The sequence below is a fragment of the Artemia franciscana genome, chromosome 10 (genome assembly GCF_032884065.1).
Source record: "Artemia franciscana chromosome 10, ASM3288406v1, whole genome shotgun sequence".
Lineage (NCBI taxonomy): Eukaryota > Metazoa > Arthropoda > Branchiopoda > Anostraca > Artemiidae > Artemia > Artemia franciscana.
The window spans coordinates 31,313,534-31,457,712 of record NC_088872.1 but is presented as its reverse complement, the minus strand read 5'-3'; the positions used below and the strand labels follow the sequence as shown (position 1 = coordinate 31,457,712).

General features: G+C 35.9%; 3 protein-coding genes and 1 long non-coding RNA gene across 10 annotated transcripts in view; 2 read left to right on the top strand and 2 right to left on the bottom strand.

Annotated features, from left to right (window-relative positions):
• LOC136032073 (uridine phosphorylase 1-like) overlaps positions 1 to 20,415 on the bottom strand; it is a gene marked incomplete in the record, with an annotated part of 62,769 nt that extends 42,354 nt beyond the window's left edge. Inside the window, 2 exon segments of the mRNA XM_065712195.1 lie at positions 1,911 to 2,084; positions 20,309 to 20,415. Coding sequence (XP_065568267.1) covers positions 1,911 to 2,047 — 137 coding nt within the window.
• A 13,334-nt stretch (positions 20,416 to 33,749) lies between these two features.
• Positions 33,750 to 126,711, top strand: LOC136032070 (dnaJ homolog subfamily C member 11-like). The gene is made up of 12 exons (XM_065712193.1): positions 33,750 to 33,860; positions 53,810 to 53,936; positions 75,499 to 75,631; positions 79,220 to 79,351; positions 84,187 to 84,376; positions 90,911 to 91,049; positions 95,822 to 96,029; positions 101,246 to 101,362; positions 113,420 to 113,611; positions 114,754 to 114,982; positions 119,591 to 119,720; positions 126,554 to 126,711. The coding sequence occupies exons 1-12, from the start codon at positions 33,795 to 33,797 to the stop codon at positions 126,592 to 126,594; spliced, it is 1,704 nt and encodes a 567-aa protein (XP_065568265.1). The 5' UTR covers positions 33,750 to 33,794; the 3' UTR covers positions 126,595 to 126,711.
• Positions 67,855 to 75,471, top strand: LOC136032071 (lysophosphatidylserine lipase ABHD12-like). The gene has a single exon (XM_065712194.1). The coding sequence runs from the start codon at positions 68,991 to 68,993 to the stop codon at positions 70,005 to 70,007; it is 1,017 nt and encodes a 338-aa protein (XP_065568266.1). The 5' UTR covers positions 67,855 to 68,990; the 3' UTR covers positions 70,008 to 75,471.
• Positions 126,649 to 139,376, bottom strand: LOC136032072 (uncharacterized). 7 transcript variants are annotated; one of them, XR_010618644.1, is made up of 3 exons: positions 139,358 to 139,376; positions 132,099 to 132,259; positions 126,649 to 126,968 (listed from the first exon to the last, which is right to left on the bottom strand). It is a non-coding gene; the product is annotated as an uncharacterized LOC136032072 (long non-coding RNA). The 7 variants fall into 7 exon arrangements; XR_010618639.1 differs by lacking the exon at positions 139,358 to 139,376 and adding an exon at positions 139,248 to 139,338; XR_010618640.1 differs by lacking the exon at positions 139,358 to 139,376 and adding an exon at positions 139,182 to 139,200.
• Positions 139,377 to 144,179: the final 4,803 nt, after the last annotated feature.

Below are 144,179 nucleotides of genomic sequence, written 5' to 3'. Positions count from 1 at the left end.
TTGAGGGGAGGGGTTACGTGGGAGGATCTTTCCATGGAGGAACTTCTCATGGGGGAAGAGACTTTCAATGAAGGGGGCGCAGGATTTTCTAGCATTATTTAAAAAAACAATGAAAAAATAAATATGAAAACTTTTTTCTACTGAAAGTGAGGAGCAGCATTAAAACTGAAAACGAACAGACATCATAACGTATATGAGGGGTTTACTTCCTCTTAATACCTCGCTCTTTACGCTAAAGTATTTTTAGTAATTACAACTACTTATTCTACGGCCTTTGTGATTCAGAGGTCATTCTTAAGGAATTGGGACAAAATTTAAGCTTTAGTGTAAAGAATGAGGTATCGACGAGGGGCGAGTCCCCTCATATACGCAATAAAAACATACGAATATAGAAGTTCGCTACGTAATCTACGTATATTTTTAACTTATGAAAACGTTCGTAAAAAATTTCAAGTTAATACCTTTTTAAGTAATCAAAAAATTGGAGGGCAACTAGGCCTCCTGCCTCGCTCCTTTTTTCTCAAAATCTTCCGATTAAAACTATGAAAAAGCCATTTAGCCAAAAAAATTAATATGCAAATTTCGTTTTAATTATTTATGTGCGGAAAACCAAGATCAAAACATGCATTAATTCAAAAACGTCCAGAAATTAAACAAAAAGAAAAACAAGTTTTTTTAAAATGAAAGTAAGGAGCGACATTAGAACTTAAAACGAACAGAAATTACTCCGTATATGAAAGGGGCTTTTCCTCCTCAACGCCCCGCTCTTTACGCTAAAGTTTTTTACTGTTTTAAAAAGTAGAGTTAAGAGAAAGAGTCAAACTTTAGCGTAAAGAGCGGGGCGTTGATGAGGAAAAGCCCCTTGAAGAGGAAAAAAAAAAAAGTTTTCGGCTTTTCTGATTAAGAATAAGAGTTTAGCTTGCTTTTCAAATTTTAGACGGAACTGTGCCACAAATTTAATAATAGCTTTGCTACAGAATTTTTGGTGGATTTGCAGGGGGGAATATTATTCAAAAAGATTGAAGATCTGAATAATTTTTAGCCTTCTACAGCGCTAAACTCATCCCGACCCCTATCCTGCTACAGCCTTAAATACAGACAAATGTCAATCCCGAAATTTTAATATAAGAATCTTATAGTATTGTATTTTGTTTACTTAAACAATGAATTTTGACGTCATTTATTAAACTTTTTTTTTAATAAGACGTCAGGAATCAACGTTACTAGGTTGGTTTCATGGTCAAGGCTTCCTCAGTTCTTAAATTTGAATTGAGCTGTCTTTATAGCCTAAAATCTTAAAGCAGATTAGTATAATAAAAAAAAAATTGAATAAAAGAACCGTACGAGAACTGAATAAGAAAAAAAAGACGCCAAGAATTAATTCAACCAGATCTGATTCTGGTCGAGATTCTCTTGGTTCTGAAGCTTTAATTGAGGTGTCTCCATCGCCTGAAATTTCATGCACATCAACATGCAAAAAAAAAGAAAATTTCCCCCAAAGAATCAACATAACCACATTTTTTCTTCGAAAATTATTGTTCTTGCTAAGCTCTCTCCTTGGTCCCTGAAGCCTAAATTTAAAATATACTTGACCCCCGTCTTTGTCCAATACCTCCTCAAAATTTTAACTGGTGTCCTTATAAGTTCTCTAAAAGTTTGAATTTAATACCCTAACCCGTTCCTTAGATATCGCATGCACGCTCTTTCGACAACCTGGAAGCAAATAGTGCCTTTTGATATATCTTGCTCCTAAATAGTGCATTAGTTATAAGTCCCACGGGATTTTGTAAAAGAATAAAAAAGAAGAATGGAGGAAGATGGACAAGAGACCAGCTATCTCTAAGTGACTGATTCCGGTTCACACAAGATATGTTCTCGTAATATAGATAAGTAGCTCTTGCCATAAATACCTTGTAAGCTGTTTCCTTCCTTCTGGCGTATCTTCGCAGATGTTTTTACACTTATTCATATGCTCGTCTGACTTCCAACTACAGAATGTCACAAACGGGGTCTTGTAGGAAGCTCCTCCATGAAAAACGCTATCCATTTTCGAGGTGAAATTTTGACACAAGTTAATCTAAAAGCTATAGGACATTTAGAATCTACAAAATAGTATGCTCGACACAATTGTGCATGTTACAGTGTAATTGAACCGTCCAGATCAGGGTTGCCTACTTGCAAACTTTTCACTTTAAATGTACTCTTTTTTTTCATTACACTCTTTCACTCCACGGACCAGATTTGCACTCTTTTTGCCCATTATTTGCTCTTTGCACTCTTTTATGAAATTATATAGAAAAAATATTAAGCGAAATAAAAAACAAATTAAATTATTTAAGTGCAAAAGACAGAACAGCTAGCCGATACGATCTCTGTTATCTCTGGCTGGGCCGTCCCCCAAGCGTCTTTCTGGTATTTTCAACCATTTACGAAGAAAAAGATCAAAGTATAAATAGCAAGTGAAAACGTCGTAGGTTCGACATCAAATTTTATAGAGGAAAGAAGATAGAAGAGACTTAAAAGTTGTTGGGCACAAATATTCTTCTTGGAAATGGAAAAGTGAGTATGCAACATGCAGTAAGGCGATGGAGAAGCAACAGCCAAAACAAACGTTTTTAATTCTATAATTTTTCAAAAATGACTTACGAGTAAAAATTTCACGTATTTTAAATATGCTGCTTACTAGAAAGGTGAAAAGTTTTTAAAATTACTGCCAGAAAGCTCAACACAGGCAGAGCCATCAACTGATAAAGGTTAGCTAAGAACCCCTTTCTCATGCTACCATACAGATGAACAAGAGAACCGAATGTCATTGAATTCTCTACATTTCACCTCCTTATGGTCTGAAATTATCTAATTTTTTCACTAAAAGTTTGTTTTTCTCATTTGGACAACTCAGAGACAATGGCAGATTGGGATACGGGAGTATGTAGCTTGCTTACTGAATACAATTTTACTCTGCGAGAGGTGTCTTTTTTCCTTCTCCTTTCATAAGTATTCTTATTATCATCCTGATTTATCATTCTCATTCTTATTTATATCATTGCAATCGCAGGATAATCTACAGTTAGACCCACACCGCTCCATGCAATTAGTAATGATATGCTTTAAAGGTGCTGATACTTACGCTGTCATAAATGGCATCAAATCTGGTATCGAATGTTTTGTCAAATTCTGACTCTCAACTTGATATGGGCCCTCCATTATAGGATATCAAGTTTTGGGAGCACCATGGGACCATGAATAAGGGAGCAGATACAATTACCTGTAGTTACTGTAAAAAAGACGTAAAGTCAACAAGGGGGTCTGAAATGTCGTTTAAAAACCCCCTGAAGGCTAAGCACAAAACAGCTGAACAACCTAAAACAAATATTGTTCCCAAGAAGACATATCCCACAGCCTTTCTAAGCTCAGCATGCCAAGCACTTCATGCGAAACCACCTGAACTCAAGTTGAAGCTGTAGCAAACAAAAGTAGTGATACATTTTTTTTGCTAGTCTACAAAGGAGCAGCAGCTGAAGCTGAACAAGTTAGGCAGCAAAACAATTTGTATTGATAGCTTCCCATTTCGATATTTGAAAAATTGGGAGTCAAGGCTCTAATTTCTAAGCTAACTGGAGGTCTTACTGGCCCCTCAGCTCATACTGTTACAAGACATTTAGTTACAGCAAAGAAAATCAAGGACAAGAAGGTAAAAACTGAACTCCAGAAAGTCAGGAAAGTGAATTTAACCCTAGACTGCATATCTTCAAGAACAGGGTTATTACAGCTCATTACATAATAAAAAATGCTGACAGCAAGCTCACTTTAGTACATAGAATCCTTGACTTTAAGAGACTAAAAGTTGCTCACACTAGCGCCAAAATCCTTCGTGCAGTCTTTAGTAGCCTCCAGAAGTTCAGAATTCAACAGAACTCTACTTTATAATTACTGATTCAAGAGCAAATATAGTAAAGGTCCTCAGAGACGGTAACATTATGCGAAGCTCATGCTTTTCTCAAAACCTGCATAATGAGGTGTCTGATGCCCTTAAGCTATGGGGATGGGGAAACCAGGCAATTTAGTGAGTGCTACCCAGCTGAGTAATTCTGGATCCAGTTCGGAATCTGATGATAATGTAGATACTGCTGAACAAGACGACCTTCCCAGCCTGACTGTAGGAGGTAATGACACTAAAGAAACAGGTTACACTGGCTGCAGTAATGACAGTAATACTAGCTTGGAATCAAATGATCCAGACCTTGACAGTGATTATGAGAACTCAGTACCAAGACAATCAGGAGTTTTCACTGAAGTATTGACGCTGGGAGCAGCATTGGCAAAAATATGTAAGCTAGTTAGAATACTAAAAGTGTCTTCCAAATCCCATGACCTCTTAGAAGCTATCAGCAAGACATACAATTTTAGCTTATCCAGCACAAAGGACATGAATGTTCAATGGAACAGCACCCTTACTAGGATATAGATGCATTGTACCTGTAAAGAGCCACTGCGCGAACTCTTCAACCGAAGCTTTCGTGATACTAAAATCAGAGAGCTCAAACTTAACAACAATGAGTGGTCCATAGTGGAGGCTGTATTTGAGGTTCTTCGCAAGTTTAAACAGGCAACAATGATAGCTAGCGGGTATAATTACATTTCGGCAAGCAAAGTTGTGCTGATGATTAAGAACTTCAGTTATTTTCTGAAACGCCAGATAGTAGTGCCATTGCTGAGTCACTCAATGGCCTGAAGGAATTATTAGCTGTCCAACTCAGGAGATATTGTTTTAACCGTCCTATGTTTCATATGCTACTCTTCACAAGAGCTGGATTTTTTTACCCTGCAATTTACGAAAAAATTAACGATATAGACAATGATTCAGCTCTTCAGTCCGTCTCTTCACTTCTCCAGCAGTTCATTTTCGACAAGAGAAACACAGAAGAACCCATTCAAATACAATTGAACTCTGCATCTTTCCCAATTGACGTCACTCCTATCAAGACAAAGACTAACCAAAATTAATCACTGACTCCACACCAAGAAGACAGCTTGTTTGCTAAGTTTCTCGACCCGACTGGGTTACGGATGAACTCTTCATATCAAAATGCTAAAAATATAAGCACTGTCCGCGCAGCAGCAAATATTATTATGGCAAATGAAGAGAGAGAGTTCCAGTGTTGTTGAGTGAAAGACATAGATCAGCAAAAATGATTCTATCTGCTAGAATTTACGACTGACTATTTCTACACTTACCCAGAGTTAAGTGAAATTGCTTGCCTGCAATTACTGAAATTGCAGTGCCTGCAATTACAATGCCAAGTGAGAGTGCATTTAGTATTGCTGGGTACATTACGCAAAAGCAGTGCTCATGAATGACTGCAAAGTCACATAAATTTCGAATTTTTCTAGGTGATAAGTTTTATGTGGCCATTTTGAATTCTTATTTTTTTTTATTTTATCTTTTTTATTAATCAATGTTTGTCAATGTTCATTTTACTCTCATAATCCTACAAAACTGACTAAAACAGAAATATCTGTTAAAACAACCGTTAAAAAGAAAAAAACAGGCCGTTTTTATTTTGTTGGTAAAAGAAACGGAATTCCGTTTTTTTTCGCTTCTGTTAGAGTCTGTTTCTGTTCCATTTTTTAATTGCCGTTTTTTACCGTTTCTGTTTTAGCTAAAAACAGAAATGGTGCCAACCCCCTAAAATGCACATCTAGCTTGTTAAAATAGTATGTGAGACACCTCAGGAACAGTTAAGGGTACTAAGTCAGAGAATGTTGAGGGGGATGTTGAAATCAATGAAAAAATACAATGTAAATCCCGGTTGTGGAAAGGACGTATCTAAATATCCCAAAAACGGTGGAAGGCTGAAAAAAAACGGAAAGGAATGGTGAAAAAACTTTCAAGAATATTAAGATATATTTAAATACACTATTTGCATACAGGCTGCCAAAAGGGTGTATGTGAAATATCTAAAAAATGGCTAAGATGTAAAGTTTGAACTTCCAGGAAATATTGAGAGGGGTGTTGAACTCAACCAAAGGACATTATCTGCATCCAGGCAGTCAGAATGATATTTTCCCCATGCTGCACCTAGCGAACACTCACATCAAAATCACAAACAAAAGAGATCGGAGAGTCAGAAATTAAGGGAGCTGAGTAATGTCTCTGATATATATTCCTTTTCCTATTCCATTTCCATCATTTGTAATATTTTGAACATTCTCCCAGTAGGATAACTTTGAGCATATTATTTCTAATTGCTGTTGAGTCAAAATCTTAGTTTAAGAACAGTTTCAACCTTGATTTCAAATTGAAAGAATTTTTTACAATAACTATACCGAGTTCAATTAAAGTCAAAGCTTCAATCACCTTAAGAAACTTGAAGTAGAATTTAAATTAGAATACGATACTTTGATTCTTAAGCCAAACCCTGAAAAACTGGAGAAATATTCATTATATTAGCCAGTAACAGAACTTTAGAAATAAAAAACGAACAGAGATTAATTTTGAAAATTCCTTTCAAAAAAGGAGTTTTTTTTAAAGAAAAGTAGAGCTCCATATTACACTTAAGACCAGCAGAAATAAAGTTCTGTAATAATTCAAACTCAAAACAATCAGGGAATACTATCAAAAAATAAATGACAAACAAACACAAAGTAGAAACAATAGGGAAAATCTTTTCAAGGCAGTGGGAATAAAATCTGTTGATATTTCGGCCCTATGTCCAAGGGCCGTCTTCAGATCAACACGAGAAAAAAATATATGTATATATAAATAAACTTACATTAAAATGTGAGAATTAAAACTAAAATGATTTTAAAAAACTTTTTTAAAACAGCCCTAGCATCTTTACTTCAACGAAGTTCAATCAGGACTGACAAATAGAATGAAGTGAGATGATAAATTCACTCAAACAAACATAATAAAATGATTAAATGCAAGTTCTCAAAGCCAACCTTGCGTTTTTGGCAGCCTGCCTCAAAGGTCTTTTCGTAACTGGTTCAATACTATTACAAATCGGTTTATTAAAGTATTTTGTTAGATCATTTTTAATTAAGTTTGAGTATAAAGGATTTAGTGAGTACTCCCAAAAGTCACTGTTCAAAGAAATATTATTATTTGTTTTGAGGCTAATTTCGATTGATTCCCGAACGACCTGTTTTATCCCCAAATCATTACTGATGAGTGAAGATTTTTCAAAAGGTATCGTGTGGGAGGGATTATTAAATATGCCAACCTACAGCAGAATCAAAGGAGTTGTTGGAACTATTTGAAATTAATACCTTTTCTATGTCTTTTTTATGCTGGTGTAGCCGTTTTTCTAGATTCTGATGGGTCCCTGCATTTATATATGAATCGGAGCAAATGTTCAGAGCAAGATCAATGATGAAGTTAGGTCTGGTCTTATATTTACCCTTTATAACAGCCAAAAAAAGGTTAAGCCTCCTACCACTTCCACACCGAAAAATTTGCTCGACATAAAAATACTATCTAATCTCCGCAAAGACCTTTCTATTATAATAACCAAAGCAGACAAAAGCAATTCACTTGTTGTCATGGATACGACAGACTACGACAAAAAAAATTTTTCGCATTTAAATAACACAATTACATATAAAACAAAAAGTCATGATCCTACTGATCAGTTTGTTAATAATATTATAAATGGATTAAAGCAGCTAAAACAAAATGGTAAAATCGCCCCACATTTATACAATAAATTTTTCCCGTGGTAGTTTCTGTCCCAAACTCTACGGTTTACCAAAAATACATAAACAAGATATTCCATTAAGACCTATAGTAGCATGTACTAAAGCCCCCGCTTCCAATATTGGGAAATGGCTTTACACAGCTTTCAAACCTTAATTGTATTCCCAAAATTCCTATATTCATAGTTCAGCGGATTTAATTAAAAAACTTAGTGGCACAAGTATTTCAGAAAACACGATAGTTAGTAGTTTTGACATTGGTTCCATGTATACGAATATAGATGTGGCTATTTCTGAGGAATTATAAAAAAACAAAATAGAAGAAAATTACCACTCTATCGAGGTTTCAGAGACAGGAATTGATTGTGAAGTTTTAATAACTCTAGTTAAAATTTTTAATGAATTTTCCATGTATTTTCAGATTCGTGATTCTTTTTATCAGCAAAAAATGGGTTACCCATGGTAAAAAAAAGGTAAAGGATACGGCATTAGACTTCACAGTCCCTACCGGCGGTGGGGGTACCTTTATCCGGGCTACTGGCAAATATTTACGTGGAAAAACTTGAAAATTGGGCATTAATTCTTATTTCTTTAAACATGTCTATTAGGGTCGCTATATCGATGACGTAATTTTACTTTGGAATTATGGGGAAGCTGAACTTCGGGGCTTCTTAGATCATCTTGATACTTATGACCGAAATTTGCAGTTCATCCTAGAAGTTGAAACTGAAAATAAACTACCGTTTTTAGATGTGTTAATTATTCGTAATAATGATAAACTGGATTTCACTATCTATCGAAAGCCAATGCAAAACAATAGATATCTTCATTTTAACTCAAATCACCCCCAAAAGTTCAAAGAGCAGTTGTAACTTCTCTCATTGATCGTGCCCAAAACATTTGCTCCGATTCGTATATAAATGCAGAAATAAACTTTATCAGAGATATTCTTTTTGGTAGGTAAAAAAAAGGTAAAGGATGTGGTACTAGACCCATAAGGTCCGAACCGGCGGTGCTGATCTCCTTATCAAGGCCCTTAAGCTAGGAAATGCAATGGGGGATGAGGGCCATTCATCCCGTACTTTTGCACACCTTTCTTATTTACCTTCCCCAGATTTCTCCAGGAACCCATTTAGCGATGGGTCGACCCTGGCTGAGCTTACAGAGTCACGCCACTGACCCCCGTCCCAAAAAAAAAATTGGGTACACTAGGATTCGAACCCACGTCCTCTCGGACAAAGGATCCTAAATCCAGCGCACCAATCCACTTGGCTAGTGGGGCTTCTTTTTGGTAACGGATACGCTATTCCTTTTGTCAATAAGATAAATAACCGTAGACTAAAAAGACTTTCCCGTAAAATCGAAGAAGATTATATTATCTATATAAGAGAATGATATATTATCTATATGATAGATTATCTATATAAAAGAATTATATCTATATAAGAAGATATATTATCTATCTTCCGTATATCCCAAAAAATCACAACAAAATTAAAAAATATTTGCACAAAAAATAATCTGTATGTAGTTTTTACTAATAATTTCAAAATCATTAATTTCTTAAATTCTGGTAAAGATAAAACTCCAGTTACTTGCCAAAGAGGGGTCTATCAAGTACCTTGTGACTGTGGAAATTACTATGTTGGCAGAACCCATCGGAATCTAGAAAAACGGCTACACCAGCATAAAAAAAGACATAGACAAAGCATTAATTTCAAATAGTTCCAACAAACCCTTTGATTCTGCTTTAGGTTGGCATATATTTAAAAATCCGTACCCCATGATACTTTTTGCAAAATCTTCACTCATCAGTAACGATTTGGGGATAAAACAGGTGGTTCAGGAATCAATCGAATTTAGTCTCAAAATTCATAATAATATATCTTTGAACAGGGACTTGGGGGAATACTCACTGAATTCTTTATACTCAAACTTAATTAAAAATGACCTAACAAAATATTTTACTAAACCGATTTATAATAGTATTGAACCAGTTACGAAAAGACCTTTGAAGCAGGCTGCCAAAAACGCAAGGTTTTTGCGTTTATTAAATTTATAAATTTAAATTAAATTTGAGAACTTGCATTTAATCATTTTGTTATGTTTTGTTTGAGTGAATTTATCATCTCACTCCATTCTATTTGTCAGTCCTGGTTGAACTTAATTGAAGTTAGGATGCTACGGGTGTTTTAGAAAAGTTTTTTAACATTATTTGTATTAATTATCACATTTTAATGAAAGCTTATATATGTATATATTGTTTTTCTTGTATTGTGCTGAAGACGGCCCTTGGACATAGAGCCAAAATATCCACAGATTTGATTTCCACTGTCTTGAAAAGATTTTCCCTATTGTTTCTACTTTATGTTGTATTTGTTATGGAAAGGCAGTGTGGTCTTCGCCGCTATTTTTTTTTTTTTTTTAAGAATAAATGAAACCCAAAAACAAATGGAAACTAATACAAAAACTCATATCAAACATAAAGCATAAAGATAACAGATGCTGATTTAGATGAATAAATCAATCTTAGAACAAGTAAAAATTAAAATGGATACTCAAGTCAAACTTAAAACAAACAAAATTACTTCACGAAGGAGTTTGGTTACTGTCCCCTTCCCTTTCCCACAACTGCAAAAGTTCTAAAGTCTATTGCATCATTTACACTTTACTGAAAACAAATTACATTTTAAACATTTTTTCTTATATTTTCAACAATGAGAAATAAAAAAAATAATTTAAGTGAAATCTTGATTTGCTAAGATCCGTCAACAAAACAAAGGAGGGCTTGTAGCCCTAGTGACGGAATAAGACAAAGAAATAAAAAAGAGAAAGTAAACAACAGTGAAAAGAGGGATTACATTCAACAAACACAAAAAACTACATCTATGAAGAGGGAAGAAAACTGGTGGTTGAGGTTTCTAGTGGAGGATTTGAAATCTTCAGGTCTTTTATCAATAATGTTTGCAGGCAGAATCAATTTTTGAACCAGAGAAGAATTACTGGTCCAAGGAGGGAGATGCAGCAGATACTTGGCGAATTTAAAATAGATTTGGTTAACATTTTTTTTATTTGAAGCGGAAAAAATTTCCAAATGGGGGACATGGCAAGAAGATGGGGCACAGTTAGACTGCTTTAAAGTTTGGAAAGGTGAAACCGACTAAGATTTGTGACATTGAACCAAACTAATCTGGAGGAGAACAACACTTACAAGAAATTTCACTGAAAATACTAGACTCAAAAATTCTGAATGAGGTGCACAAAACAGTTATAGGGTGGTATGATTGACTATCTTGAAGATCTTTTTTTCCTTTTTGGGAATAGGAGTGATCTGGATGATGCAAAACTGTTGTGGCAGCACACCTGAAGAAATTGACATTTAAAACAACAGCGAGAGGTGCTGCACAAGCAAATCACTATCATTTTGAAATTGTTTAGCAGAAACCAAATCAATACCAGCAGATGTTTTTTTCTTGATCTTTCTTAAAGCGCACTTAACATCAAAAGGAGTAATTGCGAAAGTACACTGCTGGAATTTACGAAGATACTGTCAAGCTCTTTTTCAAATTTACTCTCAGGTGACGAAAACTCACTTTTATAATAATCAATCTACATAATTTCAGAATTATCACAAGTAGAGGTCTCCTTGGAACGTTTAAGACTTTTCCACGAAAGAGAAGGATCACTCGCTATATTGTCTACATTTTTTTTGGAATCAGCATGATTTTGTGATCCTTAAGAGCTCTTGCAAATTTTCTTTTTGCTCTTAAATACAAAATTGTTTACTGTACCAAATCGTGGTCTATCACATTCATTCCAAATTCAGAGCCATAGCTTAGCCGATTGACATGCTGAAACAAGATTTGAGTTTTTTGACCAATTGGCAACTTCTGTATTTTTGCGGGCACGTCTAGTTGGAACTGCAATAAGTTCTGCATATCGAAGTGCGTGATTTATTTCCGAAGAAAACTGGTAATCTGAATTCCAATCGCACGCTAACTAAGATAAGAACTACAATTGGGGCTAAGGAGATAGAATGGAACCTTGATTTTATTAAGTATTAAGTCACACTCTAACATAAACAACTGGTGATTAACAAAGCTCCAGTCTTGGATATTGAACCATTTTTTTGGAGTTAGAAGTTTGGCTAGCATTGATGCACTCAAAATATACACAGATCAGAAGGTGATCACAGCAAAAGCCTTCACGCAAGACTACGGCTTGGTTCAATGGAAATGAAGAGATAGTATGATTGAGGTTTAAAATTGAGGAACTAGTGCCTATATATGTAAAATTTTCTTCTCTTTTAACTAGAGAGTAAAGAGGTGGAATAGAGCTCCAGAGCAACTGACTCCTCGGGAGGGTTTTGTTTGTCAAGTCACAATTAAAATCACCGATGATTATAACACGTGAGTCAGATGACTTCTCCACTTTCTTGACAAGGCGGCACACTTTTTTACAGGTGCTTAGAAACTTCGAATCAGAGTTTTCATTGCGGCAATTCGTGGGGAGGTAAATGTTTATTATCAAAATATCCAGGCATGATACTGCAAAAATATGCTCACCAGATTCAATCTCATTGCATGTTAAAGTAGAATGGCAAGGGCAACTGAGGGGCGTCCACGTGCTGCAGTATATATTGCTGAGGAGAAAAATACAAAGCAATTGGGCGAAATGTTTAGAAGCTCTTTTTTATCTGTTCAAAAGAAAATATCTTGAAGACAGATCACATCATAATTTTTGAGTAATTGGGTCAAAATTGGAATTTTATTAGTGACTGCTGTTTATATTCTATGATAGAACTGATATAGGATGTGTTATTGTCTTGGGATCTGCTTTAATAGGGATTGAGACACAGGACACTTATAGCTGTAGCATGGGTGACTGGAGGACTTACAAAGAGCACATTTTGTTGGTTGCTTACAGAAATCATCTTTAGAGCTGGAATGTCCCCCTTCATCACATACTCAGCAAACGCAGGAGTTTTTACAAGAGGCAGATATATGGCCAAACTGCTGGCAGTTATAGTATAAGAGTGGGAGGATTTGTATTCTTCAATTGGCAGATGCTTGTAACCAAATACTATGAGGGAGTACATTACATTTGTTTTCAAACTTTAACAGCATTCCCCAAATGCTGTTTGTTTTCAAGCTTTAGCTAATATGAGTGGGTTGCGCCAATCTTGACCACCAAAATGTAGTTTTCCACCTTAGCATAAATATCTTCATGACAAGAGCCATCTGGTGGTCAACACATAATTCCGTAATAAGCGGGGGATTTTACTTTTGCACTGAGGGGGGAATCAGAGGTCAAAATGGCTCGAATATGACATTAGTGGAATTCTTGCTATCTACAATTACCATCCAGAGAGACTTACAAGGCTTCAGTTGATGGTGCTAGCAGCATTGTTGCCGCAAACCTTGTTCAAGTCTTTTTTCCGAGCTACCGCATTTGTCAAATCTTTGGGAGGGTTTTTCAAAACAACTGCATAGGAGGAACTTGGAGATATAGACACGCAGTCATTTCTATTAAACCCACTATCACTAGCAGAAAGGGATTGACATGACTCGACAGAGTTGTCGAACTTAAAAACCATCTCATTCACTTTTTTAGTTATGGTGGTAGCCTACTAGTCTCACCAGCAATTTCTGGAACCACATCATGTTCAAAAATAACATATCTTGGAAGACTAATTTTCTTTTCATCACATTGTCGAACAGCTTTTATGATGTCTGCCATGTTGTCAGCAGGGTTTTTTATAGACATCACACGAGTTGCTAAGTTAGCATGAGTCCGCACTAGCTCCTTAGCTGCCATAATGGAATCCATACCAAAAAGGCAAGGGATGTCGTTGCAATGTAATCAGAGAAGTTTACAAGCGCGAGTTGCATTGTTCAGAAGAGTATTCCAAACAAGTTTTTTGCTTGCCATCTCCAAAATGGGAAGTGCGGGACCTGGTTCACCTGTCCCCAGCAGTTTAATTATCAAAGTACAGTTTGTACTATGGTGCTTCTATACTGTTCCCACTCCCTTCTGCTAAGTTAAAATAAAATCTCTCTCTCTTTCTCCTCTTTTTCCTTTAAAATTGTCAAACAAAATTAAAGTTAAGTCCTTTATTATCTGTTTATCTAGCAATAAAATTGGAGCAAACCAGTCAGACAAGTTTTAATTAAAACCAATCTTTTGCCAAATATTGCAAGAACTAGCTAGCTTCACTCAGATTAAAATTCATTATTCATAAAATCAGGGGAGGATCTAGAGAAAAATCTTGGGGGAGCACTGGACCAAGGGCGCCAATATGATTCGAGCATAATGATAGGGGGTGTGTGTAAATAACGCTTTCGTCATATCAGTTTGTTTGTGTGAATCTGGTTGGTGCTGATGTAAAATGACAAAGAAACTTCTTTGAAAGCTAATAATATTTTCCTATAGCAGTAAAATGCGCATTAACAACAGAAGCGAGCGGATTCTTTGATGAATAAATTCCTATGGCTTCATTGAGACTTTTTGAATTAGTAGACCAGACTAATTTTTTGTTTCTTCTTTTGAGTTGGATAAAAAAAAAGTGACAACTAGGAAGCACTTACACTCTTCTATTTATTTAAATTGTAAGAGCAGAGGTAGTAATAGTTGCCGAGAAAGTTTCAAATTAAATCTCCCTGTTGTTCTTGATATATTGGTGAGGTTCTTATTGACACCCACACTTACAGTGCCTTTTGATATGATCATTATCTATTTATCCCCCATAATTTCAGGGTAATAATAAACAAAATATGGGGGTAATATCGGGGTAGTCAATGACAAAAGGGAGGGAGAAAAGGGCAATAAATTCAATAGTCTTCCAAGTTGTCTTGAAGGGATGACAGAGCTTGAGATAATTGATACTTGTGAATCAGCAAGCCTGTGTCAACAACCTTATCAATCTGGATAGTTTCTAACTTCCACATTATGTTTGGATAGCACAGATGACATTCCACTAGGACTTTGTCCTAGGAAGATAGTATTCTACCCTGCATCTTACTACAGTCAGGCAGCTGAATAAGATAGCATCTGAATAAGATAGTGTCTGAATAAGATAGGCATGTGAATTAGCTCTCCCAAATCCCACTCAGCAAACTCAAATGTCCAAAACATTTCCCAAAACCCCCTTCATAATGTGTTTCCCCTCCCGTGACCCATCCTTATCATGCCCCTATCAATGACTCCCAGAAACTGTATCATAAATCGATTGGCTCTTAAGAAAGAGAACAAAAAAATCCGCCAAAAAAGGTTAAATAGAAAACACAATCTGAAGATGAAGATCTAGGAAGCAAGTTTGATTATATGATTCCTGAAAACGAGGTTTATCTTGTAATTTTATGACGAAATGATTCGTAAACTGATCGTGCGAGCAGTTTTATGTCTGAATCTCTAGCAGATCAAGAGCGAAATCTTGAGTAAGGGGGCCACTGGACCAAGGGTACCAATGTGACTCTAGGTGGGCACCAAATTAAAAAGTTTATTTTAAAAAAGATTAAAAGAAGAAAAAAGAACAGAATAAGGGTGCCAGAAATATCTTGGGGGAAGGGTCACCCCAGGCCCCATGGATCTGTTCATGGCCTAAATTGCTTTTAACTTTTTCATTCATCTAATTTAAACCAAATTAGCTATATAGTTAAAATAAATAGATAGAGAGATTTATCACATGAATTCGCTATTTGGCCATTCGCTATTTAGTTAGTCACAAAACTAAAATTAAGATTTTTTTTTGAGTGGGGAGTTGACAAGGGCAGTTAAAAAAAAATATTCCTTAACACAAATTAATGTTGTAAGTTACCTTGTCATATCCCCATCATTGAAGCCCAGACACCATACCCTAAATCGACAGTCTTACAAGAAAGAGAATAAAACAAATCTGCCAGAAAAAAAGAAAACACATTCTGAAGATGAAGATCTAGCAAGCAAGTTTAATTATATGATTAATTTTTAATGAAAACGAGGTTTATCTTATAATTTTATAACGAAATGATTCGTAAACTAATCGTGTGAGCAGTTTCATGTCTGAATCTCTAACGGATCAAGAGCAAAATCTTGGGTAAGGGGGCTGCTGAACCAAGGGCGCCAATGTGACTTGAGGTGGGTACCAAATTAAAAAGTTTATTTTAAAAAGATTTAAAAAAAAGAACAGAACAAGTGTGCCAGAAGTGTCTTAGGAAGAGGGTTGCCCCCTCTGACCTCATGTATTCCCTGGCCTAAATTGCTTTTAATTCTTTCATTCATCTAATTTCAACCAAATTAGCTATATAGTCAAAATAAATAGACAGATAGATTTATTCACACAAAAGCCCTATTGGGCCATTCACTATTTAATTAGTTACAAAACAAAAATTAAGGATTTTTGAGGGTGGAGGGGGTTTATTATAAGTCAAACTTACCTTTCGATTTCTGGGTGTTTTTGGATATTTTACCAAAATATTCAGAAATATCCTTCAATCCCCTTGCACAGTCAGCCATCAGTCTTTGTCTCTTATCCATTATATGCTCATTTCCAGATTTTTATTTTTATCCATTTTAAAATTTTAGCTACAAGGCTACTTTTCAATATGTCCTTGTGAATAAACAAATAGCTGTGTTGAAGATACCTGTTTTATCTTTAACAGATGTTTCCATTTTCATGATATAGGGAAAGTTCCATGCTCATAGAAAAATCTTTGCAGCAATCAAAGATTTCTATGCCAATTTTGCAGATATATACTGAACCAGCTGAAGATAAATAATTTTTGTTCATTTTAAGTTTCAACTTTGCTCTTTACATTCATAGGAAAGCTTTGCTTTTTGTTGTTAATTGGGTAAATCACCTACAAATAATTGATCAAATTGACAAGTACACTTAAAAAAGCGTAAAAAAGAAGAGAATGTGAATGAGGGCACCAAAAAAATCCTGGGGGGGGGTCCTAAGGCCACCTCCCATGGATCAGCCCCTGCATAAAATTCACTGAGAAAGCTTACTCGTTTGATAATGTTAATAAATACCAAATTTTAAGATAGATACATTCACCCTGAACTTTGGATCATAACTGCAATACATTATAAATACATCATAACTGCATTACATTATACATTCATTAAATATTCAGTTTATATTCATTACTTCTTTCCAGCAGTCTTGATTATTATAGTGATTTATGTTTTACTTTTTCTCTGTGTTTGAAAAAGAAAAGCAAACAGTTCAGTATGGGGGTGGTGGAGTTTGTCCAGAAGTATACAAACTGTATTTTCTGGCCATGTACCACTGGAGATGGGATCTAGCTAATCACTCCAAATAGTGCAGCCCCAACCTCATGGGTACAGGTAGAGCCCACCCCAGGATCTCTGAGTGCTCAGGGTTTTCCTGGTGTCAATCAGAACCCAGCTCAAACGAAAAGCTTGCAACCTTCCTCAGAAAAATAATTGCAACAAAAAGATATGTCACTCAAGCTTTGAATCATACTGGTTTTAACTCCTTACAACCTCAACGTGCCCCAGGGCATTCTTTGACCTTGCTGACCAAGGTGGGCTTAGAAAAGGCACTTGGAATGTTTTAAACATGAATAGCCCTGGATCCAAAGATTTTCTGCGCCTTTGCTTGATGTTTTTGTATAATAAAATTCATAGTGCTGTCTCTGAAATTCCAACTTTTTCTCAACAAAATTTGTTAACCCTAAACTTTTCTAAAACTTTCTTCATGATATTCACTAGACTTTTGTCAAGTGTTGGAAATGATCAAATCATGGTTTGAGGCAATATGATAAAAAGAGTAGCAATAACAAAGTATTTGAAGTTTTTAACTGATGAAAACCTGTTGTGGAAAAACCATTCAAATGCAATAGCTGAAAAATTAAGCAGAGGTCTTAGGGTGATGCAAATAATTAAAAATCTAGTCCCAAAAAAGATTCTACAAATGATTTTTTTTCTATATTTTGTCCATATATTAGCTATGGATGCTCCTATAAGGGCAAATAATTTTGTAACATGTTTTAAAAGAGTGCAAAAACTTCAGAGTAGAGCTGTAAAATTATTATCAGAATTTTATGATTCTGATGAGGTTCCTGCTCATGAGCATTTTAAAAAGAATAAGTTAATGGATGTATCCCAAATTAGAGATTACCAAGTTGCAATTTTCTTGTATAAATATTTGAATCACCTGGTTACTTTTGCTTTTGAAAATCTTTTTTTTGAGAGACTGTCATGATCTCTTTTTTTGAGAGACTTTCATGATCATAATACAAGAAAAGCTGATAACTTAACTCATGTTTAGGAGTACCATTCATGCATCTTTTGTGATTTGCCATTATGGTCCCCATGTTTGGGATATTTTGCCTGAGGGTGAGAAAAATGGGCTTAGTCTTCTGGCTTTCAAGTTACAGGAAAAGAAGCTTCTTTTATCTTGTGAGTGATTTGGATGTGAGGCCTATTCTAGGTTGTCATTCTATTCAAGGCATTTCCCTGATTTATTTGCTGTTAATTTTTTTCTTTTTTGGTTTCTGTCTTCTTCTTGTCTTTTCTCTTCTTCTTTTTTTCCTTTCTTCATTCATCAGTTGAGTTTCTTTTGTATTGAGTAGCATGATATGAACAAGTTTTTTATTAGCTAGGGTGATAACCTTGGTTGCCTTTCCAAGCTCATTGCCTTTCTTGGCAGGCAAATGACAAATAGTGTTTGTTTTCTTTTCTTAATAAATATAGATCTCATATTTCATTTTGCAATAAAATTTTATTTTGAGATAAGGAACTTTTTAATACTTGAAACTTTTTGCAATCAAAAAACAAACAAAAATTAATAATTTTTTTTTACACATTGTAAAAATTTGATTACAACACTAAAAATAAATGAAAATTGGTGAAACCAGATGCATATTTACCAATTGGCCCACTAGGCTCTGTACCTTTCACAATTCCCAAAGTTTTGGGGATTTCTATAAAAATCTTAAAAAACAGAGTGGTAAAAATGCTTGGGCCTAAAAGCATCAAAGCTTTAAATTCAGCCCTGGGTGGAACAAAATCTAGAGCTAGTGAGCTTTGAGCAATTAATATAATTATATATCAAATATTCAGTTTAATTTTATTAGTTCTTGCCAAAACTGTTAATTTATTTCTGTCTTTAAAATTATTTTGAAATATGGAATTTTGAAAACCTGAAACTTTGGCAATCAAAAATGAACAGAAATTAATTTAATAAAATTTATGAAAAATAGGTTTACTAATGAAAATTAAAGACCATATTAAACTAGAATCAGAAGAAATAGAAACCTATAATAACTTGAACTCAAAACAACCAGAAATTAATATTGTAGAATAAATGAAACACAACACAAGCAGTAATTAAATAAACTATCATAAAAAAAACAGACGACATAACTAATTTACATGAATAAATAAATCTTAAAACAAGTGGAACTTAAATTGAATATGCAAATCAAGCTTGAAACAAACAAAATCTTTACAAACCTGAGTTTGGGTTTTTCCTCTATCTCTTGCTGTAAAAGTCTAAAGCCTACTGTTTTGTTGGTGCTTTACTGAAAACAAATTCAATTTGAAATATTATCTTTTGTGCTTATTACTACATTGAATATAAACATTAAAATTATAGTAAAATTAAATTTTGAAATGATGAGCTTTCAATAACTAATATCATCATATATCAAATATTCAGTTAAATTTTATTAGTTCCTCATCCCTAACTGTAAAAGCCTAGAGCATACTATGCCATAGGTGCTTCACTGAAAATGATTTATATTACAAATATTTTCTTTTCTAGTTATTGCAGCATTGAAAATGAAAATAAATTAAAGTGAAAAAAAATACTGAACCTATGGTTTTTCTAAATACTGTACTTTGATTTGATTTGTACTTTTCGAGACAGTTCAAGATATATACAGCTTTCAGTAAAGTACCAATGATGCAGTAGGTTTTAAACTTTTATAGTGAGAAAAGCAGGCAAAACCTAAACTCTTGTTTGCAGAGACTTGCATTTGTTTCAAGCTGGAATTGTATATTCAATTTCAATTTTGTTTGTTTTAAGATGATTTTTTTATTTATTTATATTAATAGCCTACCTATTGTATGTTTGTATATCATCATATTTATTTAATTTCTGCTTGTTTTGGGTTTCATTTATGCTTCAAAAGCAAAGTATTTTTATTTTTTAAAAGGCAGATTTGCATATTCAATTTAAGCTTTCCTTGCTTTAAGGTTTATTTATTCATTTACATTAGTACCAGTTGTATGTTTTTTGGTATGTTTGTTTATTTAATTTCTGTTCACTTTTGGTTTAGCCTACTATATATTCTTTAATAGTAGGCCTAATTACTAGTTGTTATGAGTTTGAGCAAAGCTATTGTTTCTATTTCTCCTGGGTCTTAAGTTTAATATGGCCTTTAATTTACTTATTTTAATGTATTAATTATTTAACATTAATTTAATGTAACTTATGATTAAGATTAACCTCAAACTCTTTTTATTGGATTCTGAACAAGAATCCAGTCCTCTATTGCAATATTAAAACGGCTACACGTGGAGCCTTGAGCGGTCCCCCACTTCACTGGTCCTGATTGTGCCCATTTTGCTTTCTTTTCTAACAAGGCAATAAGCTCACCTCAAATATCTAATTCAGGTTATTATAAAATCCGTACAGCATTGAAATATATAAATAAATATTAAGCATGAATCTTGTTTTAAATTTTAGCACATGTACAAGCGCCACCTGAGTTTTGTTTTCAGGCATCGGGTTTGAAGCGTGTTTTGAGCGGGTTCGAAAAAATCGTTTGTCTTCAACCCAGCAAAATCATAAAGCGTTTTCATAATGCAGGTTCCAAGCGTGTCGCACACGGGTTTCTCAACACTGTAACATGCCAGAATAGCAAGGTTGAACATGGGTTCTAAGAAAACATTTACCCATGTTTAGCAAGGCACTCAAAGTTATAATCTGCACAACCCGTGCCGAAATCCGTGTTGGATGTGGGTGGTCTGAAAAAAAAATATTTGAGACAACCCGTATCTTGTCGTACGGGCTTTTCACGAATAATTTTTTTAAGTAGTGCTAGTACGGATCGCTGGTGGCGATGATATGCCTGTTGCTAAAATCAAGGTAGACAAAAGTGGCTTATAAGTTAGATTGGTGAAAATTGTATGGGCTACGAGTAATGAGTAAAAAAACCAAGCTATTGAAAATTTACTACACTTCCATTGTCAAAAATCTAATTTTATGTATAAAACAGCCTCAATAACTGTTCTCAGCCATTTTACTGCCAGGCTTCCGAAAATGCTATTCCTTTCTTAAGGTAATTGAAAACATAGTAAAAGAAAAGCATCAACATTGAAGTTTTATTAACGACAGAGTGGAACGATTTGAAGTTAGTGCTAAGAACCACAAGTCGGAAACACTTTCCAGGAGCAGGCTGAATTTTATTTCTATGTCAAATTCTCTTGGAAAAATCAAATCTCGTCTTCGACTCAAGTCTTGTCTTCTCGGTAATAACGATTTGGCAGTATTCCAATAATCTTCAATAATGGATATAAGTAATGGAAAGCTTAGTTGGCTTGCTATCCAGCACACAAAAAATAGCGTAAACATATATAATTCTATAATTTTGTCTTTGTGGAGTTATTACACTTGAAATAGTAACTTGAAATAGTTAAAAGCTTGATTTGTTAATCTGTTTGAAGTTCAAAGGCTTTAAAAAATTATTAAGTTTAGAAACGTCGCAATTAAATTTCTTTCAGTAAATGTGCAGGCTCTAGCTACCATTTGCTGGTCTCATGTTCAAAAAGTTTATTGTAATTAATTAATTTTTTTATCATTCAATAAACAAATACAGTTATTGAATCATGTATCAGTAGTGGTTAAACTTTTTTAAGTGATTATCAATTGACCGTGCGTCAGCATTCAATAAACTGCAAATCATTCTTTTCTAGATAGAAAATTCTTGGTGTATTTATCTATCGGGAAAAATTAAAAGTCTTCATGATAGTATGACATACAACGCTCTGGCATTGTCTAGAATAAAGAGCCATTAGGCTTTAATGTATTATTTGTTTAATTACTATTATTTTCCCATGAGCCACTTCACATAAAAGGGGTACTTTTGGAAACTTCAGAAGAGACTCATTCAATTGAAAACTGAAAGTTCTAGGGTTTTGAAACTTCCATTAAGAGTCAAAAGTAATGGAAGGTTAACCAATTTCGGGTCATGTTCTTTTTGCTGCCTTTCCCCAAAGACATCCGTTAAAAACTTTCTGAAAGCTATTTTGTTCAAAATAATCTAAAGGTTAAAAAACTATGCGTACAGGATAACATGGCCCCTTAAAGCCGATGGGGCAAGGGCTTCAAGTTATGCAAGATACCCTACTGTCTACATACAGGGAAATGCTCGAAAGCTCTAGCTCAAAAGTATAGAATTCCACCAAATAAAAGATGTTTTGATTACGAGTATTGGTATCTTGTACAGAAGAGAACTAGAGTGAGCCGGAATAGCCACATCAGTACCAACCGGCAAGTGGGCCTTAAGCTGCTGGTAAAAGGCAGCTGGTAAAAATCATCCCGAAAATTGTTCACTGTATGACTTGTAGAATATGATCTTTCGAATCCATACTTTGTGTCACATAAAAACCCAAGTGAATAAAGGTAGTAATATAGTTTCTTATGTACAAACTCTACAAATATTTTTGAAAGTAGTGGCAGAATTGATATAGGTTCTCCTTTGATATATATTTCTCTTTTGTCACACTCTTTGCGCAAAGGTATAATTTTGCTTGAAACCAATAGTGGCAATTCCTTTGTCTGTTTTGTGGAGTAATGCTGGTTTAATAATCTTAAGGCGATAGTATTTTTTTTCTTTATTTGTTGTTTTAGTGGAGTGATGCTGACTTGGTAGTTTTATATCGGTAAGTCTTGTCGTTTTCATCCTTGCTTTAAAACCAGCGCTGAGTCGATATTAAAGTTGAACTGCGATATCCCTTGTTGTTCGTATATCTTTTAAACTTCATGTTTCTTAAGGGCTTCCATCTTGTCATCCTGTTTTTGTTACTTTGTTTGATCCTGAGTTCGTTTATATTTTTTGTTTAGTTTCAACAGCCTTCGACAAGGGTATAATACCATACTAACTTTTAACTGTTTTGTTTCTTACATAATTCCAAAAACCCATCAGAGTGAACCACTATTATAATGAGAATAATGCATGATACCATGACATCATACAGATAAAAATGCGTAATATGTGCCAAAAAGGCAGTTTAAAAAAAAAATGACATACAGCTCCCATTCAATCCCTTTAGACTCTTAGAAACCACCAGATGTTTTAATTGTGTTGCGAGAGCAACGCTTTGGTTTTGTCCCGGTTTTTCTTTTTTTTTTCTATGCCGCCGATCTCACCAGATTCCTGGGAACTGGTAAGGGTCTAACCTGTGCGGTTTTTACGGAAAGTGTGGACCTCAGGCTGGATTGATGAATACGACAGTACATTTTGGAAAGCTCCGCAGAACTCTTGCCTGGGGCCAAAAAGGATGGTTTTTGTTTGTTTGCCTATGATGTGCGAAAAGAAGTGGAGTTATATAGCCTATGTCAGAGTATCTGAAGTTGTGCAGCCAAGCTTCCGTTTCATCAAACCATGCTTCTGCTTTCGAGTAGAAAGCTCCGTTCTAGCAGGCAAGTAGGCAGGCACCACTTTCAAATTGAAGATGGACTAAAATCTATAAGTGTTAAATATATGCGGCAGTTACCCGGCCCCACAGCCAATATATCTTGTTTGAATGATAAATAGAAAAATTTACAAAGCAAAAATGTGGCATTTTCCCACGTGTTCGAAAGTGCTGCCAACTATTGTTACTACCCATTTCTGTTCATGATTTCAGCTGAGCTTATCAGTCGGTTTTTCGGACTTGGAACTGCGGTAGAGAAATGGTATCAGATGTGGTTAATAAACATTAAAAGTTCTCTCATTGCTAAGGAAATTGAAGCTTATCCTTTGCTCCTTTCTAAGTGGTGGCATTAGAAAGTTGACCTACGGCAAAAAAAAAATCAACTTTTGAACTTATACAGATATAATTTTTTTTCGACGGCGATCGATAGCTCTTGATGAGCTGATCAAAGTATATGACATTCATTTTTTGATACAAAAATTCCTTCAGAAGGTATTCCAGTTTAATATTTTCAAGGGGTTGACAACTTTAGTAGTAAGGTACACACTGAAACGAAATCTAGGCCAATACAAATTGTGAGACATATAGAGGAATTTTAAGCAAAATACACACTGAAACGAAATCTAGGCCAATACAAATTGTGAGACATATAGAGGAATTTTAAGCAAAAGTCAGCTGTAAGGTAATAATGCAGCCTGTTGAACTTTATCCTTTTCAATCGTAGACATCGTGACGGATGAAAACTCGGGACAATATCTTATATGATCTATTTGGTATTATAGAGCTATCTCTAGCTTTTCAGGATCAAAATACCATAGATGACATTCTATTAATTATTACGAAGCTATCTCATTGTTTTACATTCTCGTTTGTGCTTGTTTCTTCACTATCGGTTAAATGATGAAGTTGTCAGCCTATCAAAGTTTTTAAAACGGTGTGTTTAAACAAGAACGCAATCAGTTATCACATGACCAAAGGCTATTCCTCAGCGTTGAAAAAACAACAACTACAAAATAATATTGAAAGAAGGGACTAAATTGACTTTGCAGCCAGTTGAACTTTATCCTTTTCAATCGTAGACATCGTGACGGATGAAAACTTGGAACAATATCTTATATAATCCAGTAGGTATTATAAAGCTATCCGTAGCTTTTCAGGATTAAAATATCATAGGTGACACTAACTATTACGAAACTACCTCATTGTTTTACGTTATCGTTTGTACCCGTTGCATAAACACTTAATTCTGTCAGATTTAAAGAGATCGAATACAATGTGCACCAATTTGCACAAATTTCAAGCCCAAAGTGAACAGATTCTTACTTACAAGTCCTTCTCCCGTGATAGACATCAAGTTCACCGGAAACAAATAGTAGGTATACTTACTAGTAAAAGTGGCAAACCCCTCACTATCGAAGATGATTATGAGCTAACAGCCGTTTCTTGCCCAAATTGAACCGATTCTTACTTATAAGTTCCTCTCCCGCGATAGGCATCAAGTTCACCGGAAACAAATAAATGGGTACACAAACTAGCATAGTTGCAAACTCCTCATCGCTGAAGTTGACTGTAGCCTAACAGCAGATTATTACTTACAAGTCTCCTACATGTCTTACCACTGCAACCAAACTGGCTTTACCATCAAATAAACTGGAAACAAATAATAGATACACCAACTAGCAAAAGTTGCTAACTCCTCATTACCGAAGGTGATTATTGCCTAACAGCTGGCTGTTGCTTACAAGTTCTCTATATGTCTCACAATTTGTATCAGCCTAGATTTCATTTCAGTGTGTACCTTACTACTAAAATTGTCAACCCCTTGAAACTTTTAAACTGCTACACCTCATGAAGGAATTTGTGTAACAAAAAATGGATGTCATATACTTTGATCAGCCCATCAAGAGCTATCGATTGCCGTCGATAAAAAATTCTATCTGTCTTAGTTCAAAAGTTGATTTTTTTTTGCCGTAGGTCAAATTTCTAACGTCACCACTTAGAAAGGAGCAAAGGGTAAGCTCCAATTGTTTAGCAATTAGAGAACTTTTAAAGTTTATTAGGCACGTCTGATACCATTTCTCTACCGCAATCCCCAGTCCAAAAAAAAACTAATGATAAACTCAGCTGAAATCACGAACAGAAATGGGTAGAAACAATAGATGGCAGCACTTTCGGCACTTTCGGATGCCACATTTTTGCTTCTGTAAATTTTTCTATTTATCACTCAAAGAAGATATATTGGCTGTGGGGCAGGGTAACTGCCACATATATTTAACACTTATAGATTTAGTCCATGTTCAATTTGAAAGTGGTGCCTGCCTGCTTGCCTGCTAGAGCGGAGCATTCCACTCGAAAGCAGAAACATGGTTTGATGAAACGAAATCTTGGCTGCACAACTTTAGATACTCCCCTCTGACATAGGCCATATAACTCCACTTCACTTCGCACACCATAGGCTCTGGCTCGTGGACAAGCAAAAACCATCCTTTTTGGCCCCAGGCAAGAGTTCTGCGGAGCTTTCCAAAATGTACTGTCATATTCATCAATCCAGCCTGAGGTCCACACTTTCCGTAAAAACCGTAGAGGTTAGACCCTTACCAGTTTCCAGGAATAAGCTGAGATCGGCGGCATAGGAAAACAAAACAAAAAACAACGGGACAAAACCATAGTGTTGCTCTCGCAACACAACAACAAACACGCATCCGTGATCTTTCTTTTGATGGATTGAATCAAAAACAAATTCTTTAACTGAAAGTAAGGAGCAACATTAAAACTTTAAACTGACGAAAATTATTATGCACATGAAGGGGGATGCCCCTCATAAACACATCGCTCTTTACGCTAAAGCTTTTAAGTACTTTAAAAAAAGCTTCTTATTGTTCTAATAAAAGACCTTGTGGTTCAGGAGTCGTTCTGAATGAATTGGGACAAAATCCAAACTTTATTTTAGCGAAAAAAGCGAGGTTCAGTTTTAATGCTACTCCTTAGTTTAAGCTGAAACAACTTGTTTTATTTAGTTTTCAATCGTTCTCTAAATAATGCCAGGAAATCTGGCCCACCTCCATGGAGAAATACCACTCCTCACGGAAATATTCTCTGGAGAATTCAATCCTGGTGAAAAAATCCTGGCGAATTCTCCAGTGTAAAATAATCCCTGACAAGCTCACTCCCTGAAAACTACCCTCCACATGGAAAATTCCTTCTTTGAAAACCCAGTAAGGAAAATGTATGCACACTTCCCAATAAAAAATACTACGGAATTTTTTTATAATTTAAAGACCTTTCCCCTGGGGCTGTGGGGGGAGGGGAAGCTTATATCCAAAGGCATAGTTTTTGGGCCTTTCAACTATGGTGAACAAAATGGTTATCTCAAAATTTTGATTGGACGATTTTGGGTAAAAAAGACGGGGAGGGGACCTTGTTGCCTTCTAATTTTCTTGGTCACTTTAAAAGGGCACTAGAACTTTTAATTTCAGTTAAAATTAGCACTCTCTCGATATTCTAGGACCACCGGGTCGTTAAGATATACCATGGGATAGAAAAATAAACATGTATGCGTGATCTTTCTTCCTGAAAAAAATAGAAAATTCCACATTTTTGAAGATAGGAGACTGAAACCTCTGAAACGAGGTTCTCTGATACGCTGAATCTGATGTTGTGATTTTTATTATGGTTTTTCGACTTGTTTCCACTTTTTGGAAAATCTGGCAAATTTTCTCAGGATCCTAGCCTTTGATAGATAGCACTAAAGTTAACGAAACTTATATATTTGGAATTAGCATAATAAACCGATTCCTTTAATATATCTACCACTATCAAAAATTTTTTTTTTAGAGTTTCGGTTATTATTGAGTCATGTACCTCCATGCTTACGGTTCATTACCAAGAACTGTCCAAAAAAAGTTTATTGAAGGAGCTAGGAGCTCCTTACAATAGAGTTTTCTCATATGTTGAAGTGGTTGGTGTGATTTTCATCCAGACTGTCTGCTTGTTAGAGGGTGTCCTCCTCTTTTTTGAAAATTAATCAAATTTTCACAGGCTCTTAGATTTTGATGGGTAACTTTAAACTTGTTTTTTTCTTATATTTGGAATCAGCATAAAAAAGCCAATTCTTTTGATGTATTAACTGTTATCAAAATTCTTAGAAAAAGCCCTCTTATACAGAATAATTTTTTGGCTTAGATTATTTATGTCTCTCTTTACTTTATTAGCTTTTACTCTTCACTTTTATTTGTAAAAAATATGTTTTTTTTTTATTTCTGTTCCTTTATAATACCACATACCCAGAACTTTATTCGAAATCCTTCCCCATTCAGCCCAAATCTTTAAAACACAGTTCAACGTTTGCAGATCAATTCAAATCCAGAACACTTTGAACATTTTTTCAATTCAGCAAGGATAATCTGATAAAAATTCTGAAAACATGACACTGAAACATTTTTTATGTAGGTACTCCCCTTCCCACATAAGAATCGCTTGAACAACTACCTAATAGGTAATGTGCAGCCGTGTAATACTCTTTGGCCGTTAGTAATGTTGGATATAAAGGATCATTTCATGGGCTATATTTATGTTTAAGTATGAATGCTATTTGGTATATCTTTGAGACCGATAGACAGAATAAATAATGTTTGAATAGCTCTCAGGTATTCTCTATATACTTTATATACTAGTATATATACTTGATAGTATATATTATATACTCCATAGCTTTTTGATCCTTCCCTGGCCCCAATGCTACAATGCTACACTTTACTGCGGAAATTCCACTTCGTAATTTCCTTCAAAACGACACCCTACCTCTCGACCTCTTTTTCCAGTAAGCCTATGAATGAAATTTGTTTAATTAGGCCTCCATTAAATTAATTCTGCCTATTATGTATACGAATGTGTGCATAGTAGCCAGTTCCAAGCCTGGAAAAGGAGGAGGGCTGCGCTGAGGATTCGCAACCCCACAACTGGACCCAGTGGGAGCACCCCTAGGGAAAACTAACTACAACTGAAACATCAACAATAGCCTTGGATATTTCAAACTCCCTGAGGATGACCCCTGCGTACCCCAGAATTGATTTCTGATTGCAAAAAGAACCACTAAAATAAGATGTTGGAATGTAAGAACAATAAACCCGATTTCAAGAACCCAACAAGTTCTCAAAGAAATGAAACAGTATTATTCAGATACACTTGTCCCAAGTGAAGTTAGATGGACAGGAAGCAGACTAGAAAAACTGAACGACGGATATACTTTGGCTTTTAGTCGAGGTCCTGCAATACACCGTGCTGGAGTAGGAGCTTTGATATGATCTAGCGTGTCGAAGCAATGGTGAGATGGGACTCTATAAATGAACGTTTGTTGGAGGCCCGATATATCTCAAACCACATCAAACTGACCGTCATTGCCTGTTATGCTCCCACAAATAAAACCGACGAAAATGAAAAAGATAAATTCTTTGAAATGTTACAAGCGATTACCAAAGATGTGCCCAGACATCATGTTCTCTGCGTTGTGGGTGACCTCAATGCCAAGGTTGAAACAGACTGTCAGTATTGCCCAGAAGTCAGGGGTCCATATGGTATAGGAGTTATCAACGAAAACGAAGCGCTTCTTGTAGACTATGTCCAGAGCAACGACTTAATCATAGGTGGCACATTGTCTGAGCATAAGACAATCCACAAATACTCATTAGTGTCCCCAGATGGTCTGAAAAAAACAGAACTGGCCACTTTACAATTTCAAGACGTTGGATAAGCAGCTTATTTGACGTACGTGGTTTTCGAGGAGCTGAAGTTAATTCAGACCATATATTGATGATGGCCGAAATACAAATTAAGTTGAAAGCTCAAAAGAAGAAAGTTTGATACTGATAAAATAAAAAACCGAGACGTCCAAAAATATTTCTGTATTTCCACGAAGGACAGATTTGAGCCCTTGAATCTAACAGATGAAGCTGAGAGTAATGGTGTCTGATAATCAAGAATATCTACCATGATACCGCCAAGGCAAGTCTTGGATATAAGAAAAGAAAGAAGGTGGATTGGAAATCGACGAAACACGGAAATTCATTGAATGGCGCAAAGAAACGAAGAGAGATATCCTGAAGGGGTCAAGACCTGAAGATAAAGACTGTCTACAGCTACGCTATAAAGAAGAGGATAAAGCTGTCAAAAATTAGTGCAAGAAGAGCCAAGCGAAACCAGACAGAAGAAAAAAGACAGAAGAAGCGCTTGCCAAAGAGGCTGCAATAGAAAGGTGACTCCAGGATGGTTTACGGACTAGCCAATGAGATAGCTAGAAAAAAAGTGAACCGCTCATCACTTGTTAAAGATGAAAACGGGAACGTACTTTTAGATCCCAAGAAGGTAGACGAAAGATGGGCATCCCATTTTGAAAATATACTTAATCGTCCCCCACACCATCACCGAGAAACTGTACCTGACATCTTATTTTTACAAATTGACGGAAGTGCTGATCCTCCAAGCACTCTAGAGGTAGAAGCAGCTATCAAAACTTTAAGATGGCCGTACATGGTCGGTCGGATAACGGCAGAGATGCTGAAGACATCCCTTTGAGCCTGCTTAAATCTATGGAACGCTCTTCTAGTAGCAGTTTGAAGCATGGGAAAGGTCCCACGAGATTGGACTAGAGGTATCCTAGTCAAACTGTTTAAGAAGGGAGATACTCTTAACTGTAACAATTGAAGTGGAATCAACCTGACTTCAGTGCCAAGTAAACTCTTGGCCAGAATTATATTACGGCATTTGAGAGAAGCTCTTTACTCACATATAAGGAAAGAACAACTTGGGTTCCGGCCTGGTATATCATGTTTTGACCTTATTTTTATCCCCTGACTTAATGTGAAAGAGTCAAGAGAATGGAATAAAAAGCTTTGTCTGCTCTTCAGTTGATTTTGAAAAAGCATTCGACTCCATTGATCGTGATGTTTTACGGAAAAATTTGGAATTTTATCGAGTACCTAATAAGGTAGGCAATTTGATAATGACCCTCTATGAACAGGGCGAACGTTGCGTCAGAGCGGAATATGGGGAGACACGATTCTTTAAGATCCCCTCTGGGGTGAAAAAACTACATCCAACTCACTTTTGATCCTTAAATGCAACGGGAAAACAATCGAACAAGTCGAGGAGTTCAAATATCTTGGAAGTTGGATCAAATATGATGGCAAAATAGTCAGCGAGATAAAAAGGAGGATTGGACAAGAAACATCGACATTCAACTAATTGAAACCAGTATGGCAAAGCAAAAAATACTCTTTACGTCTAAAGCTCCGTCTGCTGAATAGCAACGTCGTGTCCATTCTTCTTTACGCAAGAAAATGCTGGAAGCTGAATGTTCAGCTGGAAAGACATAACCTAGATTTTGAAAATGTCTGCCTCAGGAGAATCCTTAGCATTTCGTGACAGGACAGGGTCACAAACGTATTGGTCCGCAGACGAACAGGTCAACCACCAGTCACTGATCTCCTGAAGTAGAGAAGATGGACCTATATTGGTCATGTCCTCCACATGTCAGGAGATCGTCTTCCGAACGATGTCTACAAGTGGCAACCCAAGGGTGGGCAATAAACAGGGTGATTGAAACACACCCTTCGACGACAGTACGGTCGAGATCTGCGGAGTGATGAGCTGTTTTTACAACCACCGTGAGAGGTCGTCGCGGCTGCTATTCTGTTCTGGGAAGTCTAGTGAGGCTTTGTTGGATGCCCTATGTGCCACACCTGGCCCTGAAGGAGCTATGGTCTTAGATATGGTTGTAAAATTAGAAAGGAGCTGTCACCCCACAAAACTAATTTTACTGGATTAGTCCAAAAATAACTGAATAAGGAGATATTGAAGACCATTTTCCGTCCTTCCCCCCTCCCTACTAAGATTCATTCTATATTTATATTAAGGTTCACCAAGACTTAGAAAATATGGGCATGAAAACGTAGTTTTGAGGCCTCAGGCACACTCCCCTCACCTTTCTAGATCTCCAAAATAGCTGCCAGGAAGGTACAGCAGCCCTCCTCTCTAATAGCTGGTTTGCGACAATAAGCCACTTAATTTAATGTTAGCAAGCCTAAAATGAGTCAGCTTAGAAAAATGAAAATTTTAAATAAATATTTTGTTGATTTTGTATAGATTACGTGCATTTTTTAGAAAGAAAATTGTCACCGCATGATATTACTGCGCTCAAAATCGGGTAGCTCATTAATAGTCTTGCAATAATTGTATAATTGTATTAACGATTGGTTATCTCAGGATCTGCACTCAATATATTTTCAGCTATCTTTAAACAAAGTTATTATTTTACGCCAGGAAAAGGTAAAAGCACCATTATACTACAATATATATAAATATATATTTTGTACTTAAGAGATGCACTAAAACTTCTTTTGAAGAACTTTCAGTTGTTATTAGCACAAGCTTTCCCCGGCAGTTTCAGGAATTGGCGCCTCTGGCCAAAACCTCTTTATAATGTTTTACTAAATATGAAGCTTGTGATGTTCACTTATAATTACTTTATCTGTAATTTTATCTGTAATCTATCTACTACTACTACTACTAATAATAATTTTCCACAGCACCAAGCCACCTAAGGCCAACACAGCTACACACGCTCCTTCTCCATCCCAATCTATTCAAAGCCTCCCACTTTTCGCCATCCTAGAAAGCTCCCGTTTCCTTCCGATCTTTCTTTTTGACAACCCCCTACCCTCTATGCACTCCCTGGCTGAATGGCCAAGAAACGAAGATCAGCACCGCCGGTAGGGATTGTAAAGTCTATTGCAACATTCATTCATTAATTCCCTTTTGACATCCTCCCACCCCAACTGCGGACGACCTATTTTGCGCTTAGCCCTAGATGGCTCGTAGAAATGGACAATCTTTGATAGTCTGTCATCCTTCATCTTCAGAACGTGCCCCAGCCATCTAAACCTTTTTCTCATTATAGCCTTAGAAATCAAGATTGAACCACACTTTTCATAGAGCTTATTCTTTGAAATACGGTCAGTCAGCCGGTTACCAAGATCAATCCGTAAGTAATTTCTCTGGAGCCATACTTAACAACTGTTCTCAGTTTAGCTTCCAATATTCTAATCTTGGTTTGCAAGCTTGTTTTCTATTCTTCCAACCTTTTTTTTAACTGTGAAGAAACATTCTGAGCCTTGGCTACTCCACTTTTAATATTTAAAAGTCAAACCACATTTATTGTCAAACCTATTCTAACACCCTGAACTCCCAAAACCTCTAAGAAATCATTCATTTTGTTCACCCTTTCATCTAGGATAAGTGAATCCGTCAGCATAATCGAAGTCCAGGACAATTTTTCCTTCCCATTTGATTTATGGGTCTTCCTTTCACTTTTCTCTGCTTCTTAAGACAAAATACATGAAAATGATCGATATAAAGGGCAATAAAACATGACCCTGCTTTACTTTTTATTTAATGTGAAACCAGGTGCTGACCTTATTTCCTACCTTAACCACAACAAATTTATTCTCGCACATAGCACTAGTGACTTTAATATATTTGTTTAATGTACCATACAAGGATAAAACTTTTGCTAAACTCTTCTATCAATAGAATTGAACGCTTGCTCACAATTTATCAAGCTGAGCGTTTCATCTATTAAAACTTTGTCTACAGTTTCTTCTTGTCTAAAAAGTATCATATTATTAATTAATTTGCTACCTACAGAGACCAGAGTAATGTCTTGATAATTACCAAAATCACTCTTACCACCTTTTTTAAACAATGGTTTGTTTAAGGTTTTTTGAAAAATTGCTAGGTATTTCTCCCTTTTCAAAAATCATATTCAGGATCTTCACTAACATTTCAAATCTCAGAGCCACTGATTTCATTTACATTGATCTTTCGATCACTGAATATTTTAATTCCAGTGTTTATTTGGACACTGCCAAAACATGAAAAGTTCATTTCCAACAAAATCTTTTTGAAGTTGTCACTTTAGTGCAACTACCCGATATGTAAAATCACGTGGATTACAAACAAATTGCAAGCTCTAGAGCAGGGCTGGACAAATAATCTGGCAGTCCAGATAATGCTGTGTATTCCAGAAATCAATTTAAAAAATTGATATTTCTGTTTGCACATGAAAAGGTCAAGGGTCCAAAAATATTTGAACAATATAATCGTACAATATATATGCCTTTTAACTTAAAATATTGGAAGTTCTGTTAAGTTTATATAAAAGCGCTTGTAACCCTTTCAACAATCAAAATTAACTGAATAAGCAATCTACCTAATTGCACCATAAGAGCATTTGGTAGTGCCACAGAGTGGTACCCAAAGGTCCACTAGTTTTCTGACAAAACATTATTGTGTCCCTTTTTTGCTCATTTTGATGCTTCGGTCTGAAAAATTTCGGAGCCTTAGGTCGCTGACAACTCTAGCATTGAAAGTAATTTTCAAAATTTCAAAGCATGGAAGATGAGGAATTTGAGTCTATTGATGAAGATTATTATGCTTTCCTAAATATTGCCAAAGATGTGAGTACTTCTATATAAAAATATCTGGATATAATATTCAATGTAACATGTGAATGTATTTCCTGGTCTGAACTAAGCTCTAGGCTATAATAATACAATTCCTAATTCATCAGGCTCAAATTTGAAAAGAAAGTGGTTTATCACTAGTATATTATTGCTTCTTAGTGTATATCCAACCTGTTGTTTTTGTGGTTTTTGACACCTATATCTTTACACTGTTCTTCACAGGCCTGGTAGAAATAATGTAATAGGCCTAGTTTGTTTTGTCCTCCCCTGTAATAAAAAATGGTGAAAATCTAGTATATTTCATGACAGCATCTAAACAAAATGGGTTCTAGATTACATATACTCCTTCGCATAAGGAAACAATATAAATTTCTGAAAACTACTTTACAAATTACAAAAACTTATGGTAAAACTTGAGTTAATTGACTTGTTGCTATCTCAGAAAGGGTTTAGGTTAGGAAAATGAAACTTTCAGGGATGAATCTAAGAACTAGAGTATGTCCCGGGTTGGTATTTTGAAGCAACTACCTCCACTCCTTCTCCCTGTAAAGGGCCCTGACCTTTGATGACCTTTAAAAATATGTGTGTTATAAAAGTGAAACCTTACAAAATAGGTACACCTTACAAAAAACCTTTACAAAATACTCTATTTCATAAGGTTTTAAAGATATACAATACATTTCCTAAATTTTGAAAAAAAACATTGATATGGCTCTAAATTCTACTCACATAACAGGAATTGCATTTTCAGAATTAAAGGCTAAGAAAAAGCAACTAGTAACTGAAAATTAAGGTAAAATGGGTAGAATTCTAGTTAATTGACTTCTTGCTATCTCAGAATGGGTTTAGGTTAGGAAAATGAAACTTTCAGGGATGAATCTACAGACTAAAGTATCCCCTGGGAAGGTATTTTGAAGCAACTACCTCCACTCCTTCTCCCTCTAGATGACCTTTGATGACCTTTAAGAATATGTGTGTTATAAAAGTGAAACCTTGCAAAATAGATATGCTTAATTAAAATATGACAAAATTGTTTTCAGCTTCATAACTTTACTCAATTCCATTTTATAAGGTTTTAAAGATATGCAAATACATTTCCTAAATTTTGAAAAAAAAACATTGATATGGCTCAAAATTCTACTCAAATAGCAGGAATTGCATTTCTAGAACTAAAGGCAGAGAAAAAGCAACTGATAACTGAAAATTAAGGTAAAATGTTGTTATGTCAAAATTTCAATAGGTATAGACCTGTCATGTAGGCAACTTTCAGGGCCCTATAGAGTGAGAAGGAGCAGAGATGTGTACTTTAAAATACCTTCCTGGGACATGCTTTAGCCTTTAGACCCATCCCTGAAAGCTTCATTTTCCTAACCTAAACCCTTTCCAAGATAGCAAGAAGTCAATTAACTAGAATTTTACCAAACTTACTTACATCATTTCTAAAAGTATTTCATTTTACTTTTTTCCTCCTTTTGTCTTAATAAATAGGTCAAGTTATATAGTCTACTCTGAATACATTTTTCCATATGTTGATTTTTTTAATGTTGATATGTTGCCATAAAGTCTTTGGTTGAGCAAAAATATGGAAAAATCCATAGGAAAAATATAATTTAGGCTATATATTTGCATAGTTGGGGGGAGGGGAGGGGAGTAGAATTGAAGAGGAATAGTCTACTTCTTTGCCTACTAACTTTAGCAAGAACTGCAGAATTTATAATTAGAAATAATATTACTGATGAATCAGTTTCCAAAAATGGAAAGTAATCTTTTGGCAGATTTTTTGAACAAAAAAAATACATTGACTGGGATTAGAGTCTCAGATGGTATCTCTATTTTCCATTCAGAATGCCTTGCTCTCCAAAAAGCTGTGGACGTTGTGTTGGATACTGGCTTAGGTGCATTTATTACTGTCTCTGACTCTATATATATGTTATTGATCTAAAAAAGAGGCAAGGGAGAATAATCCCAGTTATTTCATTTTTACAACAAAAGATTCAAACAAAATCAAATTGTAATGTTTTGGATTCCATCTTACATAACAATAAGGAGGAATGAAATTGCTGACAATATTACAAAACATGTGATTTCTTAGAAGTTTGGTCCTGATTTCTAATTTGTTTGAAGTTTGGTCTCACAGTAAATAAAAATCTTTAGTTAACAATCCCTGCTGCATTTTTTTTTAGATTAATAATCCCCATCCTGCTGCTATAAATGTACATGTTTTGGTATTTGCTCAGCATTGTATTCCTCAGCACCCAATAGAAAAAAGCTAATGTTATTTTTCATTTGAGAACTAGACATGCAATGAGAACTGTCATGCATTATATCATCAAAGGCAGTGTAATAGTAGGCTACTGCCCAAGTAAAAAATTAAATGGGCAAATTGTATTATTTATTTTATTTTTATTTATTTATTTATTTATTTTTCTTACTAAGGCACTTAGTATATTAACTAAGATCACCCCACCCCCTTGCACTAAAATTTCCTCAAGGACCTCCAATTAAAATTTTGAAGTAGCCAATTTGTTCAGCATAGTTGCATTTTTCAGTAGCTATGTCTTTGAGGATGCCACCCCTCACATCCCTCAGGGCATAGGCTATAAGCTATAGTAGTTGCCCAGTGTTAGCATGTAAGGTTATTATGGAAGGGGTGCCTGTGTAAACTTTGGAGAGATTTCATTCAGTTGTAAATTGAAATTTCTAGTGCCCTTTTTAAGAGTAAAAAGTAATTTGAGGGCAACTACCCTGCCCCATGCTTTCTTTTCCCAAAGTGTGCATCCAATCAAAATTTTGATATATCCATTTTGTTCAATTTAGTCCAAATATCACATAACAAATCTTCCAGGGTTGACACAACCCTCAGAGCCTGGGGTCAGGGTTTTAAGTTATACCCTAGGGGCATATAAAGTTTTTATGGAAGGCAGGTTTGTATAAACTTTGGAAGAGGCTTATTTGATTAGAAATAGGAATAGGAATTTCTAGTGCCCTTTATAGCAGTCAAAAGTGGCCAGAGGGTAACTAGCCCACCCACACCATTGTTTCCCCAAATGCATCCAATAAAAATTTTGAGATAGCCAATTTGTTCAAAATAGTATAAAGGTCAAATAACCATGCCTCTTGAGAGGGGAAAACCCCCACAACTCTGAGGGCAAGAGTTTAAGTAATACAAATTGTCTATTGTTAACATATAAGGTTTTTATGGAATGGGTGGTTGTACAAACTTCAGATGAGGCTCATTTGATTTGAAATCAGAAGTTCTCTTGTTTATAAGAGTCAAAAGTGATCAAAGGACAACTCCCGCCCTTGCTCTTTTCCTCCAAAAGCTTCTAATCAAAATTTCTGATAGCCATTTTGTTCAAAATGTCCAAAGACCAAATAACTATAGTTCTGGGTTTGATAATCTCCCCAACAAGGGCTTTAAGTTATGCTAGTTGCCCATTGTTAATGTGTAAGATTCTTATGGAACAGGTAGTCATGTAAACTTTGGAGGAGGCTCATTTGATTGGAATTGGAAGTTCTAGTGCCCTTTTTAAGAATAAAAGTGAATGGAGGGCAACCATCCCCCCATGCCCATCATTTTTCCAAACATATGAAGTCAAAATTTTGAGATAGCCATTTTATTCAGTATAGTTGGAAGACCCATTAACAATGTCTTTTAAGATGTCAATCCCCATAGCCCTTAGGGCAAGGGCTGTCAGTTATCCAATTTGCCCCTTGTTTACATATAGTATGTGCTATTGAGAGATGGTCATGTTTGACCTTTATTTTCCAAAAAGACTAAGGGCATTCATATGAGTTTTTCAGAGAGTGTTGAGCAGAGTTTTGAACTAAATTAAAACACATTATTTGGATATGGGTTGTCAAAAGGGTTTTCAGAATGACTGACTATTTTAGTTTGGAACTTCCAGGAAATGACAAGGGAGAATATAAATTGACCAAAAAGGCAACATTTAGTTGCTACTGCCACTAAAAGTCTTACTTTTTAGCAAGTGCTAACAAGGCTGAGGGTATTGAAATGAATGCCTGAGGAAATTTAAGGGGAGAGTTAAAGTAAATCAAAATACACTGTGTTCATACAGATTGTCAAAAGGGTATTTAAGCAATATTTTTGGAATGTTTACCTTCAAGATGAAACTTCTGGGGTACCATGAGGGGGATGCTCAACTGACCAAAGGGTAAGATGTACTTGCTAGTACTGGTATTAATACTACTGTTACTACTGCTACTAATGAAACACTACTGCTGCTAATACTACTCTGACTACCACAACTGCTACTATAATACTAGTACTATTAAGGCTAAGGATATGCAGTTGAAAATTTGAGAGGATATTGAGGAGAAATTTAAACTACATCAAAGCACACTTTTGTCAAATGTGCATGAAGATTGCCAAAAGGGAGTATCTCAAGAATATATTTGGGTATTAAGTTAGAACTTTCAGATAATGCTTAAACTTGAAGATCCATTCATCAAAAGGCAATATGTGCATGCTACTAGTAATACTACTACTTCTGCTGCTTTTACTACTACATCTACTACTGGTACTACTCCAACTACTATTTCTATTGCACCTACTTGTAAGACTAAGAGTATAAAGATTAAAATTTCAGGACATATTGAGGGGGAATTTGAACTAAATTTAAAACTACAAACATACAGGTGTTCATATTGGCATTTCAGCTATGTCTTAGCAATACATAATTGTATTAAGTTGAAATTTCTAGTGCTTGATGAGGGGGATGTTAAGCTGACTAAAAGGCAATATGTTAATACCACTGCTGCTACTAGTACTAGTGCTATTATTCCTACTATTACCATGACTACTATTACAACTATGCCTAAGGGTATAAAGGTAAAATTTTCAAGGAATATTGAGGGGTAAGTTGAGCTAAAAAACAACATACTATCTGTCTACAGGTTGTCAAAAAGGTGTGTCAGCAATATCTTAGAAGTGTGACTGCTACTAAAGCTAGAGCTACTACTATTAAGTTTAATGCTACTGCTGTTACTGAAGCTAAGGGTATTACAGTGAAAATTTTATGCCAGCTAAGGGTATTAAGGTGAAGCTTTCAAAGAATGTTTGGTGGATGTCAAACTAAATAAAAATGAATTATGAGGATATAGATTGCTTAAAGGATGCAACCACAATATCTCAGATACAGCTTACATTATTAAGCTGGACCTTTCTGGGTATGTTGTGACCAATTTTGAACCAGTCAGAAGGCATTTTGTGTATACTATTAGTAAAACTACTACAATTGCTGTAACTAATGAGGTTAAGAGTATTAAGGTAAAACTCCTGATAATGTTTTGGGAGGTTTCAATTAAACAAAAGATGTATTTTCATACTGGTTTTCAAAAGGGCATATAAGCAATTTCACAGGCAAGGAATTGCTATATCATAGGTGAAAAATTAAAATTGAAGAGAATGTGTGTTGTGGTCAATTTTGAACAAACCAGAGGATATTTTGTGAATACTACTAGTAAAACTACTACACTTACTGTAAACTTATGAGGCTAAGGGTATTAAGGTGAAACTTTTAATAACGTATTGGGGAGTTTCAGTTAAACAAAAGAAGTACATTCATGCTGGTTTTCAAAAGGGCACATAAGGAATATCATAGGCAGGGTAGTGTTATATTATAGGGGAAAATTAAAATTAAGAGAATATAAAGCAGAAACTTGATTTAAATCAAAACACACACTATGTGGATGAAGATTGCCAAAAGGACAACTCTCAGGAATGGATTAGGGCATAAAGTTGGAACTTTCAGGGAATGCTAAAAACGGAAGATAAATTGACTCTAAGGTAATATATGCACACTACTACTGCCTTCACTGCTACCACCACAAATAGTGCTTCTGTAGAAAGTACTACCAAGACTGAGAATGTTGAAGTGAAAATTTGAGGAAATGTTGAGGGAAAAGTTAAACTAAATCATATCATACTATGTGCATACAAATTTTCAAAAGGGTATATCAATAATATCTTTCTAATAGCTCCCAATATAAAGCTTAAACTTTCAGGACATCCTGAAGGGGATTCTCAACTTGCCAAATGGCAACATGTGCATGCTAGTACTGCTATTACTGTTACTAATAAACCACTACTACTGGTCCTACTACTACCATACTACTGCAATATTAGTACAATTAAGATTAAGGGTATGAAGGTGAAAATTTGAGAGAATTTAGAGTTAAAATTCGAACTAAATTAAAGCATACTATGTAGATGCAGGTTCTCAAAAGGGTGTTTGACCTCTGAAATGGATTTGGGAATCAAGTTGTACCTTTCAGGAATTACTTAAAGGGGAAGATCAATTGACCAAAAGGCAAATTTGGTACAACAATATTAATGCTACTACCACTGCTTCTACTACTTCTATTGCAACTACTACTAATGCTAAGAGTTGTGTTAGGAAATTTTAGGAAGGGATGAGGGGGAAGTTTAACTTAACTAAAATGCACTGTGTATATACAGGTTATCAAAAGGGCATATCAGCAAAACCTTAGCTATGGATAATTGTATTAAGTCAGAACCTTTAGGGCTTGATGAGGGGGATGCTCAACTGATTAAATGGTAACATGCTACTGCTACTGCTACAATACTACTGCTGCTACTGACACTAGTGCTATTACACTTAATATCACTGCTATTCCTACAGCTAGTACTCTCACTGCTGCTAATGTAACTACTATTACAACTATGGCTAAGTGTATACACGGGAAAATTCAAGGGAATATTGTTGAGAAGAACTTGAATTGAATTACAAAACACCATCTATGTGCAGGTTTTCCAACCAGAAGGCAATTTAGCCATTATACTACTACTAAAAGAACCAAAAGAAGTTGAGAAACCTTGCCAGAAAGGTAGTTATAAAGCATGTAAGGTGAATCATTGTTGAATCAAAACAAATCCCAAAGGCTCTTGGTGTTATCTCTCTTCTGGAAACCTTTCAAATTAGTACATCCCTCATTTCATCACAGAGGATGGCGCTAGAGCAACTAACCTGAGAGACATAACTGATAAATTACAGCTTTGATAGCTTTAGTACTAATTATTAGCTTTAATTTTATTAGCCAAATGATAGCTTTAGTACTAATTATTCGACTAAGCCATAGCCCAATCCACCACCTGTACTACCATCATCTCTCAGAAGACATGAGTTCATACATCCACGTCTCCTCCAGTTTTAACTAGATCTATGTTGCATGGGTAGTTGTTTGGCTTTGCTGAGCGAAGTGTTGCGAAAGCAACACTTTGGTTTTGTTTCCTTGCTTCAATTAAGCACTGATGTTGTTAATCTGTAAGGAGCTTAAAATAAATACTAGGTACACCAACTTGCAAGTGTTGCAAACCCCTCATTGCCAAAGATGATTGTGATCTAACAGCTGACTGTTGCTTAAAATTTCCCTGTGCGTCTCACAATTGGTATTGGCCTATTTTTGGTTTCAGTGTATACCTAGCTACTGAAGTTGTCAACCCCTTTAAGCTTTCAAACTGGTATATCTCACGAAGGAATTTTTCTACCAAAAAAAGGATGACATATATTTTGATCAGCTCATCAAGAGCTATTGACTGCTGTCAAAAAAAATCTATCTGTCTTAGTTCAAAAGCTGACTTTTTTGTTGTAGGCCAAGTTTCTAACATCACCACTTAGAAAGGAGCAAAGGATAAACTCTTAATTTCTTTAGCAATGAGAGAAACCTTAAAATTTAAGAGTCACGTCTGATATCATTTCTCTACCGCAATTCCAAGTGCGAAAACCCAAATGATAAACTCAGCTGAAACCACAAACAGAAATGGGTAGAAACAATAGATGGCAGCACTTTCAGACCTGTGAAAAAATGCCACTTTTTTGTTTCTGTAAATTTTTCTATTTGTCACTCAAAGAAGATATATTGGCTGTGGGGCCGGTTAACTGCCGCATATATTTAACACTTTTAAAATTTTTGTCCATCTTCAATTTGAAGCTGGTGCCTGCCTGCTAGAATAGAGCTTTCTATTCAAAAGCAGAAACATGGTTTGATGAAAGGAAAGCTTGACTGCATAACTTCAGATAGTTCTCTCTGACATGGCTATAAAACTTCACTTCGTTTCACACTCTATAGGCTCTGGCTCAAGGACAAGCAAAAATCATCCTTTTTGGCCCCAGGGAAGAGTTCTGTGAAGCTTTCCAAAATGCAAAGTCATATTCATCAATCCCGCCTAAGGTCCACATATTCTCTGAAAACCGCAGAGACTAGACCATTACCACTATCTTGGAATAAGCTGAAATCAGGGTGCTAAAAAAAGAAGACAAAACCAGAGTGTTGCTCTTGCAACACAATTACTGAGATCTTCCTCAAAAGAATCAAGAAGTTTTGTGAGAACAAAGGAGATGGGTCAGATAATATCTGTCTATGATTGCTCAAAGAAACAGTATAATTTGTAGCATAAGCTACTTTTAAGCTATTCTGGGTGACATTGACTTCAAAATTTTTCCCTAATGATTAGAAACTTACCCATATCAAATCCATTTTTAAGAAGGGGCAACAAAACTTAGCTAAAAATTACTGCCCTGTCAACCTTACTTTGGTACTTTGCAAGGTTCTGGGAAGTATATTAAGTGATTTGTCAGTAAAAGTTAGCATGTTTTTGCAAGGATCACTTGATTGAAACTAACCTCATTGATTTGTATGAAATTTTCACTTAACTACTTGACAATGACCTTCTATTAGACATCATTCTGCCATATTAAGCAAAAGATTTTGATAAGGAGCAACATGACCTGCTTATACTGAAGTTGTACACATATGAAGTCCACATTGAGGCCCTCTTACCAAATTGGACACACAAGGCTCTTACAAATACTGAAAGTGGTGCCATCTTCTCTTACCCAGCTTTAGTTCTAAGCAATGTCCCATAGAGAACCATCTTGGAGCCTACACTGTTAAGTATGTATGTCTGTCACAGCTCAAAAAACCAGAAGGACCCACTGACATTATATGCAGACAACTATAAGCTGCTAGGGCTGGCCAGATGTACCAAAGATCCCTCAATAGTTTAAAAAGAACTCAACAAGCTTTTAAGATGGTCTGGAGACTATTGCCTCCACTTCAGTGCATCCAACTGTAAAGCTCTTCATCTGATAGTCATATGCTATCAGGAACAACCAACTTGAGGCAGTAGCTGAAGAAGAAGACCAGTGTTGCAACAAGTACTCCAAATTTTGACTTATTAAGTACTCATTGTTTTTTTACTTAAATATCAAGTAATAAGTACTTTCCAGATTCTTACTTAAGTATCAAATATCAAGTACTTGCCAAAATTGTACTTAAGTATTACTTCAAGTATTTATCCTAGGTATATATATATATATATATATATATATATATATATATATATATATATATATATATATAATATATATATATATATATATATATTTTTTTTCTGATATCATGCCCATGCTACCTTATTTAAAGCCATTCTGAAGGCTTCTTAGCCCCTTCCCTTGCCTATAAAATGTCCCCTGTCATTCCTCTCTTGGAAATCTTAATCAAGAACCAAAATTTCCGTTTTATCGCTTTTAACCGTTTCCCTTGTTTGGCTGGTACACACCCAATGAAGTCTAAGAAAATAATCTTAATCTATTTTCAACACAACGGCTTGAAAGGAAAAGACTATCAAAACAATTAAGTGCAGTCAAAAAACCCTTCATTGGATGAGACATATCACATGACAGGATAAACACAGTGCACGTAGAGTTGAACTTCTGGCGATTAGTGTTCAATCAAATCTGGCACGTTTGAAAAAATACAGGGTTATTCTGAAACATGTGGGAATGATGGAAAAAATATTGAAAGTGTTGTTTTCCATTTTTTGGCTGGTACACACCCAATGAAGTCCAAAAAATAATCTGAACCAATTTTCAACACAACGGCTTGAAAGCAAAAAGACTTTCAAAACAATTAAGTGTAGTCAAAAAACTCCTGATTGGATCAGACAGATCAAATGACAGGATTAACACAGTGCACGTAGAGTTGAACGTCTGGTGATTAGTGTTCAGTCAAATCTGGCACGTTTGAAAAAATACAAGGTTATTCCCACAACATGTGGGAATGATAAAAAAATATTGAAAATATTTTTTTCCCTTGTTTGGCTGGTAGACACCCAACGAAGTCCAAAAAATAATCTCAATCAATTTTCAACTCCACGGCTTGAAAGAAAAAGACTATCAAAACAATTAAGTGCAGTCAAAAAACTTCTGATCATATCAGACATATCACATGAAAGGATTAATACAGTGCATATAGAGATGAACTTCTGGCGATTAGTGTTCAGTCAAATCTGAGACCTTTGAAAAAATACAGGGTTATTCTGAAACATGTCGGAATGGTGGAAAAAATATTGAAAATAGAAAAATAAACTTTGAATTGCTTTAAAACAGATAAAAGGTAATAAAGTAGTTCATTCTCTGATTGAATAATTAAAAACCTTAGCAACAAAAAAAAAACTCAAATTTAAAAGTAAGGAGCCAAGTGAGTCAGTTGCAGACTTTTTTAATAAGAGAAATCAGAGCTCAATAAAAAGGAGCAGCAAAAATCCACACTTTTGGCAGCTAGCTGAAGGTCGCTGGCTCTCAGCGTGCTGAAAGAAAAGAAGAGCATGAAAATGAAGTCTGTATTCACACTTTGATGACATGTCTCGCCCTCGGCACCTTTACAAGGAAACTGCCTCCAGTTAAATTTCAGACACGCTATGAAAATGTATGGCATCTATTTCCTTTGGCTGGTTTTCACTCCAGCAAGCCGCATGTTGTGTAGTCAATTCAGATAGTCGGTAAAACTCTCTACAAACATATATTATAAAATCACGGGCCTGCAGCAAGCCTGCTGATTCAGACACATTCCATACGGCTGGTCAAACTGCAGATTGAATGAATGAATGAACTTTATTATCCGTAAAAGTATAAAAAAAAACACAAAGTACGGAGTATTATAAATAAACAAAAACAATAAACAGCAAGAAAAAAAAATTCAAACTGACAAAAGACAACATGGACTAATTAACCAGTATCAATATGGAAAAAAAAGCTTCAGAGGGTCGTAAACGTGAATAAAGTAGATAGTCTTTTTACATAAATCATCACTGGAAGACCGAATCCAAGAAGTCATATCTATTAAACCAAATTGAGCAATGATTTCTGTTTTGTTGCCATCTAGGAAGCCGGAGGAGGAATTTGCAATATCTGAAATAAGCCGCACTTAGAGTATGGCGATTTTTCTTACGAAATTGATGAGCCATACCTGATAAAATCAAAAGCACAGGGGTACAATAAGCGTTATAAATCATGTACAAACCGCTGCGGCTGTAACGGCTTTTGTTAGGGGATATTATTCCGTAAACGACGCGTAGGTTTTTTACGGCTTGATTCACTGGGGATGAAAAGGTAGTGAAAAGTGTTGGACCGAAACACAGACAAAGCCAACTAACTAAAGAAGAACATGGCAGAATTGCAGTCCCAGCAACGAATGGAGCGACCACATAAGGGCTATTAAAACAAATAAACTCGCCTTTAGACGCATTAACTGACAGTCCAATCTTAGATAGTTCATTGGTTAATATAGTAAAATTGGAAAGCAACGGCGAGTCCGGGCAACAAGAAGAACGTCGTCTGCATATGCAACAGAAGACAAATCAATATTACCGTAAGAAACAGAACTTTTAAGGGGACACAGGCACGATGCAAGCACACATTTAAATATACTAGAAGACAATACGGCAGAAGTTGCAACCTATCGTTTTCTAGCAGCAGTTTTCACACCATGAAGTGGCAAAAACCATAATTCGAAAATCTTCTGAGAAAAAAAGGAATAAAACAAGAGCTAAGAGCTCATATGGCACTTGTGACGAGGTCGGAAGAGCCAAGAGCTCATGTGGCATGAGCTCTAGTAAAATTAAAAGAATCAATAGATTAATTTAAAAGAAAATCAGAGGCTTAATGCCGGTCGGCATTTAAAATAAGAGCTCTGAGACACAAGGTCCTTTTAAATATCAAAATTCATTAAGATCCGATCACCCACTCGCAAGTATAATACCTCATTTTTCTAATTTTTCCTCTCCCTTCAGCCACCTCCCCCAGATGGTTGAATCGGGGAAATCAACTTTATCAAGTCAGTTTGTGCAGATCCCTGACACGCCTACCAATTTTCATCGTCCTAGCACGTCCAGAAGTAGCAAACTTGCCAAAGCACTGGACCCCCCAAAACTACCCCAAAGAGAGTGGATCGAGTCTGGTTTCGTCAATCACGTATCTACGACATTTGCTTATTCTACCCATCAAGTTTCATCCCGATCTCTCCACTCTAAGTGTTTCCCAAGATTTCCGGTTTCCCCCTCCAACTCTCCCCCAATGTCACCAGAACTGGTCGGGGCTTAAAATAAGAGATCTGACACATGAGCTCCTTCTTAATATCAGATTCAAAAATACCTCATCAACGGTCAACCGCTCTTAAATTAAAAATACCTCAATTTTTGTAATTTTTCCGAATTAACACCCCCTCCAAGTTCCCCAAAGAGAGCTAATCCATTTTAGGTATGTCAATTACGTATCTAGGACTTGTGCTTATTCATCCCACCAAGTTTCATCCTGATCACTCCACTCGAAGCGTTTTCCAAGATTTCCCCCCCCCCCCAAATCTCTCCAATGACACTGGATCCGGTCGGGATTTAAAACATGAGATCCGAGTTCCGAGATACTTCTAAATATGAAATTTCATCCGATGAAATTCAAGATCTGATCACTCCTTTGTAAGTTAAAAATACCTCATTTTTTCTAATTTTTCAGAATTAACCCTCCCTCTAACTCCCCAAAAGAGAGTGAATTCGTTCTGTTTATGTCAATCACGTATATAGGACTTGTGCTTATTTTTCCCACTATGTTTCATGTCGATCCCTCCACTCTAAGCATTTTTGAAGATTTTAGGTTTCCCACTCCAATATCGCCTGATCCAGTAGGAATTTAAAATAAGAGCTCTGAGACATGATATCCTTCTAAATATCAAATTTAATTAAGATCCGATCTAATTTTTGTCTTCCCACTCCCCCCCTCAGATGGTCGAATCAAGGAAACAACTATTTCAAATTTAATCTGGTCTGGTCCCTGATACGCCTGCCAAATTTCACTTTCCTAGCTTATCTGGAAGGGCCTAAACTAGGAAGACCGGGACTGACAGACCGACAGAATTTGTGATCACTGTACGTCACTTGGTAAACACCAAGTGCCATACAAAGTAATTTTTCTCTGGGGATGGTATATTTGGTTGAAGGTTGGCTTCAGTATGACTTATTTTGGAAAAGGGTTATTTCCAGGCTTTGGGCAAGCCATGGGTGGAAGTAGTTACAGGCCCTACTAAACTGAAGGAAAACTCGACTTTCTTAAAACTTGAAAACCCCTCCCCCTAGCCCTATTTTAGATAGGGCTTGTGATATCAGAGGTCGATATGAGCCCTGATCCTAGTCATCATTGGTCTAGCTTTCATTTGGATCCGTTGCTCCATTTGCAAGTTATACTAAATTAAACCAAAAGCTTGACTTTTTTCAGCACTTAAAACCACTCCCCCTCGTTCTATTTGAGCTAGGGTTTTCATCTCAAAACTTGATGCCTGTCACGGTCTTAGGCACCTTTGGTTCAATCTTCACTGAGATCCATCAATCTCTCGCAAGTTACACTGAGTTAAATGAAAAACTCAACTTTTTTTTAGTATTTAAAGCCCCCTCCCCCTAATTAAGCTAGGGTCTTCATCTCCAAACATTTTGTGTCTTATGGTTTTGGCATCTTTGGCTTGACTTTCATTGAGATCCATTACTTCATTCGCAAGTTAAATTGAGTAAAAAAAAAACTCAACTTTTTTAGCACTTAAAATCCCCTCCCCCTCACCCTAATTAAGCTTGGGTCTCCATCCCAGAAATCAATGCATATCATACTCTTAGGCATCTTTATTCAATTTTCATCGAAATACATCTCTCCATTTGCAAGTTACAGTGAATTAAATGAAAAACTGGAATTTTTTTTAACACTTTAAGCCCCATCGCCCTAATTAAGCTCAATTTTAATCCAAATAGTTCAATTTTAATACAAATCTGACTGATGGTTCTCCCGCTATACTCGATTGCACAGACGGGCGGACAGATCTCAAAAACTTATCTTGATGGATATTTTCCACTATCCAAATAGGTCATGATGCCTGGATGATGATATGCTATTGTTTTCCTATTTTTTTGAATTCAATGAGCCAACACGGCTACCTAAGACGTTGCAAAATCTGTCCGTCCGTTTACTGTCTGTCTGTCCGTCCGTCAGTGTAATTACATATAAGGGGAGAACCGCTGGTTGGATTTGGATGAAAATTTCGACGGCCAGATTTGGTGCCAAGGATCATGAGACACATCAAGTTCAAAGATGAAGACCCTAGCTCAAATAAAACAGGGGGAGAGTTGCTAATAACAGTTTTTCGTTTTATTCAGAGTAAATTGCGACTAAAGTGATCTGAATGAAAATTGAACCAAAGAGGCCTAAGACCATGACAAATCAAGTTTTGAGATAAAGACCCTAGCTCAAATTTAACAAGGGGGAGTTAATTTTAATTCCTGAAAAATTTAAGTTTTTTGTTTAATTTAGTATAGCTGGCAAATGGAGTAACGGATCCAAATGAAAACTAGACCAAAGATGCCTAAGATCAGGGCTCATATCAAGTTCTGGTATCACAACCCCTTTATCAAATAGGGTGAGGGGGAGAGGGTTTCAAGTCTTAAGAAAGTTGAGTTTTCTTTTAATTTGGTAGGGCCTATAACTTCTGAATGGAGTGACAAATCTGAAGTCAGATTCGTCTGAATACCCGAATTTGCTGGAACGAATTTGACAAAATACCACTGCATTGGATCCAGCTAGAATTCCCTAGACTTGTTTATTGCAGACAACATTTAGATGGGCAAAGATTCATAGCTTCAGTAGTTTTACCAATAATATGGTCCTGAAGATGATGAAATGGTAGAATTCTGGTTCAGTTGACGAGATGACAAAACTTAAACACTAATGTCAGAAATATAAGCCCAAATGGACCATAATATGCAACATTTAGCACAAAACAAGGGATTTTAGCTCACTGTCGACCAGTGAACTGTGAAATAGTTTCAATTTTCTTTTTTATATAACTTTTAAACAAAAATTAAACCAAGTGTTAATCACAGTATAATTTTTTTTGTCAAAAACAAATACCTTATTTCATATCCAGAAATAGGGCATGGAGCTATATCTGAGTTCACTCTAAATCTAAAGGGTAATGTTTTCTTGTACATTGCCAAAGCACACACATACAAAAGCTATATATGAGTTTGCTCTAAATCTAAAAGTGATGTTTTCTTGTACATTGCCAAAGCACACACACACAAAATTTTCTTGTCAAAGGTAGAGTATTTGAAAAACAAGTACATTAAAAGTATCTTAAGTAATAAGTATTCTTAATCTTACTTAAGTATCAAGTAATAAGTACACCGTAGAGTTTTTACTTAAGTATAAGTACAAGTAATGGAAAATTTTACTTAAGTAGTACTTCAAGTAAAAGTACTTCAAGTAAGTGACAGCACTGAAGAAGACCTAGGTGCTGTTAAACACAGGGAGTTTAAATCCCATAGCCATACACAAGTTCAAGCTACAAAAGCAAACCAGGCCCTTGGGCTCATCAAGAGAATCATCACCACCAGGAAACTTTGTGTGGTAAGAAAACTATCAGACATTAGTCTGCTCAAATTTAGAGTTTGGTATTATATTTGCATGTCTCCAGTGTAAAATGGATGCTAAGGTGCTGGAGAATGTTCAGTTCCTAGTCACCAAGCCTGTACCATCCCTACAAGAAAAGCCTTATGAAGAGTGCCTTATATCTCCAAACTCACAGCACAGGTATACAGAAGAAAAAGAAGGGGTGCAATCATTACTTGCAGGCTGCTTAAACCTACAAGTCTAAGCTTAGTTTTCTCTCCACAACTTTCCAGTGCCACCAGGGGACAATCAGACGCCACATGTCCCCAGAAGTTAGCTATGTGTGTGTCAGAACCTTTATGTTAATTCTTCCATGTCTCTGTGGAGTAGTCTCTCAGATGCCACTGTTTAATGCAAGACTACTGATTCATTCAAAAAGGGTATTGATTGCGACTGGACAAATGTGGAATGGAAGCTCACCTGAGATGCTGCCAAACCTGAGGTAAAGTTACACTCCTGGCGAGATTCTCTGTAGTGCAACACCATCTTATCTTGCCTGCCTATGCCGTTCAAGATATATGGTTAAAACATTCAAGCTAATCATATATCTGTTAAGCAAACTTAGACAAATCAAATGGCAAAACAATTTATTTTCAAGGCGGTTTAATGGAGATTTTAAAGTAATATAACTATTGAGGAAGTGGTGAGCTGTCTGACTACTAAGTATCATACCCAAGAAGGTGAACACACAAGCTGATACATCTTTTGCGTTCTTTTTTCAAAAATACTGATTGTTTCCTTTGCAAATATAATGTCGTGGCCTTAAAGGGACCCTTAAATTTACACCTTGTTCCTTATTATTTGCTACTAGAAAATAGTTACCTAAACCTTTGAAACCTACTTTAAAACAATTACAGATACTTACTCAACTCATTCCTAAAAGCACGAGGCTTGATTTTAGCCCCCTCCCTCTCTTGATAGATAATATACAGCATACAAGGCTTATATTCTTCTTCTTCTTCATATGGTTATGAGGTCTATTGATGGTGGAAGGGGACCTAGTAGCCTCTTCAAAATCAAAGAAATAATTTTGTTTTATTGCTAAATTTGCAGCGCCAGATATAACTCATTATCTGATTCAGCGCTAGTCTTTTATTCAAAGTCTTAGAGGACTGTTGAGTCTTCTTCTGTAAGAGTCAAGAGAGAAATATTTAGTGATAACTTCCCCAGAAAGATCATTCCAGGTCAAAGCACAATTTTGAATGAAGCTGATCTTCTCATACTCTGTTTGTGGCTTAGCAGACTCAGGAAAATTTAATTGAGCTTTGTGCCCTCATGTTTGTCTTGTCAGCTGGACAATTGGGGACATAATATGAGAAAGCCCTAAATACGGAGTTGAATTTAAGTACTTTTAGAAGACCATCTACAATCCTGCATCAAATCTCTTACTAACTGACTGGAGGGAGTCATGAGGAAAACTTAACCTGCCCCATTAGTCCTAATTTGGATCTTTTTAAGTGGCGCCAACAACGTTTTTGGAGATTGAAGAGACTGACCTGTCCTATTAGTCCTACTTTGGATTTTTTGGAGTGGTGCCAACCACGTTTTTGGAACACGAGCATACATCAGGCATCTATAATTGGACATGCGTCTTATGCAAGACTTGTAAAATGGGATGATAGAGCTGAACCATAGAATGATTTTGCAGTGAATTATGATCCATAGATTTCTTGCACGGTCCCAATATACTACCTTGGGGTACACCTGCTTTTATTCAAGGTAAGCGAACCTGTCAAGAACTGGTTACTGCACTGGTTATGGGTACTTGCACTGCATATTGAGCGTTCCTAACAGTCCTAACTGTATTCCAAAAATATCTGTAAGTTGATAACAATCAACATGACGCTAGTAATAATGTTGTCTCTTTGGGATCATTATCATCAGCCTATAAATTGCGACTTCCAAATCATGCAAAAGGGAGAAAATAATAGGACATTGAACAATAGGCCTATAGGACTTTGCAATTAATAGCAGTAGTTTCTCAGTCTCTTAGAATCTGGATCCATTGGATTACATTCAATTAGAACATGCTGTTTTCAAACATACAATATGATGTTTTCAAACATACAATATGATTTTCTGCATAGGGGGTTTGGGTGGATTACCCATTTAAAAAGATATGCATTACGTAAAATAATTCCTACTTTTAGCTTATAATAGAGCATGTTAAAAGTCTTAGACTTAAATTGGGGTTGTAAAAAACTGTGGTAAGCAATTTTTGTTTGAGCTTGAACAATGACTACAAAATTTAAGTTCCTGACATTTCTTGGAGGAACAAGGGCTATCTGCTGCCTTGTTTATAAAATTATTTTCCATTTCATTACATTAGAATTGCTGATGACTTGGGAAGTGAAGAAATGCAATAGAGCATCTGGCTATAAACAGATTAGTGATTTTTGGCAAATATCTTTCAGGTCATGCTTATCAGCGTGATAATTTATCTGGCTTAATAGATGAAAGGAAGTCTGAAAGGAGTAGAATCTTCCTTGAAGAGATCTCCAGAACAATTAGAGCATCTAATATAAGTTGTACTGGAAACAATTCAGCAAAAAGTACTGATAAATTACTTGACGGGGTGTGTGTAAAAATATTCAGGTTTAGGTCTGAGGTGCAGGTGGCTGCACCAGCTTTTAAATCTTGATCAAAGCCATCAGTAAGAAGATGCATGTAATTGGGGAAAGGAGTATTTGCATAATTTTCAAAGATTGTCTTAACTTTTTGTACTGAATAACATGATTTATTCTCTAAAAAATCTTCTTCTAAAAGAAGAAGAGAGGTGGTTGTCCTCTCGAAACATTTACTTTGTGTATTTTTTTTCCTTTGATCGTAAAAACTCCATTTTTGATCGTTTTCTTTCTTTTTAATAAACCAACAGTTACAACAAAATGTAACATAAAAAGATTCTTTTGTCAGCTGATCAAAAATTTTGACTGAATATTTAAATTTTTTCCGAAATTGAAATTGTAATACAGCAAGATAATTTTTAAGCAGAAAAACTAAAAAAAAACAAACTTGGAAATATTCCTAATACTAACCAAAAATAAAAGACCTCCATCATAAACAAATACATGAAGCCCAAAACAAACAGAAATTAAGATGAATAATCATTTCAAACATAAAAATAACAGATACTGCTATAGATGAATAAATTAATCCCAAGACAAACAGAATTTAAAATGAATAATCCAGCCAACCTTGAAACAAACAGAAATTTCGACAAACAGGACTAGGTCTACCACCTCCTAAATCTTATCAAAGCAGGAACATTATTTGTGCTTTACTGAAATCAGAGTATATTTTAGACATTTTTTCTTATATAATTACAAGATAGAAAAATCAGAAGTTGATGAGACTTTCAGGAAATAATACTATTGTGTATTAAGGAATCAGTTTCCTTTCTTGAGGTGTTTTCAGTATTCTGGGTTACTTTTATAGTTTTCGTCAATGTTTTGACAAGTAAAAGACACGTTGTTCGAAATGTATATAATTTTTAATAAAAAACAAATTACACTTTGAACCGTTTAGAGAGTTTCAGAAGGAGGGAGAGGGGTAGCACCCATTACTTTTTACGCTTTGTTAGTTTTGTGATATCATTATGCTCTTGTGGTGCTGTTGATATTATGAGAAATAAAAAGCAAATTACACAAAACTCAATCAGTTTTGTTGAGGTGCAAATGATGCCCTGATCTTTAGAAGGTTTATTGGGCAAGGGTCCTACTCCTTGGTTGGACTAATTTTTGTTCGTTTTGATTCCCATTTAATTATTCCTATTAATTTCTTTTCATGTTAAAATTCATTTTTTCATCTCTAGCAGTGTTTGCTATCATTACCTTTGATGTGGTATATAGTTTTTTTTTTTTTTTTTTTGTGATTGTTCTCATTTATTAATTGGTGGTGATTTTTGATCACTTTAAGTTTTGATTATCATGTAAACTTTACTTCTGCTTGTCTTAGGTTTTAATATGGCCTTTACTTTTCTTTGAAAAATTATGTTTTAAAGCTTTTTTTTATAAATTGATTACTGGTAAAAATCTGTTCCAATGCTACTCTCTATGAAATTGAAAATGTCATCAACCAGCAGATACCGCTAATCTTGTTTTAAAAAGAAAAGTGTTAGTGTACAATTGCAAACTTTTCCAGGCCAGTCAGGAAGATATTACAAATGCTTACAGGAAGCTAAGTCGAATTTATCATCCAGATAAACACCCTATTGAAAGGAAAAAACAGGCTGAAGTACTATTTAACAAAACCAAAAAAGCATATGAAGGTAAGCTTTATGTTCTCCTTTTGTATTCTACTATGTTGAAATTTGTAAGTATTTTATCCCTAAGCCACAGTTTAAGGGATTTTTAAAAGTAGAATCCAGAGGGATAGGAGGGAGGGTCAGGCAGTTCATATATTTGAAATGTGTCTAGGTTTTTACAATTTCCTACACACTTGCCTCTTTTGTCAAATATTTTGCTGGGTTTCAACAACAATGTCCTCTCCATACTCCGTTATAGCTCAGAAACATGGAAACAATTAGAACATAATCTCATAAGGTCGAAAAATTTATAGTTAAGATGCATGGTCAACATCCATTCAATGCAAAAAGTAAGAAATATTAAATGGAGCAAAAGAAATTTGAACCTCTGATAATCTAACTCATCAAGTACAGAAAGTGGAGGAATCTTGGGAACGTGATTCGCATGACTGAAACACGACTTCCCAAGATTGTTTTTCTGTGGCAGCCATGTGGCTTCAGTAAGAGAGGATATCTCAAAAGCACAATAATACAGAGCTGCCAAACTGATCTGCAAAATCCCAATACCTCACTTTAAACCGACTAGGAAGACGTTTGGGGAAGGGAGGCACATCAATGAGAGGTGACTAGTGACTCTTCTTACCTAAGTGCCTTTGGAGGCACAGGAGGATCTAAGGTAAGTAAGGTTATTTATTTTCTATGTTTATTTGAATTTTGGCCTCCCCTCTATGAAATAAACTGCTGGATATAAGCTTGATACTATCTCTTATATTTTCTAGTTATGGCTCACACAATTTCATCATTTTTCATTGTAGGATTACTTTTTGTCATAAAACTTCTAAGATCTTCTCCAAAACCCAAGGGAATCCAGGGAGTATTGATTGAATAACCTCGCTGTTGAGTTTTTGCATCACCACATACGAACTCTAATGCTCTGGAATGCATAGATAGACAGATATTTATTTATATGAATAAACCATCAATAGTTAAAACAGAGAGCAAATACATAATCAAACTCCCTGGCTCCTGCGAGGCTGTGAGACCGAGAATGCAAGGAGAAAGAGAGAGAAAAAACGCAGAAAAGGAGTAAAAAATCCCCCCCCCCCAATAAAAAACCCCACAAGTAACACACTAAAAAGTAAAATGACATGCAGCCGCCCTCAACTGACTATTCGGCGAAAACCGAGCCAGAACGAGGTGCCCTGCACATTAAACAGAATACCTCACAGTTCTGACTTGGCACAGAGACATCAACTGCATGTTGGCATGAAAAAAAAAATCCAGAAATTGAAGGTGTTTTTACAATTTTTCTGAAGGGACCAAACGAGTGATTTTTTTCACCTGACACAGGTAGAGGATACAAGGCAGCATGAAAAGCAATCAGGGGTTTAAATTTTGATCTAACTAATGGACTGAAGGACTGAATGAAATTCGGATGCTATAAGAGTTACAAAGGTTGTATGTAGAATGTTCAGATGGACTAGTTCTGAGGGCCGCTGGAACTTTACCATGTAACTGAAGAAAAACGAAAGACACACATGATAGATTATAGAGTGACTTCAAGTCAAACAGATGTTTATTTCAAGGATAAGGTTCCTCACTTTATTATAAACCTTACAGAGTAGTATCAGAAGGGAAGAAACAGTTAGCATCCATAGTAAGGTAATAGGAGACGTAAGACTGAATTAAACAGTGCTGTCATTGCTTCAAAAAAAGAATTTGAATCTAACCAGAAGAAATGTGTTTGACCTTTTTATGGCACTTGGTATTTACCAAGTTTCTGAAACGGATAGTTCGGAAAAACTAGGAAAAATTAGGTATTTTTAACTTACGAACGGGCGATCGGATCTTAATGAAATTTGATATTTAGAAGGATACCGTGTCTCAGAGCTCTTATTCTAAATCCCGGCCGGATCCGGTGACATTCAACTTATCGATTTAAACGCGAGAAAACTTAAAATTACACCGGTAAAACTGTTTTATTGTGAGTTTTCGCGTTTCTATTGTAAGTTAAAACGAGCTTCAAATTCCTTGACCCGCAAAATTCCCGTCTCTTAGATATCACATAATGGTATAAGACGGAATGCTAGCTCTTGATTTGATTTCGATTTGTCTGGAAGGCTATTTCATTGGATTCTCTTTCCCGCTCATACTCTTAGGTTGATTTTGGTGTGCCTCAAGGCTCAGTTCCAGGGCCAGTTCTATTCTCAACTGATCTTACATGTTTTATGGCTAACATTACGAAAAAAAAAACCAACAGTCTGCATTCTTCTGTGTCACCTGTCTCACCCTGTTGGTTTGAGAGAGTAACCCTATAGTTCCAAGATGATCTGTCCCTAAATGATGCTAAGTCTATATCAGTAAACAGGCAACGGCTGCTGCCAGTATTTCTTCTCTAGCACCATCAGTGTAAATACTGATGCCACTAGCGCAGGCGTCGTGGTCCACGGTCTCTCACGGACTAACTGTGATGGAATACAGACTTCTACAACTTCTGCCCTCAATGGTAATTGTGCTGTAAGGTGTCCCCAACTATGACAGATATGGCTATTCCAAGTACACTATCTATGGGGAGCAAGTGCCACAATATTTGGCTCCTGGTGCCACAAAATACTCCTTCCCAAAATCTTATCTTCCCTCTGGAACAACATCTTAAAATAGTATAGGACCTTTTTCATACACTCCAAAAACTCTTAACTCTCTCTCTCTCTATCTAGGAAAAGAGTTCATTACCTAGTCGAGTAACTGATAACGGAAGCATAGGTAAAAAAAAAAGATGAAAAAACTGACTGTTTACAGATCAAGCTCACAAAAAATACTCAAGTAAAACACAACCAGACCTCCGCTTGGTGCATGAAGGACGCAAAGCAGAGACCCAATCATAAACCTTAGAACGTGACCTTCCGAGCGCTCACTACTCCAAATAAATTGTCTGTTCTCTCCTTTCCTATCCCCCTCGTGGATAATCGTGAAACCATAGTTTTTGGCTATACCATGATCACCACCAGACAATCTTTTTTTAAGTTAGCTAATTAGCGAGACTGCGAGAATTTACCAAGGAGAGGCCAAAAGAAAGATTACACAGAATTTTAGAGTAAGCGGGAGACGGTTGAAGAAGAGAGTCTCAATGTGGGACTCGATTTAGGTTACAAAAAAGGACATTTATCTGATAGCAGATATCAGGGCCGAGGGCCCAAACAGTCGAGCTTCCTGATTTTCTCCCAAATTTTTCAGACTTCCCTCGAACTATTCAGAATTCTCTCAGTATACTTAGTAATGTGTTTGTCCAGTTCCTCAGTATGCTTCCTGATAAAAACCTCTCCTTCAGGCATCGTATTGGTCAATCAAAATAAAGATGTAAAGGAGCCTTAGGATTCTTAACAAGAGCTAAGAGCTCATATGGCACTTGTGACGAGGTCGGAAGAGCCAAGAGCTCATATGGCATGAACTCTAGCAAAATTGTAGGAATCAATAGACTGATTTAAAAGGAAAATCAGAGTCTTAATACCCGTCAGGATTTAAAATAAGAGCTCTGAGACACGAGGTCCTTCTAAATATCAAAATTCATTAAGATCCGATCACCCATTCCTGTGTTAAAAACACCTCATTTTTTTATTTTTCCTCCCTCTTCAGCCCGCCAGATGGTCGAATCGGGGAAAACAACTTTATCAAGTCAATCTGTGCAGGTCCCTGACACGCCTACCAATTTTTATCGTCCTAGCACGTCCAGAAGCACCGAACTCGCCAAAGCACGGGACCCCCTAACTCCCCCAAAGAGAGCCGATCCAGTCTGGTCACGTCAATCACGTATCTACGACATTTGCTAATTCTACCCACCAATTTTCATCCCGATCTCTCCACTCTAAGCGTTTTCCGAGATTTCTGCTTTACCGCTCCAACTCCCCCTAATGTAAACAGATCTGGTCAGGATTTAAAATAAGAGCTCTGAGACATCAATTCCCTGTAAATATCAAATTTCATTAAGATCCGGTCACCCGTTCGTAAGTTAAAAATACCTCAATTTTTCTAATTTGTCCGTTTACCCCCCCCCCCCCCCCCACCAACTCCCTCAAAGAGAGCGTATTCAGTCCGGTTACGTCAATCACATATCTAAAACTTGTGCTTATTCTTCCACCAAGTTTCATCCTGATCTCTCCACTCTAAGCGTTTTGCAAGATTTCCAGTCCCCCCCCAACTCCCCCTCCAATGACACTGGATCTGGTCAGGATTTTAACAAGAGGTCTGAGCTATGACGTCCTTCTAAATACCAAATTTCATAAGATCCAATCACTCGTTCGTAAGTTAAAAATACCTCATTTTTCTAATTTTTCCAAATTAACCCCCCCCAACTCCCCCAAAGAGAGCGGGTCCGTTCCAGTTACGTCAATCACATATCTAGAACTTGTGCTTATTTTCCCCACCAAGTTTCATCCCGATCCCTCCACTCTAAACGTTTTCCAAGATTTCAGGTTTCCCCCTCCAACTCCCCTCAATGTCACCGGATCCGGCCGGGATTTAGAATAAGAGCTCTGAGACACGGTATCCTTCTAAATATCAAATTTCATTAAGATCCGATCGCCCGTTCGTAAGTTAAAAATACCTAATTTTTCCTAATTTTTCCGAACTATCCGTTTCAGAAACTTGGTAAATACCAAGTGCCATAAAAAGGTCAAACACATTTCTTCTGGTTAGATTCAAATTCTTTTTTTGAAGCAATGACAGCACTGTTTAATTCAGTCTTACGTCTCCTATTACCTTACTATGGATGCTAACTGTTTCTTCCCTTCTGATACTACTCTGTAAGGTTTATAATAAAGTGAGGAACCTTATCCTTGAAATAAACATCTGTTTGACTTGAAGTCACTCTATAATCTATCATGTGTGTCTTTCGTTTTTCTTCAGTTACATGGTAAAGTTCCAGTGGCCCTCAGAACTAGTCCATCTGAACATTCTACATACAACCTTTGTAACTCTTATAGCATCCGAATTTCATTCAGTCCTTCAGTCCATTAGTTAGATCAAAATTTAAACCCCTGATTGCTTTTCATGCCGCCTTGTATCCTCTACCTGTGTCAGGTGAAAAAAATCACTCGTTTGGTCCCTTCAGAAAAATTGTAAAAACACCTTCAATTTCTGGATTTTTTTTTTCATGCCAACATGCAGTTGATGTCTCTGTGCCAAGTCAGAATTTTGAGGTATACTGTTTAATATGCAGGGCACCTCGTTCTGGCTCGGTTTTCGCCGAATAGTCAGTTGAGGGCGGCTGCATGTCATTTTACTTTTTAGTGTGTTACTTGTGGGGTTTTTTTATTGGGGGGGGGGATTTTTTACTCCTTTTCTGCGTTTTTTCTCTCTTTCTCCTTGCATTCTCGGTCTCACAGCCTCGCAGGAGTCAGGGAGTTTGATTATGTATTTGCTCTCTGTTTTAACTATTGATGGTTTATTCATATAAATAAATATCTGTCTATCTATGCATTCTAGAGCATTAGAGTTCGTATGTGGTGATGCAAAAACTCAACAGCGAGGTTATTCAATCAATACTCCCTGGATTCCCTTGGGTTTTGGAGAAGATCTTAGAAGTTTTATGACAAAAAGTAATCCTACAATGAACAATGATGAAATTGTGTGAGCCATAACTAGAAAATATAAGAGATAGTATCAAGCTTATATCCAGCAGTTTATTTCATAGACCCAATATATTTATTGAAATTGATTATTGGAAACCCTAATTTCAATAGCGGGACTTTGAATTTTAATCATTCACATATTAATGTGAAAACTTTACTTTACATACATATGATATGGTGTCTTCGACGACGAATCCAAGCTAGGCACACCGGATACTGGAATACAGCTATAGTTTTGAGTTTGGAGGAGGGATAAAAAGAATGCGTCGACAAGATCGTCCAGTACGCAGACAAATGCGGACAAACTAAAAAAAAAAACCAAAAAGAAAGAAAAACTAAAACCTAATAAAAAACTAAAAAAAACTAAAAACTGAAAAAGAAAAAAAACTAAAAAACTAAAAAGAAAAAAGAAAAAAAACTAAAAAAGCTAAAAAAAAGGTAAAAACCAAAAATAAAACTAAAAGACACAGGGACACAAATACAATGGCGCGTAACTAATATTGGTAGAGCGTTATGTTTCAGGTTGTAGGTCCGAGAGGTTCCAGTTTCGAACCCTGAATACAAAAGAAGAAAAAAAAACTAAAAAAGGTAAAAACTACAAAAAAACTAAAAAAAAGAAAGAAAAACTAAAAACGAAAAATTTATTTCATCATATACCAATTCAAAAACGAATGCATTCAAACCCGAAGTAGCTGAGTTGGTAACGCGTTATGTTCCAGGTTCTAGGTCTGAGAAACTACAAAAAAAAAACTAAAAAGAAAAAACTAAAAAAATAAAAAAAACTAAAAAAAGGTAAAAAACTAAAAAAAAACTAAAAAAGGTAAAAACTACAAAAAACTAAAAAGAAAAAAACTAATAAAAAAATAAAAAGAACTAAAAAAGAAAAAAAAAGAAAAAAAGGGAAAAAACTGAAAAATGAAGGAGAAAAACAAAACTAAAAAAATAAAAATAAAAATACAAAAAAACTAAAAAGGTAAAAACTACAAAAAAAATAAAAAGAAAAAGAAAAAAAACTAAAAAGACTACAAAAAGGTAAAAACCAAAAAAAAAAATAAAAAGGAAAAAAAAACAAAAATTTATTTCATCATATACCAATTCAAAAACGAATGTATATACAGACCGGGACAACGGGACACAAATGACGACCGGGACGCCGGGGGGCACAGAGGGAACAGGGAATGTTCGATTAGCAATCACCATCAACAAAGCTCAAGGGCAATCATTAGAATCATGAGGTATAACTAAAAAAAAAACTAAAAAAAGGTAAAAAACTAAAAACTAAAAAAAGACCAATTCAAAAACGAATGTATATACAGACCGGGACACGGGGAATATAAATGACGACCGGGACACTCAAACAGAAATTACAGACTGGGACACCGGGACACAAATGACGACCGGGACACAGGGAATATAAATGACGACCGGGACACAGGGACACAACTACAACGGGGACGCCGGGGGGCACAAGGGGATATATAAATGACGACGGCGACACAGGGAATGGTCGATTAGCAATCACCATCAACAAAGCTCAAGGGCAATCATTAGAATCATGAGGTATAGATCTGAATACGGATTGTTTTCCCATGGACCATTATATGTTGCATGTTCAAGAGTCGGTAAACCTCACAATCTATTTATATGCACACAGACAATGGGACAGCAAAGAATGTTGTATATTCGCAAGTTTTACGTAGTTAAAAACATATATATATATATATATATATATATATATATATATATATATATATATATATATATATATTTATGTATAATATATATATATAATATATATATATATATATATATATATATATATATATATATATATATATATATATATATGTATATATATATATATATATATATATATATATATATATATATATATATATATATATATATATATATATATTATACATAAATATATATATATATATATATATATATATATATATATATATATATATATATATATATATATATATATATATATATATATATATATATATATATATATATATACCCAGGTGGTACACAGGGACACAACAACAATGGCGCGTAACGACTTACGCGCGCGGGGGGGCTTGGGAGGGGGCGGAGCGCCCCCACCAACTAGGTGTTGGGATGGCCCGAAGCGCCCCCACCAACTAGGTGTTGGGATGGCCCGAAGCGCCACCCCAACAGCTAGTATATATATATATATATATATATATATATATATATATATATATATATATATATATATATATATATTATATATATATATATATATATATATATATATAATATATATATATATATATATATATATATATATATATATATATGTATACCTAGTTGGTGTACATACAACACCTAGTTGGTGGGGGCGCTTCGCGCCCCCCCCCAAGCCCCCCCGCGCGCGTAAGTCGTTACGCGCCATATTAGTTACGCGCCATATTAGTTACGCGCCATTGTAGTTGTGTCCCTGTGTCCCACCTGTGAATATAGATAGATTTATATATGTGTTTCAAACTACGTAAAAATTGCGAATATACAACATTCTTGGCTTTCCCATTGTCTGTCCATATACAAAGCCGTATGTACTAATAATGACGTCATATGCAAACGCTCTTTTTACAAACAAACAAACATGCATACACACAACTCGTTTTTATATAGATAGATAGATAGATAGATACAATACAAATTAACTACGTAAAACTTGTGAATATACAACAGTCTTCGCTGTCCCATTGTCTGTGCGTATAAATAGATTGTCAGGTTTACCGACCCTCAAAGATGCAACATACAATTGTACATTGGTAAAGCAATCTGTATTAAGATCTATACCGCATTTTTCTAGTGATTGCCCTTGAGCTTTGTTGATGGTGGTTGCAAATGCTAATCGAATTGGGAATTGCAATCTTTTAAATTGAAAAAGCAGATCCGTTGGAATCATGGGAATGCGAGGAATAAGAACAGCCTCACCCTCATAAGGCCCTGTCAAGATTGTGGCATCTATTAGGTTTTCCATTGTTTTTTTTTTACGGCAAGTCGCGTGCCATTGCAAAGCTTTGGTGGGTTGATATTTCTTAAAAGTATTATTGGTACGCCTATTTTTAGTTGTAGCAGGTGTGGTGGACACCCTGAAGGATCTATGGAATTTAAAAATTCAGATGGATAATTAACCGCTTCATTTGGTTCCGAAATACAAATTAACTGCGTAAAACTTGCGAATATACAACATTCTTCGCTGTCCAATTCTCGCTGCATATAAATAGATTGTCAGGTTTACCGACCCTCGAACATGCAGCGTACAATTGTCCCTGGGAAAAACAATCAGTATTAAGATCAATACCACATTTTTCTAATGATTGACCTTGAGCTTTGTTAATGGTGATTGCAAATGCTAATCGAATTGGGAATTGCAATCTTTTAAATTGAAAAGGCAGATCTGTTGGAATCATGGGAATGCGAGGAATAAGAACAGTCTCACCCTCAAAAGGCCCTGTCAGGATTGTGGCCTCTATTAGGTTTTCCATTGTTTTTTTTACGGCAAGTCGAGTGCCATTGCAAAGCTTTGGTGGGTTTATGTTACGTAACAATATTATTGGTACGCCTATTTTTAGTTGTAGCACGTGTGGTGGAAACCCTGAAAGATCTATGGAATTTAAAAATTCAGATGGATAATTAACCGCTTCATTTGGTTCCAAAACTGTGTCGACTGACTTGTAAAGGACTGCCTGGTCTTGAATCTTGGTCAAAACAATATTGTTGATTTCGTGGACGTCTATATTTTTGGGTGCGAGAATCGCTCTTTCACTTAGCCATTTATTATTTTTATAATTTTTTAGAATATTCGGAAATACTTTTTCAATCAATTCATTTTTGGACGTCACTAAATTACAGAAATCAGCAGGTAGTTGTATACGTCCTGAAATTGAGTCTACTGGGAGCTTTCCGTTTCCCATTGCCAGCAATTGATCTGAAAATGTTTGACCAGAGTCATCGTTTTGCAATCGGACACGCATATTTGTAGTTAATTTTAATGTTTTTACGTGTGCCCATAAATTAGAATTTTTCAGGCAAGCATTCATTTCGTCTGCAGGAGTTGATCTAGGTATTATAGGTAATGTTTGCCTGAAATCTCCCGCAAGCAATATTAAGGTGCTGCCAAAGGGTTTCGACTTCCCTCGCAAATCTTTCAAGCATTGATCCAGAGCCTCGAGCGATTTTTTTGTGTGCCATTGTGCACTCATCCCAAATAATAAGTTTGCATTGCTGCAATACTTTACCCATCCCAGATGATTTGGAAATATTGCACGTGGGAGTTTCTGTAGAATGCAAGTTCAGAGGCAATTTCAAAGCGGAATGAGCAGTTCTTCCACCAGGCAGCAATGTTGCGGCTATTCCGGACGACGCAATTGCCAACGCTATATCATTTTTAGATCGAATTGATGCCAGAATCAGTTTTATCACAAACGTTTTACCAGTACCTCCTGGCGCATCCAAAAAGAAAATTTCTCCAACGTTGTTATCGACACAATGCATTATCGTATCATAAATGTCTTTTTGTTCCGACGTTAACTTGGAAATGTTATTTTGTACATACGACAATAGATCACTCGTACTGTAACTTTGTTCACGATCCAATTCTACACATGTCGAAACAGCAGCGATACGGTTAGGTGAAGGCATTCCCAAACCCTGAAGAGGTTTGTTTGCCATACTTATGCAAAAATCTTCTATAACAACTAAAGTGTAGTTATAAATTTCTGGTGTAAAATCAAAAGTCATGTCTGACGTCTCTAACTGTTTTCGATGAAGTATATCTTCGGACATTTTTTACTTAAATTTTTCCCATAAATCTGTAGGAGCTGATGGAGAGCAAGTTGTTAAAATGATGCCAAACAATGCACGAATTTGACTTGGGGTTGACGTTTCGCACGCGTCATTGATGCAGTTATCCCAGTGTTGGTCATTCTCCAATAAATTCAGAGCTTGGCATGCACTACGGTAAGTGTCATGTATAGTACCATTTACAGTCCTCAAATACTCAAAGGATGTCGGACTGGGTACATTCACCAAAAGCAGGCGTAGAAAGAAGCATTCATGTTGATTGGGGTGAACGGTGTAGAGTCTTCCTATCGTGGTATCTTTGAAGATGGTAGGTTGGCCGTCGACTGACTTACCCTGTTTTCGACGTTCAAATACTTTATTTTTAGTATTCCACGTGTAATACGAAGGCACTTCAGTATACAGCAGTTTTTTTGCAAAAGAATCATTTTTGCAAAGCGAAAAAAAAGCTGTTAATGTTGTATCCGGTGGATTCAGGACTCTTTGTTGCACGTTGGTTTCCGTGAAATAAACACGTTGACCATTCTGTAAATGTACCGCTAAGTGAACAACAGCTGGACTACGTTCATGTATCGGAAATGAAAGAATTCGCCAAACAGCTTCATTACTGCTTATGTATCTTCCAGCCTGATATTCTACGATTTCATCGAAATCTTTGATTTCGGACTGCAAGCCAAAAACTGCCATGTCACTGCCTTTGTTGACGTATTTACATATGTATTTGATTGCCTTTACGGAGTTACAGTATTCAACGTTTATGTGTGCATTAAATGTTTTTGATAATAAAGGGGAATATGGAACAACCCACTGGTTATCTACTTCGATGGTGGTACCGTTACGCTTCTTTATTATTGCTGTTTTACCGCCATCTTCAGTAGATCTTCTTCTATATTGTGGGTAACCATCATTGCCAGTAATTGTTTTGGGTACTAAAAGTCGAGGATATTGCTTTGTGCACCTTCCTTTGGCCATGCATGGTGAATTTTCGTTCAGTGCACCGCAAGGTCCATGTATCATATTTTTTACAATAATATCATGTAACCCCTTATCGACATTTTTATCAGGTATTTCAGCGGAAATCACATCATCAATTTCGTTTGAAGTAATTTTTTTATGTAGCCAGATTAGTATATGTGCGTGTGGCAAACCTCGTTTTTGCCATTCCACTGAGTACATCCAGCATCGCACTGACCCAAACACTTCATGTTTTACAAGGTAGTTTATCAGTGATTTCAACTTTTGCCGGAAGACACGTGCCGTAATGTCATGCCTATGAACCGCCGATTGTCCTTGAAATAAAAGCTGCAGTATCTCGTCCCAAGATTGATTACATGTAAATGTAATAAATAAATCTGGACGACCATAGAGACGAACATACGCAATAGCATCTTGAGCATATTCATGCATATGACGGGGACTGCCAACATATGACGAAGGTAAAATTGTTAATCTTCCAACGTTTGTGGTATTACCGTCATTTATAACTGCATCTCGCAAATGAATGTATTGTTCAGAGCGGAGCTTGGTCTGATTCAGGCGGATATATAGCAAACGTTCTGATTCAATTTTAGCATACATATCAAACATAAATTGGTGAAACAATTCACGGCATTTTAAAATATAATTTTCTTCATCCTGCCGAATCATTAGTCTATAGGAATAATAATGCATTGCACTGCATTTCTTATTCATTTCTTTGTTAGTGGCTGGATTCATCAATTTAATATTAAAGTGATAGCCGTCGGCTCCATCCCAAAAAATGATAGGATATTGTAGGGCATCGTAGCATCGATGAGTTTCAGCAATTCTTAACAACTGAGCGTTTCGCTTATGTAGAATAATATCTCGAGGTAAAAACTGATCACCGACCATAACGATTGCCAGTTCGTCGATAGTCGGAGCATTGTATCTACGCACATGTTGGCCAGGAGGCGTTTTGTCAGCGGAAATAACAATTTTATGAGTATCAGTAGGCATCAAATCGATGGCTGTTTTGAACAGACGCACTAACTTATTATTTTCGTGGAAAAGGTGTTGCAATTGGGAAACGATTGTCCTTTCAACGTTGGGAGAAATTTCGCAACGTGCATTCAATTCAGAATTTCTATCACTGATGAAGTACAATTGTAAAAATTTATGATTCTCGCCTGAGAATGGTAGAAGGGACCCTGCTTTATGATAAATTTGCCCTTTTACTTTGAAAGTAGACATAAATTGATCTGGATTTTTGATTTGGGCTCCAAACGACGTCATTTGGAAACATGAGTTGTATTGTCTGATTTTTGACAAAAAACGCTTAGATTCTGACGTAGTTCCAGTAAGGAAAGTCTTCAATGGCTCTGGTGGTGCAGCCAATAGAGGAAGTTTAACTTTTCCTGAGGCGCAACACATTCCCATTGTTTCACCATTGAATTTCAAGGCCTTGCAATAGGGACAAATTTTAGACATTGTCCCGATTTGAACACATCTACTCAAGCTATAATCATCGACTGGGTTGTACCTGAATGCCAGGCGATAACTTTCAGATTGCTCTGATTCCTCGGCACGCTTTCTTTTCTTACTTTCTCTATCAGCAGCAAGCCTGTTTCCCTGCTGGTCTTTTGATTCCTCGGCACGCCTTCTTTTTTCACTTTCTCTTTTAGCAGCAAGTCTGCTTCTGCGTTGCTCTAGTAGTTCCTCGGCACGCCTTCTTTTTTCACTTTCTCTTTTAGCAGCAAGTCTGCTTCTGCGTTGCTCTGGTAGTTCCTCGGCATGCTTTCTGTTCTTTCTTTCTCTATCAGCCTCAAGCCTGTTTCCCTGCTGGTCTTTTGATTCCTCGGCACGCCTTCTTTTTTCACTTTCTCTTTTAGCAGCAAGTCTGCTTCTGCGTTGCTCTAGTAGTTCCTCGGCACGCCTTCTTTTTTCACTTTCTCTTTTAGCAGCAAGTCTGCTTCTGCGTTGCTCTAGTAGTTCCTCGGTACGCCTTCTTTTTTCACTTTCTCTTTTAGCAGCAAGTCTGCTTTCGCGTTGCTCTGGTTGTTCCTCGGCACGCTTTCTTTTCTGACTTTCTCTATCAGCAGCAAGTTTTTTGGCATAGACTCTTTGAGCATCTTCATCAGTCATTATAAACTTAAGCATTAATAGAATTCTACGCGAACATACGTCTTATATAACTTGAATGACGTCACGCCTTCAAAGCAAAAATGATGGCAACTAATTTCATGACGTCAGCCGAAACATGACGGCGAACATGTGTCTTATATAACTTGAATGACGTCACCTTCAAAGCAAAAATGATGGCAACTAATTTCATGACGTCAGCCGAAACATGACGTCACCTGATCCACACATCCACAGATCCACACACAGACAACTTATTTTTATATATATAGATATTTATATATATATATATATATATATATTATATATATATATATATATATATATATATATATATCGGCCGATAACCGATTTTTTTCCGATCTCCGATAATAACACTGACCTTCATATCGACCCAATAATATCTGTAGGCCGATATATCGGTCGGGACCTACTTAACAATAATCATCATTGTACATAAGCACGGACACTGCACAGTCTTTCTATCATAAACACAATAAAGAAGCTAAAGCAATGAAAACTTTCAAAACAGCAAATTGTCGAAGAAAATTGAGTTTGTAGGCTATATACAGAATTCCATGTTTTTCCAAGCAGGGACTCGAAACTTCTGATACAGGGCTGTTGGACATGCTTAATCTGGCAATATTAATTTCATCTGTATCGCCATCCTTTTTTGAGTGTGTTTTTCACCTTTTTCTAAAGTTATACAAACTTTTTTATGATGATATCTCTTGATGAATAACTTTGAACTTCTTGAATTTATAGTTTGAATCGCCAAGCTCAGGTTCTTCTGATGAACATATTGCAACCAAAATTTAATTTTATTTTATTTTGATTGTTGTTGGAGTGGGTCGCTCTTTACTTACAGTTAGCGATCACGAACTCTTTGACCTATCGAAAAGTTTGTATTGCAATGAAAGTTAAATAAGTTTTGAGTTAAGTAACCCAAGTCTTTCGTTCTTGTATGTACTTCGATGGGATTACTAATCTGTCGAAAACTCCTACGTCAAAATTGTAAACTAAAAACAAGCAAGTTACGTGGTTTTTTATCCACATCCAAGTCGCAGTTTGTCTTATGATGTCAACCATGTTTATTAAAATTACGTGAGATTTTTTTTAGGTACAAACGACCTGTCTTTTCTGGACATTCAAATTGTTTCCGGACCGGTTTCGGAAAGGTGACTAGAAAAGCTATAGAAAGTATTTGATGCTTTCAAACTATCCAAACTTGCTTTCGGATATTGTTGGTATTTTTATTGGTGACGTCATGTGGTTAAGACGTTTCTAAAATTATGTTTCTAACGTTTTCAACATTTGCATCGTAGTTTTAAAAATTGCATTTAAATTTGGGTTATATTCAGTAGTTTATTCTTGGAATTTTTTTTTATGGCAAAATATTTGACTACTTTTATGTAATAAATTTGCTTAGCGAATTCATTCTTGTGCTCTGGTACTATGATGCATTTTCTTAACTGTATGAGTGTTTTTGAAAAGGACAATAGAGACTATGTTGTATGTTTTGCCATTCCTAACTGGTTTCATATCTCTGTACATATCTCTCCCTCTTTTGGTAAGATTCTCTACAAAACTAACAAGGAAATTGGTCTTTCTGCCGTTCTTTAGGTGGCCACGACCAATAGACCTGTCTCATCATACTAAGCTTGGTCTGGAAGGGGCTTTATCATTGAGAATACCCACTCAAGGAGGAATGGAGGTAGGGGCTTGGTATGTTCCTCCAAAATCCATTTCTTCACAAGGTAAAGACCTACCTTTAAACTCAGGTCATCCGGTGTTTATTTATCTTCACGGTGCATCCGGCTCTCGCGCTAACATGGTCCGATTCAAACTATACTGGATTCTTCAAAACTTGGACTATCATATTGTTTCTTTTGATTATCGTGGCTACGCTGATAGTTCCACTGTAGACATCACAGAAGATACCGTTGTAGCAGATGCTCACTTTGTCGTTCGTTTTGTTGAAGAAAGGAAAGGCAATGCACCGTTGTTCATCTGGGGACATTCCCTCGGCACCGGTGTTGGGACTCGTTTAGCTGCAGAATTGTGCCAGGATAAGAGATGTCCCACGGGTCTCATTCTAGAATCTCCTTTCAATAGTCTGTCAGAGGCAGCTCGACACCATCCACTACTACTTCTGTATCGTTACATGCCCTTCTTTGAACATTTTTTTCTCCGTGGAGCTCACGATGCGGGCATAATATTTAACAGCGAAGCCCACATTGTTCAGGTAACATCACCCATTCTGATCTTGCATGCAGAGGACGATTTCGTAATTCCCTTTCAGTTAGGGAAAAAACTATCTGAACATGCTCGTCGAAGCAAAGCAGACCCTGACCTTTTAAAGCCAGAACTTGATCGCAAGGATTTCAGAAATCTGGAAAAAATCAATTTCAAGTTAATTGAAGCTGGCAGTAAATGCGGTCATTGTAAAATTTGCGCAGCTCCTGAATTCAGTGAGATAGTTAAAAATTTTGTGGATTTTGCTATTGGCCAAGACGTTCAGTAGTTTGGTATTGTGCAAGCTTCATTAATCAAGCTCTCTGATAACTGAAATTCATATCGGTCTGTCAAGTGAAATACAATCTTTTGCTTGTGCAAGAAAAAAAAATGCTACTCTATCAGCTTGAAGCCACCAGTTGCACTACAGTTAATTCATGTTCTGCTTGGCAATGCAGGGCCCTTGGATCGATCCACGCTGCAGCAAGTGTGGCCCATGGGTTTGCTGCTTGTCCCTATAAAAAAGGCCCCACAACTTAATTGTCGACTCGACGCCCCATGCGCCAGCAAAGGTTCTCAAGGATCTTTACCTTTATATGCTTGAAGTTGACATGAAACCTTTAAACGTTTCTTGAAAGCTTATGTCATTAAAAATGCATTCACTGACACTATTTTGTATGAAGTACAAAAACTTGTAAATCTATGCTTTTTATTATTTAAGTTCAACAATAACATTTAAAAAAATTAGCTGCTGCTATCTCCCCCTTTGAAAAATTCCTCCTCTCTCTTCAAAGATATTTTCTACCAATAGAATTGGCAAGTGTTCGTAATTCCCATGCCAACCATTAATCTTGTGCAATTGAATATGTTTTTGAATATCATCTGAATAACATGTAATGTTATATAGACACGATTGTGTAATGTCATTTAACGGATACCTGAAGCATATTAAGTGTTTCTCATTGTGCATAGTGTCGGTTTGTTTAATTAATATGGTGACCAATTTTATGCATAGTTTTCATTAGTCTATCCTGTTCTCTGTCACTCCTTTGGGATTGACTTGAAATTTCTGGAATAGTTAAGAGGACTTTGAATCTTTCTTCGATGGGGGGGGGGGGCTAAATATTTGTTCTTCAGTCCTCATGAATTTGTGCTATTGCCTGTTTTCTGATAGTCTAAAGCTACAACTATTTTTTTATTTTTTATTTTTCGTCAGGTTCCCATTCTATGGGTATGCATTTGTCCAATCACTTCAGTCATTTTTAACGAACCATTCTTTCACATGTAATTTGGCCTACACATAATGTAAAGGAATTCATCACATAAGTTTTTTCCAAACATAATGTAATATACCCCCCAAAAAAGAAAAAAAAAACTTTATGACTCTACTGCTCTTTAGGGGCCTCCCATAGGTCACTCGACGTGTCCCTAGGTGGCGATAGTAGAACGCTCTACATATGTGTGGGGTACCTTTCGTTGGAGGCACGGACAAAGGGGGACCTTGTCACTGGGGGTCCATAATTGAAACTGGGGCACCCCCGGGGTTATAAATACAGGAGGATGAGGAAGAAGGCCCCTCAACCGTGAACTCAACAGGGCCCACCGGCATGTCCACACACCCCATGAGTTACAAACCTTCTCCCAGTAATGGATGAAATTGCATGGTGACGCAGAACACTATCGTGAGAGGATCCTCTATTGGAGGAAAACTGCGGCAGGGCATAAGATCCAGATCTATACACAACTGCCTCTGCAAAGGGTTCCTTCGACTTGAGGAGTCCACTTGAGGAATGACACCCTCGAGAGAATTATTGCCTATTAAACGACACAGCATTCGCGTAGGATTCTGATTAATGGATTATTCATCTGGGCTTGGTCTGTTTTGACGGGAGTTTTCGGGCTGAAAAACCTCTTCCTCGCTAATTTATCTACTATGGGTTGCCTCCCCGTTGCAGCATAGTATTTGTAGGCGTAAATATATAGTAAGTTGGAGGTAATAGGCTTGGGATTGTCTGTACAGGATTTTGCCTCTTGTTGATAGAAGAGCATCGCCAATCGCTGGAGATCACGTTGTGACCAAGATGGGCCCAGAATTGCACAAAGCCTCCATTCATACCGGAGGTCCCATGGACTTCATGCTGTCCCGTTCTAAGCCAGCTTAAGCGCTTCGGTGTAGACCTAGGAAGATAAATTGATCTCCGTCCTGCACTGGTATCCCGGATCATTGCTTTTCCTGAGGCCTAAATAATGTCAATGATTTAAAGAACGTGAAAACTGGAACTTGGAATGTTAAGACGTTAAAAAATGACTATCGTATCGAAATTTTGACTGACGGATCAGACGATTCGAACTGGACTTATTAGGAGTTTCAAAAACTCATATCCCAGGGGTAGGAAGCATGAAATTAGGCGATGTAGAATTTTTTTTACTCAGGCAGGAAGGATGGGGTACATAGACATGGAGTAGGGCTCATGATGAATTAGGAAGTTGCGAAGTCTTGTATAGGCTGGGAAGGTATTAATATAGAATACTAATTGCTCATTTTCTGACTAAAGCTTAGGATATCAGTTATAGTAATATATGCCCCTGTTGAGCCGACTGACGGAGATACGAGTGACTCACAGGAATTTTACTTACAGTTACAGGAGCAAAGAGACAGGGTCCCAGGTAGAAATATGGTGTACTAGGAGGTTTTAACGCCCAGGTCGGTAGAAATAGGGATGGATGGTATCCTAGCCTAGATAAATTTGGCGTAGGAAAAGAAAATCAGTAGTAGTATCCCCTCTCTTCTTTTGGGCAGACACATAGCCACTACTACTTTCTTCCTTTAATGACTTAAGTTGAACGGTGACCTCATCAAGACGCAGATGTGTGTCATAGGGAATGTTTTCTAAGACGCAGGTGTCTGTTACAAAATAATTTCTTTTAAAAAACCTACGAAGTTTAAACGCCAGGGAAACACTTTAAAGGCTTCTTTACCCACCGGAATTTTTCTAACAGATGTTTTCTAATAGATGTAGGTGTCCTTTACATAACAGGGAGGGTTTATTTTGGTTGTTATGTAATAATGTTTGTTTACTTTTGCTTGTTACCTAATGCGGTTTGGGGTGTTATGTAATAGGGTTTATTAGAGTCCACTAGTTAAGAAGGAAATTTTTAAAGACGTTATTTCTTCAAAATATTTTTTTAAGATGTTTCAAGACATCCCAAGACATTTTTAAGACATCTCTCTTCAAGAAATTTCAAGACTTACCAAGATGTTTTATAAGACATTTTTCTTCAAGACGTTTTTTAAAGACATTTCAACATATCCCAAGACGTTTTCTAGGACATTTTTTCTTCAAGTGTTTTGCAGTAGGTTTTCTACATGATTTGGAATGTACTTAAATAAAAAAAAAAACGTTTTTTTTCAACTTAAAGCTTTTTATTCGAATTAAACCTTCCAATTCTGCATCAGGAGTCGTTCCGAATTGGGACAAAAAGTTAAATTTTAAAGTAAAGAGTTTCTTCAAAAATTACTTAAGTTCTTACGTAATAAGGGAATGTTTACCTATGTTAAGGATAACGTATTCACACGTGACTTGTTTCTTCAGGCCTTCGTGGCGATCCCCGCTTGTAACTGAGGAGGATGTACACGTGGGTGTTACGTTATGACGATGTGCACATCGGGTGTTACATAATGCTTTAAGAGGTTTATTTTTATTTCAATGTGTTTTTCTCAGGGAACCTTTGTATTCTAAATATTTAATATCCACATTAGGATTCGAAAGGGTCATATCCATCCAATGGAGCTGTGCCCTAGGCAGCTGGACTATGAAAACCTTTTTAATGGTTTTGGGAAATAAATTATACGAAATTAGCAATTTCACACGCGGACAATTCCTATGTCCCGCTTACTAGAACGATTAAGCTATTGATTACATGTTCCCATATGACTGCGATAACTGAAATTCATGGGGAAAATTGATTACTAGACAGTTCTTACATTTAATATGCACCTGCCTGTTAAGTAATGCTATAGAGGGTATTATCTGATTTCTATCAGAGATGAAATAAAAGTGAGAGTACCATTATGGTTAGAATATGCTACACCTTCATACATGATCAAAAGTTTTTCCTTTTCCTCTTTACTACACAGAATTTTACACATATATTAAGGATATTCTCGAATGAGCATACCTATTTGCATAGGCTACAAGATGCTTAAATTGCATTAGTGAAATATATTGAAGTTTAATCCTGGATCAGTAATTCTAAAGAATACTAACTTTTGTACATACAAATATTATTAATAAAAATAAATTGCCGAAGTATTACTAAAAAATAGAAAAAGTAGTTAAAACTCGACAATCGAAAAGCAAAACGTGAAAAAACTTGATATAGGGTAAAATATAAGCAAAAACTATTTCAGGTAAACTTGTTATTTCAGGTAAACTTAAGCAACATTAAGAGGTACTTCTAAGAGTTCTTAATGAAAATACATCGTTTCTTTGACTGAGTGCTAGGCATCACTCCCACTCAGTCGAAAAAATTCATTTAACATATCCCAGCTTAACTTAAGCTCTAGAAAGTGTTAGTCAAAGGAACTCATGCCACCATGACAATATGTGGCTGCCCCATGGCACCCCCGTGATACATATTATAACACCTAAGACATTTTTACAGAAATTTTCATGATAAAATCATACATTGAACCCAGTTTTTCATGTTTTTGCAAGCCAACCCTCCATGATGCATCATCTTAATTCCTGCAACCGTGTCATCCTATGCCCATCAAGTCTGTTTCACGAATCAATATCAAAATCAGTTTCACGAGGAGAAAAATCAATGTACAAGTGTCACGAAGAAAAAAGCAACATGCAACAAGTTTCACAAACACGAATCAGGAAGCAACAAGTTCCCCGAAAAAAATCAGCAAGCGACAAGTTCCATGAACAAAATCAGTTTCACATTGAGACAAAATCAGTGTAAAAGTTTCATGAAGAAAAACAAATCAACATGTAAGACGTTTCACGAACAAAAATTAGCACGCCAAAAGTTCTATGAACAAAAATTAGCACGCAACCAGTTCCATGAGCAAAAAACAGTTTCATGAGGAGAAAAATCAATGTACAATTTCCATGAAGAGAAAAATAAACATACAACATGTTTCACGAACAAAAATCAGCCCACAACAGGCTCCACGAACAATAATCAACACGCAACAAGTTCAATGGACAAAATCAGTTTCACGATGTTGGCCTCTGGCGGCTTGGCGCTCTGGTAAGTTGTTAGTAGTAGTAGTAGTAGATACTAAAACATGGTATTTTTAGGCCTTGGAATGGGAAGGAATCCTTTGGACTTGTATTGGAAGGATCCTTCCCCCGTGTGTGCAGGCAGTTCGATTGGGAATGGTTGATACTGTAGAAACAGCCTGTTTTCCAAACATATTGGTATACTTGTTAATTTGTGCTGTGAATATACAAGTAACGAAGTCTAGCTTTACTAGGTGTTTGCCAATTAGAAAGTTTGCGAGGTAGGTGTGAACTGATGTAATTTTGGCTTAAAAAAGAATATGTATATTTATATATAATGAGAGTCTTTGAGTTCAGGGATTCTTATTCGCTTTCAAGGTCACCTCCGATCACCTTTCTTGGGAAATTTTTTAAAGAGAAGCACGTAAAAATCTCTGCTCACTGGGGTAGGGGGATAGGTTAAGATTCACACATTCAACAATTTCCCCAATTGATCCTCTATTGAGATTGGCTTCTAATATCTGAAATTATCGGTTTATTTTGTAGTGCTAAGTGACTCACATAAGCGAGCAATTTATGACAATCTTGGCGTTAAGGGATTAGAAACTGAAGGATGGCAAGTGATTCAACGGACAAGAACCCCTCAAGAAATTCGAGAGGAATATGAAAGATTGGCACGGTTTGTTTTGTCTTGCTTTTTTATTCAGGCTATATATCATTATGTTTAAAAGTTACCTGTCACCTAGCCAATTCGTCGATTTCTGTGACAATTCTATACATTCCTAAATCTTGTCTTGCAGAAAAAGTTCTAGGCATTCTGGGTAGACGTTGTACATAGATGAAAAATGTTTCAATATAGTTTCCAGTTTTTTTTTTACCTTATAAACTCTTATGAAAAATCCATGATGATAATTAAGACAAGGTGAGTCAGATTTCAATTAGAAAAAATTACTATCGAGAGTAAAAATTCAAAATTTTTGCCTCTTGTCAGTCTTTTAATATCTAAGCAAAAAGGTCAAAATCAACACCTTATAAAGGAACCGAATGTCATTCAGCCAAAAGAGCCAAGTTCATTTGTCACTTTCACTTTTAAAACTGTTTTTCCTGCTAATCCCTCAAAGACGGATGTGAAACTTTGGGATTCCACTAAGACATTATGGACAGTTAATGCCAAACTAGGTGTCGTTCTGTTGCGATGGGAGATTTCTGCTGCTTTCTCATAAGAGAGTGCAGTAGTTAACTTAAAGCGAAGGAATAAACCTTAATTATGAAGAATTTTAGCACGTCAACAATAATCCTTTATGTACTGTTAATTCTTTTTGTATTCTTAATTACTAATTAAACATTCTAGTATTTGTTTTATCAAAATATTTGCATTTCTTTTTCAAGATATTTCTACCTTTCGTTTAACAAAATTTGTAAATACAACTAATAATTTAGCTACTTGCGGAGTACAGTAGCATCCCTAAAACTAGATGCGGTGTAAAGATTTGGTTTTGGTGATTGAATTGACTCAATTCAACACAATACATCAGCCAAATGGTGATACACCCCAATGGAGAGCAGAACTCGTAATTGTCGGGGGGGGGGCAACAAACATAGGAATTGAACAAATTAACGGGATAGAAATTAATTGAATAAAGATAAATAGACCACAAAACTTGAAAATGAAAGCCAAGAAGAAAAAAAAGAGAAAAAACTGAGGGGGAAATAAGCAATGCTGGGTAAGCAGTACACAGGAGGTTACCCCAATATGGGCAAATAAACAAAACAATAAAAATACCACTTAAAGGGCTTATGCTCCATCGTCAAAGCTTGTTGAATAATTTTTCTTTTTTCAACATATTCTCTGGTTATGTCCAAATGTCTCGGTTAAGATTTTTTCAATCAATCTGTATTTATTTCAGATTAACGGTATCTGATATCAAATTGAAAGTGTAGATCTTTTGGAATGATGGAGGAAGTCGGTACGCTCTAGAATGCCTTAAGAACCCAAAAGGGGAGCAGAATCAGCAGAGACCTCTCATCGAAATAGTTACCGGGCTTTTATATATTAAAATACCAGTCATTTTAATTTGGTTATACTTTCCTTTAAATTCCATAACAACTTTGAACCCATATTTACAACATATTTTCAGAGGTTCGAAATGGTTAGGTTGTGGTATTAGGTTAGCTGCCGCACGTAACATTGCTAGGGTTTTCCTCGATAACACCTTTTAAGACCTACTATACTCAATGATTTTCACAATGAATAGAAGAGAGGTAAACATTCTGTTTACCCTTAAACTGTAGGTATTTTATGAATACGAATCAAACAGTTCGTGCTATCGAACTGCAATAAGGAGCGACCCGGTTCAATAGTAACCGAAACTCTAAAAAAGGGAATTTTTATGACAATAGTTACATCAAAAGAATCGCATTTTAATGCTGAATTTAAATATATAAGTTTCATAAAATTTAGACTTGCCCATCAAAAGTTACGAGCCTGAGAAAATTTGCCTTATTTTAGAAAATAAGGGGAAAGACCCCTTAAAATTCATAGAATCTTAACGAAAATCTCACCATCAGATTTATCAGAGAACCCTACAGTAGAAGTTTCAGGCTCCTACCTACAAACATGTGGAATTTTGCATTTTTTGCCACAAGACAGATCACCAATGCGTGTTTATTTGTTTTTTTTTTTTTTCTTTTTTCCCCCAGGGGTGATCGTACCGATCCAGTGGCCCTAGAATGTCGTGAGAGGGCTCATTCTAACGGAAATTAAAAGTTCTAGTGCCCTTTTTAAGTGACTAAAAATTGGAGGGCATGTAGGCCCCCTCCCACGCTCATTTTTTCCCAAAGTCACCGGATCAAAATTCTAAGATAGCTATTTTATTCAGCATAGTCGAAAAACCTAATAAATATGTTTTAGGGACGGCTTACTCCCCTACAGTCCCCGTGGGAGGGGCTGCAAGTTACAAACTTTGACCAGTGTTTACACATAGTAATCGTTATTGGGAAGTGTACAGACGCCTTCAGGGGGATTTTATTGTTGGAGGGAGGGGTTGAGGGGAGGGGGTTATGCATTGGGATCTTTCCATGGAGGAATTTGTTATGTGGGAAAAAATTTCCATAAAGGGGGGGGGGCAGGATTTTTTAGTATTTTTTAAAGAACAATTAAAAAATAAATACGAAATTTTTTTTTCAACTGAAAGTAAAGAGCACCATTAAAACTTAAAGCGAACAGAAATTATTGTGCATATGAGGGGTTCACCTCCTTGTAATACCTCACTCTTTACGCTAAGCTAATTTTATTAATTTCAACTATTTATTCTACGGCCTTTGCGATTCAGGGGTCATTCTTAAGGAATTGGGACAAAATTTAAACTTTAGTGTAACGAGCGAGGTATTGACGAGGGGGTGAACCCCCTCATATACGTAATAAAAACATACGAATATAGAAGTTCGTTACGTAAGTTAGTTCGTAAGTTGTGTATATTTTTTACTAATAAAAACTTTCGTAAAAAATTTAAAGTTTTAGTTGCCTTTTTAAGTAACCCAAAAGTTGGAGGGCAACAAGGCCTCCTCCTCCCCCACTTCTTTTTTCTCAAAATCGTCCGATCAAAACTATGAGAAAGCCATTTAGTCATAAAAATAAATTAATCTGCAAATTTTTTTTAATTATTCATATGCGGTGAGCCAAAATTAAAACGTGCATAATTTCAAAAACGTTCAGAACTTAAATAAAAAAAAAAAAAATTTTAACTGAAAGTAAGGAGCAAGATTAAAACTTAAAACGATCAGAAATTACTCCGTATATAAAAGGAGCTGTTCCCTCCTCAACGCCTCACTCTTTACGCTAAATTATTTTACTGTTTTAAAAAGTAGATTTGAGAGAAAGAGTCAAACTCTTGCGTAAAGAGCGGGACGCCGCGGATGGAACAGCCCCTTTCATATACGGAGTAATTTCTGTTCGTTCTAAGTTTTAATCTGGCTCCTTACTTTCAGTTAAAAAAAAAACTTGTTTTATTTTATTTAATCGTTCTAGAAACTGTTGCAAATGCACAGTAGCTAATTGCGTAGTATGCTAAAGAGGTGCAAAATAGAAGAATTCTTATCAAGAATCTAGCAATCTACCTGTTCAACCAAAACAGTTGATCCATTTCCATTTTCTATAATCAGAGTTTGAAAGAAGGTTTTAGGAGTGTGCATAAAATTTTTTTCCTGAAAATTTTTTTCTAAAATTTTTTTCTTACTGCTTATTTGTTTTTTTTTTTTTGTCCCTTAGAGAAGAAGAGGAAAGGAAACGTCAACAGCGCACAAATCCAAAAGGAAGTGTTACAGTTAATGTAAATGCCACAAGTTTGTTTCCAGTAACGAGTTTTTATGAAGATGATGATGGGATCTACGAATATTACGAGTATGTGAATTTTTCTTTTAATTCTTGCCATGTATATTGATTATATAATCTTTCATTTTACGACTAAAAAGTTTAGGGTATCAGTTATAGTAGTATATGCCCCCATTGAACCAACTGATGGAGATACTAGTGACTCAGATGAATTTTACTTACAGTTACAGGAGCAAATAGACAGGGTACCAGGTAGAAATATGGTGTTTTTGCTAGGAGATTTTAATGCCCAGGTTGGTAGAAATAGGGATAGATGGTATCCTAGCCTAGGTAAATTTGGTGTAGGAAAAGAAAACAGTAATGGCTATAGGCTTTTGCAATTTTGTAGGTATAACAACTTAGTTATAACCAATACGGTGTTTGGTCACAAAATGGCCCATAAGTTGACATGGTATTCACGTGATGGTAAGACAGCAAACCTTATTGATTATGTTATTGTAAACAGAAGACTAGCAGGATCAATACTAGATACTAGGGTGTACAGGAGTGCCGTTATTGATGTTAAAAGTAAAGATCACCATCTAGTAGTGTCTAAGGTTAATTTAAAGCTGAAATTTCGGAAGGGTACCTCCCTCCCGGAAAGTTATGATGTTGGTAGACTTCAGGATGAAAATTTGAGAAAAAAATTCCAGGAACAGCTGAGTACTAAACTTGAGGGTTTAAAATATGACAATGAGGAAGATGGATGGAATAATTTCAGAAAAACAATTTGTGAAGTTGCTGATGGTGTCCTAGGGAAGAGTGCTAAGACTGCAACTAGGAATATTAGTGAAAAAGCTTTAGGTTTAATAGAGAGTAGAAGGGGTTTGTATAAGAATTATCTGAGTGATAGGTCGTATGAAAACAAAAGGAATGTAAAGAAAGTGGAGAAAGCATTAAAATATGAACTAAGGAGATGTGAAGTGGAGGCGATGGATAAAATTGCTGAGGATCTGGAAGATGCAGCTAGAGGGCATAATAGTAAAATATTATACTGGCATGTTAATAAATTGAAAGGGAGTAGCCAATCCGGACTAGTCCCAGTTAAAGATAGAAATGGGGCCACAATTAGTGATAAGGAAAAAGTTAAAGAAAGATGGGTGGAACATTTTGAGAGTGTGCTAAACCGAGATACAGTTGCAGGAAAAGATATAGATGAAAATGAAAAAGTTTGTGATGCCTTGGGTGTGAAGGAAGATCTGTTTAGTGAGGAAGAATTAGCGACAGTACTAAAAGGATTAAAAAAAATAAGGCCCCAGGTGCTGATAGTATGATTAATGAGTTTCTTAAATATGGTGGCTATGAGGTTAGGAATAAGCTACTGAAGATTATGAACATGATTTTTGAAAAAGGGGAAGCACCCAATGATTTTAGGAAAACCTTAATTAAACCACTGTATAAGAAAGGTGACAAGAGTGAGTGTCGTAATTATCGAGGCATTAGTTTGGTCTCTGTAGGTAGCAAATTACTGAGTAATATGATACTTTTTAGACTGAGACATGCTGTAGACAAAGTTTTAAGGGAAGAACAATGCGGTTTTAGAAAAGGTAGAGGATGTGTCGACCATGTTTTCACTCTTAGGTTAATAATTGAGAAGTCCCTTCGTTGTCAAACACCTTTGGTCCTTAGTTTTATCGATTATGAGCAAGCTTTCGATTCTGTTGATAGAACAGCGTTAACAAAGGTCTTATCGTTATATGGTATACCAGAAAAATACATTAAAGTGACTTGCGCTATGTACGAGAATAATACTGCTGCGGTTAAGGTAGGAAATGAGGTTAGCAACTGGTTTTGTATTAAATCAGGAGTTAAGCAGGGTTGTGTTCTATCCCCCTTTATATGGATCATTTTGATGGACTTCGTCTTAAGGAGCACAGGAATTGTGCTCCTTGGACACAGCAATTGGAGACCATGGAATCAAATGGGGAGGAAGAACGCTCCTGGACTTAGATTATGTTGATGATTTAAGCATATTAGATGAAAGTGTGAGCAAAATGAATGAATTTTTAGAGGTTTTCCGAGTTCAGGGTGCTAAAAAAGGCTTGAAAATTAATGTTAAGAAGACTAAGTCACTAAGGCTAGGAATAAGTGAAGATGAACAGGTGACATTAGGTAACGAAAAGATTGATCAGGTTGGGAGCTTCAGTTACCTTGGTAGTATTATTAGTAAAGATGGTGGGAGCAGTGAAGATGTTAAAAGTAGAATAGCTAAAGTTCAGGGTGTTTTTTCACAGTTAAAAAAAGTTTGGAAGAATAGAAAGATAAGTCTACAAACCAAGATTAGAATATTGGAAGCTACAGTGATGATAGTGGTCAAATGTGGTTCTGAAGCGTGGCCGCTCCGAAAAGCAGATGAAAATTTACTAGATGTTTTCCAGAGAAATTGCCTACGGATTGTTCTGGGTACCCGGCTGACTGACCGTATTTCAAACAGTAGCTTGTACGAAAAGTGTGGTTCAATCCCGCTTTCTGGGGCTATAATGAAAGAAAGGTTGAGATGGCTAGGCCACGTTCTACGGATGAAGGATGACAGATTACCGAAGATTGTCCTTTTTGGCCAACCGTCTGGGGCTACACGGAAAGCAGGTCGTCCTTGTCTGGGTTGGGAGGATGTCATAAATAAAGATTTAAAGGAAATGGGAACTTCCTGGGAGGGTGTAAAGAGGGAGGCTTTAAATAGATTAGGTTGGAGGAGGAGCGTGCGTAGCTGTGTTGGCCTCAGGTGGCTTGGTGCTGCAGTGAGTTATTAGTTGTAGTAGTAGTAGTAGTAGTAGTAGTAGTATAGTATCACAATTTTCTACAATTCCCATCCTCTTTCAAGATTATATTTCGCTCTGAGGGATTTTGATATGCAATGCGATTGCAAAACTTCTCTTTTGATTGACAATTTGCTTTTAAAGTCTGATTAAATCAACAACCTAGAGTATAGGTTTCTAGAATTCCAAGTTGGCAATAAATAGGATCTACCGTTGATTTAGTTAAACATTCCATGAAAGTTCCACCTTTATAGCCTTGGCAGTAGCAGTAGTAGAAGTAGTAATATAATTCACATAGTGCCTTTTAAGTAGTTCAACGCCCTATCCCCTCAACATTTTCTGGAAGCTTCAACTTAGTGCACTAATCCATTCCTGAGATATTTCTGATACGCTCTTTTAACAACCTACCTGCACATAGCATGTTTCGATTTACTCCGTTACCACCTCAACAAGTCCTAGAAGTTTTACCTTGATACCCTTAGCCTTAGTAGAAGTAGTAGTAGTACTAGTAGTAGCATGTACGTAGTTCCCTGTGATTAGTTTACATGCCCTGAAAGTTTCAACTTATTCCTCTAATTGTTCCTGAGATATTGCAGATACGCTAGCTCAACATATCCCTCAACATGCTCTGAACGTTTTAACTTAATGCTCTCAGGCGCTCCTGAGATATTGCAGGTACGCCCTTTTGACAACCTGCATGCGCATAGTGTATTTTAATATCCCTCAGCGTTCTCTGAAAGCTTCACCTTAATACATTTAACCTTTTTGGAGACCCAGGAACATACATACCTCTCTTTTCCAATAATAAACCTGTATGTAACCATGGACAAATTGTCTAATTTACAGACAATGCTCCACAGGCTATGAGGGGCTATATCATCCTGAAGGTATAGTTATTGGACCTTCGGCTATTTTGAACAAAATGGCTATTCCAAATTTTGGTAGGGTTTTAGGAGGTTGGCAGCTAGAAGGGCATGGGAAGGGGCTGGTCACTCTTCAATCATTTTGACTCTTAAAAAGGGTGTTATAACTTTAAATTTCCAATCGAATGATATACGAATGATCCAAAGTTTCTGCGTCAATTCTTTTACAAGTTCCGTGGGAAAAAATGCGATGAATTCATATCAACCTTTACTTTGGCAGGCTGTTTCTTTGGCTATGAAAATTGCTTTGCATGATTATATTTAGTTAGAGATGTTATAGGTCAAGTTAGAAGAGAAGAATAGTCCGGTCTCGGTTTTAGGAGTGGGGAAAGCTTCATTGAGCAAATTATCACGTTTAATTTAATAAGTAAGAGGTTTTTGAATAATTAAGTTTCTTGAGTCCCAAGTTTTACATAATATAAACATGCATTGGATTCAGCAGATATAGCAGTTTTGGTGAAGTTCCTATTCTTATATGATATGCCAGATAAGTACATCGAAGGAATTGGGGCTATGCACGAAAGTAATATAGCTCTGATTAAAGTAGGGGCAGTAGTTAGTTTGGTTTGCATTTCGGATCAGGAGTTAGGCAAAGTTTTTCTCCTAAGATGCACGCCAATTCTGTTGGAAAGCACAAAATCAAATGGAAATTCAAAATCCTACGTTTCATGGATGAAGGTTGACAGGCTGGTTGAATTTTGTGTCTTTCAAGGTGAAAGATGTCATTCAAGGTGAGGCCAAAATAAAAACAGAAGGTTCTTGAAGATGGTGAGAAGAGGTCATTATAGAAAATAAAGTCATTACAGAAATAAGTCAAGAGGAAGTCACGAACCTCATGACAGAAAGAGCTTATAACTTCATTGTAGGGAATACAGGAGAAAGCTCTGAACAGAATGGATTCTCCAGGAGGAACTTTTGGAGCTGTATTGGTTAGAGATGGCATGTTCCTGCGATGATGGATTAGTATCTGTGGAAGCATTTTCAGTTTCAGCGAAACAATTTTAATGAGAATCTTGTTGTCCTTATTGAGTAGATTAATTTAATCTTAATGAACATCTCATTGAAACCACTTCGTCTTTCTCTGTTTCGTTTTTCTTGTAAATTTAAAATGAACTTAAATTTAAGTATACACTTGAAATTTATTAGAATAGATTTAATATTATCATACATCAGTCCCCTTTTGCAGGCAGTCACCGAGCTTGCTAGATGTCGAGATTCGTGGAGTTTCTTTCGATATGTCCACAGAAGCACCTCTCACTAATAAAGACACGGCCGTTTTGGCGGGAAGTGTAAATACCTCAAATGGCACAGGCTCTGGAACTGTTGTTACTTCTTTGAGAAGAATTCTGTCACCAAAATCTTGGGTTGAGTATGAGGTTAGCATTCTTTTTATTTTTTTGACCACGTAAAATGTTCATAAACTAAGATATATAATTGATATATTCCGAAATATATTAAATGGAAAATATATTATTCAGAACTCTATTTGGCACTATTAGGGAATAGCGTGCAATAGTCATGCTAGTGGCCACTAAAAAAAGCTCTGAATTTGGAGATGAAGCAAATTTGACTATGAGTTTACCTTATCGTTTAAGTGTAAGAAAACATTTAAAAAACAAAATATTTAAACGTTTTACCTAGTAATTACTGGTACTTATCGGCAATGACCGTATCCTGGCTAAGGCCAATTTGGCAGAGAAAAGGAAAATAGCATTGACAATTGACTGCTACAATTTTATAGGTACAATCTTAGAGTAAAGAGTGACATGGGCACAATGTATTGTTTATTTATTTATTTTTTGTTTGTTTTAGACCAGGGCACTTCGTATAGAAGGAATTATCATAGAAACTTCGAAATGGGCTCATTCGATTGGAAATTGAAAGGGTTAGTTCCCCTTTTAATAGTCTAAAGTGATTAGAGGGTAACTAACCCCCCTCCTACGCCCACTATTTCCCCAAACACATCCAATCACAATTTTGAGATAGCCATTTTGTTCAATGTATTCGAAAGGTCTAAAAATTATGTCTTTGAGGATGACAACCCTCCAGAGACCTCAGGGCAAGAGTTTTAAGTTAAGCCCTGGGGGTATGTAAGGTTTAAATAGAAAGGGCCATCGTATAAACTTCAAAGGGGGCTCACTGGATTGGTAATCAGAAGTTCTAGTGTCCTTTTTAAGATTCAGGGGGATCGGAGGTTGGATACGCCCTCCCCAGACCTTGTATTTTCCTATAATGCATATTTGAGATGACCATTTGCTGTTATAGGAATTTACGAAAAGGCTCATTCGACTGGAAATTTACAGGGCTAGTGCCCTTTTAATAGTCGAAAGTGGTCGGACGGCAACAAGTCCCCCCCCCCACGCCCATCGGGTCAAAGTACATCTAATCAAAATTTTTAGATAGCCATTTTGTTTAACGTAGTATCTGGAAATTATGTCTTTGAGGATGACAACCCCCCCCCCCCCGCCCATAGCTCTCAGTGCAAAGGTTGAAGTTATGCCCCGGGGGCATATAAGGTTTTTATGAAAAGGGTGGTCGTAAAAACTTCGGAACGGGCTCATTTGATTGGAAGTCAAATGTTCTAGTTCCCTTTTTATGAGTAAAAGTGATCGGAGGGCAGCCCCCCCCCCCAACGTTGTATTTTTCATAAGTGCATCCTATAGAAATTTTGAGATGAACATTTGTTCAAAAATAGTGCAAAGATCATATAATAAAGCCTTTGTGGAGGGAAAGAATCCTCCAGAGTCTAGGGGCAAGGGTTGTAAGTTATGCCCCAGGGGCATATAAGGTTTTTATGGAAGGGGTGGTCGAGTGAACTTCAGAAGAAGTTGATTTGATGGAAATGTGTTCTAGTTCCCTTTTAAGATTCAAACATGATGGAGAGCAACTAGCCCCCCCTCCCCTTCCCTGACATCCTTTTTTCCGGAAACGCATACGATTGAAATTATGAGATAGTCATTTTATTACCAATAGTCTAAAAGTTATATAACAATTTCTTTAGGGTGGACACAATTCCCCAGGGTCCATGGGCAAGGGTTTTAAGTTTTGCCCCGAGGTGTACAAGGTTTTTGTGGAACCGGTGATCGTATAATGTTTGTATTGAATGGAGCACATTTGATTGGAAGTCGGAAGTTTTAGTGCCCTTTTTAGGAGTCAAAAATGAACGGAGAGCAATAACACCCCCCCCCCCCCAAGCCTATCATTCCCCAAAACATATCGGATCGAAACTTTAAGAGATCTGTTTTGTTCAGCCCTGTTGAAAGATCCAGTAATTATGTCTTTGGCTATGTCAACCTCCCCACAGTCATCAGGAAAAGGTTTGTAAGCGAGGCAATTAGTTCATTGTTTACCACATTGTATATGTGATTGAAGAAGGTAAGCGTGTTTGAACTTTACTTTCCAACAAGACGAAAGGCGATCAGATGAGCCTTTCAGAGAATGCTGAGGGGAGTGTTGAACTAAATCAAAACACGTTATGTGTATAAGGATTGTCAAATGGGTTTAACACAGGAATAACTGAGTATATTAGTTTGGAAAATTCTAAAAATGATAAGGGATATGATGAAAAAGGCAATATTTGCATTCTACCAATGCTACTACAACTACCACCACTACTTCTACCAGACTACAGCATTTACAGTATTGAGGGAAAATTCGAACTAAATCAAAAGACACTATGTGCATGCAAATTGTCAAAATTGCGTATCTTAAGAAGTGATTCCCGCCACAAGTAAGTACAAGTAAGTATCTTAAGAATTGATACGGGTATCAAGTTGGAACTTTCAGAGAATGCTGAAAGGGGAAGATTTTCTCACTAAAATGCAATATGTGCACAAAACTGCTAATACTACTGCTACTGCTACATTTACTACTGCTACTGCTTGTGCTTCTGTTGCAACTACTTATAAGGCTAAGAGCATTGAGGTAAAAATTCCAAGAAGTATATGAACATACAGATTATCAAAAGCACATATCATCAATGTCAGGGCAATGGCTAATTGTATTAAATTTAAACTTCCAGGAATGGATGAGAGGGATGTTCTACTGACCAAAAGGTAATATATTAATACTGCTGCTGCTACTATTACTACCGCTATTCAATGATATTACTACTGATATCAATACCACGACTGTGGCGAGATTTTGTGCGATTTTGAGGGAGGAAGGTGAACAGAATCACAATGCGTCACCTGTATGTAGGTTGTCAAATGGGTGTAACAGCAACATCTCAGGAACAGTTTTCTGTGTGAAGTTGAAACTAACAGGGCTTATCTTGAGGGATTTTGAACTAACCAAAAGAAAATATTTGCGTCCTAATGCTACTGCTTTTACTCATACTACTAGTGCTGTTGATATTATTACTACTTCTATTGTTACTACTGCCACTAAAGCTTAAGCTACTACAATTAATTCTACTGCTACTACTACTGCTATTAAAACTAAGGACAACAAGGAGACAAATTTGGGATTTATAGAAACTATGTGGAACTAATTCGAAATTTACTATGCCCGCACAGGTTGTCAAGCAGACGCATCAGAAATGCTTCAGGAGCGGTGGATGGTATTAAGCTGAAACTTTTAAAAGACCAGAACATAATGTGCGCTTTACTGAAAACAAAATACATTTCAAATTTTTTCAGTTTTTCATTTTTATATATAAAAATTATCAAAATTTTAAGGAATAAATATCATTATATGTCAATTAAACTGACAATATACGGTCATTTGTTGTTGTTTTTTTTTCAGTAAAGCGCGAATTATGTTCTGGTCTTGAGAAGGCATGGGGACTATCGGACCTGCGTATGGTAATTTTTGTTCGTTTTGAGTTTGACACGGCTATTTATTGTAATTTCTGTTCTTTTTTAGTTATATTTACTTATTGACGGTGATTTGTGGTAGTTTTACGCCTGGAAGATTATTTGACTTTATTTCTGCTAATTTTTAACTTAATGGAACTCTTTACTTTTCTTTGAAAAACTTGTTGCAGAAAAAAGCTTTTTAAATTAATAACATAGTTATAGTCAATGCATTTACTGCGACTATATGGTAATTTCAGTCATCAGTTCTGATGAAAATCATCATTTTTTGTCATTCTTCAAAGGCTTTTTTTCATTCTCTGGCATCAATCGTGTTGCGAGAGCAACACTTTGGCTTTGTCCCGGTTTTTTTTTCTATGTCGCCGATCTCAGCTTATTCCTGGAAACTGGTAAGGCTCTAACCTTTGCGGTTTTTACGGAAAGTTTGGACCTCAGGCTGGATTGATGAATATGACATTACATTTTGGAAAGCTCCGCAGAACTCTTGCCTGTGGCCAAAAAGGATGGTTTTTGCTTGTCCACGAGCCAGAGCCTATGGTGTGCGAAGTGAAGTGGAGTTATATAGCCTATGTCATAGAGGAGTATCTGAAGTTGTGCAGCCAAGCTTTCGTTTCATCAAAGGATGTTTCTGCTTTCGAGTGGAAAGCTCCGTTCTAGCAGGCAGGCACCACTTTCAAATTGAAGATGGACTAAAATCTATAAGTGTTAAATATATGCGGCAGTTACCCGCCCCACAGCCAATATATCTTCTTTGAGTGATAAATAGAAAAATTTACAGAAGCAAAAATGTGGCATTTTCCCACATGTCCGAAAGTGCTGCCATCTATTGTTTCTATCCATTTCTGTTCGTGATTTCAGCTGAGTTTATCATTCTGTTTTTCGGACTTGAGATTGCGGTAGAGAAATGGTATCAGATGTGCCTAATAAACTTTAAAAGTTCTCTCATTGCTAAAGAATTGGAGCTTATCCTTTGCTCCTTTCTAAGCAGTGACGTTAGAAAGTTGGCCTGCGGCAAAAAAAAATAATCAACTTTTGAACTAAGACAGATAGAATTTTTTTTCGACGCGAATCCATAGCTCTTGATCAGCCGATCAATGTATATGACATCCATTTTTTGATACAAAATTTTTTTCGTGAGGTACACCAGTTTGAAAATTTTAAGGGGTTGACAACTTCAGTAGTAAGGTACACACTGAAACGAAATCTAGGCCCATACTTGAGACATATAGAGGACTTGTAAGCAACAGTCGGCTGTTAGGCAATAATCATCTTCGGCAATGAGGGTTTAGCAACTTTTGCTAATTGGTGTATCTATTATTTGTTTCCGGTGTATTTGATGGTTAAACCAATTTGGTTCCAGCGGTAAGACATTTAGGGGCCTTGTAAGTAATAATCGGCTGTTGGGCTACAATCATCTTCAGCGATGAGGGGTTTGCAACTTTTGCTAGTTTGTGTACCCAATTATTTGTATCCGGTGAACTTGGTGTCTATCACGGGAGAGGGACTTGTAAGTAAGAATCTGTTCACTTTGGGCTAGAAATTTGTGCAAATTGCTGCACTTTGTACTGGATCTCTTTAAATCTGACAGAATTAAATGTTTGCGCAACGGGTATAAACGATAACGTAAAACAATGAGGTAGCTTCGTAATAATTAGTGTCACCTATGGTATTTTAATCCTGAAAAGTTACGCATAGCTTTATAATACCAACTAGATTATATAAGATATTGTTCCAAGTTTTCATCCGTCACGATGTCTACGATTGAAAAGCATAAAGTTCAACTGGCTGCAAAGTCAATTTAGTCCCTTCTTTCGATATTATTTTGTAGTTGTTGTTTTTTCAACGCTGAGGAATAGCCTTTGGTCATTTGATAACTGATTGCGTTCTTATTAGAACATACCGTTTTAAAAACTTCGATAGGCTGACAACTTCATCATTTAACCGATAGTGAAGAAACAAGCACAAACGAGAATGTAAAACAATGAGATACTTTCGGAATAATTAATAGAATGTCATCTATGGTATTTTGATCCTGAAAAGTTAGGAATAGCTTTATAATACCAACTAGATTATATAAGATATTGTTCCGAGTTTTCATCCGTCACGATGTCTACGATTGAAAAGGATAAAGTTCAACTGACTGCAAAGTCAATTTAGTCCCTTCTTTGATACTATTTTGTTGTTGTTTTTTCAACGCTGAGAAATAGCCTTTGATCATGTGATTACTGATCAATAGCAAAGAAACAAAACCAAAGTGTTGCTCTCGCAACACTTTAGCCGGCGAAGCCGGACAAAGGTTGCCGCAACACTTCACGTTGTCCGGGCAACGTAGGTCTAGTTATACTTAGAGAATAGTTTAGGGAATGTTAAAGTTAAAATTAAATCGAGAACATTTTGCCTTGCATCATATAGAATTAAAAAAAGTGGACTTCCTGAAATTGGCCTCCGAACAGCTGAAGTAACTAAGTCGGGAGTGGAAGGTCTCTGAGATATAAAATTTGTATTCCTTCGTCACGTTGTGTTTTAACTCATTGTCCTTTTCTTCTATTTTGATTAGAACGTTATTGAAAATATGTGCATACTTGTTGTTTTTAAAATATTTTGCTCAAAGAGCTATATTTTATTTAAGACCGCGGATTTGACTCATTCTGTTGTCAAAACTTTCATTGTAATGTTTTGTCTGTAGTCGAATTTTCCCAATATTTTCGTATGAATGACATCACAAATACTTGGAATAGTAACAGTAAATTTTACTGTCTGAGTGTCTGCGCTAACTTTTTTTAAAAAGCCCAATACAATTTAATGTAATTTCTTATATTATAGAATAATTTGTTAGTATGAATATGCAAAAAGTTTTTCCAAATAAAATAGAACGAAATTAAAGATCCTAAAAAACTTTTTTTTTTTCACTGAGTGAAGTTTGGTCCCTTGTACTTATTTTTAACGTATTTAAATTGGAGGATTTTCAAGTTCTTTGAAAAATGAAGAGAAATGAATTAATCTTTGCTATAAAAGCACCCATATGGCTTCAAATTAACTACAAACTTTTGTTTTCAGGTCCCCTTTGATAATGTTCTATTATCTTTATTTTAGGTAGGAGCAGGAAATGGCCTTTCTTTCACAGCACGGGCTTACCGATCACTATCTCAAAGAGTATTTTGTACCTGTGGTCTTATGACAGTCTCAAAAAGAAGACCTGGTGGTATGCTTTTTCGACCAGGCCTATTTGCAAGTACGTATATCCTTTTTTGTACTACTATGTTGTCTTCGATTATTCAAAACCAGGTCTGCCCTTCTTATTTGATTAATTTAAAAAAATGCTTTTCAGATTTAAAAAAAAAAGTAAAGTAAAGAGCGATATAAAACCGAAAGCAAACATAAACTTTGTCACATAATGGCACAAAATTAAAATCGATAGATAATATTATGAGTGGCTAAATGAAACCTAAAAGGAATAATTACGTCAAGCTAAAAATAACAGATGTTATTATGGGCGAATAAACTAAATCTAAAACGAACAGAAATACAAATCAGTAATTAATTCTATTCAAATCAGTCTGTCGGTGACTTTTTCAGCTTCTCGACGTTAGCTATTTCTTATCTCAGTTAGTCTTCAGTCAGCTTTTAATTTGTTAGATTTTAGACTCCTGATCTATAAACGATTAGATTGTTATAGCTTGAAACCATTTTGTAGACCTACCATGATCGATTATCTCTCAATTGAATTATGAGTCGTCAGGATATTAAAAGATCTAGAACTTAACTGGCCTACTATGGCAAACCAAAGAAAGATTCCAAGAACCCTGGCTTCTTCAAATGACAATTTGATCGTCCGGACGACAAGGGTTTCGTTTGAAAAGAGTAAGTGGTAATCAGGGAAACTGTCATAGGCTATGGATTTCCGGGTATGCATTTCTACTATTGTAATTTGAGAACAACAAGAGCTTTTTTCTCTTTTTAGAAACAAAATTTAAAGTTGGATCATAACCAAATATTTTGTCGTTGTTCCTCAAATTTGTATTAATACATTTTTCTTTATAATTTTTTTTTAAAGGCTTAGAAACAAATTTTAGAAAAAGTTACTCAAATTTAAGAAAACAAATTTAGGTATTATACGCACAGAAGTGAATAATTTACATTTAAAGCAACGGTTAAAAGTAAAGCTAAAAGCTAAAAAGTCTATGCTAAAAGCATAAGGTATGAAAGCATACTTATAGAAAATTTATCCTTAAAACAGAATTGTTGTAAAAGTTCTTGATATTTGATGCAGGATATCTATATTGCCAGAAATGAATCTGTTGTAGTTTGAATACAGAGTATGAAAATTCGTTTTGTCATCCTGACGAACAAACAAAGAAATCTTGAGAAAACAACGAGTCTATGGCCAGTAGGAAACAGTCAAACGAATAACACGCAAAAGAAACAATCACAAGAATATTTCGCCTGCATCTTACAAGGTGTCTTTAGCTTTGAAACAAACGTAATCTAGTCCACAATCCTTAAAAAAGAAAAGTAAAAACAAAAAATAAAATAAAACGACCAAACTAATTTATATACTATTGCTAATTTTTTAATTTCTTCTTCTTCGTACTAGCCATAAACCTGTTGTTTTCTCAATATAGTAGACATTTTATCCTTTTCAGTGCTTGTTTCTGATTAAGTCCAGACCCCAAATTTTACTGCGATACCTATTAATGCGTCGTCAAGCTTTTCATGGCCCAAATTAGAATCGCCTTAGTGCAACAAGGTTGCTTTACAATTCAAAAGGAAGAAGCAGAAACCTCGGTTTGAGTTCTGCTGGGATAGGGATATCCTAGCAGGATCCTTATAATCCCATTCATTGCTGCGTATATATGCTTTCTATTTATTTTGTGCCTTCTTTACTTTTAAATCAATATTTATTTTTATTTTTCTAATTCCACTATTTTTCTAAGTTTATACATAGCTCGAATAAAATGAATTGTTTAATCATGGTTGAATCAAACTAACAGTAAGATTTGTCTAGCTCGAGAGACTGGACCAGGATTGACACTGACCCCCCAAAAAAATGAATGCCCAAACAAAAAAAATAATTCAAAAGCTACAGGACTGCAAATACTAAAAGCGCAAATACATTAAATCTTCCAAGTCCTCTCTTGTTGTTTTTTTATGAAATGACATTTTTTTTTCTTCAATGAAATCAATTTTCTGTGGGAAATTTTGATCTTTCCCTTCAGTACTGCTTAGGTATTAAAATTTTCTTTTGTACTTAAAAGCACATTTTGTGACAAGAATATCCAGGATAAAGCAAAACAGCTGTCGAGAAATGGTAAAACAGGAAGAAAAGTCATTTGAAATTGTCATATCACTAAAAACTAGGGAACAATAGCTAATGCTTTCGTAGGAGTGGGGTATGTTTTGCTAGTGCTCTCATTAAGTTTAATCAAGATTTAAAATTCCGTAATACTGAAGGCTTAAGCTGGCCAATGTCTACTATTTCGTGATTTATTCCATTTGGCTCTTTTCTTTTCATTTCAAAAATTAGAATTCATCTCGCTGAATGTTATCTAACAGTTCGGGGTAATGAACTGTACTAAGGAGCGACCCGGCTCAATAGTAACCAAAACTCTCAAAACGGAATTTTGATACTAATATATGCATCAAAAGAATCGGATTTTTATTCTGATTTTAAATATATAAGTTTCATCAAGTTTAGTCTTACCCATCAAAAGCCACGAGTCTGAGAAAATTTGCCTTATTTTCGAAAAAAGGGAGGAAAACCCCCTAAAAGTCATAGAATCTTAATGAAAATTACACCATTAAGGGGTTGCCTGAGATGATCTTTCCATGGAGGGATTTATCATTGGGTAAGTAAATTTCAATTGAAGGGGGCGCTGAATTTTCCAGCATTATTTAAAAAAATGAGAAATTAAATAAAAATAACAAGTTTTTTCAGCTGAAATTAAGTAGCAACATTAAGACTTAAAACGAACAGAAATTATTGCGTATATGAGGGGGTTTGGCCCCTCCTCAATACCTCACTGTTTACGCTAAAGTATTTTTAGTAATTTCAAAATAGCTATTTATTCTAATTAAACGACCTTTGCTATTCAGGGGTCATTCTTAAAGAATTGGAACAAATTTTGAACTTTAGTGTAAAAAGCAAGTTATTGACGAGGGGGCGAACCCCCTCATATACGTAATAAAAATATATTAATATAGAAGTTCTTACGTAAGTTAATTTGTACGTTGCGCATATCCATTACAAATAAAAACGTTCGCAAATAAAATTAAAAGTTCTAGTGGCCTTTTTAATAAACCAAAAAAATTGGAGGGCAATTAGGCCCCTCCCCCGCCCCTTTTTCTAAAAATCGTCAGATCAAAACTTTGAGAAAGCCATTTAGCCAAAAAAAAAAAAAGGAAAATTAATATACAAATTCTGTTTTGATTATTCAAGTACGGTGAGCCAGAGTCAAAACCTGAATTAATTCAAAAACTTTGAGAAATTAAATAAAAAACAAGTTTTTTCAGTTGAAAGTGAGGAGTAACATTAAAACTCAAAACGAACAGAAATTATTGCGTATATGAGGGGGTTGGTCCCCTCCTCAATACCTCGCTCTTTACGCTAAGGTGTTTTTAGTAATTTTAAATGAGCTATTTATTCTAATTAAACGGTCTTTGTGATTCAGGGGTCATTCTTAAAGAATTGGAACAAAATTTGAACTTTAGTGTAAAAAGTGATGCATTGGCGAGGGGCGAACCCCTCATATACATAATAAAAATATACAAATATAGAAGTTCGTTACGTACGTTAATTTGTAAGTTACGTATATTTATTACTAATAAAAACGTTCGTAAACAAAATTAATAGTTATAGCGGCTTTTCTAAGTAACCAAAAATATTTGAGGGCAACTAGACCCCCCCCCGCGCCCCTTTTTTCTCAAAATCGTCCGATCAAAACTTTGAGAAAGCTATTTAGCCAAAAAAAAATTATTATGCAAATTTTTACGGTGAGCCAAAATCAAAACCTGTGTTAATTCAAAAACGATCAGAAATTAAATGAAAAAAAACAAGGTTTCTTTAACTGAAAGTAAGGAGCGACATTAAAACTTAAAACGAACAGAAATTATTCCGTATATGAAAGGGGCTATCCCCTCCTCAATGCCCCTCTCTTTGCGCTAAAGTTTGACTCTTTCTCACAATTCTACTTTTTAAAACAATAAAAAACTTTAGCGTAAAGAGTGGGGCATCGAGGAGGGGACAGCCCCTTTTACATATGGAATAATTTCTGATCGTTTTAAGCTTTAATGTCGCTGCTTACTTTCAGTTAAAAAAAAACTTGTTTTTTGTTATTTATTATTTGAGAGATTTGACCCCAGCTAATCAAGAATTGAAAATAGCAATCCTAAATACTAACTATAGATTTATCTGATTGTCCGTTTTCTAACTTCCTGTCTTCCAATCATGTGCTCAAACTCTATTTTACTATTATAAGGGTCAAGAATGGTACATAGGCTAGCTTATTCTTGGCAAAAGATTCAAAATACCAGATGCAATAACTCTTGAGACCGACGAATTTGTATCAGTATACTAAAATTCAGTGTGTTTAATTTTTTCTTTTTTTTTTGTATATTTTCCTTATTAACTGTGATTTTTCCTCGTGAGAAAGACGTAAAGTAGTAAACGATTGGTTTTAAATTAATTGGTACAGCTATGTACTATCATTACTATCAGCTACTACTTTCATTACTATCAGCTATCATATTTTAAAATATTGTGTTCCTTCAGATAAACTTTTTTGATTTAATTTTCTTAACATACTTTGATAGCTTTGTCAAATGATTATACCTCTAGTAATGTTACAAATTTTTTTTTGAGAGACTGGAAGTCTTAAAAAATTTCCATTCTTCACAGCTTTCTCATAAATTTTCAACAACAGAAAAAGTTCCAGTACGTCATACTGTTTAGAGCGTGGCCTATTTTGTATTTTTTGTATACTATGGTCATAGTATATTAAATTATAGCTTTTGGAAGCCAGCTTGACAAGAATACTGTAGGCTATTTTACGTGGAAGGCTGGTTTGACCTCAGGCGTGAGCAGCAAATTAGTGCGAGATACACAATACGGTAACTTCTCTGGAACAATACACCTTGGAATCCCTCACAGTTTTGTGTCATTAAATGGTGTGAAAAAATTCGATGGTGATGGTTTAAAACTCAAAGCGTCATTTCAGTAAGTTTTTTCCCCATTACTAAAACATTATCTTAAGTAGCAGGCAGTGCAATAGGTTATTTATTGTTTTAGCAATGAAAAATGCTGATGATTTTGTGCCCGTTTTCATTATATTAATTCAAAAAACTTTTCCCAAAAACAAGTTTTTCAAAGAAAAGTATAGAGCTCCAGTAAAACCAAAAAGGAGCAGAAATAAAGTCAAATAAACTTACAAGCATAAAGCTACCACAAATCACCATCAATCAATAAATGAAACCCAAAACGAACAGGATTTAATATAAATAAGCGAGTCAAACTCTTTACGAGCAAAATTAACATGAGTAGGGTTTAAACCCCCCCCCCCCCATGCCTTTTTAAGACCAAAACATGATCTGTACTTTACTGACACCAAAACACATAAACAAGTTTTCATATATTTGACATTAATAAATGAAAAATTATTAAGACAAGAAGGAATAAATATCAGTATGTGTATATCAAACTGACATTCCACGACCATTTGTTTGTTTTTTTTTTTTTAGTAAAGTCTGAATTATGTTCTGGTGCTCTTTACTTCTGTTTTTTACTTGTTTTTTTTTTTAAATTCAAATTAATTTCTCTTCGTATATTTTTACATAATCTTTCTCATGGACAAAATAATATTTTACATATTTTCATTTTTTTCTATAAGAATTCTTAGTTAGGCTTGCTATTTGTATATATTTTGAGGAAGCTTTTTCGACGTTTTTTATCCTGACAAAAACAGTATTGTTTAATTTAGTTTTATACCTCCACAAGTTAACCTGAAAAATAAAACTTAATACCTTCCCGAAAATTCTAGCTATGCACTTTGACAACCTGGATAAACTTACACTCTTTTGATTTATTTAAATTGTAAGAGCAAAAGTAGTAATAGTAATAGCCCTGAAAATGTCAGCTTAATACCCCCAGTCGTTCTCGATATATTACTGAGGTGTTTCTTTGGCAACAATACACACAGTACCTTTTGATTTGGTTTTAATGTAACATTTATTTTTAAAGCATAATGGGCAAATTGCCGGATTGTGGGAGGGGGGGGGCTGATTACCAAATATCCATAGAGACTTAGTTACTTGACCGTTCTAATGTTAAGGCAAGTGATGAACTAAATCATCACGTTATGTGTATACGAATTGTCAAAAAGGCGTAATTCAGGAATGACTGAGCATATTATTTTTCATGGAACTTTCAGGAAATAACAAGGGAGATAATCAATTGAATAAAAAGGCAAAATTTGCATGCTACGCTACCACTACTACAACTACCACCGCTACTAGTGCTACCACTACTACAAATACTACTACTAATGCAACACTAATACATTTACAATATTGAAGGGCTGCTTTTACAAACTCCCAAACTCTAGAGGTTGTTTTTAAAGTGGTGAACCGTTTCTTTTTTGGATCTGTAACCCTCTTCTTCTATGTGGGAAGAACTAGACGCTTAAGGTGTTTGTTTTCTATATAGCTGAGCATTCAATGTAAATGTTCCTGCTGTTCGGATCGACATACACCTAGCTGAATATTGCAAGCAGATGAAACAAGTTGATTGGGATAAAAACTCCCTATTTTGGTTCTTAGAAAATCACCGCGAAGCAGTTTAGGAATGAGGCTATAAAACTTTCAGATGTTCAGGTTTTGCATTTTAAGAATTAGTTTCTACAATTAAAGAAAATCAGAAAATTTATTTTTGCCATTTGCTTGAAATAACAATATCCATATAGCTACTATTCCCCCCTCTTTATCTTCGTGGTTTGATTTAGACTTGAATGTCCACTTTATTGAAGACCTAGTAAAGTGACTCATCCAGTTTCAAGCTCAAGATATAAGCTGCAATGCATAGTGAAGTAAATCACGTGTTTTGGGCTTCTTCCAAACAAATAAATCAACAAAGATGGGATTGGCTCGCCCAAACTGTTTTAAAGAAGAAAATGCGTGTATGACCAAAGTGGGGGGGGGGCTTATACACCCCACTTAATTTAATATTATGCTACTTGTCCGGGTTGCAGTGGTAACTAGCAACCTAGTAAGAGACGATCACGTCCAATACTAAGAAATGTAGTAGCCCATAATTCCTGAAAATAATGTCAGATCAAAACATTAAGTTCATTATTACTGCCTTGTCCGAAGCCCCTATATAGGTAACTTACCGTCCCTTAGCTTGAATAACGAGGAAAATCTATTGGCTTGAAAAGCAAGATAAGTTGCTTGAACTACGATATTCTGCATATAATGCATATTTTTTTCTCTTTTTTCTTTTTCTCCTCAGATAGCTTGGCACTGGAACATCGTAGAGAGCTGTTAAATTGCTCATTTTAAAGGCAATATCTCAATAATGTGACTGCTTGTTTCAAAAATATCCAAATTTTTTTAATATCATTTAACTTAATTAAAACCCACCATAAGTTGGAGTTGTCCAATTATCTTCTAGCCCAATTTCTCAGCGAATAATGATACTTCTCGAAAATGACAGCTAAATCGAGAACTTGGTGAAAAAGTGAACTAATGAATAGATATTAATTCGTAAAATGTACATGGTTTGTTATGAAAAGCTGTCTAATTGGTGTTTGACACATGCCAAATGTTTATGTAAGGTCAAAATTCCACCCTCTTGTATATCCTCCTTCGCAGCCCCCTTAATATTTTTCATAATTTGTCAACTTTTCGACCACTTCTGAATGCTCAATTACTTCTAAACTTTATCAGTAAATGTACTTCGGATGACAGTGTAATAATATAACGTAACGATACACCCTCTTGTGTACTCCCCGTCCCATATCCCTTAATATTTTTCATAAGTCGTCTGCTGACTGAAGTTAAAGACCTCTGAAGTTTGAAAATCTTGAGCATAAGTAGGAAAGCTCTCAAAACGCATGACTAGACGGGTTTTGCTGCTAGATTTAGATGAAGTATAGACTGGTAATGAACCATTAATTTGATGCAGCAAAAAGTATAAAACATACAGTCAAACAGTTCGTGGTTACGAATTGTAGTAACGAGCGAACCCGGCTCAATAGTAACCGAAATTCTAAAAAACAGAATTTTGATATCAATAGTTACATTAAAAGAATCGCATTTTAATGCTGATCTTAAATATATAAGTTTCATCAAGTTTAGTCTTACCAGTCAAAAGTTACTAGCCTGAGAAAATTTGCCTTATTTTAGAAAATAGGAGGAAACACCCCCTTTTAGTCATAGAATTAACGAAAATCACACCGTCAGATTCAGCGTATCAGAGAACCCTACTGTAGAAGTTTCAAGCTCCTATCTACAAAAATGTGGAATTTTGTATTTTTTGCCAGAAGACAGATCACGGATACGTGTTGATTTGTTTGTTTGTTTTTTGTTTTTTCCAGGGGTGATCGTATAGGCCCAATGGTCTTAGAATGTCGCAAAAGGGCTCATTCTAATGGAAATAAAAAGTTTTAATGCCCTTTATAAGTGACCAAAAAAATTGGAGGGCACCTAGGCCCCCTCCAACACGTATTTTTCCCCAAAGTCACCGGAAAACAATTTTGAGCTAGCCATTCTGTTCAGATTAGTCGAAAATCTAATAACTATGTCTTTGGGGACGACTTAATCCCCCACAGTCCCAGGGGGAGGGGGTAAAAGTTGTAAACTTTGACCATTGTTTACGTATAGTAATGGTTATTATGAAGGGTAGAGACGTTTTCAGGGGGGACTTTTCCGCGTCTGGGTGGGGGTGGGTTGGGGGGAGGGGGTTCCATGGAAGGATCTTTCCATGGAAGAATTTATCATGAGGGAAGAGAATTTCCATGAAGGGGGTGCAGGATTTCTAACATTATTAAAAAAAACAAGGAGAAAATAATTTTTTTTAGCAGCATTAAAACTTAAAATGAACACAAAATATTACGTATATAAGGGGTTCGTGTCCTCCACGATACCTTGCTCTTTACGCTAAAGTATTTTTAGTAATTTCAACTATTTATTCTACGGTCTTTGTGATTCAGGGGTCATTCTTAAAGATTTGGGAAAAAAATTTAAGTTTTGGGGTAAAGAGCGAGGTATTGACGAGGGGGTGAACCCCCTCAGATACGTCATAAAAGTACACAAATATAGAAGTTCGTTACGTAAGTTAATTCGTATGATACGTATGTTTATTACAAGCAAAAACGTTCGCAAGAAAATAAAAGATCTAGGTGCATTTTTAAGTAACCAAAAATTTGAGGGCAACTAGGCCTCATCCCCGACCCCTTTTTTTTTATCAAAATCGTCCGATTAAAACTATGAGAAAGCCATTTAGCAAAAAAAAAAAAATATGCAAATTTCATTTTATTTATTCATGCGCGGTGAACCAAAATCAAAACATGCATTAATTCAAAAACATTCAGAAATTGAATTTTAAAAAACAAGTTTTTTAACTGCAAGTAAGGAGCGACATTAAAACTTACAGAAATTATTACAGAAAAACAACAACGAACATAAATTATTCCGTATATGAAAGGGGTTGTTTCCTCCTCAGCGCTTCGCTCTTTACGCTAAAGCTTCTTTTTTATTGTTTTTAAAAGTAGAGTTGCGACAAAGAGTCAAACTTTAGCGTAAAGAGTGGGTTGTTGAGGAGGGGGCAACCCCTTTCGTATATGGAATAATTTCTGTTCGTTTTAAGTTTTGATGTCGCTCCTTACTTGCAGTTAAAAATCTGTTTTTTTTTTGTTTTTTTTTTTAATATTAAGCATTACCTGAATGTGCAGCGGTTAAGACACTTGCCTGTGGCTGTAGTAAGTTAGGTTTCTATCTTACATAGGATACATTTTTGTCCTAGAGAACATTGAAACTTTTTTGGTTTTAGAGAAGGCAGAAAATTCGAAAGTGATAAATACATATCTTCTTTCAACTCCTTTTCAAAATGGCCTAAAAAGTGAAAAATAAGTTTTATCTCAAGAATCTATAAATAAATAGTGAAAACGAAGTACGCAAAACGAATTGGGTTTTATGTAACTTGATCTTGCTAACTTGTTTTGCTCAACTCACCGAATTTTTATTTTTTTATGCATTTAGAAGCTAGAAATTTAATATCTATGTTATGTTAAGCCCAATCCGTTTTGCGCCCCTCGGTTTCACCGAGATTCATGGTTTTCAATTAAAAACTGTCTTTTACTTTTTAGCTCATTCTAGAAATGTGTTTTAAGAAAAAGATTTGTTATTCTCTAAATTATTTATATTTTTCTCCTTTTTCAGGTTTGGAACCTATGGCGGATCCTTTGAGTACGGCGTAGTGAAAAAAATTTCGAAATTTAGCTTCTTGGGAGCTTCCATGTCAATAGGAGCTCCTACTGGAGTGATACTCAAAATTAGGTATTTCTTGTCCACTTTCTTCTCTTAAATTGTTTATTCATTATTTGTGTTCAAAAGTGATAATCCTACTGAAGTCTATTATCACTGATCCATTAACTTAAAATATTGGCTTGTGAGAACAAATGCATGTTGAAAAATATATATATTTTGATAATTGATATTCTAAATGGAAAGAATAAGTACACAATAAACATAATTGTATACAATAAAAATCAATGAGACAATAACATAATTTTAGTTAAATAAAAGTTTAATTTATTTTTAATAGAATTGCCCACGATATCTACGCTATAACATATTGATCTTCTAAAACCTTTAGTCGGCGCTTTTCCTACTAACAACCTCTCCGAGTAATTCTGATCTGATGCCACGCACTTTGCAAAAAAATTTCAGCGGTTGTATTTGACAAGAGAAGGGCACGGAGGCTAGTAAACACTATAAAAAATAGATTTACTTATGTATTTGACCCAATCTCGTGTGTTTTCTTTGTGATTGTAAAAATAGCATAATTTAACGTTTAATTTTCTGTGCTATGATAGCTCTTCAGATAAGCAAATACAAATACAAAATACATCTAAGCAGAGAAATTTCTCCCTGTTGCCGTATACTTGTCCAATTTTTAGACGCTTATGGTGCTTTAAACTATGAGTTTTATTTTATTTGTCAATAATAACTTCTTTTAATACGCCAGTTTCAGGAAGAGAATATATCCCATTCTAAAAGGAAATACTCCTGACTAAATCTTTACTCTTGTCAAAACGACTTATTTTTAAGCTCCTGAAACATCGTTTTAACTGCCGTCTTGATATTACTGTTTTCTATTCCTATTGTCATGTTTTTGCGTATTTTGTAGAACATGGGAATTTGCCAAGAGAGCCACTAGGAGTCGCAACACTACGCAATTTTAAAATAGCCTGAATAAGCTGTGTTTCAGCAAAAACGTACTGATATGCTTAATTTTTTTCATAACATTGATATGAAGCTAAAAACCTATTTCCCGCCTCAAAAGATACCTGTTAAATCCGCTAGAGCCCCCCCCCCTTAAAAAACTTGTAAACTGATCTAATTATCCTTTCAACTAACTCATTTCCAAAGAACTTCCAGCGAGTACTTGCATCAAGAAAAACTGTTTTGTATGATATTATTTTTTGAATCGTTCCTTATTAGAACAGTTACCATTTAACAAATCAGAACCAATGAAAATTTGAAGGGGATCATGTTTTTTTTTTTTTTGCCAACCTGTGTCCCACTCTGGAATGTAATAACCGAAACTTAATATGGAACCGGTTTGGCTAGTGCCTTCTGGATGATTAATCTTTTGATAATTGACCTAATCACCCTTTGGCCCGTATATTTATAGATAATATTGAGTGTCGTTAGTGAGAAGACACTATGCTTCTAGGAGGTTAGGATGGGTACAAATGACCGGGTAGTTCTAGTGACCTGGGATGGTTGTGCATCCCTGCACTGCCATAGACCCCTGCCTCTGTCCCTGTCCTCTAAAGGGAAATCCTGCTTGCGTGGCCTCAAAGTGGCATAGGAGTGGACCTCTCGCGTTATCGCCTAGCCAGATCTGCCTCTGCGAACAGCTTTGCAGGTTGCCCATGGCCTGAAGAAATGTGGGTCAAATGTATTCCCAAGAAACATAGAATGAAGAAGTCCACGAAAAAGAGACCCATGCTACGGCATTCCCGGCAAGCGATGCGTCGGAGGATACGGTTACTCATTTGAAAAGTAACCGAGCCGACACCACCTTGACAATCTATACTACTGCATTCCTGACAGGCGATGTGTCAGGGTATTTGGCGCCTTTTTCGAAAAGTAAGCGAGTCGACCCCATTCTGACAAAAGAATAATCCCTCTGTGTGGGTTGCTGGAATGTATGCTCTATAAAGTGCTTGATGACCCAATCATTATTGTTGGTGAAGCTTTATGTTATGTACACGACATTCTCTGTTTGACTGAGACACGTATTAACGGTATCGTCAACTCCCTAGAAATAAAAACTCCAGACATGGAAGCTTGGTTTTAGTTTCTCAACCCAGGCTCCACGGATGGCTCTGCACTCAGTAGAGTGGGCCTCCTCATCAGCCAAGATTCGGCGTCTGCCTTGCTCGAATGTGAACCCGTTTCTGCTAGGATAGCTAGACCTCGTTTCAAAAGCCGCTTCTTTAATATATCTGTCATTGTCGTATATACTCCAACTCGCGATTCCCCTGAATCCCATGCTGATATATTCTACAACTCCCTAAACGCAGATCTATGGAAAGTTCCAAAGAGATATCTCCTATACATCGCTAGGGATTTGAACGGGACAATAGGCCCGAGAATGACCTCTGAAGAGACCGCGATTGGCCCCTTTGGCTTTGGAGTAAGATGTCGCCGAATTACCCAGCTGGCAATGGTCACCAACCTAACAATAGCGAACACTTGGCTTAGGCACAAAACTCCGCATCTGATTACATGGAGCTCCAGAGATGGAAGAGAAAGTGCCCAGCTTGACTATATCCTCATACCAAATGTTGGAAATCCACCATCTCAAATTGCCGAGTCTACAGAGGGGCATACACTGGGTTTAAAATTTGGTCTGATTACAGCCTCCTAAAGCTCTCAATGAGCTCTCGCCTGTCTGCGAGATGGAAAATAGAGCCACCCCGACGCCTAGATGTATCCAAATTCAAGGATCTACGTGTAAAGGAAGATTTTAGAATCCAACTATCGAATCACTTCTCTACACTCAATTTGGAAGAGTACGAGCATCGAAGACGAATGGCAGAACTTTCTTGATGTAATTAAATCATCCACTGAAGCCACCCTATGCCACCAAAAGCGGCAATATAAAAGGTGGATATTGGACAAAACGATGAAGGTGGCAGAGAAAAAGTAAGCAATGGGTTGCCCGAAGTCCGAGGAATTTAAGAAGCTCCGAAGACAATGCCGTCGATCAGCACAGAAGGATAAACAGCTCTTCTGGGACAATATTGTTAACAAAATGGAAGGTACTGCCGCTTAGAGATCTGACACCTGAAAGCTATAACGGCTTTTTCGTCATACGTCACTTTTCGTCACGTTTTTCTTCAAGTTTTTTTTTCACTTCACACTTTTTGCGGTTTAATTTTGCCACCTTAAAATGCCAAAGTTTAAGCACTTCGACTTGGTTTTAGCCCATTTCGCAGGATATCCTCTCTGGCCATCAAGAGTAATGAAAGTTACAGCTGAGGGTGCTGGAGATTCCAAATACCTTGTTTTCTGCTACGGTCAGCATAGTGAATATATAGTCGCTGAGTCAAATATCACGTCTGAAAAGGCTAAATTTCAGCAGGCCTCAAAAAACAAATCGAAAGGAGTGGATTAAACTTTCGCTGAGCTAGAGTCGATGACTGATATATATCGTAAAAGTAAGACTTTCGCCGCTATGAATATTACTCTGGCTGACCCTGAATCTGCGACTTCAGGCCTACTTGGCCAAGTGGCTACGGTGCAGGCTGAGTTGGGTAAAACAAAGTTGAGTTTAAGAAATGATATAGCCCGTAAAGTAGCAGAAATGAATAATGGTGGTGGCTCTGCGGATACAATTGTCAGCGAAGTGTACGACTCTATTGCGGTTGAATACAATCCTAAATTTGAAAAGCTTAAAAAATCACTCACAACGCTGAAAACACTGATTGAAAATCTTGAGGTGCGCGTTAATCGCATAGAGATGAGGCTTGACGATTATGAGACCAAGAAGTTCTGCTCGATAGTCTCGTAATACATGGTATGAAACAACAGCCAGGTGTAAACTTGAATAGCATTGTGATTGATTTGGTTAAGCAGAAGCTATGTGTTAGTGCTATAATGGAAAGTCATATTACAAGCGTATTTCGCTTCCAGTAGAATGTGATCAGCGCTAATGGTTCTGGTAATGTAGCTCCCATAATGGTGAAGTTTCAGAGCAAAGATATTGTCCGAAGAGTCTTCAAAGAAAAAGCAAACTTAGCGCGTACCGGTGTATACGTCACTTAGGCTTTAACAAAGCGTCAAAGAGACATTTTGAACATGGCGAGATACAAATTTGGTGTGAATCACCATGACCATGATACCATGACACCATGACAGACCGTGGTAATATTCTTGTGAAAAGGCCAAGCGACCCTTCCGTTCGCAGAATCAGGTCACTTTTTGATTGCGGTGATGTATTTGTATGTGACTGCTTAACATTTTCTTGATTTGTATGCCTTTCAGGTCATTTTTTTTTATTTTTACAATTTCTTTTTCATTTCCTTTCATTTTTTACTTTATTTATTTATTTTATTTTTTCGCTTTCCATGCTCAAGGTTATCCCGACAATACCATCTGCGTTATTAATTATTTATGTGTTTGTAATACTTTGACAAGTTTTTCTTTTGCAATAGATCTAAGTACAGATTTCTTTTTTTTTTCATCTGGTGATTTAAATGGACTCCAAATAAAACCTGCTTTTGTTGAAATTTTAAGACGTGAGAGACGCCTTTGCACGCTTGAAAATAACCCTTTTGATGTAATTAGTATTGCAAATAATTATGAGGGTCAGGCTAACCAAAATTTGATTAATATAAACCCTATTTGTAATAGCAAATATGTTTCGGATTTGGGGGGGGGGAGGTTACTAAAGGAAATTATTCTCTATCTGCAATTCAGCTTAACATTCAGGGCCTCTCTTCGTCAATAGATAATTTTAAAAGACAAATTGTTTCGGATGGACAGCCTGATGTTGTTGGTTTATACGATACATTTTTGGATTCTGGCAATGAAATGCTATTGGATGTCCATGGCTACAAAATGGAACATATAAACCGTTGCAACATTGCTAAAGGAGGTCTTGCCATGTATAGGGGAGATACAGGTAAGACGGACCCAGTAACGGTTTTTCTATGCTGCCTTTTCTGTTTCTGGGACACCAGAACGAAATTTGTTCCGTCGGATTGCTAATTCATCCCCGCTAAATTGCTATTTTTCTCAAATTTTTTCTCCAAAGGGTTTCTGAGAAAACGCATATTTTGGAAGAAAGGTCAAAAGGTCCGTCTTATCTGAAGGGGCTGGTAAGACGGACCACCAGAGAGGGCAAGACGGACATCATCTTCGACTGTATATTTCGTATAAACATATCAAGTAAATATTTATCAATCGAGCAATAATATATCAATCTAGTAAAATAAACCAGAAAAATCAACTTTAAATGTGTGGAGTGATGCCTGCCTTGCTGTTCCTCCAGATGGGATAGGCTTTGGCAGTTTCATCAGAGCATCCTCAAGACTGACCCTTCCCTTTTCAGTCGTCTCTTGAAACTTATAAGAGGAAAAAATCCTCTTCAAAAGAGCACTTCAATCTCGTCTTTTACCAAGACCTTTGCAACAGAATATGACGTCATCCTCTTTCCAACTACTTTGACAAGAACAAACTCGCAATCTTCAGTTCCTTCCAGTCTTAAAAAAAGCCTCAACATCCTTGTCAGTATCTCCGATGTGAAGGCTCTTATCGCTGCTTGTATCGCTAAGCACGAAGTCTTCCTCATCATCCAAGTCCGCCGTGATGTTTTTTTTTGCTGTTCCCATCCGTCCAGCTCTGCTTTTCTTCGTTGACTTCTTGGCTTCTTTTATTCGACGTTCTGCTTCAAGGCGCTCTTTTTCTAGCGTGTCAGTGAGAATTTTATTACAGAGCTTTTTGCTTCCTCTAGGTTACTCTGGGCTTGGTCCAGCTTTCGGGAACAGTCTGACGACTTCTGGCGTGACAGCCTTCGAGGCCATGTCGGTTGTTAATGGTTGGTCGGTCGACAGGTTGGAGGGACCTCCTTCAGCTTCATCTGAACTAGTAGGAGAGGGGATTTCCGCGCTTTCTTGGGGTTTCAGCCTATCCGACACGTAGGAAGATAAAAACTCATGGTCACCGAACACATCCGGTTGCAGGGATAGATCCCATTTTTCTTAAAACCGCTCAGGATATTCTCAATTGAGAAGGCTTTTGGAAACGCAGCACAAACAAGTACATTGATGTCTTGGATCGAAATTCGTTTTTTAGAGTTTTGGAGCATAAACTTGTTATACGCATCGTTGTAATACCGCTTAAAAGGACTAAACACGGAGATGTCAAGAGGCTGCATCTTGTGGCACAGTGGGGTGGCAACGTGAGGACGTCGATTTCCTTCTCGTTGCAAAAATTGACAACCTTCAGTGAAATATGTGATTCGTGGTTGTCAAAGATAAACAGGGATCTCTCTTCAGATCCGCAGTTGGCATGCTTGGTGAAATGTTGGAGAACGTCTGGAAATATTTCCGACGTCATCCATCCTGATTGCTGGGTACGGCCATCACTACCAAGAGGCGAACCGTTCAAAAAACTACCAAGCCACCTTACTCGGGGAATGACAAGAAAGGGTGGTATAGCTTGACCTATTGCATTCGCACAGCCTACCACCGTAACCAGAATTCCTATTTCACCAGATGTGATCTGGCCTACTTCTTTCTGCCCTCTTAGTTCCACAATCTTCGGCGGCTTGTGAACCGTGGTTACTCCCGACTGGTCCAGGTTGTAGATTCTATGTGGCTGGTAGAGATTTTTCTCAATGAGTTTTTTCAGACTGTCAAAAAACTCTCCCACATTTTTCCTGTTGAAGCTGGTAGCGCGTCCCAAGCTCGTTGCCTCGGCTGAGCAACAAGCAAGGTTACGCCTGACCATAAAAGAACGAGCCCATTCTCTTCCAGCAGCCCTTTTTTGGTCCAGCTCTCGGGCACCGTTTTGGCTTTTGCAATTGCAAATTCATATGCTAGCTTACAGCACATACTACTTGTCAGGCCGTGATGCATGGCACAGACTGTTGTTAAATAATCCCGGAGCAGCCGTTTTTCCTCTTCAGAGAACACACTCTTAAAGTTGTACTCCGTCTTCAAATTTACGGAATTGTGATTTTCCGACCTCTTCAGTTTTTCAAACGTCCTTCTGATCGTTGTTCTTGGAAGTCTTGTAGCTTTGGCTACAGACTGCAGCTTGGTGCCATGAAGAACATCGAATGCAGCCTTTCTCAGAGCGTCTTCATTGCGTAATCCCCCCTCTCAGTTTTTTTCTGATACTTCCCCATATCCTGCAACAGAAAGTCAGTCAAATTGATTTCAGTATGTAAAATCGCTGGATAATAGATATATATTAGCCTATACATCTTGGACGGTAAGTTTGACCCAGGTGTTCTATTTGCTGTTTAAACCTTTAAAGGCACAGTAAACTTGACAAGGCAACTTTCGGCAATAAAAATAGGCCTGGCGGGGTTTAGATAAATTTACAGGGACGTATTATCGACAGGATTCCCTTCTTTGTTATCTCGAAACCCCTCCCTCTTGTTACCAGAGCTAGCTGGCAGGCCGTTGCCCCTAATGAACTGTTATTATGCGCTTATGTACTTTAAAAGTTCGCCTTTTTACATATAGACCACAGACAAACGTCACACCACCAGGGTGGCGTGGGTTCAATTCCTAGTCGTGATACACAAACCTTTTGCTTTTTTTCTACTAAATCAAAAATCGAATTATCAAAAACTACAACGGTCGTAATAAGAATTTTTGTTACTCTCAATATCGACTCAGTGTACAGGCTCTTCGAGTCAACATTAAGTCAAGTTGTCTGTTCCTTTAAGACTTGTCAGCTTAGCTTCTGGATTTATGCAGTCAAGACGGACCCTAGTCCGTCCCAGGGTCCGACTTACCAACAAAATATGTGGTCCGTCTTATCTGCAACATGGGCGATCTCGAAAAACAGTCAGCAAAGTCGGTAAATTGCACAGAATTGCGTTACAGTCAGGTCTAAAGAAAGTATAGAGTTGGAACTCTTTGGAAGCCAAATCTCTTTGGAAGCAAAATCGAGGGTATAAAAGGATTGTTCCTCTAAACCCATGGATGACATTTGGACTTCCCAAAAGCTGGAGAAGGAAAAATAATCTATGGATGTCTTATAAATGCGCTACACTTTCAGCGAGTGCTATCCGTATTTGTCAATTCAAGATACCGGAATATATATAATTTCTTGTGTAGGAAAACCAAATCTGACTATTATCTAAATAATTTTTTTGCGTGTGGCAATGATATTCGTGAAACTTGGAAGGTAATAAACTCTGTGGTTAAACCCGGTTCTCTATCTAGCTCTTTACCTATGAGTCTGGTCATTGGTGGTGAAGCTGTAGAGGGTGAGCTTAATGTCCAAGAAGCATTCAATTCATTCTTCGCTAGTATTGGTAAGAATATTGGTTCCACGGCTACTCTATCTCGGCCTAAGCCGGACCTTAGATCTTACCTCGGGCCGTCTTGTGTTAAGGCTATGTTTCTAGAGCCAGCACCAGTAAGTGAAAATTACTAAAATTTTTAATGGCTTGAAAAACTTGTCCTCATCTGGGCCTTGAAGGATCTTGTGCTTTAAAGCTCTAATTTTAAATTCTGACCAGATCCTGTGACATTGGGGGGATTTGGAGGGGGAAACCGGAATTCTTGGAAAACGTGAAAATTGGGGTATTTTTATCTTACGAAAAGGTGATCGGATCTTAATGAAATTTAATATTTAGAAGGATATCGTGTCTCAAAGCTCTTATTTTAAATCCCGACCGGATCTGGTGACATTGGGGGGAGTTTGGTGTGAGGGAACCTAAAATCATGGAAAACGCTTAGATTGGAGGGATCGGGATGAAACTTGGTGGGAAAATTAAGCAGAAGTCTTAGATACGTGATTTACATAATTGGAATGGATCCGTCCTATTAAGGGGGGGGGGGTTAGTTCTGAAAAATTAGAAAAAATGACGTATTTTTAACGTACGAAGAAGTGATCGGATCTTCATGAAACTTCATATTTAGAAGGACCTCGTAACTCAGATCTCTTATTTTAAATCTCAACCAGATCCAGCATAATTGGGGGGCAGTTGGGGGGACTGGAAATCTTAGAAAATACTTAAAGCGGTGAGGTCAGGATGAAACTGGATGGGAAGAATAAAAACCTGTATAAGATACGTGACTGACATAACCGGACCGGATCTTCTCTCTTTGGTAGAGTTGGGGGGGGGGTAATTTTGAAAATTGAGGTATTTGTAACTTACGAAAGGGTGACCAGAGCTAAATGAGACTTGATATTTAGAAGGATCTTGTGCTTTAAAGCTCTAATTTTAAATTCCGACCAGAATCTGTGACATTGGGGGGAGTTGGAGGGGGAAACCGGAATTCTTGGAAAACGTGAAAATTGGGGTATTTTTATCTTACGAATAGGTGATCGGATCTTAATGAAATTGGATATTTAGAAGAAATTCATGTCTCAGAGCTCTTAATTCAAATCCCGACCAGATCTTTTGACACTGGGGGGGAGTTGGAGGGAGAAACCTTGGAAAACACTTGGAGTGGAGGAATCGGGATAAAGCTTGATGGATAGAATAAGCAAATGTCCTTGATACGTGATTGACGGAACCGTACTGGATTCGGTCTCTTTGGGGGAGTTGGGGGGAGGGGTTCAGTGATTTGGCGAGTTTGGTGCTTCTGGACGTGCTAGGACGATGAAAATTGGTAGGCGTGTCAGGGAGCTGCACAAATTGACTTGATATAGTCGTTTCCCCAGATTCGGCCATCTGGGGGGCTAAAGGAAGAGGAAAAATCAGAAAAAATTAGGCGTTGATAAATTACGAGTGGGTGATCGGATCTTAATGAAATTTGATATTTAGAAGGATATCGTGTCTCAAAGCTCTTATTTTAAATCCCGACCGGATCTGGTGACATTGGGTGGAGTTTGGGGTGGGGGAACCTAAAATCATGGAAAACGCTTAGATTGGAGGGATCAGGATGAAACTTGGTGGTACAAATAAGCAGAAGTCTTAGATACGTGATTTACATAATTGGAACGGACCCGCTCTATTGGGGGGGGGGTTAATTGTGAAAAATTAGAAAAATGACGTATTTTTAACTTACGAAGGAGTGGTCGGATTTTCATGAAACTTCATATTTGGAAGTCGTCTGACCGGCATTAAGCTTCTTATTTTCCTTTTAAATCAATCTATTGATTTATAGAATTTTGTTAGAGCTCATACCATATGATCTCTTGGCTCTTAGCTCTTCTTGCCTCGTTACAAGTGCCATATGAGCTCTTAGCTCTTGTTATTTCATTGTAGTCCATTTAATCTACTGATCTACTTAATTATTTTGTCTATTCAATCTATTAGTCTATTTAGTTTTGTTTTCTATAATTTTTATTTTATTTATATTTTCTTTTCATCTCCTTTTTGTTCTTCTCTCTGTGAGTAAGGGATTATTTTAATTTTTTTCTGAATAAGTGACTCGTTTATCTTCCCCCTTCTTTACAGGCCAAAGAGCCTTTGGGGGAATAGTTAAATCTAATATTATATGTGTATTTCATGATGAAAAAATCTTATCTTATCTTAAAAAAAAGGAGCTGAGAGAAAACTTAATACAACATCAATACAAGATGAGAACGGCAGACTCATTACTGTAAAAGACCAAGCGATAGACCGCTGGAAAGGACCCTTTGAGAATCTTTTAAACCCTCCACTGCTATCCCAAGCGCAGCTTATCCATGGACCAACACCGCTGAAGCCGACTGCCTACTGCACCATTAATATTGACCCACCTGACCTCAACGAAATCCAATCAGCTATAAAGAAATTAAAAAGGCATAAAGCGCCGGGACCCGATGCGATACTTACAGAGCTCTTTATCGAAGGAGGCTCTGTGCTTGTAGAGGAGCTCTACAGAATAATAATAAAATCTGGAAAGAAGAACGATTCCCCAAAGAGTGGCGTGACTCCATAATTCTGCCTATCTTTAAGAAGGGAGATGCCACCCAGTGCAAAAATTATAGAGGAATTTCACTGATAAGAATTGCAGCAAAATTCTTCGTTATGGTTCTCCTCAGCCGGTTTAGTCGCCATCGCAACACAAGAACCTGGCATCGAAAGGTTTAGAAAGATATGTTGAATGTTTTCCAGAGGAATTGTCTAAGGATAATTATAGGTACTCGACTGACCGTAAATCAAACAATAAGCTTAATGAAATATGACTTAATCCCACTTTCTAGGATTATAGGCCCTAGTGAAAGAAAAGTTAACATAACTAGGCCATTTTTTAAGGATGAAGGATGATAGATTGCCTCCCCAAACATCGTGCATTGGGGAACAGACTGGGATGGAGGAGGAGAGTGTGTAATTGTGTTTGCCTCAGGTGGCTTAGGGTTTCAATGAATTATTGTTATTAGTAGTGGCAATAGTAGCATGTAATCTGGGCCACAAGTTCTATTTGAGAGGAAAGAAATTCTGTCTCAAGGCACATGTTGCTCTTTGAAAAATGGCAATTCTGGGGAACGAGTTTTGTGGTACTCTGAAGAATGCTTCTGATAATGAACCATGAGCAAAATGAGCAGGTGCTAATTTGTTTTAAAAGTTTTTGTGTCAGGGCAGCCAATTAATCTGTGGGTATTCTCGCATATTCTTTTCTAGCAGGCCTCACTATGTGATGTATCCACTAAGCAGAGCTACATATTCTCTGTATTTTCAGGCTAGTGAAAACTACAGGTTTCAGTATTCCCTGACAATAACACTATTCTGCAGAAGGGTACGAAGAAAAGGTTAACTTTAAAAATATCGGAAATGATAAGATAAAGCGTACAAATGTGAAGGTCTAACCATGTATGTGCCTAGTCTGAAGTGGAGAGAGCAAGAAAGGAGAACTAAGAGAAAAGAGAGGGGATAAAAAAGAAGAAAACACAGCTACTGTGAAACATACACAAAGAAAGTATACTGACTGAAACCTTTGTTACTTTCCCTTCAGTAACTATTGTTTTGAAGCTTGAATTTTTATTTCTATTTCAACTTTTTCTTCGGAAGAAAGGGGCCTTCTCAGCTCTTTCTTCATCTGTTCTGGCGGGGGAAGACATTAATGATGTTAAAGATTGATGAGAGCCATCACTTCAAATTAAGACAAAATGGTATTCAGGGTAAACTGTCATTCTGAAAGTGATAAGAAAAAGGCGGTCAGTTATGAATACAGAAGCGTTTATACAAATTTGTTCTAGGTTAACTCGATCCAATCAAATTTACAACTTTCCAATTCATTTGTGCGAAGAAATAATTCCCAGTGCAATTTTTTATGGGACTTTGGTTCCTGTTGGATGTTATTTCGTCATTTCAAAACTTATACTGGATCCCTACAAGAAAAGGCAAAAGATTCTTGAGCTTGAGAAACAAAAGGAACTCTATAAAACAGAGTAAGTGTACCTTCTTTTTTCGTCTTTAAATTAATTGTATGTTTTTAAAAATATTAGATTTTCTTTTTGTCCTTTACTTTATAACTGGTCTTTTTGTTCTGTTTTACAACATAATACTTTGTTCGATCGTAAATGAGTTTTTCGCAGAAATTAACCCAGTATGGGTCGCCTTAATTAATGATAGGCTGTCTTGGCGCCGGGTGAATATATCTCGCTTGTTTCCAAAAACAGATGATGCGTCTGATGCAACTACTCGATGCAAATAATGTCTATAATGCTAGTAATTTGAAGTTTCAAGTTAAAAAGAAACTTTGCAGCACAAACAAATCATAGTGGGTTACTTGAAGTCTGAGTGATCATTTTTGAGGTTAGTTAAAAAGCACCACCTTTGACAAACAAGTGCTATTTTCCAAGAAAAATTCCCAAATCTGCAAAATGGTGTGGGGGACAAAGTTACCTAATTCGACATCACCTATGGTGGTAATTTTTAGTGTAACATGTCTGTCTTTCTATTTATACGTATCTACGAAGCGTCTGTTTTAAATGGTCTATTTGCATAAATTTTGGCCAAGGTCTTCGGATCATTCTTTCCCCAGAGAGAAATTTTTTATCTTTCAACTGCTATGATTAAATCTTGAAATTAGATTCAATTCCTTGTCGCGCTGTGTTTGTGTCTGGGCGCAAAAAAACTTTGAATGCAAAATGCAAAAGATGATTGGGTGTCCTCCTTTTGGTTCGAATCTTATAGAGGATCCTAGAACTTTCATTTTGTGATTGGATCGGCGAACAACCAACTTTTTTGCTATCATAGTTTGAATTTCATGGGGCAAGAAAAAATATCATAGCCCATAATAGATTAATATTTACATTAATATTTGGCACATCAACGTCTGTTTTTTGTTGTTGTTTGTTTTTTTTTACTATAATATCCAAAGGAGTAATTCCTTTTTGATTTTTTTTTTTAGGAATCTTTAGAAAATTTTTCTTTCAATCTGAGAGAGCAGCCAGAATGCAACGGGTCATTCTGCCTGGGAAGTTTTGCTTGATATTACCATCATTATCTGTTAAAATAGCCTTTTAACTTATAGTTAGTTATTGATAAATTTCTTCAGATCCCTTAATATAAATATCCTTTGTTATAGATTAGTCAAGAAAAGAAGGGAAGCGGAAGCTGCAATTGAATTGATGCGAGCAACTTATGATAGAATAGTAGCCGAAGAAGAAAGCAAAAAGGGTCTTGTTATAATCAACGCACTCTACGGCCGTCTCCTGGGAGATTACGACGAAAGAGCTCCAGATATTATATGTACTACTATACCTTTGCAGTGTTTAGTCAAGGATTCGAAACTAATTTTGCATGAAAATTCAAAGGTTCTTTTTCATCTTCTTTTTACTCTCGGAATTGTTGCTTGGTTTGCTAAAATGGCTAAAACTGAAACGATTAAGTTTGTTTTCTAGATCAAATATATATATATATATATATATATATATATATATATATATATATATATATATATATATATATATATATATATATATATATATATATATATATATATATATATATATATATATATATATATATATATATCAATGAAAATCAAACATTGTATACAATCGAACAGTTCTCAGGAACTGCAAGCTAGGAGCAACTCAGGCATATAGCAACCAAAACCCTAAAAAAGGGGATTTTGTTAGCTATAAATGCATCAAAAGAATTATTTTTTCATTTGATTCCAAATATTTAAGATTTATTAATGCCAGTTAAGGTACTTCAGACGGAACAACCTTCTGATGTGCGACTAGTGGACAGTATCCAATACTTTTTTTATGAACAGGACTTGATGTCTCTTTGAAAACTTTCTGTACTTAAACTATTGTCTGCTTATTTCGAGTAAGCTGCTATTTCAGTTTTTAATTTGTTTGGCTCTGTCTTAGAGTTTGACTGCTTGTTGTTTAAAACAAATTAGAAGAAAAAAAATGCCCCTTAAAGGTACTTCAGACGGGAAAACCTTTTAATGTACCCCTAATGGACGATTTCACGATAGCAAGGGGTGAACTGGTATCATGTACTATAGTTGTTGGCAGGGACGTATTGTATGGGAGGAGGGGGACACCCCTCACCCAATTTTCTCAGCCAATCGGATAAAAATTCGATTCGGTAAAATAGTGCAACGCACTACCATTTTCCTTGCTCTTTTTTTTCTTTTTACTGGGCAAAGGAGCTGATGGAAATATGTGATGTAAAATCAATGAAAGTCTCAGTCTCAGTCGGTAAAGAACAAAAAATGAAGTAATTTTAAAAGCAATATCACCCAAATCAGTAGGTGTAAATGAACCTCCAGTCGTTAAAATGCATAGCCCCCCCCACCATTGTGGCTAGTGACGCCTCTGGTTTGTACCAGACCCAGGCCATGGGAAGTGATTACTCGCACTTCATTGTCCAAGCCTGTTATCTCTGTGCACTTTCATCATAGGGCAACTCTTCTCTAGTGGCTGCTAATTTTATATTTTAAAATTATTTCCTAAGCCGTTACCTTATTCTGCTATGATAATTCAACCCCAAAAAGACACGAAAAAAAGAATTAGAATAAATAAGGGTAAAAATAGATACTATAGGATACTCTACACCTTGCATTCTGCCATATTTTTGAAAATCGGTAAAATGTTCAAAAATTTTCTCTTTTCTAAATTATTTTTATTTATCATATTTTCTATTTTGCTGCTCAATTTTGCATGTTGGATTTTCTGCGGTTAGAATTTTCCGCGTGGGAGCAGAAACGCTTAGCACCTCACATTTGACGGTAGAAATGAAAGTACAAAGTTGAGTAGCTTCTCAAACAAATCTGTTTAATTTGTTCTGTAAATCTTGAACATTTTGTTTGGCTTTAATGTTCAAAATTTTGAACATCAAACGCTCTTATGACAATTGAGCATTTATCTTAAAAAGTTCTGTGAAATGAGCAATTCTTCGGTTATTTATTAGTGTCAAGATAAAAATGAAAACCCTGCAGAACCTTATCTGTACTCCAAAAACAGGATATACACTTTAGCTTTATTGGATTGCTACATTCTGACTACATCTTGTTTTACAGAATAATCTCTCATAGCATTTCTGTGAAATTATCATAAATATTTAGTTTGTGGTTTCAACGAAAAGAATAAACACTATGGCTAAATCAATTAGTCTTTTAACACATTAATTATAGCTACTTCACATAAATAAATGAATCCTGAAAAAGTAAAAATTTTCATTCGAAAACACAATGGTATCCTTATTCGTTTGTTTTGTTTTTCATTCATTTACCATAGGATTATCTATCAAATGCGCATTTCTTTTTAAATTATTAAAAAAAGCGACATAAAGAAGCACCATGTTGAAAAATAAATAAATAAACTGCATTATGTCGTTTGTTGTAAAAAAAACCGCAAATTTTAACTTCATTAGGTTGTCCCGTGTTTATGCCGCTTATTATACCATTTCTGTCAAATCGTTGTGAATTTTCAGCTTTGTGTTTTTTACGATATCAACATAGTTCTTTAAGCCATTAATCATAGCTACTTCATAATAGGTGAATGAATTTTGAGAAAGAAAAATTTAAAATTTTGCCAGAAAACGAATGGTATTTTTATTCTTTTTCCTATTTGAGATTGACGAAATGATTCCAGTATGATCGAAAAGCCACTGTTCCAGATAACTGATATCCTTATAAGAGGAAGAATCCGCAGCTTAAGTCCACTGCACGGATCCTGGCCCTTGGAAACGACCTTTCACAATAGCTAAGGTGTTTTTTCACAGTTAAAAAAAGTTTGGAAGAATAGGAAGACAAGTCTGCAAACCAAGATTAGAATATTGGAGGCTACAGTGATGACAGTGGTAAAATATGGATCTGAAGCATGGACGCTCCGAAAAGCAGACGAAAATTTACTAGATGTATTCCAGAGAAATTGCCTACGGATTGTTCTGGGTACCCGGCTGACTGACCGTGTTTCAAACAGTAGGTTGTACGGTTCAATTGTCAATGTGGTTCAATTCCACTTACTAGGGCTATAATGAAAGAAAGGTTGAGACGGCTAGGCCACATTCTGCGGATGAAGGATGACAGATTGCCAAAGATTGTCCTTTTTGGGAAACCGTCTGGGGCTACACGGAAAGCAGGTCGTCCTCGTCTGGGTTGAGAGGATGTCATAAATAGAGGTTTAAAGGAAACGGGAACTTCCTGGAAGGGTGTAAAGAGGGAGGCCTTGAATAGATTAGGTTGAAGAAGGAGCGTGCGTAGCTGTGTTGTCCTCAGGCGGCTTGATGCTGCAGTGAGTTATTAGTAATAGTAGTAGTAGTAATCTTTTCCTTAATTCGAGAGATCATTACCATCCATTAATTTGAACTCGAGTCTCCAGACTTAACCCAGTAAAACGAACCACATGCACCGAAAGGGTTAAATCCACGATGTAATATCAAGAGGAATTTCTGGGCTTTTTTTTTTCAGTGGTATTTTTCAAGATTTAGGTTTCAAACAGAGAGGCACTTGATTTGATAGGTATTAGCCAGTAAATACAGAGGCGTAGCTAGGGTTTTCAGCGCCCAGAGACAACATCGATTTTGCCTCCCCCCCCCCAACTATCATTAACACAATGTAAGTAAACGAAAAATCTCAGTTTAGTGCTCAGAGGTTCCGATGGGGAAAGCCGTCCCCCCTTGTCCCTCTAGCTACGTCACTGATTAAATAACTATCTCAATTGACAACGCTTCGTTATATATTAGTTTTATAAGCTTCTTGTCTCATTCAGAATTTCCCTAATAACCACCACTTATTGTAAGAATTGCCTTTGCTTAATCGATAAAAAAAGTACTTCTGGATTTGCAGATACGCAAAGTAAGAAGATGGAAGGCTTCAAATCTGGCTCCTTCACAAAATATCAGTATTTATGCCTTTCCTCGTAATCTGCTATATGCGGTTTTTCTGCTATTCACCCGTTTCTGTCTTTCCCTCCAAAAATTAACTCCGTACTCGTGCCAAGATATACTCTATCTGTACGAATAACTGACCACAATTTTTTCGGATCTTTGCTTCAATAAACCTCTACTGAAGATTAATTCTAACGGAAAAATTTGTTTGGCGATTTTTTGTTGCACCATCATGGACTTTAAAATTTACACCTAGTCCTGGGAGCTGCTCTAAATGAAATCAGCTGTATGAATACTTGTTTCCTGAAAAATAAAATACCAGAAAAAATATTGCTGTATAAGATAAGCGACGACCAATGACCACATAGTGATCCTTAGTAAATGATGCTAGCCATTAAAATAGTACTTTTACCCATAAAAACTCTTTCTAATTTTGTAGGAAACTATACCTTTCAGAAATCGTCTTCCTGTCCTGTACAAACGTCTTCCAAAAAAAGTCATTAAAAGTATTATCAATATACAAAAAAAAAATGCACTAACAATCAATACATTTATTTTCCTTACTTAATCCAACATGAGACAGGAAAACAAAAACATTTAAATTATGGAATTTTTTGATATGTTTTAGGAAGCCAGTTTAATAAATTACGTGCTACAATTCACTTAACCACATTTTCTACAAGCAAAAAAAAATCTTATTTTTATGGCAGATATTATTTTGTTATAATCAAACCAGCGGTTTGTGGTATTTGTAAATTTTCTCTAATGTTTGTCTGTGGATTAAATCGACTCTCCATTTAAACCCCTTATAAAAAAAAACACTACAGAAATGTTTTGTTCTAAGTAGGTTTTTACCCTCGGTGAAGATTTTACATTTATTTCTCAAAGATTCCACCGGATTTCTCTAAAATTTCGTAGTCTTTTCAATAGGTGCCCTCCCTCCTTGTGGTTGCCTGCTCTGATATACTTGTCTTGTAATTATAATTAGTTGTAACTGTTTACAACATTAGCAAAATTTGTGGTGCCATTTGATGCAACAAAATCAGCATACTAATCTTTTGTATAAATGTCAGGTTCAGTTACCTGGATTTTTTGACCCATGCCTTGGGGAGGACAAGCAGCTCAAGGTGTCATATCTGTTCCATGGAGCCCATCATGATGTAACTATAGCTGACAATGAAGGCTTACGAATACCGCGCCAGTGTAAGTACAGCTAACACATTTTTTCAGAGATCCACTAATCCCTCAAAGAATCGGAGAAAAAAAAATACATTTTCTGATCCATTGGTTATTCCATCACCGTAAGTTAACAATTTTTAGCTGTACAACCACTGTTTACCTTCTTTATTTTATTTTTTGTCAATTGCTTTCGCATATCTCAATTACAAAATACCATTGTATTTACAGAGCGCAGGATTTTTTTTGGGGGGAGGGGGCTGAGGCTGTAAAAAACAGGTGAGTTATATGGCAAATACAAGAAATTATAATATATATTGCAATAATCTAAGTATTTAGGGGGGGGGGCAATAATGATAATACAAAATTTATTCGATAAGTTAATAAAAAATGTCAATAATCTTGGGGAAAATTGGGATTTCTTTTTTATTGGGGGGGGGGGTTCTCCGCGTACGTGCATGAGGGGTATGGGTTCAAATCGCCTCTGTATTTGAGGCGTTTGCTGTATTACTATATACAGCAAACTGTATATAGTAATTATCTCAGAAGTAAATGTTAAATACTACCTTTAGATGTGACAGTAACGTAATGTGGACATCCATTACATTTCAAACTTGAGCTTCTCTTACCGTTATTTGGCTATTCTGTACAGTAGCAAAAATACAAACTACCTAGATGGCAAGAGGTATGCAAGGACCAAACTGAGGAAAATTGATGTCGATACAAAAAAAGGAAACTTGTACTACTGCTATCAAGGACTCATCCGAACATAGCTGCGCATCATCCGTTCCTACCCAAATCCTTTCAACGCTTCAGTCTTTCCTTTTTATCATGAAGTTCCGATTTCCTTTAAATCCTGTATGTGACCTAGGCTCTAGATGTAGCCCAAGAAAAGGCAAGTTGACAAGTTAAGTTCACAGAGACATAATTTATCGCTGTCAGTTTCTATTAACTAATCAGAGTCAAAGTTTTTGTTGTTTTTTTTTTATGTGAAAAAAAAAACACTCCACCTTGGCTATTCCACTTTCTACATGTTCACTTCTTTACTATTGACGCTACTATTTTCTTGTACTTTTTTCACGTTGTAAGACCTTGCTCATTGTAGTGTTCGAGATACAGCAACATATTTGGCTCAAGGAGGGCCTGTGGCCTGTGATGGCTCGACAATGGAGAACCAATTTCGATCCCAGCGCCCGCCATATTTCCTGAATCCACCAAGCGGTTTCAAGTCAAACTTACTGATATATAATCAGTTGTTTTTTACCACCGGCTCGCTCTTTTCATGATGGCGACAGGAGGCGCTTTAGATATAACTTCGATATCGCGTCTTTATTTGTGGCCGAATCACCGGAGGCGTTTATGTTTGATTATATTCTACAGGGGTGTCCTGTTTCCACCTCTACCGTGGATTGTGTCATTACTTACTCTTGAAAACTGCCTGAGCTTCAGAACATGTTAAAGCTCTTTGTGATAAAAGGAAAACTTCCCTAGCTGAAATCAGTCTATCCTCTCGTTACCCATTATTACTTTTTCGTCTTCACTTTTTTCTAGTTTAAGCGACCTAGTCTTCTTTCCATTAACTTTCTAACCTATTCTTGCACCCTGAATTCTCAAAATATCCAATAAAATTTTCCTTCGGCTAACACTTTTATCCAGGGTACTCAAATAATTTGTTTACATTTTATGCCATGCACTCCCACAGATTTTGCTATCTTAGGGCAAAGTCCATCAAAATAATTCCTGTAAATGGAAATAAGACAAAATTCTGCTTCAATCCTCATTCCACCCAGAACCAACTACTTGCCTCGCTTCTCACCTTCATCGCAGCTATTTTATTCTCGTATATTACACTAGTTTCTTTAGTGTACTTATCTGATGTATCATGTAAGGACGAACCTTCACCTAAGCTTTTCTATCAGCTAAATCAAACGCCTGTTCATAATCTACAAAACTCAGCATTAAAATGGGCTGATGATTCAGAAAAAAGCAATGTGAGTTCCTAATCCGTAATCATATTATCTGAATGCTTAAAAAATAAATATTTACTAACAAAAGTGACCAAACACGACCTTGTCATTAGAATATAAAATTCGAAACTTAGCTGGGATAGCTATTTAAAGTTTTAAAACTCCAAATAAAAAAAGAAAAAAAATGTTGTAGTTAATGTGCTTCACTTCAAAAAAAGAAAATGAAGAAAAAAATTCGGACCAAATCCTAGCCTGTACACCTGTTAGCCTTGCCAAAGCCTGTAGACCAAGAAAAGGAGAATTCGACTAGAATTTTTTCATTAGTTAAAACAAGACTTCTTTTAACAGAATATCTCAAGCCTTGCAAGCAGGGAAAAGGAGCAGATAGGAACTTTCTGCCTGTGACTACAAGCGGTCAAATCTTTTAGGCTTAGGTTACTTGTTTGCCTGTGAATCCAAGCGAATTCAGCCCCCCATTTTGCATACAAGTCCAGTGGACATTGTTCGTCACGCGTCAACCCAAGATCAATCCAATCTTTCATCCCTTAGTTTAATGATAATCTACATTAGTTCTGCCCTAGGAATGATGTATGAACGGATGGATGATAGATAGTCCTAAAAAGGACTATCTATAATGATGTCAAAGCGAAATGACATCATTTTTATACAGTTCCAAAAAGGGCTTATGCCAGATTTGCCTCTCAATCACTCGGACTATCTTTCTTGGCTTTTTCTACAATTAGCCATGGCTTGATGCCTGTAACTAATTGATTAATTAAAGTCGTTCTAGCCATTAGACTTTAGATGACTTGTGAGTCTATTTTAAGGCCAAAGGGCGTATTGGTTACAAATCAAGGATGCCAAAACTTTTAGGGACTAAAGTGTCAAATTCAGCAAAAAAGGGACACTTTTAGTGTCCTCCTAGAAATTAGCCAATATACTTTAAAAGATGACAAAAAAAGGCTTTAAATGGTTTTCTCGCAACTCCAGGACCAGATTTACGTTCTTCTTTTTCAAGTAAAAGCAAAGCGGTTCTTCAAATAAGTAAAATCCCATGTAAAACCTCAAATCGCCTAATACGCGAAGAACAAAAAGAATTTAGTACAATTTCTCGGGTTGTCTCGAACCATCGGTTGTACTAGTTATTCTTGTTCCGAAACTCAGTAAAGCCCTGTTTTTATTATTGCGTTTTCCGGAAACAGAGCCGACTTTGCTGCTTTTTGGACCACAGTTTTCATTTTCGTCGTTTTTGGCAAAAATTCGAAAGCGCAGTCTTATTTCAAAACTATAGAAGATTCTGAATCATTTGTGCTGCGTTTGCGGTGTTACAGGAACGTAAAAAAAAGTTGGAGTACAACTAAGATGAATGACAAAATGTGTTGCTTAGTTTTTAAGTTTTCAGTCAAAATGTCTATTCTGTACGGCAAAAAACAAAAACGGCGATAAAACCTGTCTTCACTATGATCCATCTCGGCCGGAAAACGCCATAATGAAGACAGTGCTTAAAAGATTTGCGAAAGCAGACCAAAGATACGAGGTCTGTCGCTGCCGACACGGCTTAATTGCCCTTGCTCCCTCTTTTCCTTCAGTAGCATATCAGATCTTCTGCAAAATTTTGTCGACCATTTCCCGCAGACTAATATCGAAAAGCGAGTAAAACGCGCTTGGCTTGGAACGTGCTTGGCATCCTTTTCACCTGGCTTTCGCGGACGTGTTTGGTAACGCTTTTCTCGCAAAAATACACAACCACAGCGTTATTTCATCCAAACATTAATGTATTCATGAGATCAATTAACTAAGAGATCAAACTTGATAAGGAGAGAAATAATGTCAAGACGAATATCACTTGTGCTGTATAAAGCTAATCTATTCTTCAAAAAACAAAGAAATGTCAAATTCTTTGCAAATAGTGACAAGACAAATATCACATGTTCTCAATCAAATGTTGAAATCAAAAAGAAAAAGCACAGAAACGCAAAGAAAACAGCTTTTTGGTGTCAAGACAAGCTATGGTTTTTCGAGGAAAATCCGTTTCTCTCTGCCCACTCTGCTTCTTCTGAGAAGAGGTCGACGGCGTCTGTAAAAGACAATGGAAAGGCTTATTTAATCGCAATCCTTTTCACCAGAAGCAGAATGGTGCACAACAAATGTCTAAGCAAATCCGAAATATTTTGCGCTAGGCCTTTGCCATCTTCGCGGATCAAGATGGACCGAACCGAAAAACCTAGACAGCATAAAGAGACCTTTATAAGGGAAAGACTGTGCTGGATTTCACATACGGTGCATTCCATGTTATGAAGGTTTACGAAAAGTGAGCAGATACAGAATGAATCGGATTCCAATTCAAAAGCGTTATACAGAGGTCCAGCCACACCCTGGGTTCAGAAAAGGCCTAAGTTTTTCAAGAAAGAAAGAAGAAAATCACAAGAATGTGAGAGTATGAAGGGAAACTTTAATGAAGAATTCCTGTACAAGAAATCTGTTTAAAGCTTCAGCTTTCGTTTTTGAAAAAAAAATCAATTTCTAGTGGTTAACCATTTTGGAGAAGAAAAAAAACTTCGGCTACTGCAATCTGATTTCAGTTATTTGGTTTTCTGATTGGTCAGTCAAATAGGTCAGGTTCAGATTCATTCTCTATTTGCTCATCCTTGTCGTCAGCCTTGCAGTACCACCTCGAAAAGTTGTTAAGTAATATTGGTGGAATCTGCCACCGACGCAGCGCTACGAGTAACCATCTGCTTTACATGCATGAGGGAATCCACAGTTTTCACTTCCAACCGATTTCGCAACTTAGTTTTAATGTTTGTTAGTTGAGAAAACTGTCTTTCGGCAGCAGCACTTGAGTGAGGTAACGCACATAAGTTCAACATGAAGTTTGATAGTTCAAAGAATTTGGGAGTGCCGTCGGGATTCTTCACATCTAATAAGAGTTTCCAAAAATAAGATAGTGAGGACACTGGCTCTTCACCACCAGACTTCAGGATAATTCCTTCTTTGGAATCTGGCAGGTTCAGCCACTGGTTTTCGAGAGTGTCTCTAGCAGACTCTATCTCGCTCTGACTTTTCCCCAGGAGTTTGCTAAATCTACTGGTCAAAGGACTAATCGTGTCAACAGTTCCATTCACGGCAACTTTCGGGTCTAAGTACTAGAGAGCTTGTAACGTCTTATCTTTATGATTGACCTGCTTTCTCATCTGCTTCACCAGTTCAACGTAGAATCCCAACCACGTCAGCCTAAACTGTTCAACAGCTTTCCCTGATGCTCCTTCTTCATTCAGATAAGCTTCTGTGTTGGGACCACACAACACATCTTTCACATCTTTGTAGTTTCGGGGCTCAAGAGGCAACTCAAAAGCATCACTTCTGTTCAGGATTTCTAGTTTCACAAAGCATCTCATGATCGCTTTCAATGTCGATCTGAAGCTTGTTATCAAAGTGTGGATCATTGTGTCCCCAGACTGGAACTGTACGTTCAAGGTATTTACCTTACCTGGCACAAAAGCCAGAAAGTACAGATATGCCTTCGTTGTAGGTTCTTTCATGTAGGCTAGAATCTTGGATGCCTTATCTTTTGAAGCCTTGTCTGCAGAGGCTTCCTTTGACTGTTTCACAAAAAAGGTAACCAGGGGTGACCACACTGCCAAAACTCGTCTGATAGCTGCCTCTAGAGAAAGCCATCGGTTATGAGTAATCTTCAACAATTTGCAATGCGTAGACTGGAGGAATTCCTGTATCTGGTTGAGCTCTGCGATTCTTTTTGGGCTCCCTGCAACATAGTTTATAAGATCTTTCAGTAATAGCTCTAATCCGTCCGGAAGAAACTTGGATGCGTAGCTAGCACACAACGCAAGTGAATGGCTTGTGCATCCAAGCGTAAAAAGGTGTGGTAAAGATTACTGAAACGACGCACCTAGTCCACCATGAACCCCGGTGTTTACAGATGCGTTATCATATGCAATCCCTTATCAAATGCGGTGCAGAGGCCGCACCTGTGCATACTCCTGTAGACTACAAGTCATAAAACACCCTAAGCTTTTTACTTAACAGCAGTTATATGCTTGCTTCAGTATCTTATCAAAAAAACTTTTTCTAATCTCTCTTGAGCAAGTCACATGTTCCACCACGTTTGAATTTTCGCGCTTTTGAAAAGGAAAGTAGTGCGGATACGATAAAAAAAATCCCTAAGACGAAAACGAACCTGAAAAGCACAAAGCACAAATTAAAAGCAATTGCAGTTAAGAAAAAACTGAAAATAAATACACATGGTATTGATTTTGAAAAAATGCCAAAAAGTTGCCTTTTTTTCACCCAATAGTGGCACGGTGTCACCCAGAGTAAAAAAGTGTCAAAAAAGCACTAAAAGTGTCCCTTTGGCAACCCTGCTACAAATAGACTATTATAACAGCAAGACTGGTTATATTCTATTGCTATTACTATTCTCCTTCCCTGCATCCAGTTGTTCTACGCTAGGATACCCTCTACATCATTTTATACCAATCTAGGTATTAAAGTTACTTAATAAGAATACCATACTTTTGACTGGTACATCGTCTCTTTATCCCTGCAACTGTAAATAATAATGTATCCGAGTCACTACTGTCTCCTTTGGTCGAATATACAGGGAAATTTGTATTTTATCTTAAATTGTTTAGGCGTCAAGTGTTCGACCTAGAATTCGATTATTAACGCCTCTCCAACCTAAACAAGACTTTAAAATATCCATATTAATGAGTCTTACTTCCTGCCAAACAAATTCGAATACCCATATTTTCATGTTTCCTGACCTGGAAGAGGAGTTTTTGAAACTGCTGTAAAGTCAAGTTCAAAGTAAAATAATACTATGTACTATAATTTGAATTCATTGTCTCCCTGCTAATTTTTCTCTCTTTTTAGCGCACCGAGTAAGTGAAATATCAGGACTTCTGCCTTCATAGTCGGCGAATGTGTTTTATTGGCATAGTTTGGTGAGAAAAAAAAAAAACAACAGATTGCGAATAATTAATTTTATATGTCAAACAAAATGGCTTAGTAAACATAGTATAAAAGGAAAAGCGAATCAGTAATTACTCCTTGTATTCTTTAAGAACAGCCTTTTCTTTCGCAAAATTGTAATTAAATTGAGATAGGTCGAGTTTCTTTACGAATGGGAGTGCATTACTGGAAGTAACAGTTGAATTTTTCACCAGGGCTTCGCATTGAGCTGAAAGTTGAAAAGGTACTCCTTCTAATTCGGAATATTTATTTGTTTGATTATCTGCTCCAATCGGGGTCGTCTCAGCAACTGTTGTCGCACTAGGTGCTTCGGGCTCTGTGGAAGAAGGAGACTCTTAATCAGGAGTGTCGTCAAATTCCTGGTAATTTAGGTTTTTTCAGAGTTTATTTTGGTTATTCTCAGACTATTTTGGTTACATTGGTTATACTCATTTTGGACTTCTTATACGAGTTTTTTTCTTCTCTTTTGAAATTTTAATGGCGCTTAAGACTTTTCAGTGGAGAAGGTTATTTTTAGAATTCAACTGGATTAAAAAGTAAAGCATCTCAACGAAAAGTAAAGAGTAATATAAAAACAGAAAGTCAATTCGTTAAAAGGTCAAAATTTGAACGACACAAATTGCCATTAACAATGAGTTGGGCTACTGTTCATCCCTCAAACCCTCCTGATGGCCTATGTGTCATTTGCGTTTTACTAAAAAAGGAACAGATCCCTTCAAATATTGCCAATTGATATTTTCGTGAGTTTATTTCAGTTGCAAATTTTCTAAACATACGAATGGCAATGGAAGGAAACAGTGGTGAGTATTTATCCCGAAGCCTTTTTTTCCCCGAACCTTTTTTTAAATGTTACAATAAAAAGAATAGGGGCTTCTCAAAATGTATCTCCTATTCCTTAATGTATAAATTTCACGTTGACTTTATGGGAGATCTAACGGGCAGCAACATCGTTCTTACTTGTAGTAGTTTTGTTCGTTTGAAGCTTAACTATTATTGTTAAAAAAAAATACCCCTTTAAAATTTGAAAACATTTTTAGGAATGGATTTAAAAGAAAGAAAACATTGATGATGGTCAGTGCTTAGATTCAACTAGTAAATCTAATTGATTTTCACAGCCTAATTATATCGACAAAGTTTTTTTTTAAAGCTAGATTTTTTTTTCTTGAGGGGTAGTATTTTGATTTCCTTTTTTCCTTATTTTAAATCCAAACAAGAAACATTCCAAAATATATGCCGTGCAGTAAAACAAAAATGACACTCTGATTTTAGGAAAAGTTTTGTTTTAATACAGCTTTACTTTTCACTAAGAAGTGTTCTTTCTTTAATTGGTATTATCGGGAGGGAGGTGAGGTAGAATTTGAGCAAAGCGCTAGGTTTCTAGAATTCTACAAAACATAGAGATATACCACAGGTCAGTTTCATTAGTTTCAAAGATATATGTTGCATAAAGTGCGAAGCAATAATTTTCGTTCGTTTTAAAGTTTCAACTTCGCTCTTTACTTACATCAGGAAACAATTACATAGAATGAGAGCGTTTCTTTTAATAGATATGGTAGTCTAATTATGTTGTTTATTAATATCTTCATTTTCATTTCTATTTTTAAACATTAACTATACCACATCTTAGTAAGAAGGGTGACACAGCTAACCAGACTCCTCCCTCCACCCACTGATTTATCCTCTTAAGCATCCCCTTCCCCATCTTTGTAATCCTAACCTATGATTTCTCATCTTTATTTTCAGGTCTATTTTTAAATAATAATAATTATATCTTATCATAGTAAGAAGGCTGACACAGCTAAGCAGACCCTCCTGTCAACATCTCTCTTAATCACCACATATGAATTTAATTTTTTTCTTTTTTTATTCTTTTTTTAGGTCTATTTTTTTATTATACCTACAACACTCTTATGCATGGCTTCCTCCCCTCAGTCACTTTAATTACCTCCAATAAATTTATTTTTGCTTTCAACTCTAATTTTAAATGCTAGTAATACCTAGTTATCCCCAAATGAATAATAAATTTAACCAAGACCCCTCCCCCAATTCCTCTCTAATCACTTTCAACAAGTTCAATTTTTGTTTTTTCCTCTAGTTTTATTTTTATAAAACCTAAATATATCGCGAAAGCTGACACACTATATGTGCTTCCTCCATCACTTTAATTACCTCTAATAAATTGAATTTTCCTTTTCAACTCCATATACATACGGAACCCAGAATAAAGTAGAATTCTGAGAAAATACTTTAATGCGCATTTTGCATTTAGGAGATCTTTATCCTGTATGAGCCTTCATATGGATGTATAAACGAGAACTATGAGAAAAGATTTTACACCACACTTAGCAATTATACATTCTCCAGTACGAACTCTCACATTTCTGGATAAATTAGAAGCGAAACAAAATATTTCAGCGAGGACTATGTATCTGTAAAGCCTTTCTCTTGTATATACTCGCATACGACTGGATAAACAAGGACCGGAAAAAAACAACAACATTTCATTGCATATCTTGCATTTATAAGGCCAATCTCTAGAATGAACTCTCATACGTATGAATAAGTTAAAAGGCAGAGAAAGGGAATTAGCACTGACTGTACATCTGTAAGTCTTACTTGTTTTTTTTTCCTCTGCTAAAAACTTTTTTTTTACTGAATTAATAAAAAAGAACGTGGCAGGGAAAAAACGAAAGGCTGTTTTAAGTCTCTTGCTGGAACTTAATCGCAACCATAATAGCATTATTAGGATTGACTCTAGTAATTTTTGTAGTCGTATTAGGAGCAGCAGTGCCAATCGTAGTACAAATTCAATCCCTATTATAGATATAATAATCATTCAACTGATTTAAACTTATCAATATCTAATACTTCAGAACCATTCTCTAAAAACTTATGGATAACTCTGAGTCGAAAGAGGTGCTACTGAAAATGCGAGCCATTTTTGGGATGACAATAACTCAGAAAATGCCATAAAAAAATTAGTTTTTCAGATACATAAGAACTTGATCCAAATAATAATTGTCATGCATAAAGAGTCCTCAGTGAGCGTATTAGAGCGTCTCATCCTTTACTTAAATTACATTCACTAGAACACATTTTCCCAGATAAGCAAAAAATCTCATTTTTAACTTAACTGGCTGAAACTGCTATACATAGAATGTTTAACCTAAAACGTAGAAGAAATTACTAGGATTGAAAAAATCAACCTCAACATGCAAATAAACATGACCTGAAACAAGTATGGTGTTGCCACTCCTCAGACTCCTTGAAAGACAGGAGTGCCATCTCTGCTCAACTGAAAACTTTGTAAATAACTTAAATTGAAAGGTTTTGTTTCTACCAACTTTTTTCCCATACAGGAAATCATGGATTTAAAAGGAGGAGTTCACTGATGAAAATGTATTTCACATTAGATTAATTAAAATAGACTGTTACAGACATAATGCCATCGAAAACAAGAATTGCCCAAAGTTTGAGAGGTATTTAACGTCATAATGAAAGAAGAAAAACTGAAAAAAATACAGCCTATAGTGTTTTCTGCAAAGGGCAATTGACAATCCAGCCTTTCGGGAAGACTGATGAGCAGAATTACTATCCTTATTTGTTGCAATATATATTGTTAAATTTAGCTTCATTGTTCATTTTTATACTTACTCGTTTTCATTTTGATTTCTTCATTCCTAGTAATTTTGTTCTCAGTTTGACATTCTACATAAGTTTCTTTGGAACTCGCTCTTTATTTTTCTCGAAAACACCTTGCTTTTTAAGTTGATTCCTAGACTTAATGAATACAATTTATTCATTAGGACCGTTCTCTAAATAACTTCTAAAATAGGGAATATTTAATTAAAACGAGTAAAAATTAGTGTCATTGTATTTTATATAGAAGTTTTATCCTTTTGACTCAAGGGTGAATACAAAGAGTATATGTAATTTATAAGAGTAGAAATTGACCCTAGGCAATAAAAGAATACCATCGCCATTTAGCGTTTCTTGGCATTTTCCAATTGTATAATTGTGTTTCGTCCAGTAATTGATATCAAACACTTATAATAACCCAAATTTTTCAAGTACTCTAATAACACTAAGTTTGCTTTTATTATTACACAAAAAATGCCAGGAAACGCCAAACGCTAGATGGTAATGGTGTTTTTTCGATTTTAGCGCAAGTTTCCACCCTTATATTTACCCCTGCCCTTGGGGTAAATGCCTTGCCCGTTTTTTTATATTTTAATCAAACTCATTGGGGCGATTTTATTTTGAACCACTGTTACTATATCATTCATAGAAGTCACAAAGCGAGATATTTGTGAAGAAGAAGAAGAAATTGTGTTATAACTCCAAAATAGCCTATATGCCACAAGATGAGGCTTCAGAAACCTAATGTTATCGAGATATCTACTATCTGCCCAATATCCAGCGAAGCCAGATACCTAAGCAAAGTTTACAGCAAGCATGAGCCCAGAAGCCCATTCCCAAGCAAGTGGCTCCAATCTTGATAAAATTAGATATTTGAAATTAGCGCAAAAATTGAATATGATTCATCCTCAAACTGCCTTTTTTCTTGTTAACTTAAAGGTGGGGTGCAAATCACCTTTCATGCAGCTTTCTCATAATTTTAAATAAACTGACTATCTCAGAATGTTCGCTAGATCGCACCTTGATTATTCGGGCTGATATTTCTGCTTACAGCACAAAGTAGCAAAACGGCACTGTTGTTGCCTTAGTCTCTCTTCTCACTTCAAAACTGCATGATAACTTAACATGTAAATTTGAATTAGCCCTCTTTCAATATGCTACGACTGCTGATACTGAACAGTTACTTTGGAACAAAAAAGAATAAGAAGAAAATAAATAAAAACGCATCTGTGACTGTCTTTCTCAAGAAAAACACCAGATTTTGGTTTTTGTATGTAGAGAGCTGAATCCTCTGTTGTCTAGTTCTCAGGGCTGTTGAATTTCAAGCTGTGGATTTGTCTAACGTTGAGGGTGTGTTTCTTCCCCTTTGTTTTTTAATGCCCCAAATCTTTTTTCTGAAAATACTTTTTGTTAGTTAGCTTTATTCGTAATATTTAGTTAGCCTACACAGTCAGAATCAGCATAAAATTTATCTTTTTTTTTTACATGTATATGGTTTTAAAACGTTGGTTACTATTGACAAGGGTCACTTCCAACTTAACATTAATTTCCTTGAGTGGTTCGATAGTTGCACATAGAGGAGAAGAGGGGAGGGTACTTTCAGGGGGCGAAGTCCAAACATACAATGTACATTTTCCAATAGAAATTCTTTAATTTATATGGAACAGAGTGAATCTTAGGACCAATCTGACAGGCGAATCTCCATCAGTGTGCAGTATATTCAGTTTATTTCTTCTACATAATGCTAATTAGTCCAAACGACAAAAAATAATCGTATCTGTGGACAAATTAATACTTGAAAACTCACTTGTGCTTTGATTTGCCTGATTAAAATAAGACGGCAGAGGCGGTAAAAATGTGAAGTCGTCTCGTGTCACTCCATGGGATACAGGTGATTTTTCTGACTCCTTTTGTTCCTGCTTTGTCTTTTTGCTACCAAAAAATCCAAACATGCTCGAAGTTTACGGTCTATGTAAAGAATAATCAATGACATTATTTAGCCTCAAGGTAAAATGAAGTTTACATAAAATACCACAAGCTTTTTTGTTGTTTTTACATGAGTATATTCTTATTACTGCCTAAATAAGACATAGTTAGTAGTAAAATTCCTGAACGATGTTTGCCATTGACCATACAAAATCGTTTTAGTGTAAGGATTTTTTGGCTTTTATTGTAGAGGTAGTCCCCCCTTACACTACGACCCACCGTGACTCTTCATGATATCTTTTTATTTGTCTTATTTTCCCTTCTGCAGTGTGCATAAGCCAAACCCCCTAAAAACCAACATTCACATTGTTCTAAGATACCTGCCCTGTAAGTTTAAAGCAAATACATGACAAAATACGAGACTACCTCTCTATTAAAAAACGTACTTGAGCCTCCACAGGCCAGCTTAATACCTCCAATTTTTGTCAAATACCACAAAGATCTTGATTAAACTTAAGCAGTAATAATAATAATAATAATAATAAAATTAAAAGTAAGTTTTTATTAAAACAAAGTTATAAACACTGGTTTTCTCGCCTGTTATTTTCAAACTTTCCAACGAAATATGCTCAACTTTGTCATATAGATAAGAATCAATAGGAATCATCAACGTTATCTTTGAAAAAGAACAGATAGAAAAATTAATTTCATGATGTAAACTTCTTTATCACACATTATTAAACAAATAAAAGGTATTTTAAAATGACAGTGAGGAGTAATATTGGAACTCGAAACAAACAGAAATGATTCCATATGTGACATAATTCCATTGCATTTCACATTCCATTATCTAATTAATTATTCCATATTATTCCTGCACTATTTATAAGTTTGACCCCCTAATTATCATCAGATAAATGTCCTTTTTCTTAATTTAATCTCCTCCACAAAGTTATTGTGTGCCTCTTGCTCTTGCTATCAATGAAACATATTTTCCCGTAACTCTAAGCTAAATTTAAGCTTGTTTCTACGTTTGTTGTATTATTCTGTCAGAAAAAGTGACCAATTAAAGTAAGGGTAAAACTCAACAAGACAGTGACTCATCAAGCCAGACAAATGGGTTCCAAACTCTGATTAAGTCTCAGATTCGGCTTCAAGGTCAAATTCATTAATTACTCAATTAATACCTTGGGTAAAATTTGGCTATTGGCCAGAGCCTTGAAGAAAACCCACCCCTAGAGACAGCGCATTGTGCCATTTTAATCTTTGGAGTTCGTTTCTGTTCAGTTGCGTCGTTGAAGGGGCTAGTGCCCTTTTTAAAAGTCAAAAGTGACTGGATGGCAATTAATTACTAACTATTTATGCAATTAATTACTAACCTACTAGCTAATTATGAAAACTAATAATTATTTTTAAGTTCTTTTGATCCCATTCTTATAAGGATACCTAGGCAGGTGTAAAAAATAAACTAAGATAGATAACTTACCTTCAGGCAACACAAAAAAAGAGATTCCAACTGTTTTCCAAAAAAAAAAAAATCAAAGTTGAAATTTATCCAACAAAGACTTCTTTGTGACAGCACAATGTTAAATGAAATTCAAACTGCTTTAGTTTAAAACGAGGTTTTGGAAAGAAGCTGATTTGGTTTTCTCTGTATAGTTGCAGCTCAATTTGAAATGTTCATCAAAATGGCGCTATCTCTATAAGGGATTAACAGGTAGTTTTTATAATTGGGGGGATTTTAGGGAAATTTTTAACACTTCTGCAGGCAAAGTAAGCCAATTCGCAAAAACACAAAAATGAGAGTGTTAACTTTTCTCTTATTTTTGTTTAACAAAGATAGCAGAAAAATCCTTCAAAATGTTCATTGAATCAATGCAAAATTTTTAGTCAGTTTTTTAATTTGGTCCCTTAGAAACAGGACAATATTAATTGTTCATTCAATTAGGGCCTTTGGGAGCTTTTGTTCTTGAAAGTATTCCCCCTCGCAGAAACCAATCATGCCCCCTACCCCAAACAAATTTAGTTATGGCCATATTAGAAAAAATCAGAAATAAATACATTCATTACGATTGTAAAAACTACTTTTGTTTTACTAATTAAAAACACATGGATAATTTAAACATGGCCCAAATTACATAATGAAAGTACTACAAAAACTCAGAAAAAAACATGTTCATTATGATTGTAAAAACAAATTTTATTTTACTAATTAGAAATTCGTGGCTAATTTAAGTATCAGCGCTAATTAAAGTATTTTTAACAGTTGTTATAAGAGTTAAAACATTTAAAACAGTATAAGGGATAAAACAGTAAAAAATGGATATTAGGCTTGATAAAAAAAAACCAACAATGAATTTAGAATGTACCCAAAATAAAATTAATATTCTAATCAAACTCAAAACAAACAGAAATTGCTAGATATATGAAGTGATAAATTTTCCCCCTTGCACTCGAATCATAGCATGATTGTTATATGCACTTTACTGAAAGTAATATGTATTTTAAGCAATTTCAAAGCAAGAGCAAAAAAAAATTTAACTTTTTATCAAATAAAAACTCAAAATCATATCCATAGTAAAGGGCTTACGTGGCTGCAGGTCATTACCCCCCCCCCCCCCTGTCACCTAAAGATTAAATTCTACTCTTAAAAAGCTAAAAAAAAAAACAACTAATTTTGATGCATTTTTTTTTCTAAGCCCCCTCAAACAAAACAGTGCATCTGGAGTGATGAGTGTTAATTTGTTTCAGCCCTCCCTCCCCTCACTCAAGGATTCAATTTTACTCACAAAATAAAATCCTACAAAAATGCGTTAAATAAATTTTGTATGTTCTGTAGTTTTTTTCCAATAAAGCCCTCAAAAAAGCATGACCTCTCCTCAAAAATAATCCTAGATATAGCTATATAAAAACTATTCACAACACATATTTTTTCAACAAAATACAGTTTAGATTTTGTAAAACAAAAGAGAAGCCAAAGAAAGCACCATTTTTTTTTTTTTGTAAAAATTGATTGGTCCTGTGACATCATTTTTCTTTGATGGGTTGTGATTAATGTTATAACAAATAAAAACTAAATTCATCTTATATTTACTTGTGTTTAATAATATAATAATTAAAAACTAAAATTCTAATAGCATTCAAGACTACGTCAAAGAAAATTTTGAAGTTAAGAAACAGTTTTATGTCAATAGTCTTCTTTTAGTTTTATTTCTTTTAAAGAAATAGAGCAAGGTGCCTCAATTACCTTAGAAATGAATAGTTTAACTTTTTGAAGAAATCCATTTTATTCTTCGCAGTGAAGGTTTGGAATAACGAATCTATTCAGCTCTTTTATGCCTTTTAAAGAAATATGTTGGGAGTGAAGAAATATTAATGGAACTTTAGTGCATATCAGTCTGATGGAACTAGATTGAGATTAGAAAATGTAATTGCAACAAATCTGAGAACATTTGCAACTCTACTTATTTTTCAATGTTATAATAATTACTTACTAAAAGACAAATTACTTAAAATATATACTGCTGTCAGTAAAGCATGTATAACAACCATGATATGATTGGAGTGCAAGGGGAAAATTTCCCAGTTCATATATCTAGTAATTTCTGTTTGTTTGAGTTTGATCAGAATATCAATTTTATTTTGGGTACATTCTAAGTCCATTATTGTTTTTTTTAAGTCTAATATCCTTATCTTTTAACTATTTTATCTCTTACCCTGTTTTAACTTATAATAAATGTTTCTAAAAATATAATATTTCTGGTACAAGACAGACAACTTCCTTCTTCAATTATTTAGTAACTTCTGTTAGTTTTGAGTTCGAGTTGAACATAGCTTTATTTTGTTTAACTTGTAAGTTCATAATTGGTTTCATTTTTATTCAGTTGTTTCTTTTAACTTTTAGTTGATTATTCATTATAATGATAATTATTTTTTTTACTCTGCTGAAGACATATTTTTGCTCTTTACTTTTGTTAAGGAAAACTTGTTTTTTTTTATTTAATATAATAAAACAAAGGAATTGTTACTTAATATATGCAGAATGTTTCTATTTGAAGTTTCTTTTGCAGAGTTTGATCAGAATATCAATTTTATTTTGGGTACATTCTAAGTCCATTATTGTTTTTTTTTTAAGTCTAATATCCTTATCTTTTAACTATTTTATCTCTTACCCTGTTTTAACTTATAATAAATGTTTCTAAAAATATAATATTTCTGGTACAAGACAGACAACTTCCTTCTTCAATTATTTAGTAACTTCTGTTAGTTTTGAGTTCGAGTTGAACATAGCTTTATTTTGTGTAACTTGTAAGTTCATAATTGGTTTCATTTTTATTCAGTTGTTTCTTTTAACTTTTAGTTGATTATTCATTATAATGATAATTATTTTTTTTTACTCTGCTGAAGACATATTTTTGCTCTTTACTTTTGTTAAGGAAAACTTGTTTTTTTTTTATTTAACATAATAAAACAAAGGAATTTTTACTTAATATATGCAGAATGTTTCTATTTATGAGATTATCATGTTTACTTTCACTCTTATCAACATTTTTAAATCATTTCAAACAGTCTTCTATCCATGTTCCATTGTAATCAGTCTGGCAAAACTGGATTTTATAAGCAAAGACTAGAGCAAATCTATTATACACATACCATAAGATGTAAAACAACAAAGAAATATATTATTAGACATGTATATATAATTTTAAGATGGTGAAAAATTAGCTGAAATAAAAATATATTAGTTCTGTGAGCTGTTAAAGACTTAAAGGGCTACAAGCAGAACTATATTTGACAAACAAGAAAAACAAATTAAATTAAATAGCCCAGAAAAATAAGGGAAAAATCAGCCAGTGGACAGTAAAGAAGCAGAAATGATAGAAGCAGATATTTTGTCTGGGACTTCTGCCTAGTAGTCTTCACTACTCAAAAAAAAGAGGAAAACTAACTTTTTGAAGTAATTCTTAACAGAGCAGAAGAAAGACTGAATCAAACAAACTAAACCAGAATAAGTGAAAGACTGTTCACCAATTTGATGAGGCAAACATTCTCTGCTTAGTGGACTTAGCTTGTCTACTGACCTAGTTTTCATTAAAAGTGTGGTCATATGATTTTAATTTAAACTGGAGAAAAAATATTATTTGAATCCTTTAATTTTCAGTTAATGTAAATAGGGTATATCCCTATAGGAATATCTACAGTATCTCTAATTATAGATTTTTTTAATTCCAATTGCCCTCCTAAAAGAATGGGGGGAGTCATTTACTTTATATATTAAAGATGCTCATCAAAAAGAAGTAAATGATCTGGAGGGCCAAAGCAGAATCAATATCCTCATCTTTATTTTATGTTTCACATCCCAGAAATCTTGTGTTCATGCAATTGTTCCCCTGGGGGCTGACATTTCCCTCTTGCAGAATATACTTCCTGTGGGAACCCCCCCCCCCATTTTCCCCTGGATAATTTTGGATCTTCATTAAAAGGGAAATTGAAATTTCTGCTCTCCTGTTTTAGTCAGAGGCAATTGTATAGCATTGCCTATAGTAATGACCCATAGGAGTTCAAAGTATTTGTTTATTTATTTTTCCCAGAGGCCCTTTAGGTGGAAGGGATGGTCAAATAAACTTTGGAGGGGGCTTATTCAATTGGAAATCAAAAGTTCCAGTGCCTTTTTCTAAGCTTTTGCTGGCTTTTAAACCAATTGCTACCAAATGAGTTGTCACTGACTGCAATTTTACCATATGTTTCCTAGGAAGTACTTTATTTCACCAATCTGAACTTGTTTTACCATTTTACTTACCAAGTTTTTACTTTGTGGCAATTCTACAACACTGAATATATAGCCTGAATCAGCATATATCTTTCCCAGGTGTTTTCTGGTTCTTAATTTTGTCATGGTTTATTCAATTTATAGATAAACCATTTTAAACAAGAGTGATGCTAACTGTGGTATCTAAGGTAAATGTTTAGTTTCATCACAAGCTGTCTAAACTGGAAACTATGCTGCAAAGCATCATAGTTCTATACTATAGTACTTAGAAATGCTAATTATTGGAGCACATCCATTTCTGGTTGACCCTCCTCCTCCATGGGGTAGAGTGGTCTTGCTTACAGGTAGCATTACCTATAGAGTGAAGTGTATGAGCCCTGCAGGTAGCAGGACAAGGTCTGTATTTTATATTTATTCAATAAACCTTGTTGGAGGTTTTTTTAAATTTTATCACTCTTTGTTGAATAAATATAGAATACAGACCTGGCCTTGCTGCCTGCAAGGCTCATGGTCTAATATGCTTTGCTCTATAGGTTATGTTACCTATAAGCAAGCACTTTATGCATTTTTGATTTGCCCCATGGAGGAGGAGGGTCAACCAGAAATGGATGGGCTTCTTTAATGATGACAAAGAAACAATATGAAATCATCAGAATCTTGCTAGGCTATATGTAGTAATATGCACTTTAGACAGCTTGTAATGAAACTAAACATTTACCATGTCTTAAATAAGAAAAATAAGAGTTATCATCTTTGAGGGTAAAGTAGGCTACTCAAGATTAAATATCAAAGTGAAGTAAGAATTATAATCAGAAAGAGCATAAAAAGGTACTGAGTGGTATATTCACCTTATTTGTGGGTCCATACTACAAACCACCCCGAATTTACCACAATAAAACAAATAGAAATTTAACAATTAATGAAGGCTGAAACAATTTTTGTCAGAATTCAGATACCCTATGTAGAGATGTCATGTGCTTAAACTGGTAAATTTGCAGTTTACAACATAAGATAGCTAAGATGAAAGTGAATATATCACTTGATGTTTCTGTTATGCCCTTCATTATCAAAATTTGGGCTGCAGACTTTCCTAAAAATTTCCCTTAGGCTAGCTCAACAACTTTCCAATATGCAAATATCTTAGAATTAGCATACCCCAGAGAAAAGGCTATGGTATTTCGAGATACACTTTACCTTCGCAGAAGTACATAAAGGTAAAAAGATACAAAGGAAAAAAAGACAAAAAGAAAAAACTCCTACTTCACGTTTCAAATATTCAAATATGATGTATCTTTATACAGTGCTGCAGACTATTCCTGTCTAAATTGTAATATTTTAAAGAGGCTGTGAGAGTACTACAAAATACTTACCGTTAAATGTGCTGTTTTCGCGCAATCCTACTTGTGTTTGCTCAATTAGATTTAAGTTCAGACCTGTAAGTTCAGTCAGTGGTTCATATCCATAGTGTTTTGAATCTTCTCAACACCGCATGAATTTTCACCACTACTGGTTCGTTTTTTCTAGCACAAATCGATGAACCAAACCATGTAGTTTTCATTAAACGCAGATGTACCATGGGATTACACTTTAAGAATGAAAATGTTCCTACAAGGTTTCCCGGAAAGACCGAGAAGATCCTCGTTTTTTTTAATTAGTTGCTAAAATAAATATAGAGCCAAATGGCAGCCTAAAAGACATTTATGTATATGGGCCAGTCTTAGTTCTTGAGAACAATGAGTCTTGGGCTATTATCTTCTCCTGTCTCAGGATGGCTCCTTTTCTAAAGCTTGTAAGGACTGTCTTAGCTTCTACTTTTTCAAAGGAGTTCCTTAGATGTATTAAACATTCTGAGCTAAATATTTTTTTTTTTTTTTTTTTTAGATAAGGTATAATGTTTATGGAATATCTGAAACTTTGCAATTATGTTAAGAATAAAGTAAATGCAAATACTTCCAAAATGAATTTTTGGATAATTTAATATTTGGAGTAGTGTATCATTCTATGAAAGCTTCTACATAGCGCCAGGGTTATCCTACTTTTTGGTAAGTCATAGTCCTGGAGGACAGGTGTGTTATCTTGAAAAGAAATCATCCCCCTAAAATCGTAAATTTGCCTGTAATTCAAGGTTAGCTTATTCTGCACAGATCACTTAGCTTAATTAGGAAAAAAATAGTCAGCTATTTTATAGTAATAGTCAGTGAAGGAGTGGTAGCCATTACATGGACATGGAGTTAAGCCACCTTTCATACCAACACCAATGCAGCAAGCATAGGCTGAATGAATTATTTGTGCTCAGCTACAATGAATGACCTGGACAGTCAAGATACCTCTGCCATTGAGTAGCCAATACTCTTATAAAGGGTGATTGAAGACAGAGCCGTTCAAAGGGAGGCGGCCTTGGTAAGCTAACCCAGGGACTGTGGTTGGGGGTAGAGCAGGGGCATTGCCTACTTTGACAATATTTTTTACTTCCATTCAGCACTTTTTCTTACATTTGATACGAGATTATTTTTTCTTAAATTGATACACTAAAATTAATTTGCCCCAGAAACCACCAGCCCTAGGAACGACTCTGATTGAGCACCAAAATAAATTACATGGTTGACAAGCACAAATACGAGGGCGAAACAAATTATGAGCTCGGAAACAAAGATAGCTAATTTTTCTTGGAAGACTAAGCTGCCTTTTGCTCAAAGAAATGTCCTTCCCATGGACATTTGTCAGCAGAAAACTGTGAGTTTGGAAATCAAATACAGGTTGTTATTTAAAAGTGTTTTTGGATAGTATTTTTTAGTAGTAATATTCTTAACCCTATGCTCATAACCTTACTAAAACTTAAAAATATTTTTCATTTATTATACCATTTTCTAAGAAATGAACTGTATTTTGAAAAACTTTGTAGAATAATGATTTGCACCCAATTATGAATTCATGTACCGTGATTTTTTTTATGCAGTAATGGTTCATCTTAATAGCTTACTTTTTCAGTTCTTATTGAAGAATATTCGCTATAGCTTATCTTATAGGCTAATTTTGTTTTAGATTAGATATGAGCAACTAGCAATTTTTGGCTGCTAATATATTGCATTTTGCAAATATTCCCCTCTATAGCCTTACTTACCTTTACACTTTGAAGTATGTAATCTGTTCTATATAATGGAAAGCATACATGGGACTACTCTCCAGAAAAGCTGTTTTTAAATTATATTTAGTCGGGACCAGCGTTGTAAAATTACCGTAACATAAAAACTCGGTAAGTAAAATTGGTAAAACTGGCAAAATAAGGTAAAATAAGGTACTCCCTATGAAATACAGTGTCAAATTGTTGTTTTAGAGTTATCCTGTAGATACAAGACCAGTTGAGCATTTTTTACAGCATCGCTTATTTCGAAACTTTATCGCTTATTTTAAAGAATCGGCTTATTTTTCTAAACAGAAAATTCTTGCCTGATCTAATTGGTGAATATACTTTCATTTATTCTGGCTTGGTTTTTTAGTATGTTTGATTCAGTCATTCTTCTCCATAGTTAGCGTTAATTCAAAAGGTTAATTTTCTTTCTTTTTTATGAGCATTGAAGACGGCTAGGTGTAAGTCCCTAACGAAACATCTGTCTCTATCATTTTCGTTTTTTTTTTGTCTGGTGGCTGACTTTACCTTCATTTTTCTTGGCTATTTAAATTAATTTAATTTTCTTGTTTGTCATATGTCAATCTGGCTTGTAGACCTTTCTGTCTTCAACGGTTCACAGAACTAATGTAATTTTGTTTCGGCTAATATTTCATCATTTTATAATTGTAATTACCTGTACTATAATACACTTTACCGTTCTGATAACAAGAGACCTAAGTCAGACAGACGATCTTTTAAACCAGTGTCAAATTGTTGTTTTAGAGTTATCCTGTATATGAACAAAATCATATTCAATCCTTTTTCTGCCAGCCTCTTCGCACTTGTGTGCTCTGAAAAGTGCAAGGCTTCGCAAAATATGTCATTAAAATATATAAGGTACCGTTAATATACGTAAAATACGCAAATTATGTAAAATAGGTAAAATACTGATTTTACAGGGGTCAAATATTCCGGTAAAATACGTAAAATACCCAATTTTACCGTGACCAGTTTTATCAGTTACAACACTAGTCATGACCAATATTTTAAATGCTAAATATGAAAAACTTTATCCGTCTTTAAAAAACGAAATTTAAAATTTTCAGAGAAATTGTAGCCATTTCGAACACTATATTTATATTTCCTCAGTAAAGCTACATGTAAATAATAAAGTATGATAACAGATCCCAACTTAGATGTTTATAACATTAAACATGTGTATTTTTATTGTCAAATCATGGCCCAATAAGCGAATCTTCCGCGTTAATTCTGATAGAATAAGGATAAAAGCCTAGAATAAGCTTGATTCAAGCCAGCTGGTTACCAGCTTTCGTTTTGCTACAGGTATAAATCAGGGCTTGAAATAAGCCAGCAGAACAATTCAAATTCATTCAAGCCTGTAGTTTTAAGAATATACTCAAAGCTATTGAGTATAATAAAGCTACTCGTTTTGCCTTGATATGAGCCAGCATCTCAACCCAAAAATCAACTCCTTGGTTCAGGCCTAATTCCTCAATCTGTCCACTAGCAATTATCTGTGACCTTGTGGAAATCTAATTGTTACCTGACAAAAATTTGAGGAACCATTCGTGGTAGTATATTATTGAGACAAGAAGTCATGAAGTTACATATTTTATAATTATGAATTATATTCGAACCTTTTTAATATAAATAAAGAATTTAAGCTATGTTTCAAACTTTTAAATATGTAAAAAAATAATATTCAATCTTTATAACTAGAGACTTCTTGAGTGAAACAACTTGCCAAGTTTTAATTTTATTTATCAAAATAGTTTAATTTGATCCTAATTCCATCAACAACTTGACTTATTACTAAGTTGTTTTTTTTAGTGACTTAGCTATATATTTCTTGTTAGCTTACAAAAAAAAAGTTCTTGGGGCTAGCTTCACATATTTGGAGTCCGTTATTAGTAAATATGGCGGATGCAGTGAAGATATTAAAAGTAGCCCACCGTATTTTTTATCAGTTGAAAGTATTTAAGAATAGGAAGATAAGTCACAAACCAAGATTGGAATATTGGAAGCTACAGTGACGACAATGGTCAGGTATGATTCTGAAAAATGGGGCTAATGGAAGACGGACGAAGATTTGTTAGATAGCCATCTGATTGACCTACAGAATAGCCAAGGCCCATGGCATTTTTATCAGCTGAGAAAGTATTTAAGAGTAGGATTGGAATATTGGAAGCTACAGTGACGACAGTGGTCAGGTATGATTCTAAAAAATGGGGCTTATGGAAGATGGACAAAGATTTGTTAGAAACCCATTTTATTGACCGCATTTCAAACGTAAGTACTGCCAAAACTGTGGTTATTTTCAACTTTCTAGAGTTTTTGTGATGGGAAGTTTGTGATGGCTGCACTGCGGATGAAGGGCTCCAGATTGCCAAAGATCATCCATTTCAGCAAATCATCTAGGGTCAGACAAAAAATAGTTTGTTCCAAATTAGAATGAAAGGAGGTCGCAAGAAAAGAGTTAAAGGAAATCGAAACTTGTCGGGAGGGTGTAAAGAAGGAAGCTTTAAATATTGTTGAACGGATGAGGAACGTGCATAGCTCTGTTGGCCTCAGGTGACATGATGACGCCGTGTGTTTTTGGTAACAGCAGTAGTAGTAAAAGCTTTAATGTGGATATAAAGGTTGAAAATATCTGAAAGTCCGAGAAACTCAGAAGTGGCAAGCAAACAGGGATGCTGTAAAATCCTTAAAATACAGTGTTGGATGAATAAAACTTTGGCAGTGTCAATTGTTTTAAGGTGGGTTTAAAAAAGTGGTTATAAACTGTTCTATTAAATAGTTTAAGGCAACGAATTGTAAGTAAAGAGTGACTCCACCCAGTGGTGGCTGAAACTCTCTAAAAACAATTTTTATAACAATTAATCCGTCGAAAGAATTGGCCCTTTAGGATGATTCCAAATATATACTAATCAGTAAGTTAAATGCCACCTATCAAAAGCCACGGGCCTGAGAAAAGTTTTCCTGGCTATGGAAAAATAGGGTAAGCACCCGTACAAAGTTAAGTGGTCACAACATCTAATTCAACATATTAGAAATCCCGATTA

What these genes read in the sequence shown, in the direction of transcription:
- LOC136032071 (XM_065712194.1), top strand. Translation starts at nt 68,991, where the DNA reads ATGTTGTATGTTTTGCCATTCCTAACTGGTTTCATATCTCTGTACATA.
- LOC136032070 (XM_065712193.1), top strand. Translation starts at nt 33,795, where the DNA reads ATGGAAGATGAGGAATTTGAGTCTATTGATGAAGATTATTATGCTTTC. An exon ending in GAATATGAAAGATTGGCACG is followed by an intron (nt 75,632 to 79,219) that starts GTTTGTTTTGTC and finishes TTTGTCCCTTAG; the next exon opens with AGAAGAAGAGGAAAGGAAAC. An exon ending in AAGGAACTCTATAAAACAGA is followed by an intron (nt 113,612 to 114,753) that starts GTAAGTGTACCT and finishes CCTTTGTTATAG; the next exon opens with ATTAGTCAAGAAAAGAAGGG.